This window comes from Garra rufa, chromosome 16 (genome assembly GCF_049309525.1).
Source record: "Garra rufa chromosome 16, GarRuf1.0, whole genome shotgun sequence".
Classification (NCBI taxonomy): domain Eukaryota; kingdom Metazoa; phylum Chordata; class Actinopteri; order Cypriniformes; family Cyprinidae; genus Garra; species Garra rufa.
In genome coordinates, this window is record NC_133376.1 from 15,212,762 (window position 1) to 15,356,940 (window position 144,179).

Below are 144,179 nucleotides of genomic sequence, written 5' to 3' on the forward strand. Positions count from 1 at the left end.
TAACTTCAAACACTGCTTCGATTACTTCGATTTTTTGTCTTATTTCCAGCCAAAATATCTAAATATTCTTAAATCAAGAAGGATTTTCTAGACGAGTACAAATTGCAAGAAACAAACTCGCATTTTGTGAGAAAAAAAGTCAGAATTTTAAGATACAAACTCGCATTAGTTGAAAAAAAAAATCATAATTGTGAGATAAACTCATTTGCAGAAAAAATGTCAGAACTGTGAGAAAAAAGGCAGAATTGCGAGATATAAAGTTGCAATTGTGGAAAAAAGTCACAATTGTGAGATAAACTCGAATTTGCAAGAAAAAAAGTCAGATTTGCGAGATACAAACTCACATTTTGTGAGAAAAAAGTCAGAATGTAAGATACAAATTTGCATTTTGTGAGACAAAAAATCTGAATTGCGAGATACAAACTCCCATTTGCATTTGCATTTGAGAAAAAAAGTCAGAATTGTGAGATATAAACTTGCAATTGTGGGAAAAAAAGTCAGAATTGTGAGAAAAAAAGTCAGAATTGTGGGAAAAAAGTCAGAATTGTGAGATACAAATTTGCATTTGCGAGAAAAAACTCAGAATTCTGAGAAAAAAAGTCCAAATGTCTAATCATTTAAATCTAAAATCTAAAAATTCTTAAATCAAGAAGGATTTTCTAGACGAGTAAAAATTATTGTCTTGTTTTCCGAGAAAAAAAAAAAAAGTTTTCTGTTTGAAAATTAGATTTGCTTACCCCATTGGCAGATTATTTAGCTTGTTCTAAGCAAAAACTAATTTTATTTTAATTTTGGCATGAAAAGTCAGAATTGCAAGAAAAAAGTCAAAATTGCTAGATGCAAACTTGCATTTTTTGAGAAAAAAAGTCAGAATTGTAAATTACAAATCTGCATTTTGTGAGAAAAAATTCTGAATTGCGAGATACAAACTCTCATGTGCAGGAAAAAAGTCAGAATTGCGAGAAAAAAAGACAGAATTGCGAGATATTAACTTGCAATTGTGGGAAAAAAGTCAGAATTGTGAGATAAACTCGCATTTGTGAGAAAAAAAAAATCACAAGTGCAAGATACACATTTGCATTTGTGAGAAAAAAGTCAGAATTTTGAGAAAAAAAGTCCAAATTTCTAACCAAAATATTTAAACATTCTTAAATCAAGAAGGATATTCTAGATGAGTAAAAATTATTGTCTTGTTTTTCTAAAAAACAAGTTTTCTGTTTGAAATTAGATATTTTTTCGTTTCCCATTGGGAGATTATTTTGCTTGTTTCAAGTAAAAACACACTTAATTTTGACTTTTTTTTTCTTTTCTGAAAACAAGAAAATTATTTTTACTTGTCTAGAAAATCCTTCTTGATTTAAGAATGTTTAGATATTTTGTCTGGAAACAATACCAAAAAAAATTAAGCAAGAAAAGCATTTTTCCAGTGTATTTATGTAAATAACTTCTAACACTGCAAAAACACTGCTTTTCTTACTTAGATTTGTTTGTCTTGTTTTCTAGACAAAATATCTAAAAATTCCTAAATCAATAAGGATTTTTAAGACAAGTAAAAATTATTTTCTTGTTTTCAGAAAAAAAAAAAGTCAAAATTAAGTGAGTTTTTGCTTAGAACAAGTATAATCTGCCAATGGGGTAAGACAAAAAAAAAATCTTATTTCAAACAGAAAACAAGATTTTATTTTACCCCATTGGCAGATTATTTAGCTTGTTTCAAGTAAAAACACACTTAATTTTGACTTGTTTTTTTTTCTGAAAACAAGAAAATCATTTTTACTTGTCTAGAAAATCCTTCTTGATTTAAGAATGTTTAGATATTTTGTCTGGAAACAAGACAAAAAAAATTAAGCAAGAAAAGCATTTTTCCAGTGTATTTATGTAAATAACTTCTAACACTGCAAAAACACTGCTTTTCTTACTTAGATTTGTTTGTCTTGTTTTCTAGCCAAAATATCTAAAAATTCCTAAATCAATAAGGATTTTTAAGACAAGTAAAAATTATTTTCTTGTTTTCAGAAAAAAAAAAAAAAAAACAAGTCAAAATTAAGTGAGTTTTTGCTTAGAACAAGTATAATCTGCCAATGGGGTAAGACAAAAAAAAAATCTTTTTTCAAACAGAAAACAAGATTTTATTTTACCCCATTGGCAGATTATTTAGCTTGTTTCAAGTAAAAACACACTTAATTTTGACTTGTTTTTTTTTTTTCTGAAAATTAGAAAATAATTTTTACTTGTCTAGAAAATCCTTCTTGATTTAAGAATTTTTTGATATTTTGTCTGGAAACAAGACAAAAAAAAAAAATTAAGCAAGAAAAGCCTTTTCCAGTGTATTTATGTAAATAACTTCTAATATGATTGGCTAACGTTATTGCATATACAACAAATGATTAACAGCTTTACCAATTAGAAGTTTTCTGTTGGGCCCAGTGTGTATAATCATAACCTTGATATCAAAACAGTAAGAAAAATCTGGTGATATGAACCTTTTACCATCCCTTAAACCTGTCTGGAATGGTCCAGATACATTAGCAGCCTGTCAATCTGACCTTTCATCTACAACCACGCTCAGCTACAAACCAAACCAAGGCATTTTACAGTGATATATTGGCAGCAGACTCAAATTTCATATGCTTGATGGTGAGTCATAGCTTACGACAGCAAATCAGGCATAAAATAGAAATAAAAAAAGAGGAAGAACGCTTGCTTCCATGAGGAGAGAGGGATCGGCTCCAGTATCCTGTTTCTCCTGGTCTCCAGGGTTTGAACACACTTCAAGTGGGACAGATTTACATGAAGCCTAATGAAATAGGGTGCTATTTTTAAATCGGTATTAAAACCACATATGGGACTGTGAACGTCTGCTTATGAACTGCTTATGTGAACTTACAATCTTTATATAAATCAATAAAGAAAATAATATATCTGATCAGGGTTTCTTATTAAATATATAAAATATTCTGTTATAATAAAATAATATGTTATTATTTTTCAAATTTACTTTTAATGAATAATAATTATAATAATATAATAATAATTTACTTTTATGACATTCAGACACTTTATATGTCATTCAGCAGGTCACCTCTGCGCAGCACAAAGCTGAAACTCTATGACATCCAGCACAAAGCTCTCTTACCCCCAGGACACGGCCAATTGATTGAGTCCTTGTCAGTGCGGACATTTAATATGTCAAGGTGAATAAGAACAGCTTCTTTTGTGTGTCTCATTTGTGTCCGAGCTCGGAGGAAATTGAGCGGTTCTTGACATAATAAGCTTCAGTGGCAATTAATCTTCTCGCAGTGTGTTATTAAACGTTTCCAACTTAAATCCATTTTTCAGCACTCAGTTTCACGGTAAGGCACTATGCAATTTGCGGAAGGTCAAATATGAAATGAGCTCTTTGTTCCCTTCCGGGAACTCGAGCCGCGTCTAGAAACGCTATGGGGAACGCCATTGGCGGGCCGCACTCTGAATCATGTCTACAACCAATGAAATGACGGGAGTGACGTCACAGGCGCGGTGACGTCATCGACCAGGAAGTATAAAGCACGTGCGTTTGAAGCCCGCGGCAGCTTTTGTCATTCAGCGAGAGCGCTCTGTGTCTGTCTGTCTGCCATTTTGCTGTTTATTGTGCCAGTTTGCACGCATTTCTTTTGAGTGAAATGGCTTCAAAACAACCTTTAAAAGAACAAAAGAAAAGTTTGGTGGCTGTTAGAAGACATAGACCGTGTGTTCCTCCCTGCCAACGCTTTATTGTTGGTGGGGATACACACAGTCTATGTGTGGTGTGTTTGGGACCGGAGCACGCACAGTCAGCCCTCGAAAAGGCTGACTGTCCGCAGTGTGAACGCCTGCCGCTGCGGGTGCTCCGTTCCCGGAAAGCCCTCTTCGAGGAGGGGGCTTTCTCCAGCGTGCCTCGCGGGTCTGGCCCCGCTGCCGCCGAGGCGGAGCGGTTGCGCCACTCGTGGGGCTCGCAGCTCGATCTGCTGGAGGGTTTGGAGACGGGTGACCCCCTATCTCCTCCCTCACTCAGCGGCGCGAGCGATCTCCTATTGGATGAGGAAGCCCGCACTGCGGCCTCTTCCCTCCAAGAAGAGATCCCAGAGCTCCACATATCTTCCTCCGAGGAGGTTGATATGGAAAGCCTGGAGGACACACCACAGCCACCCCGTTCGCCTCAGTACGAGGAGCTCGTGGAGGTGCTGACCCATGCGGTAGCCAAACTAAACATCTCATGGCCCGCAGAGCAACATCATGAGCCGCAGGGAAGCAAGTTAGATGATCGCTTCCTGCGGACACGGTCAGCACCTCCCAAACGGAGCCTTCCATTCTTCCCAGATCTGCACAAAGAGATCTCAAGATCCTGGGGGAAGCCGTACTCCTTCCGCCTCTATAACCCCACTGAGAGTTATGCTAACGTGGGGGGTACGGAGGAGTACGGTTACAGGGCGATGCCACGGGTAGAACAGACGCTCGCGGGCTATCTGGCACCCGGTTCGGCATCGTCCCTGAAGGCTCCGTCCTTGCCCACCAAGCCATTAAAATCCACATCAATCATGGTGGGCAAGGCATATACGGCAGCAGGTCAGGCTGGTTCATGTTTGCACACCATGGCCATCCTTCAGGCTTATCAGGCTGACCTGCTGAAGGAGTTTAACGACGGCGAGGAGGTTAACATCTCAGAGATGCGGCGCACAGCAGACCTCGCCCTCCGCGCCACCAAGGAGACCGCCCGTGCAGTGGGTCGGTCTATGGCAGCCCTGGTGGCCGCGGAGAGGCATCTCTGGTTGTCCCTGTCCGCACTAAAAGATAAGGACAGGGCAACACTCCTGGACGCCCCCATAGAGCCAAGCTCCGGCCTCTTCGGTGCCTCGGTGGACACAGTTGTCGCCAGGCACCAGGAGGCCAGGAAGCAGGCAGCGGCGTTCAGGACGTACCTCCCTCGCCGCGTTTACTCCTCTGAGGCTGCTGGACGGGCGCAGCCTCAGCCGTCAACGAGCTCCTCGCACAGAGAGGCACAGAAACAGAGTGTTGCCGCCCGCGCTCCTCCGGTTCGTCCTAGAGGACGGGGCCGGCAACGCTCTGGGCCGGGGGCCTCTAAGAGGAGGCCTGACCTGAGGGTCGTCCTCCAGTCAAAGAGGTCCTCGGCCAAACGGCCCTGACGGTCAAGCACCAGGGTCATTGAGGGCAGCCCCTCTCGAGGGGGTTTATTCGGCGCCACAGTCTGTGGTCACCGAGCCCCCTCGGGGCCCTCAGGAGATTTGTCAGCTAACTCTGCCAGTGTTAAAAAATCAGGGCGCGGCAATCTCCCGCGAACACCATTTTCTAGCTGTTCCACCCGGAAACGTAGTGGCCCTAGGAAGTTCGCAACCCCTACGGGGGTCTTCAAAGAAGCTAGTTCAGGAGTCTCCTGCCAGTACGCTGTTACAGGTCCCCGAACTAGCCCCTCAAACAAATCCAGAAGCCAGTCTCGAGAGGCTGGTTCCCTTAGTAGATTTTCTGGCAGCGTGGAAACTACTGCCGAACGTCTCCACATGGGTCCTGCGCACTGTAGAGAAAGGGTACTGCATTCAGTTTGGCGCCAAGCCGCCACCTTTCAGCGGGGTATTTCCAACTCTGGTGAGCCCCGAGCAGGGTCTGGTAATGGAACAAGAAGTAGTAACTCTCTTGAGGAAGGAGGCCATCGAGGTGGTCCCTCCTCAACACAGAGAATCCGGGTTCTACAGCCGGTACTTCATCGTTCCCAAGAAGGATGGAGGGCTCCGGCCCATATTAGATCTCAGGCAATTGAACCGCTCAGTAAAGAAACTGAAGTTCAGAATGCTCACTATCAAGCATGTAGTGTCACAAATCAGGTCCGAGGACTGGTTTGTCACGATAGATCTAAAAGACGCATACTTTCACGTCTCCATCCTTCCTCAACACAGGAAGTTCCTCAGGTTCGCTTTCAGGGGCAAAGCTTACCAGTACAGAGTACTTCCTTTCGGCCTAGCTCTCTCTCCCCGTACTTTCACGAAGTGTGTGGATGCTGCTCTGGCTCCTCTGCGACTCCAGGGCATCCGCATACTCAACTACATAGACGACTGGCTCATCCTAGCCAGCTCAGAGCAGTTAGCGGTTCAACATCGAGGTGTCGTTCTCGCTCATATGAAAGATCTAGGGTTGAGACTCAACGCCAAGAAAAGTGTACTTTCTCCACTACAGAGGACCACTTACTTAGGCGTGGTGTGGGATTCGACCACGATGCAGGCACGAATGTCACCTGCTCGGATCGAGTCGATCCTTACTGCAGTAAATGCGGTCAAGCTAGGCCAGTCACTCACTGTCAAACAGTTCCAAGTACTGTTAGGTCTTATGGCAGCCGCATCCAACGTGATACCTTTTGGACTGCTGCACATGAGACCACTACAGTGGTGGCTCAAAACCAGGGGGTTCTCCCCAAGGGGAAACCCGTTCCGCAAGATCAAGGTCACGCGGCGCTGCCTACGTGCCTTGGCCATGTGGAAGAAACCCTGGTTCCTCTCTCAGGGTCCAGTTCTGGGAGCCCCTTGTCGCCGTGTCACGCTAGCGACAGACGCATCCCTCACTGGATGGGGAGCGGTCATGAGTGGCCGCTCAGCCCAAGGCCTGTGGAGCCCTCACCATCTCTCATGGCACATAAATTGCCTCGAGATGCTAGCTGTGTTCCAGGCCCTGAAGTATTTCCTTCCAGACCTAAGAAACCGCCACGTACTGGTCCGTACAGACAGCACTGCGGTAGTTTATTATATAAACCATCAAGGAGGGATCCGCTCACGCCCCTTGTTCAAGCTGGCGTACCGGATCCTCCTGTGGTCTCAAGGAAAGCTTCTCTCCCTGAGAGCAGTCCACATTCCTGGACATCTGAATGTGGGAGCAGACGTCCTGTCGAGGCAGGGGCCGAGGCCCGGGGAATGGATGCTTCACCCAGTAGTAGTGAAACAGATTTGGAGAAAGTTTGGCCAGGCTCAGGTGGACCTCTTCGCGACTCGAGAGACATCGCAATGTCCCCTCTGGTTCTCTCTAGTTCCTCCAGCTCCTCTTGGACTGGACGCTATGGTACAGACGTGGCCGAGGCTTCGTCTGTACGCCTTTCCCCCGATCGCTCTGCTCCCGGGAGTTCTGGAAAGAGTACGCCGGTTCCGAGTACGGCTGTTGCTAGTAGCCCCGTACTGGCCGGCCCGAGTATGGTTCTCAGACCTAGTCTCCCTCCTCGACGGCTCTCCATGGGAGATTCCCGTCAGGAGGGACCTCCTGTCTCAGGCTGGGGGCGCAGTTTGCCACCCCCACCCAGAGAGGTGGAAGTTATGGGTGTGGCCCCTGAGGGGGCGCAACTCATAGAAGCTGGTCTCTCAACCGAGGTTGTTGAGACCCTTCTTCAATCCAGAGCTCCCTCTACGAGGAAACTTTATGGCCTTAAGTGGAACCTGTTTGTTAGATGGTGTTACGAACACAGCTGTGACCCAGTTAACTGCCCGATCGGTACAGTTCTGGAGTTCCTACAAACTCGCCTCTCCGCAGGGCTAGCTCACTCCACTCTGAAGGTGTACGTGGCGGCTATATCTGCCTTCCACGCCCCTCACGGTGGCCTCTCAGTGGGCAGAGACCCCTTGGTCATTCGTTTCCTCCGTGGTGCACTCAGGCTGAGGCCTCGAGTGAAACCCAGGGTTCCCACGTGGGACCTAGCTGTCGTGCTAGAAGCTCTATGCAAGCCTCCATTTGAGCCCATAGAGGAGATCACAGATCGCATGCTTACCATTAAGACAGCGCTCTTGTTAGCTCTCACCTCTCTAAAGAGAGTAGGGGACCTTCAGGCCCTTTCAGTGGCCCCTTCTCATTTAGACTTTGCCCCTGGGATGGCCAAAGCTTTTCTTTACCCCAGAGTCGGGTACGTACCGAAGGTCCCGTCCCTAGCACCACAGCCTATCACGCTACAAGCGTTCTATCCTCCTCCTTTCCTGGAGCCGGATCACAGGAAGTTCAATTGCATGTGCCCAGTCAGAGCATTAGATGCATACGTCCACAGAGCTGCCCTGTGGCGCAAATCAGAACAGCTGTTCGTCTGTTATGGCCCTCCAAAGAAGGGCCTCCCGGCTGCTAAGCCTACTATTAGTAGATGGATCATTGATGCTATATCTACTGCTTATGAGTCCTCTGGTCTCCCATCACCGATCGGAATCAAGGCTCACTCCACTCGAGGCCTCTCAGCCTCGAAAGCTCTGACGGCAGGTGTCCCCATCCAGGACATCTGCAATGCTGCGGGTTGGTCCTCGCCCCTGACCTTCGTCAGGTTTTATGAAATCGACCTCAGAGCCGCTCCAGGCTCCTTCGTCTTAGACTCAACTTAGAGAAAAGCCACTAAGATCAGCCATCTCCCTAGCCAGGAGGAGACTTCTCTAGGCGCATTCTTTTAGTTAAAAGAAGAGAAGTCGCTACTCGCCACATCCTCCTCGTGTGCCTGAGGGCCGAGGAGCGTTTTTCGGATCTTTGAAGCCTTTTGTCCGTGGAAGACTAGACAAAAGACAATTCTTTCGTGTCCTGCGATGGTTTCCAGGCCGAGCTCACTCAGTCCCTCTTGGGCTGGCGAACTCCAGACAAAGGACTATTACTCCCCGTGGGCCTGAGGGCCGGGGATCATTTCACCTCTTGTCCGTAGAAAGCTAGACAAAGGTTCTCCCTCTCAAGCCCTGGTAGGCTCACCAGGCCAAGTTCACTCAGTCCCTCTTGCTCTGACGTAATCCCAGGCAAAGGACTAAGACTCCTCGAGTGCCTGAGGGCCGAGGAGTACCTCTCTCTACGGCTTACGACCTGGCAAGGCTAAGACAAAGTATGGCTCGGTCCCTCTTGTTCTGGCCTCCCCAGACAACGGACTAAGTCTCCTCGCGTGCCCGAGGGCCGAGGAGTGCCCCTTGCATTGATTACGTAAGCCCAGTGGAAGGTCTGCTTTATCCTCGTGTGCCCGAGGGCCGAGGATCTTACAACCCTCTTGTCCGCGGAATGCTAGACAATGGTCCATTTCCCTCGCGTGCTGGCAAGATTACCAGACCGAGCGTAATTCGGTCCCTCTGATTCTGGCCTTTCCCAGACCAAGGACTAAGACTCCTCGTCTGCCTAAGGGCCGAGGAGTGCCTCTTGCACTGGATGGCTACCAGGTAGAGGCCCATACTGTCCTCCCCGTGTGCCTGAGGGCCGGGACTGCAGTGCCCTCTTGTCCGCACAAAGCTAGACAAAGGCTTATTCTCTCGCGTCCTGGAGCAGTACCAGGCCGAGCTCTTGAGTCCCTCTTGCTCTGGCAGAACCCCAGACAAAGGACTACCTCTCCTCGTGAGCCCGAGGGCCGAGGAGTACCTCTCGTTCTGGCTGGCGACCAGACAGAGGTGGACCACCTGGCTGAGGTCCGTCTCTCCCTCTGCACCTATTAATGTAAACAGGCAAAGGTCGAGAACTCCATCCTCGTGAGCCCGAGGGCCGAGGATCATATCACCCTCTTGTCCGTGGAACACTAGACAATGGTTTATCTTCCTCGCGTTCTGGAAGTCCACCAGACCGAGTGTACTTCGGTCCCTCTGGTTCTGGCCTTTCCCAGACCAAGGACTAAGACTCCTCGTCTGCCCGAGGGCCGAGGAGTGCCTCCTGCACCGGCTGGCTACCAAGCAGAGGCCCATACTGTCCTCCCCGTGTGCCTGAGGGCCGGGGACTGCAGTGCCCTCTTGTCCGCACAAGGCTAGACAAAGGCTTATTCCCTCGCGTCCTGGCAGAGTACCAGGCCGAGCTCTTGAGTCCCTCTTGCTCTGGCGGAACCCCAGACAAAGGACTACTTTCTCCTCGCGAGCCTGAGGGCCGAGGAGTACTCTTGAGGTCGAGTACACCGTCCTCGTGGGTCCGAGGACCGAGGACCACTTTCTTTCTGTCCACTTTGACAGTGGTTATTGCAGTCCCTCTTGTTCTGGCTATCTCCCAGACAAAGGACTAAGACTCTGCGTGTGCCTGAGGGCCGCGGAGTACCTCTCGCTCTGGCTGGCGACCAGACAGAGGAAGACTACCTTTCCTCGTGTGCCCGAGGGCCGAGGTCCACTGGGCCTTCTTGTCCGCGGTATGCTAGACAAGGGCTCCTTTTCTTTCCACCCTGGTCAAGCAGACACAGCGCAGGGTCCTGGAAATTATGGGGGCGTTGGTAGTCTCGTTCCCCATAGCGTTTCTAGACGCGGCTCGAGTTCCCGGAAGGGAACGTCTCGGGTTACGTATGTAACCTTAGTTCCCTGAGGGAACGAGACGCCGCGTCTCGGACCATAATTCCCGCCCCTGCGGCGCTCGCTTCATTCCTTAAGAGCTGCCGCGGGCTTCCCCGGAAGGGAACGTCTCGGGTTACGTATGTAACCTTAGTTCCTGAGGGAACGAGACGCCGCGTCTCGGACCATAATTCCCGCCCTGCGGCCCCTTAAGCTGCCGCGGGCTTCAAACGCACGTGCTTACTTCCTGGTCGATGACGTCTCCAGGGAACTAAGGTTACATACGTAACCCGAGACGTTTTCTGTTATTATTATTATCTAATACTATCCTATTACTTCAGCTCACAGTCACAATTGTCAAAAACGTGATGTCCTCTAAAAATAACCTGATCAGTTTGACGTCCGTGTGGTGTGAGTCACTTGTGTCGGTTTAACCTCCTGTCACTATTTTGTGTGCATATTTTGGAGGGTCATAAAATAACAAGCAGTAGTTTATTATTGTTAAGGTAGAATTTGCTTTCTTCGCATCTCTGCTGATTTAATATTGATGAACTTTATTTACTACACATTATTTATAATTTATGTTTCAATGGCAAATATATTCCATGTTAAAGATTAAAGAGCTTATGTTTTGTTTGGCTCAAAAACATCAGATTGATACTTTATGACTCTTAATCTTATGAGACCACATTATAAACTAAATTTCAATTTCATAACATGCTGCAAATGTTCTGCATGAAAAAATGGTGGGGTCTCTGAAAAATCTATAAAATCAATGTGCAATGTAAAATGATTTTATTTTACAAGAAAATGTCAAAACTCACATTTAATTCACTGTGTTACTTGCTGTTCCTTTGCAGCTGTCTGTGAAATTTACTAGCCGTTCTTGAAAGAAAATTCCTTCTACACCCGTTTCTTTTTAGTGCGGAAAGCTTAGCATTGAACATTTGGTCTTTGAAGAATTTGATGAGAGTTCATATTGAGATCTCTTGACTTTTGATTGCACATTTGGAGTCTTGGCAGATCTCACATTGTTGAGAAAACATTGCTGAGTTAAATTGGCTCCTTTTCTCATGCAGGGAAAAAAACTCTTTGCTGCTCAGGAGAAACAATTAAAGGGATAGTACAACCAAAAAAATATATTTTGACATTAATTACTCACCCTATTTTAGAGCATGTTACAAAACCATAAGATTCACTTTTGGAAGACTAAGATATTTTTGATGAAAACCACTGATCTCTCATTGACTATTTTTATAGATGTTCTTACTACCTTTCTGAGCCTTGAGCGTATCAGTTGTGTTTCTGTTTATGCAGGATCAGAAAGCTCTTGGATTTCATCAAAAAATATCTTATTTGTGCTCCAAAGATGAACGAAGGTCTTACGGATTTTGAGGGTGAGTAATTAATGACAGAATTTGCATTTCTGGTTGAACTAACTCTTTAAGATATTAAAGATCTCTCATTTGTAATTTTCTGTTATGGGATTTGATCTACCTAAAAATGAACATTCATATTTGACAGTCAAATGTGAATGTTTTATTACAAAAATGTAATGTGTGTTTATATGTGGTGCATTTGTGGTTGCAGGTACTGTGGGGGTAGTGGCCGTGGCATCACGGGGCATCAGGCAAGCTGCAGTGAGTGGTTGGAATGATCAGGATTTGAGCTGGAGAGACAGGTTGCATGACCAGGATCTGGCACAGGCTGGAAGTGTGGTCAGTCAGGTGGGATACTGTGGAGTTGGACTGGCACTCCAAATATATTTGAAGGTTGGAGACCAAAGACACAGTGAGGTGGAGTCTGCATATTTTTGCAGGATTTTTATAGCTAAGTGCACCACAAACCAATTTAAAGTCAACACGAAATCAAAAGCAACCATTCCTGGTTTTACTGTGAATGATTCCTCACAGCACATTATTTAAAAAGGCATAATAATCTTAGGGCCCATCCACACGGAGACGTGTTTTGTTGTATACATAAAACATTTGTATCATATGATTGTCCTAGAGTAGATAAATCTGGAAACAACACCCTTGCATTTTTGTGAGTATAGCCCATCCGTATATTTTGTGAAACAATGATGTCATAACCCTACATTTCGACCCTAGTCAGCAGTGTTGGGGGTAACACAGTAACGCAAGTTACGTAATTGTAACAATAGGACGTGAGACGGTCGGATCCATGTGCAAGCTTTATTAGCGTTAAGCATAGACGTGGTCAAAAACAGGCAGGGGTTCGAGCAATTGCAAACAGATATAACGAAGGCAATACAAAGAGTAATCCAGACAAACGGTCGATAACAGCAGCGAACGGGATCCAAAGGGGCTTCACAAAAGCGTAATCCAAGGGCAGGCAGGAGATCAGAAAACCAGAGAGAATCAGAACAAGAAGGACAAGACTAGGTAAACACTGGAATGCTTCATAAGGCTGCTAGGCAAACACAATACTCAGCAATGAATGACTGTAATGGCCTCGTATTTATACGGTTCATGATTTGTGGCGGGTAAAAGTGCAGTCTGAGATGGGAAGTGTAGTCCAGGGTGAAGTGTCAATGTAATGAGCGGATGACCTCTGGTGGTGAGCGGACGGAAGAACATGGGCAGGGTTCGTAACAGTAATAATATTACTTTTTCCAAGTAACTAGTAAAGTAACGCATTACTTTTTAATTTTTCAAATAAGTAACGCTGGTTACTTTTCCCCACATTTATTGATTAAAAGCTCTCCTGTCCCCATGTTAAGAGAAATTGTGAGTAAGATGTTATTTTAGTTTAATTCATCTCACTCACAAAAAAAAAAAAAACAGATACAGTATTGCTCAAAATGAATAAAAACAGTGAAATTCAATGCAGACCTGCAATAATTAAATATGTTAAATAATACAAATATCCTATATGTATTTAATCCCATTTTATTAAATAATGTCTTTGCTGCCGACCTTCAATGATCCAATTCATCCATACTAATAAGCAAAACTTACTCAAGGTAATCGAACATTTGTTTTCCTTTTTTTTTTTATTGCTGAAGAGTTTTCTTCTGCGGTCTACTTTTCTCAAAGCCTGAGGCTTTTGGTGTGAAAAGGTTTTTACATTTGCCAAAAATAGAACTTTTTATATTAAAAACAAACAAGCAAGCCCTGCACAGACTTACAGTCTGTACACAGACAGTAACGCAAAAGTAATGTAACATATTACTTTCCAATTAAAAGTAACTAAGTAATGTAATTAGATACTTTTTTAGAGAGTAACTCAATATTGTAATGCATTACTTTTAAAAGTAACTTTGGCCATCACTGCTAGTCAGACACTAATACGTCGCGTAACAGCAACAACAATAACAAACAACATGAATGCACAATGAATAACTGTATTTTCATCAACTAACATTAACACAGATTAATAAATAGTGTAATAGATGTATTGTTACATGTTCATCTTCTTGTTGTTGTGCTGGGTTTGTATACAGTGCGTAAGATTTATGCACATGTTCCAAGTCTTCTTTTCTGTTTTTTAGTGTATCTCTGTGGTAGAATTACAGCGCCACATATTGGTCTGGCATGTATACTACATAATTTTCAGTTGGTTTCAGTGGTTTCATCTGTACGCAGATATTTATTAAGACAACGCTGCAAACCATTGCTACCAACTAAAATATGAGACCATAATCCATAATATTATTTTCTTCAGTGAAAAAGTCAACTCATCTGAATCAGGAGAAGATCTGCACAGATCAACCACCGTTTACAAGCCAAAACTTGTAACAGTCTAAATCTGTTCTAAGCAAATATGTTGGTGGATTTTGATGTGAGAGGGCGACAGGGGATGGACTTTTTCACTGGAGGAAGCATTATTCTGAATTATAGACTAGTATTTTGGTCAGTATTTTTGGATCCATTGTTGAGCAAGAGATGTAATGCTACATTTCAGCAAGTTTTCAAACTATTCCTTGAATTAATCAACGAAAACTCACATTTAGGTATGTTTAGGGGCAGCCGTGGCCTAATGGTTAGAGAGTCGGACTTGTAACCTAAAGGTTGCGAGTTCGAATCTCAGGTACGGCAGGGATTGTAGGTGGGGGGAGTGAATTACCAGCGCTCTCTCCACCCACAATACCACGACTGAGGTGAGTCCCTTGAGCAAGGCACCGAACCCCCAACTGCTTCCCGGGCGCCGCAGCAATGGCTGCCCACTGCTCCGGGTGTGTGTTCACGGTGTGTGTGTGTTCACTACTGTGTGTGTGCACTTGGATGGGTTAAATGCAGAGCACAAATTCCAAGTATGGGTCACCATACTTGGCCTCAAGTCACCTCCTTTCCTTTCCTAGATGCATTTTACCTGATATAATGAATTTCAGAAGAATAAAATCCACATACGCTCATTGGAAATACAGTAACTCACAAAAGTAAGTACACCTCTCACATTTCAGCAACCATTTTAGTATATCTTCTCAAGGGACAATACTATAGAAATTAAACTTGGATATCTTTTAGAGTAGTCAGTGTGCAGCTTGTATAGCAGTATAGATTTACTGTCCTCTGAAAATAACTCAACATACCGCCATTATTGTCATAACAGCTGGCAATAAAAGTGAGTACACCCTAAGTTATAGCAGCAGTATGTTGTTTAACCATGCAAAGCCACGTGTCCTATTCATCATGTTTATGTTTTTGTCTGCTTGACAGGACCATACAAAGTTGTGTATCTTGTATTAGAGCAGTTAAAATTAGGTGCTTTAAGTACAATTCTCTCATATTGACCACTGGATGTTCAACATGGCACCTCATGGCAAAGAACTCTCTGAGGATTTGAGAATTAGAATTGTTGCTCTCCACAAAGATGGCTAAGGCTATTAGAGCTTCAGTAACACCCTGAAACTGAGTTACACTACAGTGGTCAGGGTCATACAGAGGTTTTCCAAGATGGGTTCCATTCGGAACAGGCCTTGTAAGGGTCGATCAACAAAGTTGAGTGCTCATTCTGTGCATCAGGTGCAGAACCTGGCTTTAAAAAACAGATATGAGTGCTTCCAGCATTGCTTTAAAGGAACACTCCACTTTTTTTGGAAATAGGCTCATTCTCCAACTCCCCCTGAGTTAATAAGTTGATTTTTACCGTTTTGAAATCCATTCAGCCGTTCTCCTATTCTGGCGATATCACTTTTAGCATAGCTTAGCATAGATCATTGAATCCTATTAGACCAATAGCATCGCATTCAAAAATGACCAACGACTTTCCATATTTGTTGTATTTAAAACTTGACTCTTCTGTAGTTATATTGTGTACTAAGACCGGTGGAAATGCAAAGCTGCGAGTTTCTAGGCTGATAAGATTAGGAACTACACTTCCATTCCGGCGTAATAGTCAAGGAAGTTTGCTGCCGTAATATAGCCGAAGCAGGCGGATTATTATCAGAAATGAGTTCCCAGCTAGTTTAGCATTTGCACATGTGCTGCGTGGTATTACTGCTCCTGCTTCGGCCTTATTACGGCAGCAAACTTCCTTGACTATTACGCCGGAATGGGAGTGTAGTTCCTAATCTTATCAGCCTAGAAAATTGAAGCTTTGCATTTCCACCGGTCTTAGTACACGATATAACTACAGAAGAGTCAAGTTTTAAATAGGACAAATATCGAAACTCGTTGGTCATTTTTGAACGTGATGCTATTGGTCTAATAGGATTCAATGATCTATGCTAAGCTATGCTAAAAGTGATATCGCCAGAACAGGAGAACGGCTGAATGGATTTCAAAACGGTAAAACTCAACTTATTAACTCGGGGGGAGTTGGAGAATGAACCTATTTCCAAAAAAAGTGGAGTGTTCCTTTAAAGGATGCAGAAGCAGAGGGTCAGCTTGTCAGTGCTCAGACCATACGCTGCACACTGCAACAAGTCAGTTTGCATAGGTGTCAACCCAGAAGGAAGCCTCTTCTGAAGCTGGCTCACAAGAAAGCCCGCAAACAGTTTGCTGAAGACAACCTGTCCAAGAGCATGAATTACTGGAACCATGTCCTGTGGTCTGATGAGACTATAAAATAAACTTGTTTGGCTCAGATGGTGTCCAGCATGTGTGGCGATGCCCTGGTGAGGAGTACCAAGAAAATTGTGTCTTGCCTACAGTCAAGCATGGTGCTGGTAGCATCATGGTCTGGGGCTGCATGAGTGCTGCTTGTACTGGGCAGCTGCAGTTCATTGAGGGAAACATGGATTGTACTGTACATTCTGAAGCAGAACATGATGCCTTCCCTTCAGAAACTAGGCCAACATGATAACGATCCCAAACACACCACCAAGATGACAACTGCCTTGCTGAGGAAGCTGAAGGTGAAGGTCAAGTATTTCTCCAGACCTAAACCCTATGTAGGGCATCCTCAGGCGTAAGGTGGAGAAGCACCAAGTGTCTACGAACATTGTGAAACTGCTTTAAAATAAGTTAAAATAGCATGGATGTATCAACAAATTTGTTAACACTATCGGGTAGGTTTAGGGTTAGGTTTGGTATTGAGGATATTTCCAACACGATAGAGCATTAACCCAGATATTTAAATTCTGAACAGCCACAACACGCACCTCAAGCAGCGTAATAAAAACGCAGCAAAACGTGCCTGTACCAATGATATAAAAACATGCCACGATCACGTATTGAACGTGTTTTAACGACACTCTCTGGACATTTCGCTTTGAAACTGTCACAAAACATGCAGTAAGGTATGTAATTACAGTGTTGCAAAAATTTATATAGTGTAAATATTCAGTTTCACTTGGAGAATGCAGTATGTCACATTATGGAATTAAAGAGTTCATTTATAATCACTTATAATAAAAATAAAAAAAAAAGGGAAAAGGAACTGGTGGAGGATATCCATTTTACACACCAGATTGTTGATATCCTGTATTTGGACCACTACTATATCCTCTTAGTCTCTAGACAGTAAGGCAGAAGGACATTTAGACAGCCAAGACCCGATGAGCAGACGATATGAGCATTAAGGAAGGTAAAATTAAATAGAAGTGTCTTATGCTCAGATTGTCAGCTAAAGGGCTTTGGATAGTAAGTCAAGCTTGGACAATGGCACACATTATGTTGTGGTTTTCTAACTGGAGATGCTTATAAGAAGCTTTGTGCAAGGACGAGATTACAGTGTAATTGTAATAATTTTGTCCACTATAACAATAGGACACGGTCAATGAGACAGGACAGATATATGCGGATAATGACGGCAGAATCAATGTGAACACACACACCAGGTTCATTTTCACTTTGACCTGGTGACGTACTGATTCTTTTATCAATACTGACTGTGTCTTCATCTAGTAGTGTTTAACTATAGCAGTTGTAACTAAATGATCCAGCTAATGAGTTATTGATCAAGCAATTGTTTAAAAAAATGCATGTCAAACTTGTTTTGTCTTTTGATGCGCTAAAAAGAATAACTGGAATGACCATGAGGTTTCTAGGAGAACAGACTTCCAAATTCCTGAAGAGTAAAAATCTCCAGACTCTCAGCTAATCCGCCAATAATTACTGTGTTTCTCTTGGGAGATCAATAAATATATCTGAGCTTTCTATCTATAAATGAAGAAACCCGCACAAGGATTTTCTCAAAGCTTTTTCTCAACCCTCTGCATATAGCGGAAAAAATGTGCAGAAGTAAAAACTGAATTAAAGTTATTGAGAAGAAACTCCAGGAATCCTTACAGGCCTGTTCTGTGTTAATAGGTCCATTAGAGCATCTGCTCTCAGAAAGATTTAACTGGTTTACAACAAGTTCTTTTTGCTTTCTTATTAACACTGTTGCTGAGGCAAGAATCAGTATTACAGTTATTTATTTTGGGGGGTTAGGGATTTTCTTAAGCATAACTCATCCTGCAATGTTTGTGCGGACATGAATGATGTATCAAATTATGTGGCTTGTTGGTGATGAAATGAGAAAAAACAAACAAACACAGATTTACATTGAAGGAGGAACCTTATAGCTATTATTTTTTATTACGGTTTTATTTTTCAGTTCAGTTTCAGTTTTTATTTATAGTTAGCAATTTTAGTGGTTTAACTTAAACATATTGTTTTTATTAATATTTTGGATCAGTTTTTATATTTTCTGTTTTAGTTTAAATTTTAGTTAAAAATGTTAGTAATTTTGTTGTTGTTGTTGTTTGTCATTTTTATTTTTTTACTTTTTATGTTTGTCATTGTTTGAATTTCTTTCTTTCTTTTCTCATTTTGTGTTATGTGCTATTTTTTACTATTTAAGTGTATTTTATTTTATTTTATTTTTCCAGCTTTATCTCTGGTTCTCGCCTGACAATAAGTGTTATTTTAGTATAATTGAGATACATTTATAGTTTTTTATTAATATTTTTCATTTTATTAATAAATTTTCTTTTTTTTTCTTTATATTCCTCTATTTTTTATGTATTTATTTTTTTATTTATTTTGTCATTTTGTTTTTGTGGCACTTTTTTGTGTTATGTGCTTTTTTTTTTTTTTTTTTACTATTTAAGTGTAATTATTTTTATTTCTGTTTCTGTTTATTTTATTTTATTTTATTTTATTTTGTTTTATATTTTATTTTATTTTTACTTTATCTCTGGTTCTCGTCTAGCAATCAGTGTTATTTTAGTATAACTGAGATACTTTTATAGTTTTTTTATTAATATTTTGAATCAGTTTTTATTTTTATATTTTCTGTTTTAATTGTAATTTTAGTTAAAAATGTTAGTAATTTTGTTGTAATAATTTTCATTTTTATTTTCTTTATTTTCTTTTATTTTTTATGTATTAATTTTTTTATTTATTTTGTTTTTGTGGCAATTTTGTGTTATGTGCTATTTTTTTTACTATTTAAGTGTAATTACTTTTATTTCTGTTTCAGTTTTTATTAAGTTTTATTTATTTTTTTTCAGTTAGTAATTTTTGTGGTTCAACTTAAACATATTTTAGTTAGTTGCCAAGAAACTTTTATTTTATTTTATGTTTTATATTTTATATTTAAATTTATTTTATGTTTTATAGTTTATTTTATTTTATTTTATTTTATTTTATTTTATTTTATTTTATTTTATTTTATTTTATTTTATTTTATTTTATTTTTCCAGCTTTATCTCTGGTTCTCATCTAGCAGTCAGTGCTATTTTAGTATAATTGAGATACTTTTATAGTTTTTTTATTAATGTTTTGAATCAGTTTTTATTTTTATATTTTCTGTTTTAATGTTAAAAATGTTAGTAATTTTTTGTGTGTTTTGTAATTTTTATGTTTTTCTTTTTTTTCTTTTTTTTGTATTTAATTTTTAAACTTTATTTATTTTTTGTCATTTTGTTTTTGTGGTATGTACTTTTTTATACTATTTACTATAAGTGTAATTATTTTTTATTTCAGTTTTATTTTCACTTTTGTTCAGTTATTATTTTAATGTTTTAACTATAACATATTTCGGTTAGTTGCCAAGTAACACATATTTTAGTTAGTTGTCAAGCAGCCTTTTATTTTATTATATATATATATATATATATTTTTTTTTTTTATATTCCAGCTTTATCTCAATTAACAAAAGTGTTTTAATTGATTTAGAAAATGATAACCCTGGTTCCCACATATTTTAGTATAACTGAGATACTTATAGTTGTATTATTATTATTATTATTATTATTATTATTATTATTATTATTATTATTTTGAATCAGTTTTTATTTTTATATTTTCTGGGTTTTTATTTATTTATTTTAATTTTAGTTTAAAAACTAGTAACATTTTGTTGTGTATATATGTCATTTTTATGTTTTTATTCAAATTTATTTTGATTTTAGTTAATTTAGTTCAAGTTAAACTAAATTAAAATGAGAAATATTACTTTGGCAACTAGATACAATTATTATTATTTAAAAAAATATATAATATTATTTAAAGTAAAAAAAAGTTTTTTTTTAATAGTGTTAAATTTAGTTTCCATTTAAGTTTTAGTTAACTATAATAAACCTACTAGCAATTAACTATATCATCTTAGCAACCACCTACTAACCCAGAATCTCTTAGCAACTCCATAGCGAGACATCCTAACAACCCTTAAGCACAGGTAAGCACTTCTCACATTTTATTTACAAAATATAGAAATCTACTGTGCATCTAATTTATTTATTTCCTTAGGGTAAAGAGCATCACATCTCTTAATCCGCTGAGGGTTGATCTAGGGTCAGTTTTGCCTTATCCAGAACAGAACTGCTCCTCAAAGCGACATCTGAGACTCTACATATGCATATGGACCCAGATCAGCAGGGGGAAGTGAGTATTCTCACCAGAGAACGTTCAATGCCAGTACGGCTTCACCACTCGCAGCCTCGGAGGGAGCCGCTAATGACAATTCACAGCCAACTGCCGTCTCTTGGGCTGCTGAATCCCTGCGTTTAGTAGCATCTAAAATTCATGACAGATTTGTTATAATCCCAGGCAGAGCTACGCAGCAGCGCTCTCTAAACACAACTGACAGCGCACTGTACAAGACTCTTTAAAGACCTCATCAACAGGCAGTGTGCTAAATACGGCACACAGAGATTTTTTTTCTCTCTCTCCCAACCTACATATAGCCATGTTTTTGTGAGTATGGACCCTTTTTTTTCCCACTTTGATCTCTGTGATTGTGGACCGGCCCTCCACCCATGTGATAAACAGCAGCGTGACTCCCTCCGCCAGCCCATGCATGTGTTTCTGGGAGCGACTCTGACCCCTTGGATGTTAAAATCGCTGGTGTGTGCGCAGATGTGGGGGCCGACTCGCTGCTGTGAGATGTACAGGGTCATACATGCATGTGTGGGTGGTGGTATATATCTGTCTCTCTCTGTTTCTGCCTACCGCACTGTACTTGCTATGCAGGAGAGAGAGAGAGAGAGAGATACAGTAAATGCATTTATGATAAATCTCCTTCTTTCTCCTTAAAAATACTCAGATCCATGAGCATATCAATAAATAATTTGTTATTTAAAGCATCAGTAGTAATTACTCTCTATTGACATGGAAATTACTTTTTTAGAACCTGTTTGAGAAAATGAGGAGACTTACGTAACGTGGTGAGCACGCTCAAATATCTGCCAATGCCACCTGGTGGACTCGACTCAGGGAGGGAAAATCTCGCGTTCCGATTGGACAGCGCCGTGTGTAGAAACATCTGGTGTTGTAGAAGGGTATTTGTGAGGACACGGGGACGACACGGCCAGATGCCTGAAGGCGCTGCTGGAGACTTGGACAGGAGGACAATCGCTCTAATAACTGCCGCAGCGAGCTGGCCCTCAACTCTGTGAATACACTGCGTACATTTCTATACAGAGTTAGCTACTCATATTTCTGATGACTGATTGAGGTACAGTATTGAAAAAAAAAATATGATGAAAACCTACTATTAGACATTGGAAAACACCCAGTTAAACCTAAAGCAAAGTTCAGCCAAAATGAAAATTTGTGGAAAATAGTTGATAAAAACAAGTAATCCACATGACTCCAGTTCATCAATTAATATCTTGTGAAGTGAAAAGCTGTGTGTCTGGAAGAAACGAATCCATCATTAGGGCGTTTTAACTTTTAAAGGGGTCATCGGATGTCCATTTTCCAAGTCGATATGATTCTTTAGGGTCTTAATGAGAAGTCTATAACATACTTTGGTTAAATTTTCTCAATGGTAGTGTAAAAAAAACTTTTTTTACCTTGTCAAAATCAGCTCTATTTAGAGCGAGCTATTCTGTTGCATGTTCCTTTAAATGCTAATGAACTCTGTTCACCCCGCCCCTCTCTGCCACGGGATGATGAGCCATAATGTTTATTTTAGCCATGTTTAGCTGTGAAACTTGCTAACTAGCACATTATTAAGAAAGACCATTTGCAAAGATGCATACAAAACCCTTATACTCACTTCTGCTGTGGGTGAAGCTGCATCAGGAATGATTCGCACGAACATAGACGCATATGTAGATCGGGATCGGCGCTTTCCTTTCAAAAACGAAAGTAATGTTAATCCTCTGCGTCCTCAGTGGCTAAAGTGGAGTAAATGACGACTGCTATGTTCATTATTATATCCAACAGAACACCTCAATCGCTCAATCTGAGACATTCTTGTCTTGAGTCGACACAATGGCGATCGGAGTAGGACTGTTTCAGCTCAGTGAGGGCGGGTCTAAGGTAAAGCGCTCATGTCAATTAACTATCGTGGGAGCGGCCTCTGTTGGTGTGACAAGAAGCTGAGAATGACCTGATTTTAAAAAGGGGATATTACTTTTAAAGATAAAAAAATACCACTGGGTGGATTTTTATCATTGTAGGGTGGTTGTGTACACAAACTGCCAACACACATTAATGTTCAAACAACATGTAAAAGTGAGTTTTGCATCCGATTCTCAGATTCTTGCAAAAATACTAGTCTGTAATCCATAGAAACGCTTCCTCTATAAAGTCTATCCCCGTTGTCCTTTTGCATCAAAATCCACTTGTTTTAGATCTGTGGTGGATGAAGTACCTGAAAGCGACACTTGAGTGAAAGTACAGATATCTTACCAGAAAATGACTTTGGTAGAAGTTGAAGTCACTGTTTAAATTTTATTTGAGTAAAAGTGTTAAAGTATGTGATACACTATATTGCCAAAAGTATTGGTACACCCCCTTCTAATGAACAGGTTTGACTAGTATCTTAATGTTTAAGCACATAATGATATTCTAGGGGATTGTGTGCTTCTAATTTTACAGCAACAGTTTTGACAGGACCCTCTTCAACTCTACCATGACAATGTCTTTGAGTATAAGTCAAGGTTCAAAAAGAAATGATTGATTCAGTCAGTGTGGAAGAACTTGACTGGTCTACAGAAAGCCAAATCCTATTCCCAGCTGAACTCCTCTGGTGTGACTTTAAATGCAGACCTTGAGCCAAAAACTCATCACCAAATACCAATGACTTGTACATACACTATATGGACAAAAGTATTGGGACACCCCCAAAAAATGCACTTTCTAAAACTGTGGCAACAAACATGGAAACAATTAATGTGTTTATAAATTGTATTTCCATCTCTGTTGCAACCATTTTGGAAGTGTCTAAAATGACTGTACCCATAGTTACAAGTCATTGGTGTTTGGCGATGAGTTTTTGGCTCAAAGTCTGATTTAAAGTCACTCTAGAGATGTTCAGCTGGGATTAGGATTTTGCTTTCTGCAGACCATTCAAGTTCCACACTGACTGAATCAATAATTTCTTCTTGAACTGTGCCTTACACACAGAGACATTGTCATGTTAGAATAAAAAAGGGAAAATTAGATAAAGTAATCTAATTAGATAAAGTAAGGTTCAAAATTACTTTTTGAAATTGAAATTAGTCAAAGGTTTAGAGGGGATTTTGGATTTATCTTTTTTTCACCTCATACATCAGAAAATACTGTCAACAGCAGGGGGAAAAAAGGAACAATGTTTTTCATGTCACCATGTTTTTAGAAATTAAAAAAAAAAAGAAAATTATATATGAACAAACCCCTCTGTTATAAACTGTGAAGTTTGTTTTTTTGTAAGGAGATTACTGGTTTAGTGCATGAGAAAAAAAAAAAAAAATTAAAGGGATAGTTCACCCAAAAATGAAAGTTGCCCCATGATTTACTCACCCTCAAGCCATCATAGGTGTATATGACTTTCTTCATTCAGACGAATACAATCTGAGTTATATTAAAAACTCTTCTAAGCTTTATAATGGCAGTGAATGGCTGCTGGGATTGTAAAGTCCAGTAAAGCGCATCTGTCCATCATAAAAAAAAGTCCTTCTGACAAATTGTACAATTTTATAAACCATAATCTGTAGCTTCCGCTAACTGTTGTAGGTAATCGCGGTAATGAATGCGGAAGTGATGAACATGGAAGCACAGTGTAGAGAGCAAAACACCAGTCATGCATTAAAATGTCGGAGGATTTCAATGCAAGCCAAGTGGAGACTGGTTTTGCTTTGCTGTAAATAAAAGGGTTTTTGCAAGACTTGTATATTCTTATAAAAAATATGCTAGTTTACACTATGTCTATGTCCTACGTCATCCGCTGGAATGCCAGTGTATTGTGAACATGCATACGACAGTTAAAGTTTTTTATTAACCTCCAGAAGGCCTTTATTAACCTCCCGGAGCTGTGTGCAGAACTTTTTGTGGGGGATGGATGCATTTTATTGTGCTTCAAAATCTCAACACCCATTCACCATTCACATTCTACTTGTTATATTTGTCTGAAATATAAGAATGTCATATACACCTAAAATGGCTTGAGGGTGAGTAAATCATGAGATAATGTTCATTTTGGGGTCTCTTTAAGGTGTTATTTAATTGAAATTGAAATTTATAGATACAAATAGTGCAATTATAAACACTTGCAAGTGTATTTTGGATGTATCCTTTGCACTAGTCTTAAAAGCAAAATAATCTATAATCTATATTAATCTCAAAATTGACCAGTGCATGAAAAATAATGTTTTTGCCTGTAATGTCTTTAGTGATTGCATTTAAAAATAAACTGAAATAGGCAAAATCATATAAATTTATATTGAAGGAGATCATAATTCACCATTCTAGTCTACCAGAATATAATTTGAGGTTATTTATTTTTCACTTGGATCACCTAGCAACTACCCAGAACACCCTGGCATCATATAGTCCATTTTTGCACATGCAAAATCTTGAAAAAAAAAAAAAAGTATTATAATTATCGTATTTTAAAAGCAATCCTAATTTAAAGCAATATTGTACCCCAAAAATTAATTGCACATGGATATTTCTGTTCACATTCTGTTCAGATTGCTCCATCTCTTCATAACCATCATGCCATCAGCTGACAGGAAGAGGTTTCCTAACACTTTTGAATCTCAGGGCCCGTTTCCATCATGAGATCTTCAGGCCAATCTGTCTTTCTGCAAATGGAAAAGAAAGTGCTTCATTTCTCTGACAAGATTCTGAAAACACAATGCACGTCAAGCGAGATTTCACTTAGCACCAATTAAAAAGGGAAAAAAAAGACAATGCGAGAGCCGTGTGTAGGAAGGAGGCATTTGAGGGTTGTCTGTTGTGCATTGCTAATGAGCTGTACTAAATTAAGCGCTCTATTACCATCAGATGAGAGGCAGACGTATGATGAGTGTGTACAGGTGATTAACAAAACTTTATTTAGACTTTTAAAGTCTATTTATTTTATTGCACACTGTATATTCCCTTTACACCACACTCCCATAAATGTGCCAGTAGCAGAGTCTTGCAAGCTAACAGTTCTCTGACAGTGTGACATTGGGTCATGAGAATGACAAACACTAAGGAAAAGAGCTAATGTAAATTTGTACATTTATCGGATGTCACTCAGACTAAGCTGAGATCCTCAAGTGATCTCACAGGTGAGCATAAATGAAAAAAAGCATCATCTGACAGACCACGAGCCTCTATGCTGCTTTAAACAGGATTAACTCTAGACGTTTCTTTAAAGGAATAGTACACCAGAATTAAAGTTCTGTCATTTACTCAGCCTCACATGTTCTAAAGGCCCATTCACACCAAGAATGATAATAACAATGAGCAATATGACCTTAAAAGTGTTTTTTCTCTCTTTTGTAGAACACAAAAGATCCATGAACTGCCATTGTCTGCAAAAGAGCCATATGGAGATTCCACAAAAATTCTACATTCACAGAAACAGTAACATCATGCAGGTCTTTAACAACATCAGGGTGAGTAAATACTAACAGAATGTTCATTTTTGACTGAACTATTTCTTTAAAAAGTATGCCTTGAGCGTGCTAGCATGGGAACACAGATCTATGAGACTTCAGCAGCAGCATATTGAGGATGTGGCTAATGGAGTTGAACAGAGCAAGTGGGTGGTTGATGGTTCTAAAATATTTTTTCATAAATGGCACTCATAACCGTACAGAATTATGACTGAAGGAGATTCTTGGTTCTTAATAAAACCTGGACTTATATAATATTATAGATAGTCTAAAGAAGTTTAGCTTTCGCTCAGGGTCAAAAGAGCATGTGGCCAGAGAATAGACTGTGTTTTCAAGGATCACTGTCCAGCTTAAACAGGATTTGACCAATAATAAACAGAAATGCATTCAATTTAAGTCATTTAAAGATACTTTAAGTGATTTTTTGGAATGCCACATATAAAATGTCCCAACTACATGACAGATATCACTGAAATAGGTGTCTTGAGAAATCACACCTGTCGCTGGCTCTGTAAACAGCTAAAAAAGCATCCGGGAGCAGCACATCCTTTTTTAGCCAATCAACGCTTACTGTCTGTTAATCATTTAGCACGTTGTTGACATCAGGTTGGCTGACACATTGTCATTTAGTTGTTTTTTTAGGGTCGGGTTTTGGATAGAGGCCGTGTGTTTTAAAAGGGACAGGATGATGTAAATCAGTCGTTAGGCCTGGCTGAAAATGGCTATATTATTTACTCTCACCAACATTATTATATTGTGACAGTGACAGTGCATACACTACTATTCAAAAGTTTGAAATCATTAGGACTTTTTTAATGATTCTGAAGCAAGTGCTCACTAAAGCTTCATTATTTAAAATAAAAATAAGTAACAGTAATATTATGAAATGTTATTTGAATTTAAAATAGCTGTTCTGCATTATTCCAGTCTTCAGTAACGCATGATCCTTTAGAAATCATTCTAATATGCTTATTTGATATTATCAATATTGAAAACACCAGTGTTGCTTCATATTTTGCAGAAACTGATACATTTTTTTCAGAATTATTTGTAAAATAGAAAGTTAAACATATAATTGAGTTGAGTCAAAAGTTTATACACCCCTTGCAGAATCTGCAAAATGTTAATTATTTTACCAAAATAAAAGGGATCATATAAAATGCATGATAATTTTTATTTAGTACTGACCTGAATTATATGTTTCATATAAAATATGTTTACATATAGTCCACAAGGGAAAATAATAGTTGAATTTATAATAATGACCCCGTTCAAAAGTTTACACACACTTGATTCTTAATACTGTGTTGTTACCTGAATGATCCAAAGCTGTTTTTGTTTTGTTTTGTTTAGTGATAGTTGTCCCTTGTTTGTCACGAACAGTTAAACTGCCTGCTGTTCTTCAGAAAAATCTTTTAGGTCCCACGAATTCTTTGGTTTTTCAGCATTTTTGTGTGTTTGAACCATTTCCAACAATGACTGTATAATTTCGAGATCCATCTTTTCACACTGAGCACAACTGAGGGACTCTTATGTAACTATAACAGAAGATTCAAACACTCAATGCTTCAAAAGGAAAAACGATGCATTAAGAGCTGGGGGTGAAAACTTTTGAAGAGAATGAAGATGTATACACTGCCTTGTAGAAGCTACAGAAGATACTTACATGTTTCCCAGAAGACAAAATTAGTTCAATTTACCCTGATCCTCAAATTCAAAAACTTTTCACCCCCTGGCACATAACACATCGAGAATCAAATGTAATCTTTTGATAAACGTAATTTTTATAAATTCAACTATGTCAACTATTTTCTCTTGTGTCAGTACTAGATAAAAATAGCATGCATTTTGTATGATCTCTCCTATTTTGGTAAAATAATTAACATTTTGCAGATTCTGCAAGGTGTATGTAAACTTTCGATTCCAATTTTATATATATATTACTGTTCCCAAACTTTTTTTATCTGCAAGTAAGCAATTCTGTTGTACATGTAGAATTAAGTTTATGCCATTGTACAGGACATAGGACATTCATAGGACATTTTATAGGATATTTTCATTATATTTAAATTACACATCATTTATATGTAAAACTTTCTGATACTGATTATTGTCAATTAAAAAAATGTGATAGCAAGTGAGCCCGATGCTTTAGGGCAAGTTGAGGCGCTGGACTGTTTCGAGAAGTCACATTTCTCTGGACCTGTCATTTAGATCCTTATCATTTAATTTGATAGGAGACATTCTAAAATATAATTAGGTGAATTAGTTGTACCTCACTCTCCTTTCTCCTCCTTGCCTGGAGGAAACAATGTAAGCTTAAACTAACTCTTCTTACCCCACTCACCCCTTTACAACGTCCAGACGTACCTTGAAATAATAGCAAAATTACAGCAATGCAAGGCCTCAGGTGGTTTATTGCTTCTATAAAAAAAGTCACAAAAGTCACAGATGTTCTTTAAATAGTTAAATTCATTAATAATTGGAATGAATAATTCTAACGCTGAGTAACGCAGTTCATTAGTTTAGCTGTAGGCTGTTTGGTGTCATTAGTGTCAGAGCTATAAGCAAAGATTCACCCTGGCAACTTGCATGTAAATATACTAAACGTTTGGTGATCAGTAAGGGCAGTACAGTAGATGTGCGCCTTGTGCGAGTTATAAAACCCTGAATGTGAGGGCGTATTGCTTCGCCACAGAGAGAACAACTTGCATTGACCTGTATTGCGCAAAGTAGGCTATCAGCACCGCTGGGGAACCTGGGTAACGATCTCCAGTCTGCGTCAGAGGGGCTTTCACTGCCGCCCCATCTCATCATCTGCCATAAAGACGGGGCAGGACTGAGGAGAGAGAGGGAACAAAACGAAGAGATCTCATGCTCCACATTTTTTTATACCTCAGACCATTGATTGTATCCATGGAAACGACAATGAAGCAGAGAAGATGTTGTTTTTCTAAAGTTGGCTTTTTTTGTAGTGACTAGAGGTCTTCGATGCATCTTAAGAAATCCCACGATTGAGAGCATTCCCTCGGAATTCACTTTTGCAACTTATTTACCCATAAAACGGCCAGAATTCAAACAATAACAAAGACAGGAGACACCGCACTGTGGTGATTAGCTAATTCCCCACATCTAAGTGATCGTTTAGAGGCGTGTTAAGGTTTCAAGAGCACCTTGAAGGGATGGAGGTTCCCCACGAACATTAGTTCCCGTGCTAAATGACCTATATACTCAGTAAAAACGGTGTCTGTCTCAGATGTCTCTACGCGGCTCCGCTTACGTGCGCAGCTAAAATTGAACTTCATACTGCGCCAGGGGGCCTTTCATATCTTTACATAGACACAAGGCGGTAAAATTAAACTGTGCAATTTAGGTTGCCACTGGAAAATCCTCAAACAGTGCAGGTCGGAATATTTTACCAGAGGGAACCTCATTTCTCTGATATTGAACTATGATGGATGTGTGTCATTTTAAGACACAGATTCACTTGAAAGCGATGTTGTTATTGGAGTCTGTAAGGCATTTAGCGCGGTATAATTGAAAGAAATGCTGACATATTGGGGTGAATCTCTTGAAAAATGGCCAGGTTGGAGCTGTGGCATGGATAGTAGTGCGTTAAACCCGAGATATAAGTTTGAGTTCATTCTAGGTCATGTCCCAGTGCAGTTCCCCCTAATTATATTATATATTGTTAAAATAATGTAAAAAAAAAAATCTCAATGGCGATTCTCATTAAATGCTTATTACAAAAATACAGTAATGTTCTATTGTAAAAAAAAAAAAATTAAAATAATAAAAAAAAAATCAATAATGTTCTATTGTAAAACAAACAAACAAACAAACAAACAAACAAACAAACAAACAAACAAACAAACAAACAAACAAACAAACAAACGCAACAATATTCAAATAAATTCCAGTGACCTGGCAACTTCTCCCGGTGCTCTTAATCGGGGCCTTTGCAAACGCAATATAGGCTATTTATAACTTCTCAAAACATTTCGACTTTATTCTTGAAATATTTTGACTTTATTCTCATAGTATTTTGACTTTATTCTCGTAATATTTTGACTTTATTCTCATAGTATTTTGACTTTATTCTCATAGTATTTTGACTTTATTCTCGTAATATTTTGACTTTATTCTCATAGTATTTTGACTTTATTCTCGTAATATTTTGACTTTATTCTCGTAATATTTTGACTTTATTCTCATAGTATTTTGACTATATTCTCGTAATATTTTGACTTTATTCTCGTAGTATTTTGACTTTATTCTCATAATACTTCGACTTTATTCTCGTAATATTTAAACTTTATTCTTATAATAATTTGACTTTATTCTCGTAATATTTTGACTTTATTCTCGTAATATTTCGACTTTATTCTCGTAGTATTTTGACTTTATTATTGTAGTATTTTGACTTTGTTCTCGTAATATTTCGACTTTGTTCTCGTAATATTTTGACTTTGTTCACATAATATTTAGATTTTATTCTTAAAATATTTCCACTTCATTCTCGAAATATTTAGATTTTATTTTTGCAATATTTCGATTTAATTCTCAAAATATTTTTACTTTATTCTTGTAATATTTCGACTTTATTCTTGTAATATTTTGACTTTATTCTCGTAATGTTTCAACTTTATTCTCATAGTATTTTGACTTTATTCTAGTAATTTCGACTTTATTCTCGTAATATTTCCACTTTATTCTCATAGTATTTCAACTTAATTCTCGTAATATTTCGACTCGTAATTTTGACTTTATTCTTGAATTATTACAACTTTAATCTCATAATCTTAGTTTTGTTTTACACTGCACTAAAACGCTGTCGTACAATTCTCATTAAATGTAAAAAAAAAACTCAATGGTGATTCTCATGAAATATTTCTTACTAAAATACAGTAATTTTCTGTTATAATTACTGTAAAAATTAAATATATTTTTATTTAGTTATTGAAATAATCTTGAGGTATAATTCCCGCTTTGGGTGCAAGAGGTCCTGAGTTTAAATCCCGGACGAGCCCCCAATTAATATTGCATTGCAACTGCAATACTCTTTAAAAAGGCTTAATTTTCTCAAGCAAACTGAAGTTTCTTGTTTATATCTTTTGATTTTGTGCTGAATATGACCTTGGCTGCATTTCTCAGTGGCTCCAATTGTTTCTATCATCCTCTTGTGATGCTTCTGAGAAAATGCTTGACGGATTTGTGAGATTTCCCTATTAGTGTATTCATTCTCAAATTTGTAACGGACTGGTTATCCATGTTTCAAACACTGGGTTCTGTATGTTTAAAACATTTGCTCGAATTTTAAATGTACTGCTTATGAAAAACTCATTTGATGTAGAGTTGAGGGACACTGGGATGGCGTAATACTCATTTGTTTGCCAAGACGGAGAGAATTAGTTTGTGTTTAATATCTTCAAAGTCTGACTATAGGAAAATATTATCTTTTTCATTTCAAACCAATCTAGGTGTTTTGGCTGTCTTCTTTATGCTCGGACCCAAGGCATAATCAAATATTTAAATCATAATAATATCATAAAAAGAACAGAATTGAATACTCTGACAGACTGAATCAGGTTTACCAGTTATTTACCAAGCGCTCAGGTTCACAAGAAAAAAAAGTCTCCAGATTTATCCTCTCCAGTATGCAGCTGTGTGACACAATCTCGTAATTCCGATTATTATGAATTTTGAAGTTTGAATCTGCTCCCCCTCCCTCACAGATTTCCTGAGGTTGTTCTTTTGAGGAGGGTGACAGTCTGACAGCTCAATTTGGCGGCGACGCCCCTGAGACCCCCCATTAAACCGTGCTGGAGGTGACATCATAATTCTCCCATGATCCCCGAACAGGCCGCAAAGAGCAGAGAGGACAAACCAGAGCCGATGAATCAGTCTGCTACTATCCCCAAATGCTCACAGGATGACCTCTATGTGCACAAAATATAGACGGAAGTCCATCTGCTGTCTTTATGTTGTCCTTACGTAACTTATTCATTATCAGTGCTTGTATAGTTCACCCCAAAATAAACATTACCCAATGATTTACTCACCCTCAGGCTATCCTAGGTGTGTATGAGTTTCTTCTTTCAGATGAATACAATTCTAGTTACATAAAAAAATCATTCCAATCTTTATAATGGCAGTGAATGGCTGTTAAGATTTTGAAGTCCAATAAAGTGCATTCATCCATCATAAAAAAGTGTTCCACACAGCTCCAGGGGTTTAATCAAGGCCTTCTGACATGAAGCGATGCATTAGTGTTGGAAAAATATCCATATTTAAAACTTTATAAACCGTAATATCTAGCTTTTGTATGCATGTTCACGAGAGAATGGTGTTCCAGCAGGTCACGTGGGACGTTGGCATAGCCTAAGCTCTGGTGAGAATATGTCCTAGAGAATATGAGAATATGTAAACTAGAGATTACGGTTCATAAAGTTTTAAATATGGATATTTTTCTTTTTCTATTTTTCTATTTTTCTTTCTTCAGGAGGCCTTTATTAACACTCTGGAGCCATGTGGAGTATTTTTATGATGGATTTATGCACTTTATTGGGCTTCAAAATCTCACCACCCATTCACTGCCATTATAAAGCTCGGAAGAACCAGGACATTTTGTAATATAACTCCGACTGTATTCGTCTGAAAGAAGAAAGTCATATACACCTAAAATGGCTTGAAGGTGAGTAAATCATGGGGTCATTTTCTTTATTGGGTGAACTATCCCTTTAAAGCAAACAACATATCCTTCATACTTTATATTTTGATGCCATTTTTTCTACTGGATGCTTTAACATTAGGTCAAGTCATTCATATACAGTCATGGACAAAATTATTGGCACCCTTGGTACATATGGGCAAAGAAGGCTGTAAAAATAAACCTGAATTCTTTCTCCTTTAGCTCTTTTAGTCAAAAATTCTGCAAAATTCAAACATTTCATTAAAGTTAAACAATTTAAAGTGAGGTGGAATATAACTTTATGAAAAAATGTTTTTCTCTAATACACCCTGGTCACAATTATTGGCACCCTTAGAAATTCTTATGAGTAAATTATCTCCTAAATATATTTCCATTGAAATTTCCAATTTCTTAGCACACCAAGGTGACTGGAAACATGATGTTGTCCAGTCATGACGTCTTGGTGCACAGATGAATAAATATTAGTAACACAAAGCCCCAACCAACCCAATCATTCATCACAATGGGTAAAACCAAAGAATATACTTCTGATGTACAGCAAAAGATTGTTGATCTTTACACAATACAAAGTGGATTTAAGAAAATACTTAAAACATTAAATATTCTCATTTCCAACATCAGGGAAATAATTAAGAAGTTTTAATGGACTGGAGATGTTAAAAATCTGCTTGATACATGATGTGTGTCAATATTGTCTTAATGTGCAGCAAAGAGAACAATTTAAGTGGCCAAATACTCTTCAAAGATCACAGATGGAAAATTGCAGAAATCAGTTGAATTTTAGTTTCAGAAAAAAATATTAAAAATTAAGGAAAACTGCACCTCCATCACAACAAATCATTTCAGACACTGTTCAAGAAACAATTCATCTGCTCTCATGCAAAAACAAACTGCACCATATTAATTTACCATACTGGAACTTCAGCCAGGACTGGCTTTTATTGCCGTATGAAATGAGAATTTTCTTTTTTGGAGCTAGAACACATTAAAGGTTTGGTGCACACAGGGATAAAAAAGTGCCCCATGTCCACATTTAGATATATCACCAGATGTTCTTTTTTGTGGACCTAATTTTACACCAAAGGTCCTAGACATCTTGTTCAGATACATGCCATCATGTTTTATATCAAATACCAACAGATAAAAAAGGTAAAACTGACTTGCTCAGTTAGAAATATTATAATGGGTCATGGTTAGATCTTCCATCACCACATTGATGCAAAACAAACATCAAAATCAACACAAAAACTGGTCACTGAACACAAAATCAAGATTCTGCCATAACCATCCCAATTCCCTGACCTGAATCCTATGGAAAATGAGTGGGATAAACTGAAGAAGAGTGAGCACCAAAAATTTGAAGTATCTGGAGAAATTCTGTATGGAGGAATAGTCTAAAATCACTTGCCATATATTCTCAAACCTCATCAGGCATGAAGGGGGAAAAAATCAGAGCTGTTTTTCATGCAAATGGAAGTTGAAGAAAGTTTTGAATACAAGGGTGCCAATAATTATGGCCAGGGTGTATTAGAGAAAACCATTTATTTTATAATATTATATTCCCCCCAATTAAAATTGTTTATCTTTAATGAAATGTTTGAATTTTGCGGATTTTTTTGACTAATGATCAACAGGAGAAACAACGCAGATTTATTTTTACAGCCTTCTTTGCCCATATTTACCAAGGGTGCCAACAATTTTGTCCATGACTGTATTTATATACTTCCTTTATATAATGATTTATTTTAAAAAAGTACACTGTAAAAAGTTTTCACCACTTTCAACTTAAAAACTGAAGTTTAGCAGCTGCCTTAAAGGTTGTATCAGCGATTTCTAGCCTAAAACATAAAGTGTCAATTTCAGCTGACCTTTCTTCACGATCCGCTCGCTGCCTGCCCCATAAATTGTCTGTGAAAAAAACGCGTCTCTCTGGTCAGCCTAGGGTCCGAGATATGCCAAAAAAACAATCGGCACTACCAACCTTTCCACACATAAACAAACAGTGTTCCAACCAATCAGCGTCAGGGGTTTGGTGTTGTGGACTTTTGCTCCGCCTCCCTCACATGTGTTGCGGAGCAAAAGTCCACAACACCAAACCCCTGACGCTGATTGGTTGGAACACTGTTTGTTTATGTGTGGAAAGGTTGGTAGTGCCGATTGTTTTTTTGGCAAATCTCGGACCCTAGGCTGACCAGAGAGACGCGGTTTTTTCACAGACAATTTATGGGGCAGGCAGCGAGCGGATCGTGAAGAAAGCTCAGCTGAATTTGACACTTTATGTTTCAGGCTAGAAATTGCTGATACAACCTTTAAGATTTTAAGTTAAATCAACTTAAGTCACAAGTTATATCAACTCATTATTTTCTATTGTAATAAGTTAAAATGACTTGTAGTTTTAAGCTTATTTAACTTAAAAACGTATGGCAGCTGCTGAACTTAGGCTTTTAAGTTGAATCTGGTGAAAACTTTTTACAGTGTACAAAAGTTGTCAATGGGGCAGAACAGGGGCGCCGCTCGCAATTTTGGGCCCTATGACAAAATATGAGGTTGGGCCCCCCCTACCACACTAAAGCAGATCTCTGGGGGCCCCTAAAGTGCGTGGGCCCTTAGAATTGTCCTAATTTACCCCCCCCCCCCCCCCCCCTTAGCGGCGCCCCTGGGGCAGAACCTATTCAAAAGAGATTAAAATATACCATTTAGGGGTAAATAAGGTGCAAAGGTATATTTTTTTTTTTCAAAGGAACAACCCTGGTGACAGCTTTGTACCTTTTTTCAATTCTGATTGTTTCAAAGCAGCTTCAAAATAATAAACAGGAAAATAACAGAATCAATGATTCTGCTGTAAAGCAGTTCTAACAAAACAATAATGTCATTATATAGCTCAAATCAGTTCAGTGTTGATTAAGTTCAGTTCAATAACTTTAAGTTCATAAATTATGAAACAAATTCAATTATAAGCTTCTCTACAGAAAACAACAATGTTGATTTTCATCTTAAGTCAATGTTGATTCAACTTCAGCGGAATTGCAGTTAACTTAATGTGGCCGTAGCTTTTGATATCTGATCACAAATGACTATTGCTGGTAAAAATAAAACATCATCCATCATTCAGTTCCACCACAAATCAGGCTTCTTGCTGCTAAAAATGAGCATTATGCAAGGGGAAGTGTTTGTATGTAAATTGCTGTAGTGCGTAATACATCATATCATGAACAAGATGAACTATTATCAATGCATTAATCAAACTCACTCAGGATGCTGAAGGTTTCTGACATTTTTCCATATATCATTTGTAATGATAGCGCTAAATGTGGAGCTGAAATGATCTATGGAACCGTGAAATCAGTCACTGTTATATTAAAGTCTCATCTGTGACATTTTGTGTGCTGACAGGAGACAGACCATGTGACTTCCTCTGACTTCACAGAGTGCAACGCACTGTAAGTAAAAACAGTTCAGCAATTGTTTTTTAATGATAACTTAAATGACCTACTGTGAGTTTTGAGCTTGTTAATCAATGATAATTGCTTTTGTTGAAGCCACCCGTTTGTATCATTTCAAATTATTTTAAAAATAATAGCTGCATTTGTGGTGAAAATGATGCTTGACAGAAAATTCCACCAATCAAAAAAAAAAAAAAAAAACTTGAAAGGAAGTCTTGACCATTAATAATATAAGCAAAATACTTTGTTTTCTTAAGCACAATAAAGTTTCTTGTTTCTTTCTTTTGATTTTGTGCTAAAATATAAGACCTGGGCTATATTTCGCACCGCCTTTAATGGTAATTAGCCAAAGCACCCTGATGAGATTTGCACAGGGCGTAAACACTACTCACATTGTCTTTAAAAAATGTTTAGAAAATATTTAGTATTTTGAAACTTCATTAGATAGATATTTTAGATAATGATGCTGATGCTTTTTTCTATACTAATTAATGAGCTTCTAAACTTTGCAAATGCTGGCTGATGATTAAGTAAACTTACAGTTGGTTTTAGTTCCCCTTTGTCATCAGTCAAGATAGCATGCATTATTAAGCCTCTCATGCCCACTTACCCAGACATTTAAAGTCTGCGTGCTGGGGTCTGGAGCCGAGTACACCTGATGGATTGGGACAGAAGTGTGGAGTGATGGAGAGGATGAGGGAGGCAGGGTTATATTTGGCCTGTCTAAACGAGAGGAGATGTGGATTGCCCTCTGCGCAGATTTGTCGTTCCGATGTGGGGTGGTGGCGTCTCTCCAGGTTTCCGTTATGTGCCACTGACTGCGGTAATGAGAGTCGTTTATATTGTCATTTGTTTACAAGGCTTGCAGTGACCATGTCTGCCACTGCCAGACAGGGAGCAGAAGGAGACGCTAATATGAGGATGCGGTTATGTTGAGTCTGTGGCTGTGTCGTTAAAAATGGATCAACAGAATAACGCTTAACAAGGACAGTAAGTTCAACAGAGTTATGATTTGTCAATTAGCAGATGCTTTTATCCAACGTGACTCACAGTGCATTTAACTATTACAGGAACAAACCTATCCATCTATCTATCTATCTATCTATCTGTCTGTCTGTCTGTCTGTCTGTCTGTCTGTCTATCTACAGTCAAGCCCGAAATTATTCATACCCCTGGCAAATTCTGACTTAAAGTTACTTTTATTCAACCAGCAATTTTTTTTTTTATTATTATTAGAAATGACACAGACGTCTCCCAGAAGATAATAAGACGAAGTACAAGAGGCATCATTGTGGAAAAAATTATTACTCATCTTTTATTTACATTTGGACAAAAAGTAGCATGTCTAATATTATTCATACCCTTCTCAATAATCAATAGAAAAGAATTAATTGGCTATAGCAATCAAACGCTTCCTATAATTGCTAACCAGCTTTTTGCATGTCTCCACTGGTATTTTTGCCCATTCATCTTTAGCGATGAGCTCCAACTCTTTCAGGTTGGAGGGTCCCCTTGCCATCACCCTGATCTTTAGCTCCCTCCACAGATTCTCAATTGGATTTAAGTCAGGACTCTGGCGGGGCCACTGCAAAACGTTAATGTTTTGTCTGCTAAGCATTTCTTCACCACTTTTGCTGTGTGTTTTGGGTCGTTGTCGTGCTGAAATGTCCACTGGTGCCCAAGGCCAAGTTTCTCTGCAGACTGCCTGATGTTGTTGTTGAGAATTTTGATGTATTGCTCCTTTTTCATGGTGCTGTTTACTGTGATTAGGTTCCCTGGTCCACCGACTAAAAATAAAACCCAAAACATTAGGTTCCCACCACCATGTTTGACAGAGGGGATGGTGTTTTTAGGGTTGAAGGCTTCTCCTTTTTTATGCCAAATAAAGGCTACATCATTGTGGCTAAACAATTATTATTATTATTTTTTTTCATCTGACCATAAAACAGAAGACCAGAGGTCTTCTTTGTCCAGATGAGCATTTGCAAAGGCCAAGCGGGCTTTTGTGTGACTTATCTTGAGAAGTGGTGTCCTCCGTGGTCTGTGTCCGTGGAACCCAGCGGTGTGCAGTGTCCGTTGGACTGTCTGCCTTGAGATGTTGCCACCAGCAGAGCCCAGATTCATCAGGATGGCGTTGGTGAGGATCCTTGGATTCTTTTTTTTACCTCTCTCACTATCCTCCTGGCCAGCACAGGTGTCACTTTTGGCTTCCGACCACATCCTCTGAGATTTTTCACAGTGCGGAACATCTTGTATTTTTTAATAATGCTTTGCATTGTAGCCACTGGAACTTCAAAACATTTAGATATGGTCTTATAGACCTTTCCTGACTTGTGAGCAGCCACAATGTCTTTGTCTTAGCCATGACTGTCCACAAACCAACAGCAGAGAGTTTTTCACCTGTTGAGTTGATTAAAACAGCTGTTCCCAATGAATCAGGCTAATTAGGATGCTTTAGAACAACTTGGACTATTTGGGATAGTATAGAACTTTGGATTTTCCCATAGACTGTGACAGTTTGCAAAGGGTATGAACAATTTTGGACTTTGTAAATAAAAGCTGAGAAATATTTTTTTCCACAATGATGCCTCTTGTACATCGTCTTGTTGTCTTTTGGGAGAAGCCTGTGTCATCTATCTATCCGTCTGTCTATTTAGCTATCTAGCTGTCTGTCTGTGTATAATTCTGTTCCAGTTGTCCATCGTCCATCTATATCTATGTATCTAGCTGTCTGTCTGTCTATCGTTCTGTCTGTCTAGCTAGCTAGCTATGTGGCTGTCTAGATGTCTGCCTTTCAGTCGTCCGTCTGTCCATCTATATCTATGTATCTATCTATGTATCTATCTATTTATCTGCCTGTCTATCTAGCTGTCTGTCTATCGTTCTATCTATCCATCTTTCTATGTAGCTGTCTTGTCTGTCTTTAATTTTGTTTGTGTGTGTGTGTCTGTCTGTCTAACATTCTCATCCAGCCGTCCGTGTATCTATCTATATCTATCTAGCTGTCTATCTAGCTGTTTATCTATTTAGCTGTCTGTCTGTCTATCATTCTGTTCCAGCCGTCCATTCGTCCGTCTATATCTATGTATGTATGTATTTATCTATCTGTCTATCTAGATAGCTATCTATATTGCTGTCTAGCTGTCTGTCTATTATTTATTTTAATACTAAAAAAGGCAATGAATAAACACATTCAAATTTGAGTGTTTTAGTGTTACTTACTTACAATTATTTGGACAGTTTTAAAAACTTATTAACTCACAAATCTAAGCAAGATGTTTTCTCTTAGCAACCTCTTTTTACTGTGTGAGGTATTATAAAACTAATGTTTGTCCTGTAGTTCTTTCTCTTTCGCAGTATGAAGTTTCATCATATTCTTCATATGCGTTCAATACAGCATCTCAAAATGTCTCAAATCAATCATCAGAAATATGTGTAACTCTGTAAGGAAATGTATGCTGTGTAGTCGAGCGCCAGCTCGCTGCGGCAGTTATCAGAGCGATTGTCCTCCTGTCCAAGTCTCCAGCAGCGCCTTCAGGCATCTGGCCGTGTCGTCCCCGTGTCCTCACAAATACCCTTCTACAACACCAGATGTTTCTACACACGTCGCCAACAGATAGACAGACTGGTAGATTGCAACTTTGCACAAATACATTTTCACTAATGACCATCCAGCCATTCATTTCAGCGACCCTGTTATTCAGACTGCGTACAGTAGCAGCACAGTATTTATCCTGCTTCATAAAGACCCAAAACACTTTTATCCCACAGCTACCTTTGAACTGAGGGTTTAGTTGCCATGGTAATGGCAAAATGATCTTCTATTATATATATATAAGCACTGTTCAGAAGCAATGTTTTCCACTAAGCATAGATATAAAAAAATAATAGTATGATCATCAAATGATCTGAAAGGAAAAACAAGCCATTGCACAAGAACTAACAGCCTGCAACCAAACCCGGACTCTAATAATTGGCTAAAAGTCAGTTTTTTTTCTGTAATCATCGGCTGTCTGCAGCGCTCTCCCTCTGACAGAACCGTTCAAGGATGAAGATTACAGTAGGAGAGCAGTTGCGAGATGTTTTGTAGGTTCAGTGGAAAAATCTAACTTGTATGTGTGGATATTTTCTATAATGTAAGCTGGCATGTGTGTGTTTGTGTGTGAAAGGAACCAGAGGAGGAGGATCAGTGCATGAAGAGTAGCACAGGAGGAGGAGACCAACCCAGATCTGCGGGATACTGTGATAAAAAGCCATGAAAAATGATCACAGGAGGACTGCTGAAATATATCGCATCTGCTTTACGCTCCCCTCGGCATATGCTGATCCATGAGGGAGTGAAAGAGAAAGGACACTTTAAACATATATGTGTCACAGAGTTTCTCTTTACACATCCACATCAGAACTTTCTGTCATCAGCGCCCCCTGGGATTGACATCAAACATAGATGTCAGCTGTTTGATTCTCTTTGCATGTCCAGAGGGTTATTGAAAAGGTACATATTTACATTTTCTGAAGGCAAAACATTTTTCTCTCACTTTAGGACAGCCAACAAGAGCAAAAATGCACAGAAAATGGAAATAGTACTGATTAGATTCTAAAGTTCAACTAACATAATTATCTTTCACTTTTGGAAGGGAGAATTTTCACAAAAGACTTTAGAAAACTTGGAATATGATACTTGCAGTACTTTAATTGTGTGACTGCACAGAAAAAAAAAACAGGATGTGTTACAGTATTTCTTCTTTTTTGTTCTACAGAATAAATAAAGTCATGGAACGAAAAGAGGGTGAGTAGACTAAATGATGACAGAATTGTCATTTTTGGATCGTTCTGCAAAGTCATAGATCTCAATATGAACAAATCAAATCATCTGAGGTACATGTTTTTAACTGTTTAATGAATAGGAAGTTCAAAAAAACAGCATTTACTTGAAACAAGAAAACTTTTGTGACATTATAAATGATTAGCACCCATTATACAAAGATATTTGCCAAATTGAGCAGACAGAAAGATGTATAGAGGGTTTGCACTTACGTTATGCTGTCTTGGGGCAGTCGTGGCCTAATGGTTAGAGAGTTGGACTTGTAACCCAAAGGTTGCGGGTTCGAGTCTCAGCTAAATCATATAGACAAAGAGTAAGCAAAGGGTGCAATATTTGGACAAACTAAAGTTAATAGGTGGTAAAGTATTAATTAAGATATTAGCCTAATATTTCACCTGCCTCACCATTTCTGACCAAAAATGATAAGAACAAACACAAATATTGTCAAGATTAGATTCTTGCCCTGGAAATCCTGGTTCAGTTTCAACCACAAACACCTATTGTTCCTCAGACAGTTTTTTGCACTCTTCTACTTGATTTTGGCAGTCTATAGTACTGGGAAAATGTTTTTCCCAGTCTGATCGATTAGTACAGCCCAAAACATGACAATAATTGACCATTTTCAGCAGCAATAATCAGCAAAGTATACTATATTTCATTTGGTTCAGTGGCATTTTTTACATTCAGTGCCGTCAATATGGCTGATTGATGGCGCAATGTAAAAACAAAAACTCTATTCATTCAGTTTGAGAGTATGTAACAATGTATGATCATTATTTCTATACTATATTAATGTTGCACCTGTATTTTGAATTTTGCACTTCATTGTGTTGTGTTTTAGGGTTAACGGAAAGGTTCGTAAAATTAATAGATAATGTCCTGGCAGAATTTTAGAACATGTGAGACAGGGTTATTATCATTAACTAAAACTAAAACCAAAACCGTCAGGGGGGAAAGAACATGTTTGTTACTTAAAATAAAATAAATGGTAACTGAAATAAAATTATAAAACAAAATAATGAACTTAATTAGATTTTAGTGAGTTGTCAAGGCAGCTTTTCTTGAAGTACTAAAATAATTAAAAGTAAAACTGAAATATAGACATAATAATAATAATTAAAAAAACCTAATAAAAATTAGGATTAGTTCACCCAAAAATTAAAATTTCCCAATGTTTCACTCACCCTCAAGGCATCCTAGGTGTATATGACTTTCAGTCAAATCCAATCAGAGTTATATTAAAAATTGTCTTTATAATCCAAGCTTTATAATGGCAAGGGACAGGTGTTTTTGTTCAACAGTCCAAAAGAAGTCCAATAAAGTGCATCCATCCGTAATAAAAAGTGCTCCACATTGCTCTGGGGGATGAATAAAGGCCTCCTGTAGGGAATAGATGCTTTTGTAAGAAAAATATCCATATTTATCACATAATAATCACTTCTCTAGCTTGCACCAACTGTCATACATGCAAGCCGTTCCAGGCGGACAATGTAGGATGTATGCATTGCGCATGCGCTGCTGAGACGTGACGAACATGGAAGCAGAGAGAGCAAAACAAAACACCCGTCATGAATTAGAAGTAAAAAAGAAGAATTTGTTAAGCAAAATGTTGGAGGATTTCGATATAAGCCAAGAGGAGACTGGTTTTCCTTTGCTAAAGTAAGAAAACTTTACTTCCTTTGCTCCTGTAAACAAACGTTGGTTTTCGCGAGATCAGACAGTTAGCGCAACTAGAGAAAAGTGATTATTATGTTTTAAATATCAATATTTTTCTCACAAGATTGCATCGATTTGCTACATGAGCTGTGTGGAGCACTTTTTATTATAGATGGATGCACTTTATTGGACTTGTTTTGGACTGTTGAACAGAAACACCTGCCCACTGCCATTATAAAGCTTGGAAGAACTCAATCTTTAATATAATTCTGATTGGATTCAACTGAAAGAAGAAAGTCACATACACCTAGGATGCCTTGAGGGTGAGTAAATCATGGGTCAATTGTCATTTTTAGGTGAACTAACCCTTGAAGCTAAAATGAAAACAGAAAAATAAAAACTAATTCAAAATATTTAAAAATATATCAGTTATACAACCATGAACTCGTGAAATATAAAAGAGCACCCTGAAGTTTCTCGTCTGGATTACCCTCTGTGCTCCAGTTGGATGTTGGCCCTGTCGGATCGTTGTGATGTCAGCGTTACTGATTACATCAGGATCTGTGTGCTTGAGGAACGATTTAAGTAACTATGGCAACAGACCGCTGAATATTACGAGCAAACTTAAACTTCACGTCACTCTGTTCTCTAAGGCTTTTGTGAGATTTACTGTAATCAGCAGTTCAGAAGCTTCTCTGCTGCTGCATCAGGATTAGACATCAGCTGGGCCTCGTGTCTCAGTGGGGTTATCCACATGTTCACACCACATCTGACCACATTCTCCATCTGTCATCTCCCTCAGGTCAAAGCACCCAAAACACTTCAGTTAGGAAACGCTGCAAGATCTTATTAGTGGTGTATAACTCCTTAAACACATAATGACCTTCGGTACATAACTCTTCCCACATTGTGCGATGAACCAGAGAGAGAGAGAGAGAGAGAGAGTGTGTGTGTGTGTGTGTGTGTGTGTGTGTGTATATATATATACACTGTATATATATATAATTTACAAATGGGCACGCCAGCTCCTACAGGAAAAATAAGGTATTTTTTTTAACATTCAAATTTGCCTGTGTGGCTAATAACACAATATTCTCTATACAGAACACATTTAATGTTGCTTTACACTGACTTTTTCTTGATGTCCAAAACTAAAACTAAAATAAAATAACAAAAACACACAAACTTACTAAAACTTTAACTAAAAATAAAATGAAAGTAGGTCATTTAAATATATGAATTCAAAAATGTAAATTCAGTGTAAATTGGTATTTCAGTGATACTAATATAGTACTGCTATGAACATGAAAACATAATGTTTTGAAAGTCTCTTTTGCTGACCAAGGCTCCATTTATTTGTCAAAAATACAGTAAAAAGAGTAAAATTGTGATTTTGCAGCATCATTACTCCTGCATTTATTTTTAAATTGAAATATTTTGTAATATTAGTATTTATTATTCTTCATAAAAAATGTTAAATCTTACTAACTTTTTAATGGTAGTGTATACTACCAAGATTTTTAATGTGTGCTGTTGTTTTTTTTTATTGTGTTTTTTTTTTTGAAGAAGTCTCTTCTGCTTACAAAACCTGCATTTATTTGTAATTTTTAAAATGTAATTCATTCCTGTGATCAAAGCTGAATTTTCAGGATCATTACTCTAGTCGTCAGTGTCACATGATCCTTCAGAAATCATTCTAATATTCAGATCTTCTTGGAGGGAAAGAAATTATAGAAATTAATATTATTTATGCTTTAAATTAGGCCAAAGTGATGATAAAGACATTTATAAAGTTACAAAATATTTCTATTTCAGATAAATGCTGTTCTTCTGAACTTTCTATTCATCAGAAAACCTGAAAAAAATTCTACTCAGCTGTTTCAACATAATCATAATAATAATAACATATAAAACATAAATAATATTATTTTTTATAATTTTTAATAATAACAGTATTATTTTTATAATATTTTAATACAGTGTTTTTTTGAGCAGCAAATCAGAATATTAGAATGATTTCTGAAGGATCATGTAACACTGAAGACTGCAATGATGCTGAAAATTCAGCTTTGAAATCACAGGAATAAATAGCATTATAAAATATATTAAAATAGAAAACAGTTTTAAATAGTAAAAATATTTCGAAGTTTACTGTTTTTTATTGTATTTTGGATCAAATAAAAGCAGGCTTGGTGAGCAGATAAGACTTAAAAAAAAAAAAAACTTTAAAAACTTTTGACTGGTGTTGTAGTATGTTTGGTTTATTTGCTTAAAACTTTAATAAGTTCATAATTAATTCGTGTTACTTTCTTTTAAAAACATTTTCATAGGAATGTAAGATTATACAGTTTACCACTCATTATTCAACAATATGTGAATGCCAGATTTACCAGTCATAATGAATTTAAGAGATGGCTCTCCGTACTGTAATCGTATTCTCGTCAAGCTCGAGCATCTGTGCCTGAGACTCATCCAGTGCAGAGGTCAAAGGGAATCAGAGGATGAATGTCAGCGTGCCTTTCGCCCACAGCAGGAAACACTTAAGTCTCTCTCCAGTTTCCAAAGAGACAGCAGTTCTTGTTTTATGCAGCGCTGGCACGATGCTGCGACCCTAATTAGTTTCTCCCCTAAAAATTCGTATGGCACCCTAAAAAAACGTTTTTTTAGCTTTATTTTTCTAATCTTAAATCTAATTTGAGCTAGTGTACAGAATCCAAAAGGATAAAAAAGCAACTGCCACGGCCGCAGGCTGGAAAACGCAGGAAGGTCTCATTAGTCTTTGCAGGTTAAATGACACGGGACGTTTCACCAATTGCAGAATGTATCACACATGCTCTAATGCCTGCAGACACATTTAGTTTGCGTCTGTGAAGAATTAGAGACATTTAGCAAATCCAGTTGAACAAAGAGTCTCATAACGCTTCTATATGCAGCCATATGGAGAGCATTAGCTCTATACGGCAGCAAGCAATAAGTCATTGTATGTGTTCGGAGGTTAACCTTCATGGTAAATGACCGCTCCGCAAACATCCGTAAAACTCTGACACTGTTTTTCCAGCACCTTTGCCAAGCATTTGGATCGCAACGGTCGTCCCACCTGTGTCACGAGTACAGCGGTCTTCTGTCTACAGGTATAATCTACTTTTCATTAAGAGCCCCACTGGCCCGCTGACAGGAGCAGGTGTATGTGTGGGTTTATCTGTACGTGTATTAGCGTATTCATACGTGAAGGTTTCGGACCGGCGGCCCGTAAAGGTGGGGTTTGCCGTACCTGGCGCGCAATCTGGGCGCGCGGCTTCACCTGCTGTTAAGAGCAATTTGCGCTCCCTGAAATCAAGCGTCGAAGTACGTTGGCTAATATGATTTTAATCCTCCTTGACCTTAAAAAAACAGCAGGGTCTCGGTTTTGATGAAGTAATACATGAGACCCCATTGTTTCTGAGTCAGAGGAAACGCAGATGATCCTCCATATGTAGGTTAGGCGGCTGCATATATATATAAAAAAAACACCTAACCCCAAAAAAATTCTAACAAAAGGTTTCTCAGCTGTTTTTTGTAGTATTAGGTGTCCTTAATAACATACTAAAAGTTTACCAAAGTTTGACCACTAGAAAGGTGTCATTTTCAAGATGGCGTCCAAGATGGGCAGAAAACCCTTAAAATATCCTAACTCCTTCATTATTTGACCTAGCCAAGTAATCTTGGTGTCTAACCCAATGTTTTCTGGGTCTATGAATCCATTGGACTCGTCTAAATTGCACAGACATGATTACATACTTATGGAATACATGATGTTCTGAGATTACTGTAAGGTTTTATCTTTGTTTGGGGTGAACCAGAGTTTTAAACGATTTAGCCTATGTCATGTAACTCCTACTCAGTACATGTTTTTGGACACATACAGCTGTTTTCTCAAGGCTGCGGTTCTCTCGGTTGGTTGTGCATCTTTTTCTTCCACACTTTTTCCTTCCACTTAACTTTCTGTTAACATGCTTGGATACAGCACTCTGTGAACAGCCAGCTTCTTTGGCAATGAATGTTTGTGGCTTACCCTCCTTGTGAAGGGTGTCAATGATTGTCTTCTGGACAACTTTCAGATCAACAGTCTTCCCCATGATTGTGTAGCTTAGTGAACCAAACTAAGAGACCATTTTGAAGACTCAGAATACCTTTGCAGGTGTTTTGAGTTGATTAGCTGATTTGCAAGTCAGCATATTCTAATTTGTTGAGATAGTAATTTGGTGTTTTTTTGTTAAATGTGAGCCAAATCATCACAATTAAAAGAACCAAAGACTTAAACTACTTCAGTCTGTGTGAAATGAATTTATTTAAAGGGGTCATCGGACGCAAAACTAACTTTTAGATTTTGTTTGAACATTAATGTGTGTTGGCATGCAGTTTGTGTACACAACCACCCTACAATGATAAAAATCCACCCAGTGGTATTTTTTTAATCTTTAAAAGTAATATCCCCTTTTTAAAATTGGGTCAATCTCAGCTTCTTGTCGTTGTGACGGAACATCAACAGAGGCCACTCCCACGATAGTAGACTGACATGAACGTCTTACCTTAGATCCGCCCTCACCGAGCTGAAACAGTCTGACTCCGACCGCCATTGTGTGAATCAGGTGCAGAGGAAGACTCTTATTGAGTGATTGAGGTGTTCTGTTGTTGGATGTAATAATGAACATAGCAGTAGTCATTTGCTCCCAACATCTGAGCTGCTTAAGAGGTAGAGGACAACGTTACTTTCGTTTTTAAAAGGAAAGCGCCGATCCCGATCTACATATGCGTCTCTGTTCGTGTGAATCTTAATAATGTGCTCGTTGGCAAGTTTTGCCGATAAACACGGCTAAATGCAGCTAAACGTGGCTAAACTAAACATTACAGATCCTAATCCCTCAGCAGAGAGGGGCGGGGCAAGCAGAGCTCATTTGCATTTAAAGGGCCCATGCGATAAAATGAGCTGATATTTTGCAGAGCTGATTTTGACAAGGTAAAAGGGTGTTTTTTTTACACTACTATTGAGAATTTTTAACCAAAGTATATTACAGACTTTTCATTAAGACCCTAAAGAATCATATGAACTTGTGGAAAATGGGCATCCGATGACTCCTTTAATACACAAGCTTCACAATTTGAGTTGAATTACTGAAATAAATTAACTTTTCCACAACATTTTAATTTAGATATTTATATTTTAATTTTATAATTTACCTGTATCTATCATGCAAATATGCTAATTAAAATATTACATGGCCAAAACATGTATCAGGCACCAGTATTCCTGGTCTAGGAGGAATACAAAGGAGTAATGGTCATTTTAAGGACCTGACGGCCGCCATTTTGAAAATGGGGCCTTTCTTGGAGTCAAACTTTGGTAAACTTTTAGTATGTTTTTAAGTACATCTGATACTACTGTAAACCACTGAGAAACCTTTTGTTAGAATTTTTTTGGGGTCAAACCATATTTGCAGCTGACTAGGTGTCTGATATCCAAAGAACCTGTCGATGTTGGACCCCTATAAAAAAACATAAACAAAAGAAGTAGCCATGGGAACTTCAAACATCTGCAAAAACACCAGAGTTTGGGGTAAAGCATGTCTAGGTCTACTATTAAATTCATTAATGTATTATTTTCATTTCCATGTATAATTATACATTTAAAAATATGATGTATTTTTAATAATGTATATATTTTAAAATATTTACTTCCTCAGGGATATTTAACTTTTTTAATGTCAAAGACGTTTACAAGGTAAATGGTATGACAGGATTTTTAGAAAAGAAGCTTTAAATGAGAAAAAAAAAAAACTAGAGAATATCAATAAGTATAATTTGCTGCCATAATTTGTGTGAATAATATGTAATTGTGTAATACCTGAAAAAGGAACTGTAAACTGATTATGAACATTTTAAAATGTAATATATTCTAATACAAGTACTTAATTATTGGACTCTGAATCTACCTAATCCATAATGTGCAATCAGTTACATAATGATTGTATGTAATCTGTTACTACCCATGTATTTTATTCAAATTTTTATTGTATTTTTATATATATTTTTGCTTTACTTTATTGTGTTATACTTTTTTATATTTATTTTGATTTATTTTATTTCATTTTTCATTTAGTTTTCCTTTTTTAAATTCCACTTAATTTAATTTAATTTAACTTTACTTTAAACTTTTACTTATTTTATTGTACTTTTATTTTTATTTAAATGTTTTAATTTAATTTTAATTTTTTTTTTTTTACTTTATTTTACTTTTTATTTAATTATTTTATTTATTTTTTAACTTTAATTTCATTTTACTTTTTAATTTGTTTTATTTTTATTTCATTTCATCTGACTTTATTTTACTTTATTTCATTTTTTATTTCATTTTTCATTTCATTTTGATTTCCTTTTTTATTTTATTTCACGTTTTTATTTCGTTTTATTTTTCATTTTATTGTACTTTATTTGACTTTTTTATTTTTTTCATTTTATTTATTTATTTCATTTCATTTCGTTTTATTTTATTAAATTTTATTTGGTTTTACTTTACTTTTTATTTATTTGTTTATTTTACATTTTATTTTATTTGACTTTTTTATTTCATTTTTATTTTTATTTTTTTTCCGTTATATTTTAATTTTTATTTTGTTACATTTTTTATTTATATTATTTTACATAATTTTATTTTATTTTTTTCATATTATTTTTTTCATTTTATTTTATTGTTTTCTTTTCTTTTCTTTCTTTCTTTCTTTCTTTCTTTCTTTCTTTCTTTCTTTCTTTCTTTATTTATTTATTTATTTATTTATTTTATTTTATTTTATTTTATTTTATTTTATTTTATTTTATTTTATTTTATTTGCCAGTGCTATGGAAGTCAATGGGACCCGAAATCAATTGGTTAGCAAAATATTGAGTTCCAAACAAGTAAGTCATACAGATTTGGAACGACACGAGGGGAAGAAAATTATAGAAATTTCATTTTTGGGTGGACATTACATTTAAGTGACATTTCGAGACAGATGTGCATAGAATATAGCATATAGCATCATTACAGCATATACAATTGATATTTATAGTTATTATAGTTAGGCTTATAATAGTTATATACTTATTATAGTTCTTCATTATTATTAGCACCTGCAGTATCCTAACTATACTTTATCAGGGAAAACTCTGGTCACCATGGTAATTTTAAGTATGTGATCTCTGTCGGCCCCCAGTGTTTCAGAAACATCATTACAGCACTTGAGCCTCGCGACTTGCCGTAGTTTAAACATTAATCACATGTATGAGTTGTCAGGAAGGAGAAACAAAAGAGGCTTTTAGGCCGGAGCTGAGAATGCAAGCCATGGGCGATGAATAATGCCACTGTGCGAGCGAAGTGTCCGCAGGTGACTCACCTGCGCGAGCCTGCTCCGTGCCCGCACTTTAACGAGTCATGCAGAATCAAGTCCTTTCGTCCAGAAAAGTGCGTGAAGAAGCAGGATACAGATCCGGAATGGAAGAGTAGCTGATACATACACCTGATCCGTGTATGCCATGGGGAACTGTTGGGCTCAATGTTTTGGGCTCTTTAGAAGGGAAGCAAACAGAATACAAAGAGGAGGAGGGTGAGTCATTCATGGGGATTGTTATTTAATATGCATTTAGTAAAACATAGTAACGTTATCTGTGATTTTTGGCAGCATGATTCACCGGCTGTCAGGTGCATTGCATTGGAAAACAACCGAACAGCCGGTATAGGGTTGAAATAGCTGGATCTTTTTAAAAGAGCCGACTCAAAAACTATTAATACGACTTCACAGTTGTATAAGTAGAATTCAACTGATAGCAGTTCCATTAGGGATGTCCACTGTTCTTTTAAAACGATTCATTCTAGTGATTCACTTGAGTCGATTCGCGTTGCGAATCAGTTTTAAATCACTCGACTCTTTGGAAGAACAGTGACTCATATTGTGATCAAGTAGGCAATTACACATATTTAGTTATTAGAAAATGTAACGAATATATTAATAAAACGTAAATACAGGAACTTTTTTTATTTCACACTTTTGAGTGATGATTCGAATCCGTTTTTGAAACAAACTGTCCGAACGAACCGATTCGCTTTAATGATTCAGACTTATCAATGCTGCTCTAGTTTCCGCATTAGTTGATGTCAGATCTCAGGACCCCGCCCAGAGTCCTTTTGGGAATCCGCCCTGGGACGTCAGTCTTGTGTCATCATGTGTACTGTAATTTCAAATATTAGATCATATTTTATACCCAGTCATTTTTAATAGACGTTATCTATTAATATTGTTTTGAGAAGTCTTCATTTGATGCTACAAGTAATGATGATATTGGACAATACTGTGACTTAAATCATATTTTGAAATATTTTACTACACTCTGCCAGGAGGAAGTCAGTTTTATCTTATATATAACATGCCTGGCTTAATGACTATTATTTTTTAACATTAGGTCAAAGTACTTCAGAAGCACCACAGCTGGGGAACACTATACCATTGAGGTGCAGCCATGATCATTTATTTAAAACTAAAGATAATTCATTCAAAAACGAATCTATATGCAGTTTGAGTGACTTTTATGCATTCTGTTACAGTTTGAGAACCTTGTGGAGAGCGATGAGGTGAGGACAAACTTACAGAACCACACTCACAATTTTATAATATTCCTCTTTTGCTTACACGTCAACACTTTTGTTTTGTTTTCCAGGGTGAGAGCTCACAAAGCTGCCCCAGGTATGATATTAACTTTGACTGGTTTATTAACTTAGTTCATATGTGACCCAGGACCACAAAACCAGTCTTAAGTAGCATGGGTATATTTGTAAAATAGCCCAAAATACATTGTATGGGTCAATATGACCGTTAATCACTAGGATATTAAGTAAAGATCATGTTCCATGAAGATATTTTGTAAATTTCCTGCCGTAAAAATATTAAAACTTAATTTTTGATTAGTAATATGCAATGCTAAGAACTTCATTTGGACAACTTTAAAGGTAATTTTCTCAATATTTAGATTTTTTTCCCCCCCACACATTTAGATTCCAGATTTTCAAGTAGTTGTATATCAGCCAAATGTTGTTTTAAAAATATAGCCTTTTGACTGGTTTTGTGGTCCAGGGTCACATATCTGGTTTGTGGCTGCTGTAAACTTTGTTTTTAGCATTGGAACATTTTCTACTCATGATTAAATACTAATTTTGCAGCATAATGGAACTTTTTAAAATTGTTTTATCGTGTCTTGATTAGAGGATGGTGACTTTAATTTTGTTGTATCAATATGAACATTTTAAACGGTTTAAACTGTATCAAAATGTCCCTTGTTTGTCCTGAACAGTTAAACTGCCTACTGTTCTTCAGAAAAGTCCTTCAGGTTCCACAAATTCTTTGGTTTTTCAGCATTTTTGTGCATTTGAACCCTTTCCAACAGTGACTGTATGATTTTGATCTTTTCACATTGAGAACAACTAAGTGATGCAACTATTACAGAAGGTTCAAACGCTCACTGATGCGCTATAAGAAAAAAACAATGCATTATACTTTTTGAATTTGAAGATCAGGGTAAATTGAACTTATTTTGTCTTCTGGGGGACATGTACATATTTTCTGTAGCTTCTGAAAGGCAGTACTATATGAAAAAATATTATATTTAGGCAAAATAAGAAAAAAGTACACCTCCATTCTGTTCAAAAGTTTTCACCCCGGCTCTTAATGCATCGTGTTTCCTTCTGACGCATCAGTGAGCATTTAAACCTTCTGTAATAGTTGCATACGAGTCCCTCAGTTGTCCTCAGTGTGAAAAGATGGATCTCAAAACCATACAGTCATTGCTGGAAAGGGTTCAAATTCACAAAAATACTGAAAAACCAAAGAATCTGTGGGACCTGAAGGATTTTTCTGATGAACAGTGGGCAGTTTAACTGTTCAGGAGAAACAAAGGAACTCATAAACGGCTAAAAAAACACAGCTGTGGATCATTCAGGTAACAACACAGTATTAAGAATCAAGTGTATGTAAACTTTTGAACAGGCTTATTTATTTATTTTTTGCTATTATTTTCTCTTGCGGACAATATGTAAACGTCTATGTTCAGATCAGTGGTAAATAAAAAAAAATAACATGCATTTTGTATGATCCCTTTTATTTTGGTAAAATAATGAACATTTTGTAGATTCTACAAGGTGTATGTAAACTTTTGACTTGAACTCTAAATGTAACTTAAAGGTATAGTCCATCTAAACATGAAATTTCTATCATCATTTACCCTTGCTCATGTCGTTCCAAACCTGTATGACTTTCTTCTGTGGAAGATAGTAGATAGTCAAGACTAGCCATTTTATAACCAAGTTAGAACTGTAATTGCTTTTATATCAGTGTAACATAGCATTCGATTCTGTTTGGGCGATGGAGACTCTGAACTCAACTCTCTCTCTCCTGTCATTGGTCCAGACCGATCAGCGAAGAGGAAATCGGCCACTTAAAGGAGCATTGCTACGCTGCCATCTCAGACAAACAAGCACTGATCGACCAAAAGCTGAGTGCAGAGGTACAGCAGGTCATCATATGCGAAATAGATCAATTTCATGTGACTTTTAAATAGTCAAGTTCAAAACATATTGCCACAAAACAATGTTTACCTTTAAGTTAGAGCTTATGTTGAGTTTATGCTTTCATTTGTTGTTTTCCATTGCTTTAGTTTTTCACCCCTGCTTTTGTTTCCGAGTTTAGTTAACCTTCCCTTTCTGTTGTGATTTCTGCCCAGTTAGTGGCAGAAGAGGAGAAGTTAAGGCTAGAAGAGGAGGCTGTTTTTGCAGCCCAGCGCGAGGCAGCGCGGCTCGCTAAGGAACAAAAGCTAAAGGAGGTGAGGCGTTCGCACTGAGCACGCCCAGCCCTTCTCTTAACCCCGCCCATTAACCTTCAGCCACACCCCTTTCATTTATGACACGCCTTCAGCTCTGTCATTTATATCTAACAAATTCTGATTCTAACAGGAATAGCTGCTTGGCTTTGTAAGTTATGAATTGTATATAGCTTTTTTTTGTTAAAATTACTCATCTTTTTTTTGTACTGTATATAGATTGTGATGCAGTGAATAGTTTGCATTGTATTGAAGGCTTTTGACATTGGTCCATCGTCAAATATTGATCAACCTTAGCACTTAATGCTGATAAATGTAAAATCAATCTGCTTCCAAGAAAACCTTCTCCACTTAAAACTAACTCCTATATCCTCCTGTTTTATAAACATTTTCTTCTTAATTTGCCCTCATGTTCTCTGTTCATTTTTATTTCCTGTTATCTTGCTTTCTACCATGATTTGTGTGTTTGACCATCTGCTAATATTACATTTGGTGTCTGTTTCCCAGTAGGGCACTACACTTTGGCACAAACAGTTAGAAATAATTTTAGCAATGCAAGTTTTTTTTTTTTAAATTAAAGCGATACTGTAGCACTTGGAGAAATATTAGTGGAAGTGAATCAGTCGTCATTTTTGAAATGTTGTGTTTTCAGAGGAAGCCGCCGCAGCCTCAGAGGACCAAACCCAGATCAGACCCAGAAAGCAATGACCCTCGGCACAAAACGTAAGCTCATTCTGCTCTAAAAATGAATGGAAATGATATTCGCTGACCCCAAAAAGTTTTTGAAGGCTTAAGTCACACTTAAAAATGCGTTAGTATTATTGCATTAGATGCAAAATATTAAATAAGGTGTCGTCGTGCAAACAAATTAAGCTTGACTTTTGTGTAAAACTAACATCCTTTTCTTTTGAGCAGTATAGATAAATGAATATATTAACATTTTTATTATTTTGTCTATAATACAGTAGTCAACATTTGAAGTGGATCAAAAAAGTTCATTAAAGTTGTCCTAAAACCAAAACAATACCTGTTCTTGTCTTAGGACAACTTTGATGAACTTTTCTGATCCACTTCAAATGTTGACTACTGTATATTTATTATTGTACCTTTGTGCATATTATCTACTTGCAGTTTTGCTGACGAAAATTGTGATTTCCTTTAGAAAGCTAAAAATAAATCCAGTTTCGATGTGCTTTATAGGACTGCACAATTTTGACAAAATTGTGATTTTATGTAAATATGGTTATGTAATAATAGTTATTATTTGTATTATTACTACTACTGTTGAAAATTACTAAATAAAAAAAAAACTAAATAAAATAAAGTTTTATTGTAAGAGTTTTTAATTTTTAAAAATTTAATAAATAAATTAAATGATAATATAACTTTACATTTATTTTTTTAAGAAATCACAGCCTTTATTATTTTAATAATCACACTAAGCCATATCGTGACTTCAGTTTTGCTTCGATACATCATGCAGCCCTAGACTAGTATACTGAATACACTATTATATGGATTTTGTATTGCATAATTCAAAACTTACACTACCAGTCAAAAGTTTTTGAACAGTAAGATTTTTTATATTTTTAAGTAAATGTATATTAATATTTTCAAGTAAATATATAGTATCTTCTGCTCACCAAGCCTGCAAAAACTGAAAAAAATTGAAATATTTTTACTATTTAAAATAAAACTGAAAAAAATAAATAAAATTGTTTTCTTTTTTAATATATTCCAAAATTTATTTCTGTCATTTATTTATCATTACTCCAGTCACATGATCCTTCAGAAATCATTCTGATATTCTGATTTGCTGCTCAAAAAAGCAATGATCTAGCAATTTCTATAATATCTTCGCAAAAAAATAAAAAATAAAAATTTAATAAATGTGTATGTATAAAGCTTTTTATTTCAGATAATTGCTAATCTTTGGATCTTTCTATTTATCAAAGAATAAAAAAATTTACTCAATTGTTTCAAATTATGATGATGATAATAACATTTTTTTTTTAAATTAAATAAAAAATAAAAAACAAAAAAACAGCAAATCAGCATATTAGAATGATTTCTGAAGGATCATGTGAAAATTCCACTTTGAAATCACAGAAATGAATTGCATTTTAAAATATTCAAATAGAAAACGGTTATTTTAAATGGTAAAAATATTTCAAAATTTTACTGTTTTTGCTGTACTTTGGATCAAATAAATGCAGGCTTGGTGAGCAGAAGATACTTCTTTAAAAAACATTAAAAATCTTACTGTTCAAAAACTTTTGACTTGTGCATTCTTACTAGTTTCATTAAAGCAGTGTTTCTCAAACTGGGGTTCGCAAGAAATCTACAGGGGGGTTGTGAGTTTATGAAAAGCTAATAAATGTAGATACAAAATAAAAATAAAAATGAAAATAACAATCAAAACACACAGATAAAATATTTAGTTGTTTACCTTCATGTCATGTTACCAACATCCGAGAACTGTGAACATGCGAGTATGTGGTTAAATTATTGAAATATTAACTTTAAGAAAACATGTAATGCTGAAGGGGTTCAGCAAAAAAAAAGTGTTAAAGTGTGGTAGTGTTTTTTTTTCTTTGGGTGTTTTTTAATTGTCAGGAACTGACAAAATCACAATGACGTTGCACCAGAATGAACAGCCACTTCCACAGTTTTACTATAATAAGATGTTCATAAGACTGTCATGCTGTCTACAGTCTCTCTAAACGCATCTACGGTGATAACAGCAGTATTTTGCAGATGGCTGATGTAACTCTGTGTGTGTGTTTCTGCAGCAAAGCGTCGGATGGAGAGTTCGAGGTGTACCTGCAGAGTGTGAAGGCTCAATCTGAAGCGTTTCGCAGTAACAGTGAGTTCCTATTAACACATTTTAATTACAGTATTACAGAATACTGTTAGAATACATGAAACGGCATTTCTAAATGCAAAAATATATATTTTTTAAAAGGACTCAGCTCTGAGACCAATGTGGTGACCCCGAACACAGAGAACAGCTGGGACTTCACCAGTAAGACTGACGCCACCTCACTAGACCTGGAGTGGGAGGATGAGGAGGGTGAGTGACTTTAGTGAACCTTCTTGCACTCAGTAATTATTTATTATACAAAGTATGCCTGAGTCAAGTCACAACATGCCAGTTAGAGTTGAGCTTTAAATGCCATGCCATGTCAGTAACACTTTGCATGGTAACACTTTATAATTAGGTGCATTAGTTAACATTAGTTAACTACTTTAGTTAATTCGAACTAAGAATGAACAATATTTCTACAGCATTTATTATTCTTAGTTAATGTTAATTTCAGCATTTACTAATGCATTGTTAAAGCAGTGTTTGTTAACATTAATGCTCTGTGAACAAACATGAACATACAACTGTATTTTAACTAACATGAAACCAAGATTAATAAATGTATTGTTCATTGTTTGTTCTTGTCAATTACTACATTAACTGGTGTTAACTAATGACACCTTATTGTAAAGGGTTACTCTTTGCATTATGGTTTTATTTGTAGGATATTAAGTAAAGATCATGTTCCATGAAGATATTTTGTAAATTTCCTACCGTAAATATAACAAACCAATTTTTTTGATTAGTAATATGCATTGCTAAGGACTTAATTTGAACAACTTTAAAGGCAACACAAACAATAGATCAATGGAAAGCTTATTTATTCAGCTTTCAGATAATGTATACATCTCTATTTCAAAAAAATTAAACCTCATGACTGATTTTGTGGTCCAAGGTCACATATATGTTTAAAGACAAATAATACAAATGACAAACAACTAAATGAATACAACTTTATAACTAAAATTAAAGTGAAAATCAAATCTGTCATAGTATATCAGTGATGCTAAAAACACAGGTTCATGCCAATTTTAACATTTTTATATTTTACGTCACATTAACAAGCATGGGTGAATTTTGTAAAAATATATTGCTCATTGTTAGTTCGTTATCTACTGTATTAAATATTTCAAATGAGACATTATTATTCTCAGACATTTTTTGTAAAGCGAGACTTTGTATAGTTTTTGTAAAGCAGACTTATTTTATTATAAAACAGTAATATTCTGAAATATTACAATTTTATATAAATATTACAACTGTTTTCTATCATAGCATATTTTAAAGTTTAATTTATTCCTGTGATTCAAAGCTGATTTTTTTAGCATCATTACTGCAGTGTCATGTGACCCTTCAGAAATCATTCTAATATCATAATTAAATTATGAATAAATTATTTTATTGTATTTATTTTAACATAATTCTTACACTGACATTTAAAAGTTTGAGATCAGTAAGATTTTTAATGTGTTTTTTTTTTTTAAGAAGTTCCTTATGCTCATCAAGGCTGCGTTTATTTGATCAAAAATATAGAAAAACAATGTAATTTTGTAAAAAAAAATAGTTGCATTTTAAAATAACATTTTTATTTTTCATTTGAATGAGAAGGTGTGTCCAAACTTTTGGTCTATACTGTATATTTTTCTGTTTATTAAAGTTTTTCTCTACATTTGTGCAGTTTTCAGTGGGTTAGTGATATTTTTTAAATATATATAAATTAATAAATTAATATTTTTAAGTGGGTTTTTATACAAAAACTGCTTTTTTATGTAAAATTCACTTTATAAAAGACCCATATTTCTAACTTTAATTCATGGGGATAACATGGAAAATTTCACATGGTTTAGTGTAAGATTTTTGCCCATCTTTTGGAAAATCCAGTTTTAAAAGTAAAAAAATACAACTACAAATAACTTTTACCAGTAGGTGGCTGCAGAGCTCCACTATTTGCTATTTGACCACCTGAAAGATATTTTTTCACAAGTTTTTTCAGTTGAATTCATATCTACAGTACAGACCAAAAGTTTGGACACACCTGAATGAGAAGGTGTGTCCAAACTTTTGGTCTGTACTGTACTTCAAAATATAGTTTATTCCTGTGATTCAAAGCTGAATTCTTAGCATCATTACTCCAGTGTCACGTGACCCTTCAGAAATTATTCTAATATCATAATTAAATTATAAATAAATTTATTTTAACGCAATTCTTACACTAAAAATTTTGGTTTTTTTTCAGTAAGATATTTAATGTTTTTTTTTTTTGTTTTGTTTTTTTTTCTTCAAAATATAATGTATTCCTGTGAAGCAAAGCTCAATTTTTAGCATCATAATACCAGTCTTCAGTGTCACATGATCCTTCAGAAATCATTCTAATATGTAGATTCATTATCAATGTTGAAAACAGTTGTGCTGCTTAATATTTTTTGGGAACCTGTGATACTTTTTTCTGGATTCTTCAATAAACAAATTGTTAAAAAGAACAGTGTTTATTTAAAATGGACATCTTTTTTTATAACAATATACACCGATCAGGCATAACATTGACGGGTGAAGTGAATATCACTTCATTACAGCACTTGTTAGAATGATTTCTGAAGGATCATGTGACACTGAAGACCAGAGTAATGGCTGATGAAAAATCAGTGCTATGTCACAGAAATAAATTATATTTTAAAGTATATTAAAATAGGGAATTAACATTAAAAATTGCAATAATGTTTTACATTATTACTGTTTTTTTCTGTATTTTTGATAATCCTTGACAAGCATTACTCCATTAAAAATCTTACTGATCCAAAACTTTGAACGACTGTAATTTATTGAATTAATTTGTGGCATTATACAGGAATGAACCGGATGGGTCCTGCATGGGAGCGTTCCAAAACGGAGGAGGACATTTTACGGGCGGCGCTTCGTCCCGGCGGGAAACAGCTGGACAGCGGCCCCACCTCCACCTCTGAGGACTCCAACGCTCTGGAGTGGGAGAACGACTTTGTCAGCGCACATCCCGAGGACAGCGGTGAGCATGGCGACGAGGACTTTGAGGGATTTGTTAATCCAGTACTGGACACGCCCACTGAAGAGACGGGGCAAATGGCCAGCTCTGACCAACAGGAGAGATAGTCTACAGCAAGAGACAGAGAGACTACAGCAACTCAGATCCAGTGATACATGAATGCAGATGGTCCATTTAACCGTGTATAAAACTAAATTCTCAGTGCAAGGTAAAATACAAGGAACAGAAATTGTCATATGATTTCTACTTCGTGGGTGAATATCATGAAAATCCAGTCATGATCTGTCCCAAAAAATTACATATATATAAATTATATACACTACCAGTCAAGTTTTTAAACAGTAAGATTTTTTTTTTATGTTTCTCTTCTGCTCACCTAGCCTGTACTTATTTGATCCAAATTACAGCAAAAACAGTAAAATTGTGAAATAATTTGACGACTAGCAATAGCTGTTTTCTATTTGAATATATTGTAAAATGTAATTTATTCCTGTGATTTCAAAGCTGAATTATTTGCATCATTACTCCAGTCACATGATCCTTCAGAAATTATTCTAATATTCTGATTTGCTGCTTATAAAAACATTTTTTTATTGTAATTGTTGAATATAATTTTTTCAGGTTTCTTTGATGAATAAAAAGTTCAGAAGAACAGCATTTATCTGAAATAGAAATCTTTTGTAACATTAAAAATGATAAGCTTTTTATTTCAGATAAACGCTGATCTTTGGATCTTTCTATTCTTCAAAGAATCCTGAAAAAATGTACTCAACTGTTTTAAATACTGATAATAGTAATAAATGTTTCTTGAACAGCAAATCAGCATATTAGAATGATTTCTGGAGGATCATGTGACACTGAAGACTGGCGTAATGATGCTGAAAATTTAGCTTTGATCACAGAAATGAATTACTTTTTAAATATATTCAAATAGAAGAGTTATTTTAAATAGTAAAACATTTCAAAATGTTACTGTTGTAAATGTTTTGCTGTTCTTTGGATCAAAAAAAGCAGAAGAAACAAAAGCTTACTGTTCAAAAACTTTTGACTAATTCGAACTAATTTCGATCTTTTCTAATTCAAATTTAGATTTTTTTTGTCATACTGTAATTTCTACTGTATTGCAATAAAGTATAGTACAATAATTTCATACTTTTAAATTGGCATAAATGTAAGCATATTTCTCATTTTAAAGGTGTAGTTCGCCTCAAGATTTGGTCATTTACTCACTCATGTTGTAGCAAATCTGTTTGAGATATTTTGAGGATATTTTGAAGTATGTTGGTAACCAGTCAAGTGTTTGGCTACCATTGTGCTTTAAAATATCATCTTTTATGTTCAATTCTTACAAGTTTAGAATGACATAAAGATGAGTAAATTATGACAATTTTAAATTTATTAAACTTTTCCTTTAAATATGACATATTATTTTTGCATTATAGTTATGAGAGTGGGAAATGTCACACAAAAGAAACAAAAATCCTAATGGACCTAACAAAAGGCTTCATTTTCCTTATGCAAAATCTAATTTCCTTCGGTATGAAATATGACCTGGTCATGTTCTTTTAAGAGATTTCATGAGATTCACTCCATTAGGTCACAGATTCATTAAGATTTGCATTCCACAGGTTAATTTGCTCCTGTTTTGACTTAATAGATGCATCTGTAATTTATTTATATTCATTTCCTTTTGGTAACAGGGTTGAGTTTTTAAATTAACTCTGGAAGTGTCTTGCGTTAATACTTTCTGTGATAATGTTTTAGTTCAGCCTTATTTCAGAAGTTTTCATTGGAGAACTAAATCAAGTGCAATTTTAGAAGATGAGGGAACTTTCTCGAAAGCCACTGATGTTTTCCAGAACCGTCGTAAGATTTTTTTATTTATGGTTATTGTGATAAGTCATATCAGACAGGGACCATCTTTTATTTAACGTGAGAGATTGTCAAGGAATGAGATGCTTGACAGTTTTAAGGGAAAGAGTATTCCTCTAAAATGTATTGCCTCAAGGAAAAAATGCATTGGAACACATTTAAGTGCTTTTAAATTGGTCACTGTTTATTTGTCTGTATGGGTCTGTGGGTCAAAGGGTTTGTGGTGAACACTTCTTGGAAACGGCTAGTAAAAACAGTTTGTAATTCACACTCGCAACTGCATTTTTGGACAAAATGGATCTTAAAGAGGGAAAATACTTTGTGGGGGAACATATCTTCATATGCTACCTCTGGTTTTGATAATCCGGATGTTATGAATGAATTCATGTCTGAGTATGTCTAGAAATGATCTGTGAATTGACTTGCATATCCTACTAATTTTTTAGGAACATGTCCAGGTTGTATTCCAAAAAGAATATAGAAAATGAAGCATGTTTTGGAATTTCGAGTGGATTTTATTAGATTTTTTTTTTCTCCATAATTTATTTTTATTTATTTTAATTCTTTTTCTTGTGTGTGTATGTATATATGCATGCACAGTGCCTTTTTGGGACATTATTTTTATGAAAATCAAGCACATTTTGATAGCCAGTTCTTATTACTTTATTACCAAAACAACTAATTTTATTTCCTATAATGTAAAAAATAATAATGTCACTTATAATAATGTCACACAAATCACAATAGTTCTAAAAATATGTGTTTATTTTCTTTATGGTTTATTATTATTATTACTCCATTTGATTTCAGATTTTTACCATTTTTGTTATTTTTTCCAGTTTGATTTGGGGTTAAATATGACCTTGACATGTTTTTGTGAAGTTCACACAACAAGCTTATTTGCTGGTATTAGCGTATGTAAATTTGTTTTGTTAGAATGAAACGGTGAATTTGCGTCAGTCTCTGGATGCTCATAAAATTGACTCTTGCCTGCCATAATGAACAACCTCTTCTATTGACCCCCATATTTCCCTCAGATTGAAGTCTGAATTTGACGTAATGCTTTTAAATGAATGCTGATCTGTATATAATGGATTGTAAAGCTTTTAAAGGCCTTTAAGAGTGAAGACCAAGGTCTGTAATCTAGTGGTGTTGTCTAGAATGTCACTGCACAAGAGTTTCTGTACAACACAATCATGTCACGTTATTTTCTTATTCCACCAGCACACCTCAAACGAGACATTTCATGTCATTTGAATGTAGAGTATGCAATGCAGTGTTTGTTTTTTCTTCTCTGTCTTTTGAGTTTGACCACGTAACTCGTCCTGTTTGATGAGTTTGGGTTATGCAAAGATACAGTACATGAATGTTTGTTCACTGGTTGAAATTAAAACAGGCCCATGTGATTGTAAACATCATTGTGTGCAATGATGACATTCGTTTTTGGTGGCGTATCTAAATTACTTAAGGGTTAGGAGCTTTAACAGATTCCCAAATGGAAATTTGAGTATTTGACACTATTACCTGGCCTTTTTTGTATTATAGCAAGTGTGTATGTTGGGTGAAAGAAATATTGAAGGATGTTTTCAATTTGAGGAAAATAAAAAGGATTAAACCAATGCTGAACATTCCAAGAAAGGGCCTGGTGGAACTTTTCCAAAGTGCTTCCCAACTCTTCAACAGAGCTGTGTGGAACAATTTTATTTTCTGAGTGTTTGTGAAGAACCTGTCATATTTTAGGAAAAAAAAAAAACTGAATGTAACAACAGTTTTCATAATTCCAGTCTACTTTACATAAGACCTTGGGTTAGATCAGACTGCTAATAAACAGATAACGTCATTACATCCTGTCTGTAGGTGTTTTTATGAAGGAAAATTAATTTGATGTACAGTGCCTGGCAAAAGTATTCATACCCCTTCATTTTTTTCATGGTGTGTTTTGTTGCTGCCCTTGTTTAACTTTTCAGTCTTCATTCCATACACCAGGGATCACCAAATCTGGACCTCGAGATCCATTTTCCTGCAGAGTTTAGCTCTTACCCTAATCAAACACACCTGAGCATGCTAATCAAGGTCTTCAGGATCATTAGAGAATAACAGGTAGGTGAGTGTGATCAGGGTTGGAGCTAAACTCTGCAGCGCATTGGACCTCCAGGGTAAGATTTGGGGAAGCCTGCCATACACCATAATGACAAAGCAAAAACAGAATTGTCAAAAAAAAAAAAAAAAAATTGAAATAAATACATTGCATAAGTATTCATATCCTTATCTCAGTACTTAGCTAAAGCACCTTTACAGCCTCAAGTTGTTTTAGGTATGATGCAGCAAGATTTGCACGTCAACATTTGGCAATTTTCTAACATTCTTCTCATCTCTTCACCTCTCAAGCTCTGTCAGGTTGGATGGGGTCTGGGAGACGTTTTCAGGTTTCTCCAGAAATGTTTGATTGGGTTCAAGCCCAGGCTGTGGCTGGGCCACTCAAGGACATTCACAGAGTTGTCTATAAGCCACTCTTGCTGTGTGCTTAGGGTTATTGTCCTGTTGGAAGGTATCCTTCTGCCCAGGCTCTAAATGCTCTGGACTGGGTTTTCATTAACATCTTAATATTTTGGTGCATTGAGCTTTTCTTCTACTCTGGCGAGTCCTTCAGTCCCTGCCACTGAAAACTTTTGGGATGGTACTCTGTAGGTGATGAACAGTGCCTGGTTTCCTTCAAACATGATGTTTGGAATTGAGGTTCATCAGACAAGAGAATCTTGTTTCTTACAATCTGAGGGTCCTTTAGGTGTTTTTATTTATTTATTTATTTTTTGTTTGTTTTTTGCAAATTCCAAGTGTGTTTCATGTGTCTTCACTGAGGAGAGGATTGAGTCTAGCCACACCACCATAAAGCCCAGATCGATGGAGTGTTGCAGTGATGTTTTCCCTTCTGTAAGGTTCTCCCATCTGCATATATGATCATGGAGCTCAACTAGAGTGACCATCAGGTTCTTGGTAACCACTCTAGCCAAGGTCCTTCTCCATCAATTGTTTAGTTTGGCCAGGAGGCCAGCTCTAGGAAGAGTTGTGGTTGTTTCAAACTTCTTCTATTAAGGGTAACAGAAAATACATGCTTCTGTAAACCCTTCAGTGCAGCAGAATTTTTTCTAAACTCTTCCCCAGATGTGTGGCTTGATGCAATCCTGTCTCTGAGCTCTACAGGCAGTTTTTTTTTTTTTTTTTACCTCAGGGCTTGTTTTTTTTGTTCTGATATGCATTTCCAGCTGTTATACCTTTTATTAAGACATATGTGCCTTTCCAAATCATGCCCATTCAATTGAATTTGCCGCAGGTTCCCTTCACTCTAAGTGTAGTCACATCTACAAGCAATATGAATGCTCCTGAGTGAAATTTCAACTGTCTCAGATAAGGGTATGAATACTTATGCAATGGAATCTTTTTAGTTTGTTATTTTTAATAAATTTGCAAAGATGTTAAATACCTGTTGCTTTGCTGTTATAGTGCATGGTGTGTAGCGTAGATTGATGTGGAAGTAATTTGAAACAGTTTAACATAAGGCAGCAACATAAGTAAAAAGATAAAAAAAATAATACTTTTGCAAGGCACTGCAATATGCTGGTCTGTTTAATTGGGGTACATACAGTGTATTTCTTTTCCCCTCTCAATATTCTTTAGTATTTTTTCTTCTGCGGTTAAAATTTTTAATTTAATTTCCTTTTAATCCAGCGCCTCTTTGTTTCTATCTTCACTGTGGTTATATTTGGCTTACTTTATTAGTTTAGACTTCATACAGGCTTTCTAGTGGGTGTGTTGACATGACACTTTTGACAAACTGGTTTCTTTCAGCTATTTTTGGAGTTTTCTGCATATTTTATCCATATCATTTCTTGGCCCTGTTTACCAAATTTCTCATGCCAGGTATTGTATTATATTTTTTATTTATTTATATTGCATTAGACATCCACCTTTTCTTCCCATAAGAGTGGGCGCGGCCATTTGTACATTTTATGATTTGGCTTTGGGTCTCATCCACGCCAGCTATTTTTAGCTGTACAAAACAGCTTGTTTTGTTGCTTGATATTGCAAATTGGTGTGTCTTACCATATTATTTGAATGTATTAGCATAATTATGAGGACACTGGTATGTAGTTTTACCATTTACTGCATGTTGTTATTCTTCTTGTTATTTCCCTGTAGAGGGTTTGCAAATTCGTCACGATTCCAACAGCATGGATTGCACGGTTAATGTATTATTGAATACTTGTTCTGCTAATTTATGCTGTTTAAACCACGGGAAAAAACACATGGAAGCTTCCAAATCATATAGAGAAGGACTTAGTAAGCAGAAAAGGGCACACTACCCTGGTGAAAAAAAACAAGCCTGGTTTTAGCTGGTCATAGTTGGTCAGCAGGCTGGTTTTAGAGGGGTTTTGGCCACTTTCCCAGCCAGTCTTAGCTGGTCAGGCTGGGAAACCACTAGCTAAAACCAGCCTGGGAGACCAGCTAAAACCAGTTACTTTCTTAAACCAGCTAAGACCAGCCAACCAGCCTAGGCTGGTTTAAGCTGTTTTTTTCAGCAGGGTATTTTGACAAACTAAAGTTAATAGGTTGTAAAGACATGTACGAGCAGTATTAATTAAGATATTAGCCTAATATTTCACCTACCTGACCTGAAATGATAAGAACAAACACGAATGTTGAAATCGTACTCGGTTATGTCCGTAACCTCGGTTCCCTGAGATACGGAACGAGTACTGCATCTGAAAGACGCTTTGGGGAAAACTCCTTTTTCTCCGAGACTGAAGCATTTCAATAACACAGTGTTATTGCACGGCCATTGGTTCGTGCAGTGAGTAAAAAACGAACCTATGGCGAAAGCTCGCACCAAATTCCGCCAGAATAGGCGGAGTATCTGGCTATATAAGCGCACGTTTCGTCATAGGATCTCAGGTTACTTCGACTGAAGCGACGACTGAGTTGTGCGGCTACATAGCACGGCCAGCAACGCAGTACTCGTTCTCTATCTCAGGCAACCGAGGTTATGGACGTAACCGAGTACGTTCCCTCTCGATACTTCACTCGTACTGCGTCTGAAAGACGCTTTGGGGAACCAGTACAATCCCGCCGTAGCTATGGTAGAGGAACGACTCATAATGGCCCTAGCACCTAGGGGCTAGTAAGGGCCATCCTATTAATCGGGAAACCCAATAACGACCGTTCCAGGGAGATAATACAGTTTGGAGCTCGCAAGAGGGCCAAGACATATATCATATAACTAGATACTGGTTAAATGGTTATCCATTTATGCAGAAAAAATCCGAGCCTGTAAGGTCGGAACCTCCAGATTATAAAGTCTAGATAAGATCTTGTCTCAGTGGAATAGGCCAGGGGGCTGACGATAGCAGCCGAGGCAGGCCTGGGAACCAGTGCTGGTTCTGCCAGAATGGGGCCACCAACAGGACTTTGAGTTTTTGTTCCCTGACTCTCCTGATGACCTGAGGTATCAGGGCGATCGGGGGAAACGCGTATAGAAGGAGGCTGGGCCAATTGTGGGCCAGCGCATCCTGATCCTTTGAAAAATAGATTGGGCAATGAAAACTGTCTTCTGAGGCGAAAAGGTCGACTTTCGCCTTGCCAAAGACAGCCCATGTTCCCTGAACCGTTTCGGGATGGAGCATCCACTCGTCTGAGGAGACGTTGCTCCGAGATAGCATGTCTGCTCCCTGATTCAGTCTGCCTGGTATATGCGTTGCTTTCAATGAGCGCAGGTTCAGCTGAGCCCATTTCAAGACTGGTAGAAGGGTATGAAGGCCTAAACACACTGTTAGCATTTCTAGACAGTTGATGTGAAGGCGGCTTTCCGCTTTCGACCAGCGGCCGAAAGCCGGATTGCCGTCGCACAGTGATCCCCAACCCGTGTTGGAACCATCTGTCGACACCATCTTCCTTCTGTAGACCGTGTCTAGGGGAACGCCCTGTTCCATCCACTGAGGGTCCTTCCAAGGGGTCAGGGCTGAGACGCAGGCCTGATTCACCTTGACACGAAGGCGCCCCTGACGCCAGGCGTAAGATGGAACTTTCGGTTTCAGCCAATACTGAAGGGGGCACATGCGCAGCAGGCCCAACTGAAGTACTGGGGATGCAGAAGCCATGAGGCCCAACATATTCTGAAAAGCTTTGAGAGGGTGAAGGGCTCCGACTTTGAAGGAGGCCACGAGCTTTTGAATAGCCAAGGTTCGTTGCAGCACAAGGACTGCCTTCATTTGAACAGAGTCGCGCCCAGGAACTAAATGTGTTGGCTGGGGGACAGATTGCTCTTGGCAAAGTTGACTCTGAGTCCTAGGCACTCTAAGTGGCTGAGGAGAAAGGATTTGTGGTGTATTAGCTCGTCTCTCGATTTGGCCAGAATGAGCCAATCGTCGAGGTAGTTCAGGACGCGGATTCCCATCTGTCTCAGAGGGGAAAGCGCTGCGTCCATGCACTTTGTAAACGTGCGGGGAGCTAGGGACAGTCCAAAGGGCAGGACCGTGTATTGATACACCACTCCCTCGAAGGCGAATCTCAAGAATCACCTGTGATGGGGGGCGATCTGGATATGAAAGTACGCATCTTTCAGATCCAGCGAACAAAACCAGTCCCCTGGACGAATTTGTGAGAGGATCTGTTTCAGTGTGATCATTCTGAATGGCCGTCTGCTGAGGGCACGATTGCAACAGCATGTCTGCGTCCTTGCTGAGGACTGAGGTGGAGACCACTTCGTTGAAGCACGGGGGTATTCGAGCGAATTGAAGTGTGTAACCTCGTTCTATTATTTCCAGAACCCACTTTGACACTCCGGGGATGGCCTGCCAGGCCTCGGCCCGTGTGGCGAGGGGTTGCATTGATTCGAGCAGCTGACCGCTCGTGGGATCGCTGCTTAACAATAGTGGAAGAGGAAATTTGCTCTCTATTTGAGAATGTTTGTTTTTTATTTTCTTTGCTATAACAGCGGTAGGCTGTGGGGGGCGCTAATACAACGGGCCCACGATTCGCAGCCTTCGGCACTCTGAACAGAACGGGGTGAATGAAGGCTTAACAGAGGCAACTTGGGGGCTGGTCCGGCTCCGACGAGACATGGCCCCTCCCTCTTCCTGCCCTTGAGATCAGGAAGACACTGGGGGCGCCTGGTCCAGCACTACCTTGGGCCGGGGTCCTTGGCGCTTCAGAAACGGGTAGCGTCTAGCCGAGCGGGATCGATGACGCGGCTCAGGCTTGGGAGCTGGTTGAGCAGCTGGGGGTGTGGCCGTCGGTTGCGCTGCGAAGCTCTCTGAAGGTGGGGTCATTCAGACCTGCCTCATCCAATCCGTGGAGGAGTTTGGCCTGGTAAACCTGGAGGACAGCCATAGAGTGAAGCGCTGAAGCCGCCTGTCCAGCCGACGAGTATGCTCGTCCAGCAAGGGCCGAAGCGGTCCTGCAGGGCTTGGATGGCCGTGCAGTAACACTGCGTTATTGAAATGCTTCAGTCTCGGAGTAAAAGGAGTTTTCCCCAAAGCGTCTTTCAGACGCAGTACGAGTGAAGTATCGAGAGGGAACCTGGTTTAGTTTGGCCAACGACAAACATCTTTTGTTCCTCAGTTTTTTTGTACTCTTCTTCTGGATTTGTTATAACTTTTATCAGTCTAGTACTCCAAATGTTTTTCCCGGTCTGAATGATTAGTACAGTCCAAAACATGACAATAATTTACCATTTTTAGCTGCAATAATCCGAGTTTCGTTCGGTTCAGTGGCATTGTTTACATTAATTGCCGCCAATATGACCGATTAGTGACGACTCGTGGCTAATGAACTGGAAGTTTCACCCATACTTCCGTGTTAAAGAAAACGATGGATAAATATGATATCACAACAAAAAAGTAAAACAGAGATGATGCTAAATAAACATTTGCTTCACATTTTTCAAAATCCTGAGAAACTCTATTTTCTTTCATGCCTGTTCATTTTAAACCACGTTCTGGCAATATGTTAGATAGAAATCAATCAGAGCTCAATCATAATATGATAAATAGTAGATTTCATACTCACTCAGGCGCTCACTTACTGTAATGGCACATATTAACCTGCAGGTGGCGGTGTAGTTTCACCAATCAAATCAATGAATCAAACACACCCGCCGAACACCAAGAGCTGGGCATCCCTATAGAGGTACATGGAATACAACCAATGAATATAATCATAGCTAATGAATAATCAAATTATTTATTATATCATATATATTTAAGTAATATTTTTGTTCTGCATTTGCTTTAGTTACAGTATCTAACTAAATGAATTATAATGTAAATGAATTATAGGCTAGGTTTTCCCACAGGCTATTGAGGAATCTTGGTTGGAGGTCACAGAGTTTGCTTTTTTCTTACAAGCACAGTGATACAGGGATTCTTTTGTCTCTCTCACAAACGAAAGCATTAGCCCAGGGGAAAGAGCCTTGAGGTAAAAATAAATTGCTCATTTTCTCTCCTGTCTGCAGCTCCAACAACACATGCTCAGAAGGGAAACCAAAATGAAGATATACGACACACACACACACACACACACACACACACACACACACACACACACACACACACACACACACACACACACACACACACACACACACACACACGTTGGGTTTACATGTTTTATGGGGACATTCCATAGGCGTAATGGTTTTTATACTGTACAAACCGTACTTTCTATCGCCCTACACCTACCCTACACCTAAACCTAGCCCTCACAGGAGGTTGTGCACACTTTTATTTCCTCAAAAAAACTCATTGTGCATGATTTATAAGCCTGTTTCCTCATGGGAACCTGAGAAATGTCCCCACAAGGTCAAAATCTACTGGTATTCCTATCCTTGTAGGGACATTTGGTCCCCACAATGTGATGAATACCAGGTACACACACACACACACACACACAGAAAGAGAGAGAGAGTCTGCCATTAATGCTCTTATTTGATCAATAGCATCATTGTGTTCTAATGAAATGAAACCAACATCAGTTTCAGTAACAGATATTTTATGACCTGTTATTTCTTCCATATGAAAGTGTACAGCCTCAGATCAGTGCCTGAGGAAGAAATGTACCGGTAGAGATAAAAATGTGCTACGCTTTTCTAATTTCCTGCTGTTGAATATGACTAATAATTTAATAGTGATGTGAAGAAACTAAGGAACTTGAATGAAGGCATTCCGTTGGTTGGTGACTTTTTGACATCTATTGTTAAAGACTACAAATTGTAAATGGCATAGTTTACTAAAAAATGAAAATCCTGCCATTTAGACAATATTTTCTCACCATTTTGTCATTCCAAATACATGGCATTTTCTTCAGTCATTACAAATGATTATATTGCAGATGAAATTTGGGAAAGATTTTCAGCAAACAGCATGTTTTGCTGGTGTCTTAAATTCTCTTTCTTTTCTTCTCTTTAATTCTCTAGTGTTACAATTCTATCGTGTTACAATATGCAATGTTTATCTTTTTTTGTAAATTGGTAAATTGAAAATAAACATTCTCTTTTCCAACATCCTCCTCTGAGATCGTTATTCAGTTATATTGAGGGGAAAATAACAAGCACTGACTGGCCTCTCACTAAAAGAAGCAGGCTGAAATACAAAAGTGCACTTTGGAGACAAAGAAATCAATAAAGATGTTTTGATGGGTTTATATAAAGCTGATCTGCTTGGTGTGGCATAAAAAGGGTTCATGTAAGATCTAAACAGACACAAGAAAACATAAAATGCGTGATGCTGAATTTTATTTATTTATTTTTTAATTTAAATAATATTGATTTATTTATTTATGATGCTGAATCTGGTGGTGTTTAACAGACAGTTTGTTAGATGTTCAAACCCTACTGTGGCGGTAGGTAGGGATAAAAGTCAAATACTGGCAAAAGAACTGAAACAGAGATTGTCTTATAGAGGATTTGCACTTACGTTTGCACAGTTGCACAGTTTGGTCAGTTACCTGGATGCGCTGCAATATTGTAGATACTCGGATGTAAACAATAGCATTGATTGCACAGTAAATGTGCTACTGAATATGTTGTTCTGCTAATTTATGCTGTCTAAACCACAGAAAAAACATGTGGAAGCTAAATCATATAAGGACTTAGTAAGCAGGAAAGGGCATGACATTTTGACAAACTAAAGTGAATAGGTGGTAAAGATACATACGAGAAGTATTAATTAAGATATTAGCCTAATAGTTCACCTACCTGATTCAAAATGATAAGAACAAACATAAATGTTGTCAAGATTCTTGCCCTGGAAATCCTGGTTTCGTTTGGCCAACCACAAACGCCTTTTGTTCCTCATACAGTTTTTTTGCACTCTTCTCCTTGGCAGTATATAGTACTCCAAGGCCCAGTTTCACAGACACGGCTTACACTAAACCAGGATTAGGCCATTGTTCAATTAGGACATTTAAGTCATTTTTATAAACATGTTCAGAAAAAAATGTTACTGGTGTACATCTGGAGACAAAACAAAGGCACTGATACATTTTAAGATCAATCAGTGCAAGTTTCTTTCAGTTGAAATGGCTAAGACTTACATTTTAGTCTAGGACTAGGCTTAAGCCTTGTCTGTGAAACCAGGGGCAAATGTTTTTTCCTGGTCCGACCGATTTACACAGCCCAAAACATTAGAATAATTGAATATTTTAAGCGGCAATAATCAGCAAAATATGTGAGTTTCATTGGGTTCAGTGGCATTGTTTATGTTCAGTGCCACCAATATGGCCGCATTGTAAAAACATTGGAGATGCAAGGGTCTAATACTTACCATTGGAAAAAGCATAACAGCTAACTTGGATCACATAAGGCACCTCAGCTAATCATAAAATGGACACTGGTCTCCTTCCCTGCGTACCGCGAAAGCATTAGCATTAGCCGTTACACTTTTTTGGCTAAAGGTTGAAGCCTTGCCTTTAGCTTTGACTGAATTTTGAGCAAGTTCTCTCAACCAACCTTTATCGCAAGTGTCACACATCTAAGCCACATCTAAGGAACAACCTGAGAACTTCAATTTTCACCTCATAACCACCAGCCCATTTCTTCTCAACTGTGAGCTGGATTCAATTTACCTTTTAACTAAAAAAAGTTTTGGTGTTTGGTATATGACAACACTTTCTTACTGTCTAGGTCGATTTACCATGCGATATATAAGCCATAATGCTAGCAAAACAGTGTGCTGGCCTATAGCATTATCAGCCAGCTAACAACAGCAGTTATGGATTTTAAGATTAAGATCATATCTGTTTAATAGATAGCTTGGGAACACATATGAGATTTAGTCCAGTGATAATGAAGAGATATTATATTATATATTTATTTTGGATTGTGTGTTTTTCCCTTTTTGTGCACAAAAACTAAGAGTGAAACACTGTAGAGACATAATCCAACCTTCTGCATTGACTTAATATAGCGAGAAGCTGCCTCCTTATCATTTCTGACTTATAGCAAAAGACAGAACAATGTCTAAAAGCTGCTGTGAAACAACGAAACAAGCTAAATAACCCAGAACTACGTTTTTATAAGCTGGCAACCCCCCAAAAATAAGCATTTAAGGACACAAAAGTAGAGCGCAACCTGTCTTATTACTCTGTGAACTACGCCCACTGGAGGGAAACGTAATCGGTGACAGGAAACATTCATTATTTTTAACTATGTCAAAGGATTATTTCACCACCCTATGTGAACTTGAGAGGAGGATATATATTGAGAAACAAAATTGTATTGGTCTATGTCAGTGCACCTTTTTCTTATTTTCTTTTTGTTGGAGAAATGGTCCAACTGAATGGCCCAAAGTGAAATGACCTGACAACTATTTGATCGAATCACCAGTTAACAGCATCGTTTAATCTACCTAACAAAGATCAAAACACTTAGCTTAGATAGCTTCAACCCTTATGTAATAAGGGTTATGTAATAACAGTTATGGGAATAATGGCATTATAAACAAACGTTATTTCAGTAACGAGTAACATCAAACTAATTACTGTTTTCCCCATTACAACACCGTTACCGCTACTGACAATAAAATGTGGCGTTACTATAATTTATTATAATATTATTATAACTTTATTTTTCAGTTCATCTGAATGGATGCACAGTGTACCTGTATTTGTCAAACTGCTTTGTCTCACACACACACGCAAAGAAAGATACAGAGCGAGAGAGTCTTATATACCATGCAGAATTGATGCGCTACATGTAAGCAATATTCTTTGTTGTATTTTCCTGCCAAAATAACGGAGTTCCTTTGGAATACTGAAGTCTTGATATTGAACATTATCATTTCAATATCAAGACTTCAGTCTCAAAAACTCCCATTTTAATTACTGAAGCTGTTTGCACTGTGAAATGAATCTCTTACTTACAGTGAGGAAAAAATGTATTTGAACTGTGAGAGACAGAATAACAACACAAAAATCCATAAAAACACATGTCAAAAAAGTTAATTTGCACTTTAATGAGTGAAATAAGAATTTGACCTCTTCGCAAAACATGACTTAGCAAAACCCTTATTGGCAATCACAGAGGTCAGATGTTTCTTGTAGTTTGCATATATCTCAGGAGGGATTTTGTCCCACTCCTCTTTGCAGATCCTCTCCAAGTCATTAAGGTTTTGAGGCTTTCGAGGTTTCGAGGCAAAGGGCTTGATTTTGGTCTCATCTGACCACAACACTTTCACCCAATTCTCCTCTGAATCATTCAGATGTTCACTGGCAAACTCCAGACGGGCCTGTACATGTGCTTTCTTGAGCAGGGGGACCTTGTGGGCACTGCAAGATTCACAGCGTAGTGTGTTACCAATTGTTTTCTTGGTGACTATGGCCCAAGCAGCCTTGAGATCATTGACAAGATCCTCCTGTGTAGTTCTGGGCTGGTTCCTCCCCGTTCTCATGATCATTAAAACTGCACAAGGTGAGATCATGCATGGAGCCCCAGACCGACGGAGACTGACAGTTAATTTGTGTTTCTTCCATTTGCGAATAATCACACAAACTGTTGTCACCTTCTCACCAAGCTGCTTGGCGATGGTCTTGTAGCCTATTTTCAGCATTGTGTAAGTCTACAATCTTGTCCCAGACATCCTTGGACAGCTCTTTGGTCTTGGCCATGGTGGACAGTTTGGAATCTGATTGATTGATTTCTTCTCTGGACAGGTGTCTTTTACAGGTAACAAACTGTGATTAGGAGCACTCTCTTAAAGACACTGCTCCTAATCTCAGATTGTTACCTGTATAAAAGACACCTGGGATCCAGAAATCTTGTTTATTCACAGGCGATCAAATACTTATTTCACTCATTAAAATGCAAATCAATTTATAACTCTTTTGAAATGTGTTATTCTGTCTCTTACTGTTAAAATAAACCTACCATTAAAATTATAGACTGATGATTTCTTTTTCAGTGGGCTTGTGTCCCTGTTTGAATGCCAGCCAGTAAACACAGATTTGAATTTAGCAGCTGGTGATGTGACGCACTGAATGATCTAATCACACTGGTGTGATCCAATCAAATATAACAAATATTAATCGGCTACTTTCTGGCATTTGGAAGCTGCATTTAAAAACCGTTTGGCTCAAAAATCTGAGGGTGTAAATAACGATAGAGTCTATTTACACTGAGTGCAAATATAGCAATAGATGCTATTTACACTAAGTGAAAATATCATTTTTTTCTTGTGATACACCTACCCCAACCCTACCCATTACTTCATTTTCAACTCTTTAATTATTCCCTTCATTTTAATTGCAAATAAATGCCTTTCTGATGTGATGTGAAATTTGAAAAGGGAGAAAAAAGTAAAAGGCAGATTCAAACCCGGGTTGATCACATTAAAAGGCCTATGACATGAGCTTTAGCATCTACGCTACTGAGCCCGTTGTTCCTATAATTATTTTCAATAGTGTTGACTAGCCGTTGAAATCACACGTTGGGGCAGAGTTAGTGTAAATAGCCTCTGCCAACAAGTATGGCCTATTTGTTTATTAGTGTAAATAGACACTCTGTATCTGTAAATATTGTTTGTATATCAAATGAAGTGGACAAAGGCCAAAATTAGTAGAAGTAGGTTTCGATGGGTTTTGGGTTTTCATAGGTTTTGACTCAATAACCTTTTATACACACACGCAAAGTGATTGACACAGGAACTTTCTCAAATTTGTCAAATTTTTAAAAACTGTTCATGTCGACATTTAAAACTAAATATTCACTTTCTGACTCTGTGTATCCAAACTAAAGTAAATGTAAATGCTGAGACACAAGTACACAAATTGCACAAGGTGTGTAAGCACAGTGACAGTGCCATAACAGCTGATTATACGGTGGCCGAGAGAGGTCAACGCGCTGCAAACAAGAAAACACATGCAAACAGAAAAAAACGACAACAAATTAAGAAAACATCTTCATCAGTTTGACAACACAGGCGCTGCAAATCCTCGCAACGCAAACACAAATACGGAAATGCGCTGCAAATTCTCACAACACAACCAAACTCAGAAACGCGCTGCGAACACACGAAGGCGCTGCAAACTAACAAACGCGCTGCATATAGCACGATCTACAACGGAAATGTTTCAGGGGGACCCTTAAAAAGTGACGAACTCATCTGGGACCTGATTATTTATTCAGTGGCTGTTGGTCAGAGCAGAGGTGTTATCGGTGAACTATCACCTTTTAGTGATAGTATAGTATCACTTAAAGGTGATAGTGATATAAATATTCAGGTAATATAGTGATATATATAATCAGGTCCCAGATGAGTTCGTCACTTTTTGAGGTCCCCCTGAAACATTTCCGTTGTGGACCCCTATTTATAATACATTATAAGGGTATTTCTAAGGCATTATAATAAATGCATAATGCATCATAAAAAAAACTTATAATATGTTATATCATCTCATGAATAATCATAAAAAAAATAATACATTATAATACTTCAGTATTTCAGGTTATAACTTTTAAGATTATGATTTATAACACATAATGGACACCATATTAAATCTACTTAATTTATAATGGACTATATCATATTAATTTTTTTTTTTTTTTTTTTTTACATTATATTATATTTTATTTTTGATGGTCCCCTTAGTCTACTTATTATAAGCTTAAACTTTCCAACTACATGTCAACTAACACTCCTTAGAGTATTAGCAGACTTAGGTTAAGGTTAGCTTAGGTAGAAGGTTCACGTACTTGCAAAGTTACTTATAATATAACATAATAGTTTGTCTTTTGGGGAAACATCAAAATTTAGTGTTAGCCTATATTTAGCACACTACTAATAATAATTACTGCTAGCTGATATGGAGTTGCAGAGTTACTTATCAAAAGCTGTCTAAAGTACCCTGGAAATCCAGAGGTCTCGCGAGAGCACAATTTGAATTGTCTCTGCAAGACACTCTGGCCTCGAGCAATGATGCATGTTACTGCAATACGTAAGCAATTCTGGGAAACCAATCAAATCAGTGTATCTGATGTAGGCGGGCCAGAGGCGAGCTAAGCTGATGACGACAGCGCTGCGACGTATGGAATCATTCAGTAAACATTGAAAGGGATCTATTCTACAGATGAAAATCTGTTGTTTGAAATGGCTTTGGCCGCTACAAAAGAGGAACAGAAAGCCGCGCTCGAATCGTTCCTTTGCAAGAAGGACGTTTTTGCTGTTTTGCGGACTGGATACGGCAAGAGTTTAATCTATCAGTTAGCTCCGCTGGTAGTTAAGGGTATGGGGCGACCATGAAGGGGAACAGATCCGAAGCGGGCAATGCCAGATAGCATTCGGCAGTCTCGAGTCCTGGCTGTTAAAAAAGAAGTGGTGATAAATGTTATCGAACAAGGTCTACCGGGACAACCTGATCGGGATTGTGGTGGATGAGGTCCATCTCATTTACAAATGGTAAGAGTCACTTGGTAAACTTACTGTAACGAAAAACGGAACTATTCAATAGTAATACAGTAGCCTAACTTGAACAGGACGATATGTCTCGCTGCTGAATGAAACGCTAGCGTCTATCCACATATTAGTTGATAGTTAATGAATAGTTTGATCGGACCTAATTGTTTTAATGAGATTGATTCGGCTGTCGTAATTAATAGTTATTAATCTTGTCACATTGTTTATGTTATAACATTGAAATCCACTCTTATATGTTCACCGTCGCTCTGGATACGTCACACCATGTATTGTTGTGATTGGTCTGGAGTTATCCAATTGCGTGCAGTGAGAATTTCAATTTCCTTTTCATTGCTTGAGGCCAGACCCATAATCTTAATAGATTAGGGTCTGGATTTTTCCAGGCTATGTCTAAAGGGTACTATCAAAAAAATCAAAGTGATAATACAAATGTGTCATTACACATTCATCTGATCTGCAGGATCCTAGGGTTCTTTGGGAAATATTATTATAATATTATAATACTTATAAGCGGTCTTTTTATGCTTTAAGTAAAGTGACACGAGTAACATGGCAAGATATGAGACTTATAATACGTTATAACTATGAGGAGGTAATCATACTCATAAAAGCTATAACCACAAATAAGTAAAAATTATAATGCATTAAAACTGTTCTTATGAATACTCATGGGATTATATAACATATTATAAGATTTTTATAATGCATTATGCATTCATTTTAATGCCTTAAGAATACCCTTATAATGTATTATAATTACGGGCTTCATAGAAAGTGTTACCATAACTTCTAATGCCAACTGCCTTGAGTGATGCCAACTTACTGAGTAATTTATAAACGCATATAGAAAAGAGAGAAAGGGTTTTATTTTCACTGAATCATTAACAACTGAAACAGTGGACTTAAAATAAATTATTCATTAAATTATGCTTATATTTGTTGATTAATTACTAAATGAAACACCACTAATTATTACACAGTATAGACTATTATTGACTTTAAATTTACAAGTAGTAATTAATAGAGACACTAATTTGGGCAAACAGCACTAATTACTTGCTTAAGACTTGACGCTTAAAGTTGAGGACTTGCAACTCGATTTGGACTTGACTCAGGACTTGTCTGTCGCGACTCGAGACTTACTTGTGACTTGCAAAACAATGACTTGGTCCCACCTCTAGGCATAGCTGATGGGCACGCACTGCAAGCAATAACCTCCCTGTGCTGAGTTGTATTATGTGTCAATGATAGCCAGAGATATAGGCTATTGTGAAAAGCATCAAAAATTGTGTTTGGCTGTGCAAGTTTATGATAGGGATAGCTCCACCCTGGCGCCGCCACTGCTTCCCACAGATAATCACAAAGACCAGGGTATCAGAAATGCCCCTGAAAACCCAAAAGTGCAATAATAAATTATTAAAATGCCACAGAAACCTTAGGTATGGTATTTATTTATCTCCAACAAACAAATATTTGTGTATGTAGTCTGCTTGAGGCTCCTATATTTGCCCTTTACTTTTCCTCTTCCTCTAGGGCAGGGTTGGCAAACTCTGTTCCTGGAGAGCCGCAGTCCATTAGAGTAATAAAAACTCTAAAAAAAACTTCTAATGAACTTCTGATTAAAAACTCACCTGCCTGTAGCTTCCTAGTAACCCTTCAGACCTTAATTAGCTTGATCAGCTAGTGTGTCTGATTAGGGTTGAAGCAAAACTCTGCAGGGCTGTGGCTGTCCAGGACTGATGTTCGCCACCCCTGCTCAAGGGTGACCAGACGTCCTTGTTTTCCAGGGACAGTCCCGGTTTTGGTGTTGTGTCCCCGATTGAAGCTGTCCCCGGAATTTTTACTGGTTTACAGTTCAAAACAACCCGCAAATACACTGTAAAAACTAGACCAATTTAGCCAGCAGGCGATCGTTTGATTGTGATTATTTTCAACATCAACGCTGCGAGCTGCTACTATGATAAGCTTAGACGAGAGCAGAGCGCTATTATCATCAGTTATCAAAAGGGGTGCCATTGTTTCAATGTAGTCACATTCTAATACACATGTTAACGTAATACTGTTTGTGCGCACTGTATAACACGGCATGATAAGGTTGCGGGATTGTTTTGCACAAAATAAGCCTTTTAAACATTCATTAAACCTCAGCTGTCACAACTTGCTAAGAAAATCTTGTTATTTTAACAGTGTAAATAGCATCTTATCATTATTTTAACAGTGTAAATAGCATCTGGGAGTGGTTATTTGCATTAAGTATTAATAACGATAGAGGCTATTTACACAGGCACATATTTTACCTGACGCTCACCAAGCGTTATATTAAACAACAGATTTTGTCAGTTTCAGACTCCCCCACAGACTATTTGTTTCTGAAATCTTACCGTAGAATTACAGTAGTCTTGAGAGCAGGATCTGAAAGCAGAGTGAAGAAATGAACAGAATAGAAGGACAAATACAGGAGCGAGGGTACTGGGGCAGTAAAGCAGAGTTTCTTCTGGCTGTGGCAGGGAATGTGGTTGGTCTGGGTAACGTGTGGAGGTTTCCTTACCTCTGCTACAAGAATGGAGGAGGTATGATATAGCCTGAATATATATTTCATTATAGCTGCACTATTATGGAGCTTATAATATGACAAAACTATTTGATTTTGAATTGTGAATTTTTGAATTATTGACAAGTGTCAGTTAACAAAATAGTATAATTATTTGGCATTTAACATAATTCTGAATTGAATTTTTTGAATTTGAATATTGAACATTTGAAATTTAACAAATTTTTTATGATGTTTTTTTTAAATACATGTATTTTCAAACAGCTGATTTTTTTGTGTTGATTTGATGTTCTGAATTTCTTCTTCATCTTGAAAACTTAAAGCTCTATTTTAAAAATGGAATATGCAGCAGAGTTCAGAACAAAATGCTTTTTTTTGCAAACTGAGGCTGAAACTGAAGAGTTTATATTCAGCCCTAATTAAACACACCTGATCCAGCTAATTACGTCCTTACAGCTTATTTGAAAACTATATGGTATTTTTGTTGGAGCAAGTTTGGAACTAAGTTTGACACTTGTGCTTTAGATAATGTATTATTGCCCTGGTGTGTTCTCAGGGGCGTTCCTGATACCCTACCTGGTGTTTGTGATTACCTGTGGGGTGCCTCTGTTCCTGCTAGAAACCTCTATGGGACAGTACACACATGAAGGGGTCATTACATGTTGGCGTTGCCTTTGTCCACTGGCTGAAGGCGAGAGTCATAAAAAATAACTTATTAATGTTTTATTTTGAAATAATTAAAAAAAAGATTAAAAATACTTGATTTTTTTTTTGATTAATTGCAAATTTTTGCATTCAAAATTATATTTGCCTTAATGCCTACATTTTTAAATATAGACTAGTTATTTGGCTCTAGCAAATCTGCATTTGTCCTAGATCTAATTGATTCCAGTTTTGATTCTCTTTTAGTCAGTATATCTGTTTCCTTTTGTCAGGTGTGGGCTATGCAGGACTGCTGATGTTGCTGTACAGTTGTACGTATTACATCATTATTCTGGCCTGGGCGCTTTTCTACCTCTTCTTCTCTTTTAGTTCCCAACTTCCATGGGCCAGCTGTGACAACATCTGGAACACAGGTGGTAATCTGCAAAATTAATAAACATTACATGAAAAAAAGTATATGCTCATAATTATAGCTAAAATTGCTATTAAACAAAACAAACAAAACAAACAAACAAACAAAAAAACTCTCTGTCTTAGATGACTGTCTAAATCTTGCTGAAAGAAATATGACCCTCAACTGGACAAGACTGATTCATTCTACACCTGCAGCTACTGAGTTCTGGGAGTAAATAAACACAAATAGATTTATTTGAACATTAGCAATACAAAGTCTAAAACTTTCAATTTGTATTAAAAAAATCACCTTATACAGACGCAGAGTGCTGTCTCTTTCTGGAGGTATTGAGGAGGTCGGTAAGATCAACTGGGAGATTCTTCTGTGTCTCATTACAATGTGGATCATATGTTATTTCTCCATCTGGAAAGGAATCAAATCTACAGGCAAGGTAAGCAAGAATATACAAGTAAAAATATTTACCAAAATAAGAGGAATCATACAAGCATCCGGCGTAAAACATGCCAAATTGGGGGTGCAGATCACTCCGCTGCAGCGACCCATGATTGAAGGGAGCAGGCCAAGAGAGAAAGAAGAAGAAGAAGAGGAATCGTACAAAATTAATGTGCTTGTTTATTTAGCACTGACCTGAATACAATATTTCACAAAAAAATGTTTACATATAGTCCACCAGAAACAATAATAGTTGAATTTATAAAAATGACCCAGTTCAAAAATTTACATCCCCATTTTTCTTATTCTTCTCCCCGCAGCTTGCGTTTCTAAGCTGTGCTTTGGCAGCGAGCTAAACAATGTCCCCAGTAAAGGTCATAGGCAGTTTGTGTTTTATACTCTCTTAACTGTAGACCAACTTGTGAAACTGTAACATAAAGTAACAAAATAATGTAAAGATATTTTATCTAACAGAAGCATTGTTACTTAACGCAGCATTTTACTCCACTTGAACACGTCACGGGGTGAGTAGATTAGCGTAACACCACCCATATGTATATTGAAAGAAACAAGGCGTAATTTTTACCCAGAAGGGGTTCAGAAAAAAAAATGGCAGCTGGCAGCAGGAAGTACCTGCCATTGACAGCCGGAAGCCAGTTACTGGCATTCGGAGGGTAGGAGGGACCTGCCACTTGGTGACAGCCAATCAGCATCGACCAACTTAGCAGCAACCAATCATATGCAACTACGACAGACACGAATGGTAGTGAAATTAATGATCGGAGTAATGAATAATTGTTGCCTTGTATGTTTGATTTTAACTTTTATGTTAGCGAACGACAGTGTAACTGTCTACTATAGTTAATCGTTAATCTTAGTATGTTAGTGGGCTACCATTAACTTAAAAAAATTCGTTTACTATTAAAAATTAACATGATCAAATAATCTGACATCATACAAAGCCTGTTGCGAATTTAAAGGCTTTATTAAACAACCGCAACAATGTTGTTTCTTGAAATACTACAAATGTAAAACTGAACCTTCATAACACAGCTTAAATTATTACAAAATAAAGGTAATAAGCCTGTGTACTTTTGTAATTCTGTCTTTAATCAGTTTACTGAATTTTTGAATATATATATTTATTCCATGGAATGTCTGGATACTGGATTCTGATTGGCTGGCAGGTGTGCAGTAAAACCGTTTAATGCACAGGTAGTTCCAAGTCAGTTAAATCACCGTTCTATATTAATGTGCTGCTTTAATTGATGCACGCAAACACACACACACACACAGAGAGAGAGAGAGAGAGAGAGAGAGAGAGAGAGAGGTCGGACTCGGAGATTGCACTGTGCTGCGCACATACATAAACTTCTTGTCAGCACTTCCCCGCGATTCTTATTGTTAAAATATCCTAGATACTAGATCGCTACATTATATTCCTCAGCAACGATATATATATTCCTTCTCGCTCACTCTCGGTTGATCGATAATTTACTGAAACAAATGCTATAATTAATTCAAATAAATGTGATCTTACCGCACTATTTCATCTCTGTGTGATTTGAAGCAGGCAGAATGCTAGAGCTGCGTGTCATAACTGACGAAAATAACAGTCTTTTTTACCTATTTGGTCAAATATTGTGCTGCAAAGAGCAGTACTAGTTTTAACTTGTCTATAACTTGGCAAATAACCATGGAATAAGCGGGATAATCAACGGCTTGCCGTGCATTAAAGGATTTAAAATGCACTTCGTGGAGGCAACCAGGTTATTAGCCTCCACGTCGTGCATTTAAAATCCTTTAATGCACAGCAAACCGTTGATTATCCCTTACATATTGGTCTCTCTATAAAAATTTTTACACACACATATTATATATATATATATGGGCAATATCACACGAGTAGACTTGAGATATGGCTGTATATCGGCACGGTTGTGATTCGCCATAGGCACAAGGCCGCAGGCCACAGATTATTTATGGGGTTCAGGTCAGGTGAGTTGGCAGGCCAATTGAGCACAATAATACCATGGTCAGTAAACCATTTACCAGTGGTTTTGGCACTGTGAGCAGGTGCCAGGTCGTGCTGAAAAATGAAATCTTCATCTCCATAAAGCTTTTCAGAAGATGGAAGCATGAAGTGCTCCAAAATCTCCTGATAGCTAGCTGCATTGACCCTGCCCTTGATAAAACACAGTGGTCCAAAGTACTTTTTTCGGATGAAAGCAAATTTTGCATGTCATTTGGAAATCAAGGTGCCAGAGTCTGGAGGAAGACTGGGGAGAGGGAAATGCCAAAATGCCTGAAGTCCAGTGTCAAGTACCCACAGTCAGTGATGGTCTGGGGTGCCATGTCAGCTGCTGGTGTTGGTCCACTGTGTTTTATCAAGGGCAGGGTCAATGCAGCTAGCTATCAGGAGATTTTGGAGCACTTCATGCTTCCATCTGCTGAAAAGCTTTATGGAGATGAAGATTTCATTTTTCAGCACGACCTGGCATCTGCTCACAGTGCCAAAACCACTGGTAAATGGTTTACTGACCATGGTATTACTGTGCTCAATTGGCCTGCCACCTCTCCTGACCTGAACCCCATAGAGATTCTGTGGGATATTGTGAAGAGAAAGTTGAGAGACGCAAGACCCAACACTCTGGATGAGCTTAAGGCCGCTATCGACCTTAAGGCCGCTCTCCTCAACCACTGGTGGTGGTTGAGGAGAGATCCCCCATATGATTGTAAAGCGCTTTGGGTGTACGGAAATACACATGAAAGCGCTATACAAATGCATCATTCATTCATTCATTCATTCATCGAAGCATCCTGGGCCTTCATAACACCTCAGCAGTGCCACAGGCTGATTGCCTCCATGCCACGCCGCATTGAAGCAGTCATTTCTGCAAAAGGATTCCCGACCAAGTATTGAGTGCATAACTGAACATAATTATTTGAAGGTTGACTTTTTTTGTATTAAAAACACTTTTCTTTTATTGGTCGGATGAAATATGCTAATTTTTTGAGATAGGAATTTTGGGTTTTCGTGAGCTGTATGCCAAAATCATCAATATTAAAACAATAAAAGGCTAGAACTACTTTCAAATGTGTGTAATGAATCTAAAATATATGAAAGTCTAATGTTTATCAGTACACTACAGAAAATAATGAACTTTATCACAATATGCTAATTTTTTTAAAAGGACCTGTAAGCAAGGCTTAAGAACAGCCTCTGCAAAGGAACTACCTCAGTGGAGTTTCTGGAGAGTAGAGGCTTCAGCAGGAAGACTCTCAGTATGAGAGGAAGCCTAACAACACTCAATCCTACGAACAGTGCTACCTGGAGTAGAGTTGGGAAAACCAAGGTTAAGACCAACTCGAGGCTGGGAACGAAGGGACTGCGTAACCCATACTATACAGGTTTTTAGAAAAGAACCCAGCTCTTGGAGGGAACTTTACCACTTATGTGGATTTCAGGAAGTGCTCAAAGACTTGCTTGTGCACTCACCACTGATGTGGGTTTTAGGAAGTGCTCAAGACTTGCTTGCGCACTTACCACTATTGTGGATTTGAGGAGGTGCCCAGAGCACAGCGTGGGACTCACCATTTTGCTATATTTTAGCGGTAGCAAAATCTCTGAACTGGAAGCAGAGCTTCTGGAAAGTGGAGGCTTCAGCAGAAAGAATCTCAAAATGAGAGGAACCTAACGACGCTCAATCCAAAGGAAAGCTCTTAGGAGTGGAGGTCTCAGCATGATGACCCTCTAAATGAGGGGAGAACTGGCTACACTCAACGCTTGAAAGTAACAAAACTCACAGAAGAGTTTACATGCTGAAATCAGAGCTCTGTAGAGTGGAAGCTTCAAGAATGAATCTCTAAAGAGAGAAAGCCTGACAACACTCAGTCCTGGTGAGTGAGATTAACACTCCACCAAGAATAGTAAGCGAGGCTCAAAGGGGCCTACCAGCTGTTATAACTGTGAGAATGGGCCTAGTAAGTGAGCTCTTTAAGAATGAAGGTCTCAGTACAATGACTCTCAAAATGAGAGGAGACCTGATTACACCATGCTACCTCAACTGGAGTTGGAAAACCAGGGTTTTAGAACCAACTCAAGGATGGGAACGAAGGGACCGTACATGTTTTTAGAAAAGAACCGTACAGGTTTCTAGAAAAGAACCAGACACTTGGAGGGATCTTTACCACTTATGTGGGTTTTAGGAAGTGCTCAAAGACTCGCTTGTGCACTTACCACTCATGTGGGTTTTAAGAAGTGCTCAAAGACTTGCTTGTGCACTTACCACTACTGTGGGTTTAAGGAGGTGCCCAGAGCTGAGCGTGGGACATCACCATGTTATGATGGTAGCAGTTTTGCTCACAAGAGGCCTATAGTTTCTGGAGAGCAGAGGCTTCAGCAGAACAACTCTTTAAATGAGAGGAAGCCCAGCGACGCTCGATCCTAGGGGGAAGCTCTCAGGAGTGGAGGTCTCCGCATGATAACCTTCTAATGAGGGGAGACCTGACTACACTCAATGCTAGGAAGTACAAAACTCACAGAAGAGTCAACATAATATAAGCAGAACTCTGTAGAGTGGAGGCTTCATGAATGAATCTCTAAAGAGAGAAAAGCCTAACAACACCCAACTTTGGCAGAGGGGCTCTAGCACAAAACCAAGAATAGTTAGCGAGGCTCAAGGGAGCCTTCCAGCTATTAAAACTGTGAGAATGGGTCTAGTAAGTGAGCTCTCAGAGTGAAGGTCTCAACACAACGACTCTTGAATGAGAGGAGACCTGAATGCACAATGCTACCGAGAATGGAGTTGGGAAAAACCAAGGTTATGACCAACTCAATGATGGGAACGAAGGAACTGCGTAACCCATACCGAATAGGTTTTCAGAGAAGAACCCAACACTTGGAGAGAACTCACCACCATGTGGATTTTTAGGAAGTGCTCAGAGACTCGCTTGTGCACTTACCACTAAATGTGGATTTGAGGGGTGCCAAAAGCTCAGCATGGGCCAACACCAAATTAATATCTCATGACGGTAGCAGTGCTTACAGTAGACCTACGTACTATAAGCGGAGCTTATGAAGAGTGGAGGCTTCAGCAGAAAGACTCTCTGAACGAGAGGAAGCCTGATGACACTCAGTTCTAGAGGGAGAACTCTCACGAGTGGAGGTCTCTGCATAACGACTCTCTACGCGAGAGGAGACCTAGCTACACCCAACGCTACAGCAAGTAATGAAGCTCAGAATAAGCCTTCATACTAAGCGGAGTTCTGAAGAGCGGAGGCTTCAGCAGAAAGACTCTCTGAAACGAGAGAAAGCCTGACGATGCTCAATCCAGGTGGAGAGCTCTCATGAGTGGAGGTCTCTGCATAACGACTCTCTAAGCGAGAGGAGACCTAGCTACACTGAACACTAAAGGCAGTTAGTGAAGCTCAAAACAGCCTACATGAACTACCTGAGTGGAGCTCTGCAGTGCGAAGGCTGCAGCTAGACGATTCTCAAAACAAGAAATAAGTCTAACAGCACACAGTCTAGGCTGTAAGAAAGACTGTGGGAGCAAAAGGTCTCAGCATAATGACTCTCTAGGCAACAGGAGACCTATTCAGCAGCACTTAAAAGTGGAGGCTTCAGCAGAAAGACTCTCTAAACCGAGAGGAGGCCTAACAACACTCCGTTCCAACTCACTCTGAAAGGGGAAACTCCTAAGAGTGGAGGTCTCACTTGTATGTGTACAAATACTCAAAGGGAAGGGACCTGACTACACTCAACACCTAGAGGCAGTTAATTATGCACGGCACAAATAAACCGCCTCAGTGGAGTTTCGGAGAGCGGAGGCTTCAGCAGAGTGATTCTCAACTCGAAGAGGCCTGACATTGCTCTATCGTGACAGGAAAATCTAGGAGTGGAGGTCTTCAACAGCACAACTCACTAAAATGAAGGGAGACCTAACTACACTCAGCCCCAGGGTAGTTAGTGAGACTCAAATAAAGCCATACTAAGGTTACCATCTGGACAGAGCTTTAGCGTATACACAGAGCTCTTTAGCAGACTCTGATGAGTGGAGGTCTAACACAGGGTTCTCTAACCAAGGGAAGACCTGACTACACTAATTTTTACGTCTAAAGTAATTAGCGAGGCTCAAAGGAGCCTACAAGCTACTAAAAACTGCCCAAGATGGAACTGTGAGAAATGGGCCTAAAAGTGAGCCTTTAGTAAGGTGAAGATCTCAGCAGACCAACTCTCAGTGAGAGGAGGCCTGATTACATAATGCTAGAAGTAGCAATACTCACAAGGGGCCTAAATTTTCCTTACTAAAGCAAAGCCCTGGGGAGTGAGGACTTTAATGCAATGACTCTAAAGAGAGGAATTTCCAACACTCAAACCCCGGGTTATTTAAAAGATGAGTGGAGGTCTCAACCCAGATTCCCGGTTCTTACACTCAGATTAGAGCGGAATCTCTGAAACGATTCTTGAAACGGAAAAAAAGGGGGACCTGCTACACCCCATAAGTGTATAAACATAAGTATACATACGCATAAATGATGTCTAGGCCGAGCTCTAAATAGCGGAGGCTTCAAAGGATAACTCAGAGGAAGCCTGACAACGCTTAACCCCCCTTTTTTACTGGAGTATTAAGAGTGGAGGTCTCAGACACTAACTCACAGACGAGACCAAACTACACTCAGTGCTAGGGACAATAAAGGCTCAGTACAGAGCCCAGCTAAAGTCTAACCTAGGCGGAGCTGGTAGACAAACAATACATACATATACAGTACAGACCAAAAGTTTGGACACACCTTCTCATTCAAAGAGTTTTCTTTATTTTCATGACTATGAAAATTGTAGATTCGCACTGAAGGCATCAAAACTATGAATTAACACATGTGGAATTATATATAATTCTATAAAATATTTAATTCTATATATACTATATATATACACTATATATACTTCTGCACAACACAACTGATGGTCCCAACCCCATTTATAAGGCAAGAAATCCCACTTATTAAACTTGACAGGGCACACCTGTGAAGTGAAAACCATTTCAAGTGACTACCTCTTGAAGCTCATCAAGAGAATGCCAAGAGTGTGCAAAGCAGTAATCAAAGCAAAAGGTGGCTACTTTGAAGAACCTCGAATATGACATATTTTCAGTTGTTTCACACTTTTTTGTTATGTATATAATTCCACGTGTTAATTCATAGTTTTGATGCCTTCAGTGTGAATCTACAATTCAATTTTTCATAGTCATGAAAATAAAGAAAACTTTGGTTCAAAGGTATGTCCAAGGTGTGTCCAAACTTTTGGTCTGTACTGTACACATATAAGTTTTATTTTTCTTCAGTTCATGTACCGGTCCATCAGACTGAGTTTATCAATCTCATCATTGGCCCTGCCCCAGAGTCTTGCGAGGGGGAAGGAGGCAGGCAGCTGAATAATCGTGAGGGAACACAGGAGAGGAGACCCTAGGTACCCGCTCCAGGCCTGCTGCTACGCCTGCGCTGGATCATTTCCCTTAGATCCCCTCTCCTACGTCGCGCATCACGTCTCCTCTGAGACCGACTTGTAGCGCTTACTCTATGAAATACCCGGACCAGCGTTTCAGAAGAAAATAGATTCGCTGCTGAGAAAGATGCCACAACAACAGTGATCAGATCTGACTCGGAAGATTTTGATTTAACAAGCGAATTGTATTTGCACAGACCACACTTGGTAAGTTGTTCAACATTTAGAACAGTGACAATGAAAAACAATATGTTTACAAATTTTCAGGCACTTAATTTTCTTTTTGTCTTTGTTTTAGGTTTTAAAAACCTATCTTTGGTTTCTTTTTCCCAGCAAGGTAAGTTATTAACTCACTATTTGTTCCTTTAAATGAACCAACAAAAAACAAACAGCATAAAATCAAAAAATAAATAAAATTACAATTTCAGTTGTAACTCAACAATTTGACAATTTGAATTTTCAATAAAACAAAGTTTCCCTATTTCAACCTTAAATTGTCCAGTCTCTCAGAAAACCAGATTTTGAATTGTCCATAGAGTTTATCCGTCACGAGGAAAGAATGTCTTCATCCAAGAAGAAAGAAAAAACAGAAGAAAAGTCATTCGATTTCCTACCCTTCGCAGAGTTCACTAAGTGGTCTTTTTTCACAGACTATCCAAGAACGGAATCCAGGGGGCTCGCCAGTCCAAACCCTCCTAAGCACCAACAGAAGGTCGGGACAGATCCAAGATACAGACTTCGACAGAGGATCGACTCATGGAAGAACAAAACCACATCAAAAAACCTGACCTTGAACAAACAAGGTCATAAAACAATAATGAATATCTTCATTGTAACAACAGTCAATAACATTGTATCAAAATAAACTCATGAAAATAAACTAATCGTTGTACATATACACATTTTAAACACAACTTGAATATATGTAAATGAATCCTTCAAATAAAGAATATTTTCTTTATATGTAACATGTCTGTGACTGTTTTTCTACTTTCCAAATACAGCTTTACACAGTTTCACATACATAAATCATACTCACAGATTTAATTCCTCCTATTTCCCTTCTTAAACAATAATAACAATTTGATTTGTAACTAGTAATAAGTCAGTTGACTTACCAAGGAGATCGTTAAATACAGAAATTTCCAGAAGGCACCTCGTCTCCTTTAAATCCGTTTCTTTCTCCTTTTTAATCAAAAATACATCCTGTAAACACTTAAGCATTTCTCTGATGCTTATAAAGTACATAAATATCAGCATATCTTTTGATATTCATGAAATAGAATGTGTTTCACTCGATTACATTACTAATTTGCTTTTATGAGTATTACAAAATAAAGTTTGTCACTTTACTTACAATATCCTTTATCAAAGTTCCTCTAGGAGATCGTTTCTCTTTCTCAATTTCTCATGAAGCAAAATGAAAATATTCTCTTCAGGAATCAAATGCAAAAATAAAGCAAAAACCGTTCTCCACATAAATCGATGCAATTGTTAAGCGAGCTGCTGCTAACTCTGCGTGCATTCCATGTGCGAAACCCGGATATCAATTTCTCTGCCGTGCCGCATTCAGCGCTCTCATTGGTCCTTCTTAAATCAAAGACGGCTGACTATTGGCCACATATACAACCAATTAATAGTATGTGTTTACATAAAATTAAGATTTTCTTTTAGAAATAAACTTATTTTAAATATGTTTTAATACTTTATGTATTATTAGATTTCCACTTAAAATTTATAAATTAGTTTTCTTCCTCTGTTACTCTCTGGTAACCTTGGTTACACTTCCCCCTCCTAAATCACAGCACGTCCCTGTGCGTGGGAGTCACACAGGTGAATCTACACTGGGTCCAGTATTGTTATATGCAATATGATCATGTTCATCTACTGATTCTGATAGTGCAGAGCTCAAGCCTTGCAACAAAGACTGAATGACTGAAATCAATGGATTTCCCAACCGTGCATACTGCAGCTTGTCTGGTGGTCTACTCTGTCTTTTTGAGCGTCTTGGTTCCATATCCCCTGCCTCATCTGCCACCGTTGGAATGTCTGGAAGATGTCTGACAGAGGGTGATGGAGGATGGGTGTTCTCTACATGTGCATCAGGTCCAACTTCATTCACCACTTCAAAGGACTCATCTGGTACCTCGCTTGAGTCATTACATTCTTGCTCTGAGATTACTTGTACTAATTCATCTTCTCTATTCTTTTCAGGCTCAACTCCAGAGGCATCCGGTTCTCCATGACACATCTCAGGTGAGTTTCTCTCTACCCCAATACTGGTTAAGTTTCTTTCAGCAGGTGCAGATTCCCTTAACCGATCCAGGACAACAGATGGCGGACTCTCGGACACAACTTCAGGTAAGTTCCTTGTAACCAATGAACTCTCTGAATGGTGAGTAGGTCTCCCTTCCAGAATAACTTTAGTAGTGAACTCTAATGACTCTCCAGGTACATCAAAGTGAACAGATTCACTGTCTGATTCAGACTGAGAATGCACAGTCTCTTCTTCAGCAGCATTTTCAATTCTGGACTGAGCTCGGGTTCTTGGCCTACGATGTTCTTTCTGCTGGGCAGAATCTGAAAACTCAGTGTTGGGTAAAAACCCACAGGGCAAAAGCAAATCACGATGCAAAGTACGCATCGGACCTTCCTTTCCTTCCGGGCAAACCGTGTAGACTGGGATACCACTGTTTTTCTTTAACACAACATAGACGTTAGGTTCCCATCTGTCCGCTATTTTGTGTTTTCCTCTTAGCCGGACATTCCTTACTAGGACTCGATCACCTACATCCAGAACAGAGGCAACTACATTCCTATCAAACCTCCTCTTATTTCTTCCAGCCACCTTCAAAGCGTTGCGACTGGCAAGGCGGTAGCTCTCCTCTAGCCGGTCCTTGAGAGATTTTACATACTGCGAGTGAGAATGAGAGGAGTCACTGACTGGAAGTCCAAACGCGAGATCCACGGGTAACCGAGGTTGTCGGCCAAACATCATTTCGTAAGGCGAGTACCCCGTCGCATCATTTTTTGTGCAATTGTAAGCATGCACAAGCGGTTTAACAAATTCCTTCCAGTGGGCTTTCTTGTCATTCTCCAGGGTTCCCAGCATTTGCAGCAAGGTCCTGTTAAACCTCTCTACTGGGTTCCCTCTCGGATGATAGGGCGTCGTTCTCACCTTACGGATACCCGCGACTTTGCACAGTTCTTGAATGGTCCGTGATTCGAAATCTGGGCCCTGATCACTATGCAATTTTTCTGGGAAGCCGTAGTGTAGTAAGAAATGGTCCCAGAGACATCTGGCCACTGTTCGAGCCTTCTGGTCCTTGGTAGGTACTGCAATAGCATATCTTGTAAAATGATCTGTAATGACCAATATATCCTTCGTATTGCTATTGTCTGGCTCTACTGTTAAGTAGTCCATACAGACCAGCTCCAGAGGTCTGCTGGTCTTTATGTTCACTAATGGAGCTGCTTTCTGTGGTGGAGATTTTCTCCGAATGCAACGTTCACAGGTTTTTACTTTTCTCTCCACAGCATCAGCCATTTTAGGCCAATAGAACCTGGAACGGAGGAGGTCAAGAGTTCGCTCCAGACCTAAATGACCCATGTCGTCATGTAAACTGGTAAGTACCATCTCTCGAAGATCCTCGGGTAACACAAGTTGGCTCAACTCTCTACCTTGATCAATTCTTTTCCGATATAACACTCCATTCTTCACTTCAAGTTTATTCCACTGTCTCATCCACATAGACATTGTAGGTGACAGGTTCTTCCTACCAAGAGGTTTTTCACCAGACTCTAGGTACTCCAGGACTTCCTTCAACTCGGGATCTGCTCGTTGCCGGTTTACTAAATCTTCCTCAGAGAGGTAAGGGACCACAGGTAGGCCATGTTCAAATTCTTCTCGGAATTCTTGAGGTAATGCATCCGCATTCATCGTCAAGGATTCTGCTAATGTCATCCAAACAGGACAATGTCCATCCTGTGACTGGCTAACCTGATGTTTCTCACACACAGCCTTTACTGCTTCTGGCAGGATCACAGGCGAATGTTTGTCAACTTCAGCTAGATGGTTCAGAGTGAATTGCTTTATTCTCTCCTGTTCTTTTTGGGACTCTAGATCATTCATCAGCTGACCGTTTGGGCGCCTGGACAACCCATCAGCATCCTGGTTTTGGGCTCCTGCTCTATATTGGATCTTGAAATTGTACGTTGATAACCCAGACAGCCATCTATAACTGGTTGAGTCCAATTTGGCAGAAGTTAGGATATAAGTTAAGGGATTACTGTCAGTTACAACAGTAAATTCAGTCCCGTACAAATAGTCGCTGAACTTCGTGGTAATAGCCCACTTGAGGGCCAAAAACTCAAGCTTATGAGCCGGGTATCGGGCTTCACTCTTATTTAATCCACGACTAGCATAAGCAAGAACCCTCAACTGCCCGTCCTGTTCCTGATACAATGCGGCGCCTAAGCCGACAGTGCTGGCGTCCGTATGTAATATATAGGGCAATCTAGAGTCAGCGTATCCCAAAACCGGAGCAGTTGTTAATTTCTCCACAATTGTTTCAAACGCCTCCTGACAAGAAACATCCCATCTGTCTCCCAGCTTCCCTTTTGGATCGTAGTATTGTCGGTTTGTGTCCTTACTCTTTCTTCCCTTCCGAAGTGGGGGATATCCTGCCGTGAGGTTGTTGAGAGGCTTAACTATTTTCGAGAAGTCCTGAACAAACCTCCTGTAATATCCGGCAAATCCCAAGAATGATTTCAGCTCTTTAAGAGTCTGTGGCCTTGGCCAGGTTTTAATGGCCTCAATTTTGTCTGGGTCCGTTTCCACGCCATACTCAGAAACAATATGCCCCAAATATCGCACTGATGTCTGAAAAAATTTACATTTTTCAGGCGAAAGTTTCAAGCCATATTCTTTTAGACATGTGAGGACCTGCACTAGTCGGTGTTCGTGCTCTTCAAGGGTTTCTGAAAAAACTATAAGGTCGTCTATGAAAACTAGCACCTTTTTTCGGTTCAGATCGCCCATACAGCGCTCCATGAGCCTTTGAAAGGAACTGGGAGCATTTGTAATCCCTTGTGGCATTCTATTAAACTCCCAGAATCCTTGGGGGCATACAAAAGCTGTCTTGTGTTTATCTGTTTCCTCCATCTCGATCTGGTAGTATCCCGACTTCAGATCTAAGACGGAGAACCATTTCGAACCAGTTAAAACAGAAAACACCTCCTCCAGATTGGGAAGCGCATAGGCGTCCTTTATAGTTTGTGAATTAAGTTTCCTGAAGTCGATGCACAGGCGCACTGAATTGTTCTTCTTCCTCACTACCACTATAGGGGACGCAAATGGGGACTCAGATTCACGAATAATTCCAGCAGCCAACAGATCTTGTAAGTGTTTGCGAACAGCATCGACGTCCTGTGGGTGAATAGGCCTTGGGCGATGTTTAAAGGGAGTTTCATCACTAAGTCTGATGCGATGCTTTACTTTATCCGTGTGCCCATAGTCCATGTCATGTAAAGCAAATACCTCAGGCATTGTGTTCAACACAGCTGATATTCGGCTCTTCCACTCTGCTGGTAATGGGGAATTTCCAAAATCAAACTTTATCTGCAAGCTGTCAGAGTTTGTTTGAGTCTGAGAAACATCATGTCCTGGCTTTGTCTCAATTGCACACTGAATAGCATGCATTTCAGCAATCACAGCTTTTGGTGGGACAGCTATGTCATGCTGCGTGTCATTCCTCACCAATACAGGTAAACTAAAGGAGCGCTTAGCAGGCAAAGTGTAAAGACCACTGGCTACCAATAATCCGCCTGGCATAGACGACATTACTGGCTGTTCTAAAGTTGTGAAGTTTTCTGTAGGACAACTACTTAAATGAACAACTCCATCAAGAACAGCTACACTTCCTGCTGAGACAACTTTAGAAGCAGTTCCTGCCAACATTACACATCCCAGGACTTCAGTGTTCATCTGTTTGTGTCTCACATCCAGAATTTTTAGGACCGCTCGATACCCATTAAAAGCTGGACTGAGGTTCTCTGGGTTTTCTTGAGCATGGTTAGCATAAAGAGCATCGAGGGAGTTGGTTCCCACAAGAACTTGGGGAACGTGTATCAAATCAGGGACCACTAGGGCTAAAGTGTGAACTTCCGCTTTTACTCCTAAGAATTCCTTGGGGAATGTCAGAGTGAGTTCTACATAGCCCAAGTAGGGAACTGACTGCCCATTTGCTCCTTCTACTTCCAGTAAAGACTCCAACGACTTCAGAGGGTGACTTGAGAGATGATCTTGATAAAAGGAAAGTGGAATGGTGGTTACCTGGGAACCTGTATCTAGCAAACAATTCACAGGAGTTCCTTCAACAAACAGCTGGGCAGTACATTTCAGGCCAACCAATCCTCTTGGTAATTTTTCCTGCTTCACTGTATCACAACATTTGTTAAACACTCTTTCAGGCTTGTTAGGGCATGTGGGTCTTGCTTCAGTTTCTGTAAGCCCTGCTACAGAGACTGTTTGTAGTTTAACCGTGGGGACGCACCTCGGTTTTTCAGGTCCCACTGAGCTTGTTTCTCTCTCAGCTGATATCGTTTGGTTTCTACTTTGGAAGGATTTGGTTCATTTTCACAATTCACAGAAATATGACCGTCCTCTCCACATCGAAAGCAGTAGCCTGGACGAGGTCGAGCTAAAGTCAATCCACCACTTCCGACTGATTTACTTTCTTCATGTCTAGCTTGCTTGGGCTGTGACATTGCAGAAGGACTCCTGAACTCAGATGTTCTCCCTGACGGATGTTTCTGTGATTCTGAGACAGTTAATTGGGCTTTTAACTCTGCAACAAGTCTTGTAAGTTCAACAATTTCCTCAACCTCTGAGTTTCTGTTTGGAACCTGCTGAGAAACTGCAGCTTCCACAGCTTGAATCTGAGCTCGCAGTTCAGTCAGTTCTTTTTTTAGTGAAGTCACCTCCATAGCTTTGGAACAAGTGGGCTGGCACTTCTGGTGAGTCAGTGGTTGCATAGAGGCAAGTTGGGCATGAATTTCTGAGATTTGCTTTCTCATGGAATCTGTTTCAGTGACTGCTCCAACGATTGCATCAGGTGAGTGAGCGGACAACTGATGAGTGGCAGCTCGTGGCTTGGAAGAAGCTAGACCTTGTTTAGCCACCCCAAAATAACTTCTCATCCGATCCTCTTTTGAAGCTTGTCTGTCTTCTTCTGTTCTGACAGACACTACTAGTTCCGCAAATGATGGTGGGTTAATCTTTCTTCTTTCTAGCTGAAGATTGGCAATTAAGCCATTATCCCAGCACCCACGGCAGAACTGCTTTAACAAACAGCGATCACGCTCACTCTCTGCAATACCACCCCTCCTTACTGCTGCACTCAACATCACTTGTAATCGATGCAGGTAGCTGGAAGGCTTTTCTCCCTGATTCTGCAGCATCGTCATGAACTTCGCCAGCAACTCTTCTCCATCCTCCACTGATCCATACACTGATTCTAGCAACTCTAAATACACAGAGGGTGATGACTGTGGGCTAACATGTTTGATTACGTCAGCAGCAGGTGGAAGTAAGCTGTCTAGGATTCTTCTTGTACGAGACAAGTCCGAAACAGATGGATCATCCAGAAGGAATCTCACATTTGCTCTCCATGTTTCAAAGTCTGGCTCATTTGGTGGACGTGGAATTTTCCCTGAGAAAGATCTTAGACGCAAAGTGGTATGCTGGGCTGTCACATCACTTGTTCTCACGACATGCTCAACCACAACTCTCTGCACACCTGGAGGATCTATCATATCCATGGTCAGAACTGGACGTGACACCCCCGTAGCTGTAGGATGGTTAATTCCACTACTATCAGATACAGAATTAATCTCATTCTCCTTGGACAGGTTTTGGGGTTTCTTCAGGTTATCACCCAGCGATGGAGAAACGTCAGGTGAAAGAACTGCATCTCTACTTTCTCCCATTCTATGTGACGTGGCAGGTGACCCACGGTCATGTACCGAACTGGCAGTGCTGAGTCCCCGAGTTTGGGAGTCTGCTGCAAGAAATCCTTGTCTCTCGCTCAAGCTAGGCAGCTGTTCAGTGGTAGGGCTAACTGACCTCATCTTTACTAACTCCTCTTGAAGCACTTCTTGAAAAGATTTGCCAGTAGCTTTAGCAATGGCTTCCAGCTCTGCCAAATAACTCTTAGTAGCATCATCTTTAGCTACAGGTGAGTATACACTACTCAGGGCACGCACAGTGAATATGACATCAGCATCTGAAGTGCTAACAATACTTAAGGGCAACAGAGGCTTCAGATTTTCCATTGCAGAACTATGCGCAAACTCTATTATAGCCTGCCTATGAAATTCAGATGTTGGATCATCTATAAGTAGAGTACGACTAATACTGCCATACCGCACAAGCCATGCTTCTAGGTTTTGGTCAGATTCACTCAATGTTATGCCACCAACTATGACAGCATTGGAAACATTCACGTTTTCGTTTTTAACTATATCCATAATGTTAACACTTGGATAACTTGTTTCACAATAAGAGTTGTCTTTGATTTGTCGTATCAAGAAATCACTGTTGTTGTCAGGCAAACAATCTCCTGGACTGGCTCGCCAACTTTTTGTAGCGCTTACTCTATGAAATACCCGGACCAGCGTTTCAGAAGAAAATAGATTCGCTGCTGAGAAAGATGCCACAACAACAGTGATCAGATCTGACTCGGAAGATTTTGATTTAACAAGCGAATTGTATTTGCACAGACCACACTTGGTAAGTTGTTCAACATTTAGAACAGTGACAATGAAAAACAATATGTTTACAAATTTTCAGGCACTTAATTTTCTTTTTGTCTTTGTTTTAGGTTTTAAAAACCTATCTTTGGTTTCTTTTTCCCAGCAAGGTAAGTTATTAACTCACTATTTGTTCCTTTAAATGAACCAACAAAAAACAAACAGCATAAAATCAAAAAATAAATAAAATTACAATTTCAGTTGTAACTCAACAATTTGACAATTTGAATTTTCAATAAAACAAAGTTTCCCTATTTCAACCTTAAATTGTCCAGTCTCTCAGAAAACCAGATTTTGAATTGTCCATAGAGTTTATCCGTCACGAGGAAAGAATGTCTTCATCCAAGAAGAAAGAAAAAACAGAAGAAAAGTCATTCGATTTCCTACCCTTCGCAGAGTTCACTAAGTGGTCTTTTTTCACAGACTATCCAAGAACGGAATCCAGGGGGCTCGCCAGTCCAAACCCTCCTAAGCACCAACAGAAGGTCGGGACAGATCCAAGATACAGACTTCGACAGAGGATCGACTCATGGAAGAACAAAACCACATCAAAAAACCTGACCTTGAACAAACAAGGTCATAAAACAATAATGAATATCTTCATTGTAACAACAGTCAATAACATTGTATCAAAATAAACTCATGAAAATAAACTAATCGTTGTACATATACACATTTTAAACACAACTTGAATATATGTAAATGAATCCTTCAAATAAAGAATATTTTCTTTATATGTAACATGTCTGTGACTGTTTTTCTACTTTCCAAATACAGCTTTACACAGTTTCACATACATAAATCATACTCACAGATTTAATTCCTCCTATTTCCCTTCTTAAACAATAATAACAATTTGATTTGTAACTAGTAATAAGTCAGTTGACTTACCAAGGAGATCGTTAAATACAGAAATTTCCAGAAGGCACCTCGTCTCCTTTAAATCCGTTTCTTTCTCCTTTTTAATCAAAAATACATCCTGTAAACACTTAAGCATTTCTCTGATGCTTATAAAGTACATAAATATCAGCATATCTTTTGATATTCATGAAATAGAATGTGTTTCACTCGATTACATTACTAATTTGCTTTTATGAGTATTACAAAATAAAGTTTGTCACTTTACTTACAATATCCTTTATCAAAGTTCCTCTAGGAGATCGTTTCTCTTTCTCAATTTCTCATGAAGCAAAATGAAAATATTCTCTTCAGGAATCAAATGCAAAAATAAAGCAAAAACCGTTCTCCACATAAATCGATGCAATTGTTAAGCGAGCTGCTGCTAACTCTGCGTGCATTCCATGTGCGAAACCCGGATATCAATTTCTCTGCCGTGCCGCATTCAGCGCTCTCATTGGTCCTTCTTAAATCAAAGACGGCTGACTATTGGCCACATATACAACCAATTAATAGTATGTGTTTACATAAAATTAAGATTTTCTTTTAGAAATAAACTTATTTTAAATATGTTTTAATACTTTATGTATTATTAGATTTCCACTTAAAATTTATAAATTAGTTTTCTTCCTCTGTTACTCTCTGGTAACCTTGGTTACAGACTCCTCCCAGGGGGAGGGCCTCGAGTGGCCACACTAGCCGCCTGACCCTGCCTCTGGCCCGTAGACCGAGATGGGCTGGGCTTTCCCCTGCGTTCGGGTGGAGGCGTAGACCGGCGAGGTATAAACGACCTGATGGCTGCTGAGCGCGCCTTCGCCTCCCTGAATTTTCCGACCACCGCCTTGACGCATGTGCCGAACAATTCGGAAGGCGAAACTGGTGCATCGAGGAGAAAGCGCTTTCTCTTTCTCCCCGATGTCAGCCAGGTTCACCCACAGATGTCTCTCTGTGGCCACCAAAGCCGCCATGGACATGCCCACTGCGGTCACTGTCTGCTTGGTGGCCCTCAGAGACAAATCAGTGGTGCGGCGCAACTCAGCCACATTCTCCGGGGAAAGCCCCAGACCCCGGTCTAGATCTTTTAGTAGATCAGCCTGGTATGCCTGCAACACTGCCACCGTGTGCAGAGCAGCACCAGCCTGACCCACTGCCGTGTATGCCCTGCCATTCAGCCGAGATGTTTCTCTCAGAGGCTTGGATGGCAGGCCCCCATTGAGAGATAGCTCACAAACGTTTCCTCAGTGGGGCATCGACGCATATCCGTGCCCATGCACTCCCTCGACATCAGCATAATTTGTATGTTGATGTCTGTGAATGCAGGCCATTGGGATATGGTTTATCCCATGCCTTCTCGATCTCATTATGCAGATCGGGTAGGAATGGGAGGCTCACGGGAGTTGGTCTGTTATGACCAGGAAGAAACTGCTCATCTAATCTGCCCTGAGCAGCCTCTTCCCGTGCACGCTTCCACTGCAAGTCCAAGCGGACAGCCGCGCGGTCCATAACAGACATCAACTCAACATACGCGGGGCAGGCAGGCTGTACAGACTCAGCAGATTCATCTTCGTCCATATCAGCCACTTCCTGCTCGCCCTGGCTTGAAGCCAAAAGAGCACTCGCTGCTAGATCGGAGGATGCGAGAGATAACACATCCTCCGCCAGCAGCTCGTCCTCGTCTCTGGCTGGCGAGCGTGAGAGTTTAACACCTCTCTCAAACTCGTTAGCCAGCTCCACCTGTGATCACCATGATCTCAATCGCTGGGCAGCCTCGGGTGCCGTGGGACCAGAGCCGCGTGGGGCAGATGAATGTCCCAATTCCCTCGAGAAAAGGGACAAACAAGAGTGGAGTTTCTTAAGGGAGAAGAACAGAGCGCGCGTGCTCTTCACCCAAACAAATCACACAAAGGTCAAGATTTCTCTGACACGGATCCGCACACTTCCTAAACAGTTTCTCTCTAGGCATCGTTGTACTCACTCGCTTAGAACAAAGACTCTCTGAAGACAAAAAAAATGGATGATGTATTCAAAGGCGCCCATTTTATACTGGCAGTCGCCTTGTTAGTGATGTCATACGCTTCTGCCGGCAAATGTCAAGTTCATTGTCGTTGTTCTATTGCTTGCTTCAGAACCGGTCACGCTGAAGGCAGTTCCCATAGTGTCCACCAGGACGCAGCATTGAGTTCCCTTTCAAAAGGGAACTGTATTTACCTTGGCATAGTTGAATAATAACAGTTCAGTACATGGACATGACATACCATAAGTCTCAAACACCACCAATTCCTCCCTCTTATATAATTCTGATGTTTGCAAAAGACCACAGAAAAATAGGTCAAACACATCACATTACAACAAATACACAACATAATACTCTTTTTAGCGACATCATATGACCCCGTTAAAAAAATGTAAAACATAAACATGTTGTTATTATTAAGCAAATTCAATCTATTGTCAAGATTTTAACCTTTGAATGGTATTTTTTAACATGGCATATGTAAACAGTTCTCAGTATATACAACCAAGCAAAATACCTAATCATATCGATGTATCGAATCATAACTGTATGAATAATTATTGGAATGTTTGCGTTCTCAAGGGCAAAACATGTAGGAAGGACATGGATGCACATTTATACTCTGCACCATGTGCTCTGGCAATCCCAAAATGGCTGATGTATTGTTAATTGTTAGAGTTCTAAGAGTGGCCACTAAGTGTCGGTATTTAACGACTAAACGTAAGGCCAGAATACTTATTTTGCCTAAATATCTTTTTTTTTTTCATTTAGTACTGCCCTTCAGAGACTACAGAAGATAGTTATATGTTTCCCAGATGACATAAGTTACATTTACCCTGATCTTCAAATTTAATCAGTTTTCACCCCCCACTCTTAATGCTTAGTCTTGTGGAGTATGTATGTATCTTTTATGTAAAAAAAATTCTTATTCAGGTGAGTACTAAATAAACAATAACATGCATTTTATATGATCCCTCTTTATTTTGTTCAAATAATATTTTTTATTGATTCTGAAAGGGGTGGTGCAAACTTTTGACCTCAACTGTATTTCATATAATATTGTCTATAATAACCTGTTTGTATCTGTATATACATTGGGCATAGACCATTTCTTTTCATATCTCATAAACTGTGGCCACTTATATTTTTGTTGATTGAAGATTTTTGTTGTCTTTTAAATATGAATTCATGTTTTATTCTGTTATCAGTGTCAGTATTATTATATTGTTGTATTGTGCTTGTAGGTTGTGTATTTCACAGCCACATTTCCTTATGTAATGCTGCTTGTGTTGCTGATTCGTGGGTTGACACTACCTGGAGCCCTGCAGGGGGTTGTGTTTTACCTGTACCCTGAACCGGCTTGTCTCTCTGACCCACAGGTAACCCCACCATATGCCTTTTATTATCCTTTTTTCTTGTATGAGTATTCCATGTATGACAACATATTAAACCTTTAAAATGTGATACCCTTAATATATACACATTGGGGTTCTGTGTGTTCGTTTAGGTTTGGATGGAGGCAGGAGCTCAGATCTTTTTCTCATACAGTGTGTGTTGTGGCACTCTTATTTCACTAGGCAGTTATAATCAATACAACAACAACTGCTACAGGTTAGCACTGGTACTATAAAATTAAGTTAAAAAAATGAATGAGTGCACAAATGCATTGCTAAACCTGTTGTGTTTATGTGTTTTTATAATCTATGTCTATCAGGGATTGTTTGTGGCTCTGCCTTCTAAATAGTGGCACCAGTTTAGTGGCTGGTTTTGCTGTGTTTTCAGTCCTGGGGTTCATGGCTACTGCACAGGGTGTCCCCATTGAGGAGGTGGCAGAATCAGGTATTGCATCACTTGTAAAACGTCTCAGGTGACGTATGTAAGCATGTTTCCCTGAGAAGGGGAACACGACACTGCGTCCTCTAGAGGCTGCTAGGTGAACCGCCACAGCGTGACTCATCTCTGAAGAATACATACTCTCTCAAAGGGGACCTTTCCACAGAAAGTGGAGTAAACCATACCCCGCACACGAGGCCTGAGGAGTGAGAATCAACCTTAGATGCAATAAGGACAGATTCCTAACCCGGCTTGTCAAACGGTGGTGCTCTGTATGAACCGTTTCCGCAGAAAGGGGAGCATCTACACTTAAAATAAACCCTTAAGTCCGCAAAGAAGCCACTTCCCCTGCCCTCGGGCTAAAAAGGGGTCACTTCGAAGTGTTTAGCTGACACCAGCCCTAAGTGAACTTATGCTCCTGTCTCAGCAGGGCATAACACGCCGTCCCAGCGGATTCTAGCAAAATCAGCAGAAACAGGAAGCTTGAGAGCTTACTCCTCAGAGTCAACACTCAGGAAGTTTCTAGAAAAGAACCCCATGGTAAGACCGCTCCGCAGAGGGTGATACATAGTCCACTTTAGGGAGGGCAGGACAACAAAAAAAGGGGGGTGGGGGGGGTCTCAGTGTAGGCCTGCAATAAACAGTGTTAAACATGCCAGGGGCAATCCCGAAAGAAAAAGACTTAAGAAGCTTAGATGAGGACATTAGTCCTATACGTTTAACAAGCTGTAAGAGGGGAACCTGGATCTTTGGTTTCCATATGGACCTATACCGTTGGAGATGATGAGCACCATCATACCGTAGTCAGTAGACCAGAAGGGGGGGGGGATACTCACTGAAGACTTGTTATTTCCTTTCCCTGAAAGGCATAAACACAATACACAGGCCCAAGAAAAACAGCAATAATAGTTTCTTAAAGATAAAAACGGATCGCACTCACCCATATGAGACCTGCACATGACTCAATCCCAGGAAATAAGCCCGAAAGCGCATAATTGCAGACCATCAGTAATGGTGGTTCCTATGAAACATAGAAACCAACCAAAAACATCATAGGTCTGGGGATCGTGCAGGAAGCTCCCACCTAACCTCAGTCAGGTGTTGATGGTAATAGCAGGGGAATTAACAAGGAAACGAGAGACAAGTCTGTGGGAAGAGAGTAGATGTTTAGGTTTTACTCTGATCCATACGAGAAGGTTGTCTTGCCTGTGTTGTTTGGGCTCGAACCTGGACCTTCGAGGAATGAAGGATCTAAAAGTAGCTGAGCGTGTCTTTGCCTCCCTGAACTTCTCTAACACTGTCTCAAGTTTGGAAGGCGAAAACGGCATTTGGCGAGAAGAAAGCCCCTTTCTTTCTTTCTGACGTCAGCCAGGTTCACCCACAGATGTCATGAACCATGGGGAACAGATGGATGTTCCTCCTTTCTCGAAAGGAGAGACAGACAAGAGCGGAGCTTTTTTTTAACTGAAAAATGCTCACTGTTTACACAGGATGCCCCATCGAGGACATCGCATGCATGCTCCTCACCCAAACAAAAGACGCAAAGATTGTGTGTGTAATCTGGTGTCAAATAACAAGGACTCGGATCCACGCACCTCTTAAACGTCTTGCTAGTCCTCACCATAATGATAGGAAGAAATAATTCTTACTAGTATGCATGCTTAGACAAAGAGAAGCTGAAGATGATGAAGAGGATGTTGTGTTCTACCGGCGCCCTTTTATACTGCGGTCACCCTGGTAGTGACGCACCGGCAGCGACGGTCGTGCCGCAGTGACGTCATAAGCTGTCGCCGGACATTTCATTGTAGTTTTTGTATGTATTCTTCAGACACAAGTCAAACTGCGGCGGTTCCCCTAGCAGCCTCAAGAGGACGCAGTTCGAGTTCCCTCAGAAGGAAACATATGAGGTATTATAAGGCAAGTGACGTTGAAATTAAAATAACAACTAAAAAGTTTCATTGCAAATAATCCAATTTTGCTCTTTCTCTGAAAGGTCCAGGACTAGCGTTCATAGCTTATCCACAGGCAGTAGCTATGATGCCTCTTCCTCAGCTGTGGGCTGTTTGTTTCTTCATCATGATTATTTTGTTGGGCCTAGATACACAGGTGATCTAAGTACTAAAATATTATCTTAACTGAATCTTAACTGAATTTTAACTGAAACTATATATCTTACAAGCAAAAATCTAAATCTGTGAGGTACAGGTTATATTTCTTGCAGCCTTTTGCTACAGTGCCTTGCAAAAGTATTCATACCCCTTCTTTTTTTAACAGTTTGATATGTTGCAGCCTCATGGTAAACTCTGTTAAATTATTTTCTTCCCACATCAATCTACTCTCCGTACACCATAATGATAAAGCACAAAACAGGGTTGTAACAACTTTGGTCACTATAGTTGAGCTCAATGATCATACAGTACTGTATATGCAGATGGAAGAAATTTACACAAGGACAAACATCACTGCAACACTCGACTAATCCGGTCTTTAGAGCAATGTGGCAAAATTAATCCTCTCCTCAGTGAAAAGACATGAATACACACTTGGAATTTGCAAAAAAAAATAAAATCTATAGGACATCTGAAGGATCCTTAGACTGTGAGAAACAAGATTCTCTGGTCTGATGAACCTCAATTCCAAGCATCAAGTTTGAAGGAAACCAGGCTCTGCTTATCACCTGCAGAGTACCATCCCAAAAGTAAAGTGTGCTGGTAGCAGCTTCACGCTGTGGGGTTGTTTTTCTAAGGTAGGGACTGAAGGACTCGTCAGAGTAGAAATAAAGCTCAGTTCACCAAAATATTGAGATGGCTTTAATGAAAACCCAGTCAAGAGAATTCAGAACCTCAGACTAAGCAGAATTTTCACCTTCCAACAGGACAATGACCGTAAATACACAGCAAGAGTGGCTTATAGACAATTCTGTAAATGTCTTTGAGTGGCCCAGCCACAGCCTGGGCTTGTACGCAATCAAATATTTCTGGAGAAACTTGAAAATGTCTGCCAGCCTCCATCCAAGCTGACAGAGCTTGAGAGTACCAAAAGCTGGGGTCCGTTCTTCGTACCTCGCTTACTACATCCAAGATCTAATGACACATCCAAGATCAAATCATCGCGCTAACTATGAGCTCGCTATTCCGGTTCTCCGAACGCACCTGTTGTTGATGATTAGTATAGCTGGATGAAGTTATTTGAGATCACTGGGTGGCTTAAAAGGGGCTACGTATCGATAGTAGAAACATTGATCGGCAACGCTTTGATTGGTCGGCGAACATGACGAAGGAGCACGCTCAGTATTTTTCTGCAGCAGAGCAAGAACTCTTGATTTAGGGATTTCAGGAGTTTCAGAGTTTAATAAAAACGCAAGGGAAAACTGCAAAAGCTGGAAAAGCAAGGAGAGAGGGCTGGCAAAAAGTAGTGAACAAATTAAATGCGTTAATGCTGCCCATGTTACATGTTTTTTCCTTGATATGTTATTTTTTTATTTTTTTATACACTACCGTTCAAAAGTTTGGGGTCAGTAAGACTTGTAATAGTCTTTAAAGAAGTCTCTTATGCTCATCAAGGCTGCATTTATTTGATTAAAAATACAGAAAAAACAGTAATATTGCAAAATGTTTTTACAATATAAAATGTTTTTATATATATATATATATATATTTTAACATACTTTAAAATAGAATTTATTCCTGTGATGAAAAGCTGAATTTTTATCAGCTGTTTTAACTCCAGTCTTAAGTGTCACATGATCCTTCAGAAATCATTCTAATATGCTGATTTATTATTAGAATGATCAATGTTGGATTATCATAATATCAACAGTTGTGCTGCCAAATATTTTTTGGAACCTGTGATTTCCCCGCAAATATATATATATATATATATATATATATATATATATATATACACACTTTCTTGCAAGATACTTTTCTTTTCCCACGTGAGTCCGCGTCAGTCGTGCTCTTTAACCAATCAGATGTGACCTCGCCATTTCAACCAATCATAACCTGCCAGGAGCGCAGCCTAAATCCTGTTTACATGAAATAAACCTGCTCCAGAGCAGGTTTAAGCTTGCGCACCTGTTGCTATGACAGCAAGTCCCGGATGAGCTTCGAAGAACCGAGCGATCCAAGATCACGCAAAATCGTCAACAATCAAATCCAGCTAACTTAGTTAGCGAGGTACGAAGAACGGACCCCAGATGTGCAAAACTTGTTGCATAATACACAAAAAGACTTAAGGGTTAAGAGTTAAGGGTATGAATACTTATGCAGTGTTCTTATTTCAGTGTTTTATTTTGAATAAATTTACAAAGTTGTCACAAATATGTTTTTTGTTTTGTCGTTATGGTGTATGTATGTAGTGTAAATTGATGTGGGGAAAAAGTAATTTAAAGCAGTTTAACTTAAGGCGGCAACAAAATGTGTTGCCTTGAGAGGCTTGTCAAGCAAAATCGATTCAAGAATTTGGGTGAACTTCACTATTTCAGTCTGTGTGCATTGAATTTATTTAATACACAAGTTTCACAATTTGAATTGAATTACTGAAATAATTGAACTTTTCCACAACATTCTAATTTATTGAGATGTACATGCAGTTCATGGTTTGAATACAGGGTTGGCCAGTCCTGCTCCTGGAGGGTCAATGCCCTGTAGACATCCTTGCCTAGAAGTTTATAATGAAGGCCTTGATTAGCTGGTTCATGTGTGTTTATTAGGGTTGGTGCTAAACTCTGCAGGACAGTGGCCCTCATAGGGACAGATTTGGACACCCCTTTTTCTAATGCATTTGTGCTGCTTCCTTCAAAGTTTGTTGGAATGGAGTGTATAATTACATCAGTGATGGACATGTTCCCCACGGTACTGCGCAGAGCTGGTCGCAGAGAAATGTTTATCCTGCTCTTATGTCTTGTTTGCTTCCTCGGACAACTCATCATGGTTACAGAGGTCAGAGGAGTGTGCGTGTGTGTGTGTGTGTGTGTGTGTGTGAGAGAGAGAGAGAGAGAGAGAGAGAGAGAGAGAGAGAGAAATGGTTGTTAACAATGAAATTCCAAAGTGCTTAAAGGATTAGTTCACCTTTAGAACAACAATTTACAGATAATTTACTCACCCCCTTGTCATCCAAGATGTGTATGTCTTTTTTTTCTTCAGTCGTCAAGAAATTATGTTTTTTGAGATAAACATTTCTGGAAATTTCTCCATATAATGGACTTAAATGGTGCTCCAAAATTTGAACCTCCAAAGTGCAGTTTAAATGCGGCTTCAAAGGGTTGTAAACAATCCCAGCTGATGAAGAAGGGTCTTGTCTTCCGAAACGATCTGTCAGTTTCTTAGAAAAATATTTTTTATATACCTTTTAAGCACTGAAACTCGTCTAGCACTAGGGCTGCGATGCGCATTTGCGATGCTACGTACTACGTAATCACGCCGAAAGTTCACGAGTGATGTATCCGGATCTACAGACCCAGTGTTTACAAAGCGAACTTGCAAAGACAAACGCTTACCATCAAGGTACAGCGTAAAGTACGACAATGTCGGATGATTTTCAAGCTGGAGGAGAACATGAGATGGAGTTTTTCGCCATTCACCACCTTTTTGAGCCGGGATACACAGACGATGAACTCAGTCAGAGAGAGAATACTGGGGTGGCGGCGACAGCGACACAAGCCGCATTCAAAAGAGACGTAGTGGTGGGTCGCGAACGCGCATCACAGCCCTAGTGCTTGACGAGTTTCAGTGCTTAAAAGGTATATAAAAAAATATTTTTCTAAGAAAATGACCGATCGTTTCGGTAGACAAGAACCTTCTTCCTCATCTGTGATCGTTTAGAGCCCTTTGAAGCCGCATTTAAACTGCATTTTGGAGGTTAAATTTTCGGAGCACCATTTAAGTCCATTATATGAAGAAATTTCCAGAAATGTTTATCTCAAAAAACATAACTTCTTGATGACTGAAGAAAAAAAGTCATAAACATCTTGGATGACAAGGGGGTGAGTAAATTATCTGTAAATTGTTGTTTTGAAAGTGAACTAATCCTTTAACTGCTTAACTATAATTAAAGCACATTGCAAATCTTGAAAATATTACAGTACTACAGGTATGTGCCAAAAAATTAGAATATTGAGGGAAAGTCCATTTATTTCAATAATTTGTTTCAAAAAGTTAAACTTGTATGTTATATTAGTTCACTACACACACAAAGTGAAATATTTCAAGCCTTTATTTGTTTAAATTTTAATGATTATGGATTCAAGATTAAAAAACAAAACAAAAAAACAAATCCAGTATTTCACAAAATTAGAATATCATGACAAAGTTCAACATTGTAGGCTCCCTGTGGCCCAATCTAGTCAGCTAATTAATGCAAAACACCTGAAAAGGTTTCCTCAGCCTTTAAATTTTCTTAGTCTGGCTCAGAAGGCTTCAGAATCATGGGGAAGACTGCTGACTTGACGGCTGTGCAGAAGACCGTCTTTGACACCCTCCATAAGGAGGAAAAGTCCCAAAAGGCAATTGCAAAAGAAGCTGGATGCCCATAGAGCGCAGTATCGAAGTATATTAACAGGGTGTTAAGAGGAAGGGAAAATGTGTAGGGAAAAGGTGCGCAAGTGACAGGGATGACCGTAGCCTTGAGAGGATTGTCAAGCAAGGGCAGTTCAGAAATCTGGGGGAGCTTCATAAGGAGTGGACTGAGGCTGGTGTCAGTGCATCAAAAACCACCACATATAGATGTCTGCATGACATGGGCTACAGCTGGAGAATTCCATGCGTCAAGCAAAGTCCCTTTAAGGCAAGTCATGTCACTCGGTGGCCATCTTTGAAACGCCTCTCGGCCATGCAGGTGCAGCTCCTATCTCTTTGAATGGGGAAACATTAAATTCTCCAAAACTGTTCACCATGCTTTACGATTAAATTTCATATTTGAAATCACCAATGAAATCTGACAAGAATTGCCCTGATAAATATGGTTCCTTGTGCTCCAATAGCATTAAAAATGCCTATTTTTTTGGGCTAGATCAGCCTGTGCGCATGCGCAGTACTGAGTGCACGTCTTAGAGCGCCAATTGTTTCTATAGCAACCGGGACTTCTAACGACAGCTGCAGTGACGCGCTGACTTTAATAATCAACGATTGGCTCTTTCATTAAGAAGGCGGGGCTTCGCAGCCATAATGCGCGTTGCATTTTTCCCCCATTTAAAATTATACGAGTGACAAGTCTTAGGTATTCTATAGTCTTTGGAGTCAAGCCACCCCTGAACCAAAAACAATGTCAGAAGCGTCTGTGCTGGGCTAAGGAGAAAAAGTACTGGTCTGTTGCCCGGTGGTTCTAAGTCCTGTTTACAGATGAAAGCAAATTTTGGTCCCAGAGTTTGGAGAAAGACCGGAGAGGCACAAAAGTCAAGCTGCTTAAAGTCCAGTGTAAAGCTTTCACAGTCAGTGATGGTTTGGGGAGCCATGTCATCTGCTGTTGTGGGTCAATTGTCTTTTACCAAGTCAACAGTCAACATGATGTCTAGCAGGAAATTTTAGAGCACTTCATGCTTCCTGCTGTCGACAAGCTTTTTGGAGAGGATGACTTTATTTTCCAGCAGGATTTGGCAACTGCCCACAAAGCCAAAACTACTAGTACCTGGTTTAATAGCAATAGAATAACTGTACTTGATTGGCCGGCAAACTCGCCTGACTTAAACCCCATTGGAAATCTATGGGGTATTGTCAAAAGGACGACGAGGGAACAGAGACCCCGAAATGTAGACGAGCTGAAGGCCAATATCAAAGCAACTTGGGCTACCATAACACCTCAACTGTGTAAAAGGCTGATCGCCTTTGTCATGCCACACCACCTTGATGCTGTAATTCGTGCAAAAGGAGGCCCAACAAAGTACTAATGACATAATACAGTACATTAACACACTTTTCAGAAGGATAACATGTGTTTAAGATCCTTTTTTTATTGGTCACATGAAATATTCTAATTTTGTGAAATACTGGATTTGGGCTTTTTTGTCTTAAATCCATAATAATCAAAATTAAAAAGAAATTTCACTTTGTGTGTAGTGAACTAATATAACATGCCCGTTTTACTATTTGAAACAAATTATTGAAATAAATGGACTTTCCCTCGGTATTCTAATTTTTTGGCACATACCTTTATATCTAGTTGTAATGTTGTATTTTGACCTGCAGGGGGGGATGTATGTATTCCAGTTGTTTGACAGCTACGCCTGTAATGGAGCCTGTATTCTTTTGATGTCTTTGTTAGAATCTCTGGCCATGGGTTGGATCTTTGGTGAGTTGTACCTTAACAGAGATTCTGTTTGTTATGAAAAGAGAAGTTAAATACAAAATATGAACGACTGCAGTGTTTGTTCAATTCTCCTACCACAGGGGCTGAGAGAATGTGTGACGTCATTGAGGACATGACAAAATCACGGCCCAATTATATATTCATACTGTGCTGGAAATACCTGACTCCTCTTGTATCCCTGGTAAGTATCTACACTGGGATTCACAGATGCTTATACTTAGTCAAAATTCAGCAAACAACCTACCATTTTTTTTCAACTGATTTTAAACAGTTCTATAAACAAAAGTGCTCTCAGAAAATGAAAAGCAGGTTTTCATCCTTAATTTAGTTAACAGTGAACTGTTTAGTTTCACTCATTAAAATGTACTGTACACTATTCTGGCAAGAAGCAAAAGCAAATGCTTACATAAAACTGGTGTCAAATAAATGACGTCTATTGATTACATTATACCTATTATCAGTATACTAATATAAGAAAAAAAAATCCTGCATGTTTGGAGCCATCTAATCATGAAACCTTAAAAAAAAATCCATAAACAATTAATCAAGCAAGCAAGCCTCTTATTAATATCTATATGAACATTTTAATAATTTCATAGAAATTAGTACAATAGTAATGTTAATTTGTAATACATAGTAATTTTCCATTCTTTTTTCACAACATATTTATTTTCTCTTCTGTCCATTCTCAGGTGTCTTTTGTCTGTTTTCTGGTGAAGCACAAGCCCCTCACTCTAAACCGTTGGTACGTGTACCCAGACTGGGCATATGCACTAGGCTGGTTACTGAGCCTGTCTTCTGTTCTGCTGGTGCCTGGATGGGCACTAGGCCGATTGTGTGCTGGGAAAGGAAGCCTGAAACAGGTGAAGATATATTCATCCATCAGATTTATGCATCTTTTGTCCAAAGCCATTTGCATTGCAGTCGAGATATACATTTAATCAGTTCATGCATTTCCCTTGGAAATGAAGAAGCAATTCCAAGAGGGACTTACTTGAAGTTTTACCAAAGCAAGCTAAAAACACTAACCAAAAGTAAATCTACCTTCAATTCTAATGTTGTTTCTCTTTGTCTTTGTTTCTTGACAGCGTTGGCGCAGCTTGTGTAGTCCTGACAAAAACCTTCCTCTCAACTGTAAGAAACAAGCTAAAATCCAGGAAAAAACGTTCCCCACAGAGGTGGAAGACTTAGTTAGAAGCAACACAAACTAAACCAATACATATTTGGAAACTAAAAAAATATATGAAATTATTTGGTTTGTTTTCTTTTTATTTACAGTATATTACTCAAAAAATTTAAAGAATTATGATCTTTGTTCCCAATATTATTACAGTATCTTTTAAACATCCTGATTCATAGAAATATGGGTAAAAGTGCTTTCAGTTTTGCTGTTCCATCCGATTAGAACCAATTACAAGATCATTGCTGCCTGCACTAATAGAAATGAATCTTTTCCAATAAGTTTCAATTGATTTTTACTGTATGATAATTGGTGGACATTGATAAATTAAACTTTTTAAATCACAATTTTCTATCTGTGTATCAAAGAACATAGTTTTAGATCTCGTAGGACTTGCGCATTCAGGTCTTGTATTCTTGCCTCAGCTCTTTTTACAGATTAATCACTTCTGATAATGAATTTATGTTCCTCCTCTGAAGAAAGTGCTGCTGGAGGTAAATGGGTCTGTAATGCTAGAGTAAAGGAGGGATGTTTGGGCCTTTGGGGTTTTTGCTGATGTCTGTGAGCTTGTAATAAATCCATTATAATGTTTGCAATCAGACATTCTTAGCTTCATTCTCATTCTCTCAGTTTCATTCTATCTTGCTGGATGAAATATTGATGGCTCTGAAAATCCACCCACGTGGATGAGAGTGCAATAGAGAAGCTGTGATGGCCGAGAGGTTAAGGCGTTGGACTCGAAATCCAATGGGGTTTCCCCGCGCAGGTTCGAATCCTGCTCACAGCGACACTGGATTCGCTCCAGATTCATATTGATGAATGTGCGTGTGCAGCAAGTAGGCAGAGCTCCACTGCGGAATGCGACGCATTCAGGGAGCGTTTTCATAGCAAATGTGGTTAAAGTGAACGGATCACAAATGCTTTAGACCTCATTTACATCTACAGTTGAAGTCAAAAGTTTACATACACCTTGCAGAATCTGCTAAATGTTAATTATTTTACCAAAACAAGAGGGATCATACAAAATGCTTGTTATTTTTATTTGGCAGTGACTTGAATAAGATATTTCACATAAAAGACATTTACATATAGTCCACAAGAGAAAATGATAGCTGGATTTATAATAATGACCCTGTTCAAACGTTTACATACACTTGATTCTTAATACTGTGTTGTTGCCTGAATGATCAACAGCTGATTTTTTTGTTTGTTTGTTTGTTTGTTTGTTTGTTTGTTTGTTTGTTTAGTGTTAGTTTGGTAATGAGTCCCTTTGTCCTGAACAGTAAAACTGCCCACTGTTCTTCAGAAAAATCCTTTAGGTCCCACAAATTCTTTGGTTTTCCAGTACCGTTCCAACAATGATTGATGATTTTGAGATTCATCTTTTCACACTGAGGACTCATATGCAACTATTGCAGAAGGTTCAAATGCTTACTGATGCTTCAGATGGAAAAGTGCCGGGGTGTAAACTTTTGTATGGAATGAGGATGTGTACATTTTTATTTTTATTTTCTTCAGACGATACAGAAGATACTTACATGTTTCCCAGAAGACAAAATAAGTTAATTTCACCCTGATCAACAAATTCAAAAAGTTTTCACTCCCCAGCTCTCAGTGCATTGTTTTTCCTTCTTTCTTTTCTGTGAAAAGATGGATCTCAAAATCCTACAGTCATTGTTGGTTCAAATAAACAAAAATGCTAAAAAAAAAAAAGCATTTGTGGGACCTGAAGTTTTACTGTTCAGGACAAACAAGGGACTCATTAACAACTATCACAAAAAAAAAAAAAAAAAAAAAAAAAAAATCTCAGGTGGCAACAGTATTAAGAATCAAGCGTATGTAAACTTTTGAATGGCCATTTTTATAAATTCAACTATTATTCAAGTCAGTACTAAATAAAAAACAACATGCATTTTGATGGATCCTTCATTTTGCAGATTCTGCAAGGTGAATGTAAACTTTCGACTTCAACTATATACTTATCACTGACCACATGTGATTGGATCACAAAAAAATAAATAAATACAGTGGGGCAAATAATTTTATAATAATGACAAATAACAATGTATTTGATATACTGCCCATTTTTTCAAGTTTTCCCACTCACAAAGAATGGAATCTGTCATTTTTATCGTAGGTATACCTCAACTGTGAGAGACAGAATCTAAAAAAAATCCAGAAAATCACAGTGTGATTTTTAAATAATTAATTTCCATTTTATTGCATGAAATAAGTATCTGATCACCTACCAACCAGTAAGAATTCTGGCTCTCACAGACCTGTTAATTTGTCTTAAAGAAGCACTCCTATCCTCCACTCATTACCTGTATTAATTGCACCGGTTTGAACTTGTTACCTGTATAAAAGGCACCTGTCCACACACTCAGTCAATCAGACTCCAACCTTTCCACTATGGGAAAGACCAAAGAGCTGTCTATGGACACTAGGGACAAAATTGTAGACCTGCACAAGGCTGGGATGGGCTACAGGACAATAGGCAAACAGCTTGGTGAGAAGGCAACAACTGTTGGTGCAATTATTAGAAAATGGAAGAAATGCAAGATGACCGTCAATCTCCCTCAGACTGGAGCTCCATGCAAGATCTCGTCTTGTGGAGTATCAATGATCCTGAGAAAGGTGAGGGATCAGCCTAGAACTACACGAGAGGGACCACAGTCTCAATGGTTACCATTAGTAACACACTACACCATCGTGGATTAAAATCCTGCAGCACGAGCAAGGTCCCCCTGCTCAAGCCAGGACATGTCCAGGCCTGTCTTAAGTTTGCCAAAGACCATCTGGATGATCCAGAGGAGACATGGGAGAAGGTGATGTGTTCAGATGAGACCAAAATAGAACTTTTTGGTATAAACTCCACTCGCTGTGTTTGGAGGAAGAAGGAGGATGAGTACAATCCCAAGAACACCACCCCAACCATGAAACATGGGGGTGGAAACATCGTGCTTTAGGGGTGCTTTTCTGCAAAGGGGACAGGACGACTGCACCGTATTGAGGGGAGGATGGATGGGGCCGTGTATGGTGAGATTTTGAGCAACAACCTCTTTCCCTCAGTAAGAGCATTGAGGATGGGTCGTGGCTGGGTCTTCCAGCATGACAATGACCCCAAACACACAGCCAGGGCAACTAAGGAGTGGCTCCATAAGAAGCATTTCAAGGTCCTAAAGTAGCCTAGCCAGTCTCCACACCTGAACCCATTGCAAAATCTATGGAGGGAGCTGAAACTCTGTGTTGCCCAGCAACAGCCGCAAAACCTGAAAGATCTGGAGAAGAACTGTATGGAGGACGGGGCCAAAATCCCTGCTGCAGTGTGTGCAAACCTGGTTAAGAACCTCTGTAAACAAAGGTTTCTGTACCAAATATTAAGTTATATTTTTCTATTGTATCAAATACTTATTTCATGCAATAAAATGGAATTTAATTATTTAAAAATCATACATTGTGATTTTCTGGATTTTTTTTATTCTGTCTCTCACAGTTGAGGTGTACCTATAATGAAAATTACAGATCTCTCCATTCTTTGCAAGTGGGAAAACTTGCAAAATCGGCAGTGTATCAAATACTTATTTGCCCCTCTGTAAATAAATAAAAATATTAAATAAAAAATAAAAATACATTTATATGCATTTAGCAGACACTATTGTTTCCACAATATTTTACATTTAAAGAAGCTTCTTTTTTTCAAGCACTAATGATGGAGGAAAGAACACCTGTCTGAGAAAACAAAATAAAGTATCCTCACATAGTACATACTGAACGCATGTAATTGCTTTACCAAATGCCAGCTGCCCGCACTGGTTTAGCTTCGACTCAGAGATCAGATCTAGCAGGAACGGCACTGGGAGTGTGTGTTGAGCGCACAGCATTATTCAAGACTGAAGAGAGTTCAAAGATGAGGGCCATGACATGGAAGCTAAATATAGAACAGACTGCTGAAAGTCAAGAGCCTTATTTTCCCTCCCAGAGAGACAGAGAAGAGGAGAGAGACAGCTCTCTCTCTCTCAGAGTCTAAAGGTGAGAAAACAAGAGGAACATTCATCCTGCACTAGAGTCACCATGCACATTAACAAGTATTTATATTTATGAAGTTCAAGGCAAATGCCATCAGCAGGTTAGAGAACTTCCTGGTCTCAAAATCACAGTCCAGGTGTTGTTCAAGATTTCAGGGCAGGCTTTATATCTGGGAGACTAATACTGCAGAAAAACATCCACCATTTTCTTCCCGTAAAAAAATGGGCACGGCCATTTGCAAATTTTATGGGTCTGGCTTCCTGTCTCATCCGTGTCCAGCTATTTTTATCAGTACAAAACAGATGGTTTTGCTGCTTGATATTGCAAATTGGTGTCTTTTACCGAGTTATTTTAAAGTATTACCTTAATTACGAAAACACTGGTTTGTAGTACAAACAGTTTTACCATTTACTGCACGTTGTTATTCTTATTATTATTTCCCTATAGCGAATAATGAACCGAAACCTCACCCATAGGCTTACTTCTGCATTGAAAATAAGGTGGATAATCAGAAGTAAGAGCAGTATGATTGTATATGTCACATACAGTCAAGCCCGAAATTATTCATACCCCTGGCAAATTCTGACTTAAAGTTACTTTTGTTCAACCAGCAAGTTTTTTTTTTATTTGGAAATGACACAGGCTTCTCCCAAAAGATAATAAGACGATGTACAAGAGGCATCATTGTGGAAAAAAAAAATTCTCAGCTTTTATTTACATTTGAACAAAAAGTGCCATGTCCCAAATTCAGTGTTGGGCAAATACCTTTAAAAAAGTAATTAGTTACAGTTACTAGTTACTTCTCACAAATAGTAACTGAGTTAGTAACTGAGTTACATCATTATAAAAGTAACTAATTACCAGGCAAAGTAACTATTGCGTTACTTAAAAATATATAATTTAATATAACTGTAAAATAAATATAAAACAGTGTACACTAGTCTACACTATATTAATGTTGTTGTGGGAAAACGTGAGAGACAACTATCAAATTCAACATATTATTAGAAATATTATCATTACTATAGTGGAACTATAAAGCACAATAGATGATTTAGAACTTTAAATATCGTTATCACCTGCGTTCTTAGCCACTAATTTTGTGGTGGCACGTGACGAGGTTCTTCTATAGATTAGTATTACTTGTCACCGACACAGAGAGACTCTTTTTAACTGGGCATAAATTGCACGTTACTAAAATAATTTTGCCTTTCACCTCAGCGAGGGAAAATAGTGCTTATACTTCCAGTTTGCAAAAACTACCTTTGAACTTGTTGGACTTACCATCGTTGTGATGTTGTGGAATATGTGTGTGTGCGACTGACCGTGCGCGCGCTTGTGTGTGAACACTCGCACTACTCTGCCTCTGATTGGCAAACAATGGAAATTTACTCAATCTAAGCCAATCATCGCGTTCTCATTTACACCACGTTAACAAACACACCAATCATCATCACTGGTTATATGTACCGCCCCGGCCCCAAACACACACACACCCCAGAGAAAGAGAGGCCGTGGCTGAGAGAGATGCTGCTAGCAGGAAAACCGCTTCAGTGTTCTCAGTTATAGTAACGCGAATTTTGTCAGTAACGGTAACGGCGTTGTAACGGGGGAAACAGTAATTCGTTTGATTACCCGTTACTGAAAAAAGTATCGCCGTTAGTAACGCCGTTTATTTATAGCGCCGTTATTTCCATCACTGCCCAAATTATTCATACCCTTTGCAAACTGTCACAGTCTATGGAAAAATCCAAAGTTCTATACCATTCCAAATTGTCCAAGCTGTTCTAAAGCATTCTAATTACCTCGATTCATTGGAAACAGCTGTTTTAATCAACTCAACAGGTGAAAAACAGAAGCTCTCTGCTGTTGGTTTGTGGACAGTCATGGCTAAGACAAAGACATTGTGGCTGCTCACAAGTCAGGAAAGGGCTATAAGACCATATCTAAATGTTTTGAAGTTCCAGTGGCTACAGTGCAAAGTATTATTAAAAAAATACCAAACGTTCCGCACTGTGAAAAATCTCAGAGGACGTGGTCAGAAGCCAAAAGTGACACCTGTGCTGGCCAGGAGGATAGTGAGAGAGGTAAAAAAGAATCCAAGGATCACCACCAAGGCCATCCTGATGAATCTGGGCTCTGCTGGTGGCAACATCTCAAGGAAGACAGTCCAACGGACACTGCACACCGCTGGGTTCCACGGACGCAGACCAAGGAGGACACCACTTCTCCAGATAAGGCACACAAAAGCCTGCTTGGCCTTTGCAAATGCTCATCTGGACAAAGAAGAAGACTTCTGGTCTACTGTTTTATGGTCAGATGAAACAAAAATGTAATTGTTTGGCCACAATGATGTAGCCTTCATTTGGCGTAAAAAAGTAGAAGCTTTTAACCCTAAGAACACCATCCCCACTGTCAAACATGGTGATGGGAACTTAATGTTTTGGGGGTGTTTTTCAGCCGGTGGACCAGGGAACCTAATCATAGTAAATGGCAGCATGAAAAAGAGCAATACATCAAAATTCTCAACAACAACATCAGGTAGTCTGCAGAGAAACTTGGCCTGTGTCATTTCCGGTCAAAAAAGAAAATAAACTTGCTGGTCGAATAAAAGTAACTTTAAGTCAGGTTTTGCCAGGGGTATGAATAATTTCGGGCTTGACTGTATATTGTGCACCAGAGATAGTTAATTTTCTTATCCAGTGAGAAGTGATCACTGCTTTATTGGCTAAATGCTCTAGTCTCCTCCCCCTCCTGAACCAATCAGAACACTTGAGTACTCATAGATCACAGCTGCTCTTAGAGGAGGTTATAAAGCTCCAATGATGGATCAGTGTTTAGGAGACTGATAAAATTTGGTCTCCTCTCTCTTTATCTATTTATTTTTATTCTCTGCAGTATGGTAATTTAATGTTTCCTTCTTTGATTGCCCTGCTCTCTGGGGTTTGTTTTAAGTGGTTAAAGATTGGGCCTCATTTTGGGCTCTCTCACTGCACCTTTGAGGAAACCGCTTTCATTTGAGGTTGTTACTGGTTTCTTTTGACGTTTATCTCCACATTATTTTACGTCTGTTTAAATGACCGGAGTGCAGATTGTTTAAAGATATGCTCGAAAAACAGTGACTTCAGCACTATAAAAAAGGCATTTCAAACTTCTGCTCTTTCATATGAAAAAACAGAAAGAAACATTTTGATCAATATAAGCCAAGAGGAGACTACAGGAGCTTACACTATGCCTTCGTCCTACATCATCTGCTGGAACGCCACTCTCTTATAAATGCATGAATAACAGTTAACAGAAACTACAAATTATGGTTTATAAAGTTTTAAATATGGATATTTTTCTCACACAAATGCATTGATTTACTTCAGAAGGCCTTTATAAGCCTCCCAGAGCCATGAGCTCATTGGACTTCAAAAAATCAACAGCCATTCACTGGCATTATAAAGCTTGGAAGAGCCAGGACACTTTTTAATATAACTCTGATTGTATTTGTCTGAAAGAAGAAAGTCATATGCACCTAGGATGGCTTTAGGATGAGTAAATCATGATGTAATTTTCTTATGTGGGTGAACTATCCCTTTAATAGCTGATTTATTAATGGTTCTCGAGCTCAGATCATCCTCTCTTGGTGTGTTTACCCCCTCAATGAAATTTCATCTCATCCTCCGTTGAAAACCCATGTTTACTCAGTTATTGAAATATTTATGCAATCCGACTCTTTCTTGTGATTGCCATCAATTCATGCCACATTTGTTAGGAAAACTGTGGAAAATGTATAATAACTCAACTGCAATAAATCATTTCCAATGCCTTTTCCAATAAAGGGAGAATGGATGCATCCAGAATATGCGAAATGAGCCCACACTGACTGTTCCAGAGTTGAGATTCATTCTTGAAAACATGCTTGCCTTAGCAGCAAAATGTATACTGTTTGTTTAGTGGAATTCAAAATAATAGAAAATCTTGAGACATGAAATGCCAAAAGTGATTGAAATAAACAGAGACTGCTGAAGGGGTTTCTTGTTTGTTTACTAAAAAGCCTTTAGCTAAACATTTTACTTAAAGTTTTACTGTTTGTTTTAATTATGTTGATCAAGTATTCAAAAAAATTGATTTTCATGCTTACCAGGCAAAGTTGCCCAACTTCAGTCTTTCTGTATTCTTTTGTTTCTATATATTCATGTAGTTTGTCTCTTTGTTATGCCTTCATTCTTTCACTTCCAGTTGTTTAGCTAGCATGCATTGTGAATCGTCCTTGGGTTCTTGAAAAGTGCTATTGAAATGAATAAAAGAGATATTTGTGATGGTGGAAACTCATAAAATGGATTTGATTACATTGTATTGAACAGACATGAAGACACAGTCAGACGCCATATAACAGCAGCTTCAATGTTCAAGGTAGATCTCTCTCTATTGTCCCTCATATCAGAGACAGACTGTGCAGGACTATGAATCACACATTCACAGTCATGATGGACTCGATCATGACCACCCAGCTGAAAATGAGACGTAATCTATTCATCAGTGACAGACGGAGAGGAGGAAAAATACAAGAGAGAGAACCAAGATTAAAGGAGAAACACATGGCTTCCAGGCAATGCTGAAGTTTTTAAAGTGGCTCCTTGACAGAACATTTCGTGTTAGTGGCTGATGATCATGTTTTATTTTGTTCTGTGGTTTTGTTCAGAGTTTTCGAAAATGATGGCATGTCACACATCCTGTCCATGTTGACATCTAGTTTGGTAAGTTCAAGTGAAAGTCTGTCTAGGGAAATTGACGGCCTCTGACGTCAATGACAAAAGATACGAGAATCATGTTTTCCTCCCTTTTAAAAGCCTTGATAAGCCTGTTTGTTTTCCTATCTTGGCTGTGCATGATTAAAATGGGTTGCAAAGGCTGTTTTGTGCTAATTTTTCAAAACTCAATTCCTGCTAAGACTCATCTGTTACCAAAAAAAGAGAGGGATCCATCAAAATGCATGTTATTTTTTATTTAGTACTGACCTGAATAATAGTTGAATTTATAAAAATGACCCTGTTCAAAAGTTTACATACACTTGATTTTAATACTGTGTTGTTACCTGAATGATCCACAGCTGTGTTTTTATTGTTAGCTGTGTTCTTTAGTGATAGTTGTTCATGAGTTCCTTGTTTGTCCTGAACAATTAAACTGCCCTCTTTTCTTCAGAAAAATCCTTCAGGTTCCACAAATTCTTTGTTTTTTTTTTCAGCATTTTGTGTATTTGAACCCTTTCCAACATTGACTGTATGATTTTAAGATCCATCTTTTCACACTGAGGACAACTAAGAGACTTTATATGCAACTATTACAGAAGGTTCAAATGCTCACTGATGCCCCAGTAAAAAACAAAAAACAAAAAACAGATGCATTAAGAGCCGGGGTGAAAACTTTTGAACAGAATGAAAATGTAAATGTTTCATATTTTGCCTAATGATCATATTTATTCATTTACTACTTGCTTTCAGAAGCTACAGAAGATACTTACATGTTTCCCAAAAGACAATATAAGTTTAATTTACCCTGATCTTCAAATTCAAAAAGTTTTCAACCCCGACTCTTAATGCATGACATTTTACTCTTTTAAAAAGTAGATACACTTGCTTATTTTCCTATCTTAGCTATGCATGCGAAGGCCATTTCATGCTGACTTTTCAAACTGATTTCATGCTAAAAATCAGACTTTTTATTTATTTGATAGTCTTTGACAGCTTGACAAAAATTATAACTATTGTTTTGCCTCTTTTAAAAGCTGTGCACGATTAATATTAGTTGCAAAGGCCATTTCATGCTCACTTTTTAAACTGATTTCATGCAAAAACTCATCACAAAAAAAGGGTTGGTGAGGGTGCTGTACCAACCCTCAACATCTGGAGGCGCTGCAGTGTCAGCTTTACACAGGTTTTCTTTTTCTAACCATCTAATTTAGCAGCTGGGCCGTGTGATCACTTTTTTAGCCCAGCCTTGTTTGGGAACTAAAACAGTCGAGACATTTCCATCAGGATTCATTTAAGCTGATGCGCACAGAGCTATTGCCCATAAAGCACAAACCGCAGCCCTCCTGAAGCCATCAAAACACTGTGCAATTCGCTTTGTGTTTACTGTAAAATAACAATGTTCAGTTGCACTAGTGCTGCAGAGAAACAACACACTAAGAATAGAAGCGTCAACAAAGCAATGAGCATTACATAATAAAAGGATGAGTCAATGCGTTGGCCTCTAGATGGGTGGTCGGCCACACAGGCCCACAGCGGGAGGATCTTCTTACGGCGTCTCTCAGGAGAGTCTCCTGCGCTATTCAGCTCCTTATCAGAGCATCAGATGTTTACAGTCTTATATTTCATGCAGCCATTTGCCTTGCCTTTTATTTCATTGCAAAGATACAGATTATAGCATAGCTAGAGAGACTGGGAAATGAGAAAACAGGAAGAAACAGTCTGGGATAATGCAACACAAGACACAAGCACAACAATAATATAGATAAAAGATATAGTAGATCATACAGGGAGAAAAGAAAGAGGCTAATTTAGAAAATCGTTCAATGCTAGGCTATCAGTAAAATCAGCATGGCTGAATATTCTTGTAGCTTAATAAAATTATGATTGAACCACTGATGTCACATGGACTGTTTATTACCTTTCTGGGCCTTGAATGTGGTAGTTGTGTTGCTGTCTATGCAGGGTCAGAAAACTCTTGGATTTCATCAAGAATATCTTAATTTGTGTTCTAAAGATGAACGAAGGTCTTACAGGTTTGGAATGACATGAGGGTAAGTAATTAATAATAGAATTGTCTTTTTTAAGTTAACTATCCCTTGCAAAGCTAATGGTAGAGTCGCCATTTTGTGCACATGTTCAGAGCATCAAACAATGGAACATCTGTATAGTTAAAAGTCAGGAATATTAAACAAGAATATCCCACATCTGACAAAATGCAGTATTGTATTAGTATGACACTGAACAAAAACGATTTTAGTTCCTGGTTAATAATGAAGCCACATGCCCTTGTCAAAGGAGTGTTTTTTTTTAAGAAGTCACCTGTGCGTCTGTAACCATCCTCCTGTCTCTGAGAGACACGGTTTTATTAAAGAATGGATTTTCTTTGACGTGACGACCTGATGTGCCTCTTCATTTATGGCTAAAAGTTAAGTGTTCAGTCTCTTCTAGAGCTCATTCTGTGCTTTGTGTCAGTTTGAGGGCGACACACATGCAGGCATTCTGAACAGAAATGATTTAGTTTAGAAAACATTTATCTTGATGCGTTCACATAAACAGAAAACGTACCTGTGGGAACTTTTTCGTAAGATGCAAAATACATACCACTGTGTCATTTTGTGACACATTCGATGTGAATTGTTCACCTTTTTTATTTGTTTTTTTGCCCTGGAGCAGATGAACATACATATGGTATGTTTTATGTGATGTTAGTTTTATATGTGTCACCACAGTTCTTACTTGAAATGTCCATTGAGTGGTGCTATAACTCTAATGCTCTGTGGTGATGTTTTAAAATAATGTACCATCTGCACTACACCTAAACCTAACCGATAGTATGAACAAAAGCAAATGTGACTTAAAATGCAATCGCAAACGTGAGTCATGTTTTTCACGGGATTCGTACTCAAGGATTTCACATTCCAAAGTCCAATTCTGTGCCAACTGAGCTACCGAGCAAACTTGTTACATCTGGAAAGTGAAACATGGAGCTGTAATCATAACTGTGTATGAAAATGATTACAAGTGCTCGTTGTTTTACTACATCTAGTGGACTTTTCTGTTTTTGTATTTAGCATCTTGTGAAAAAATATCCCACATGTAAGTTTTCGTCATGAGATCAGGTAGGACTTTTCAGTCATAAAAATCATTCATAACCAAAATAGACTTCACAAATACCCGCCTCCCTTCGTTACTGTTGCTACAGTATCTCACAAAAGTAAGTATACCGCTCACACTTCAGCAACCATTTTAGTAAATCTTCTCACTGGATAATACTATAAAAGATTAAACTTGGATATATTTTAGAGTAGGCAATGTGTAGCTTGTATACCAGTATAGATTTACTGTCCTCTGAAAATAACTCAACATACAGCCATTATTGTCAAAATAGCTGGCAACAAAAGTGAGTACACCCTAAGTGATAACAGCAGTATGCTATTTAACCATGCAAAGCCACATGTCCTACTCACAATGTTTATGCTTTTGTCTGCTTGACAGGCCATACAAAGTTGTCTATCTTGTATTCGAGCTATTAAAATTAGGTGCTTTAAGTACAATTCTTTCATACTGACCACTGGATGTTCAACATGGCATCTCATGGCAAAGAACTCTCTGAGGATTTGAGAATTAGAATAGTTGCTCTCCACAAAGATGGCCAAGGCTATTAGAAGTTCAGTAACACCCTGAAACTGAGTTACACTACAGTGGTCAGGGTCATACAGAGGTTTTCCAAGATGGGTTCCATTCGGAACAGGATTGATCAACAAAGTTGAGCACTCATTCTGCGCGTCAGGTGCAGAACCTGGCTTCAAAAAAAAAAAAAACAGATGCATGAGTGCTGCCTGCATTGCTTTAAAGGTTTCAGAAGTAGAAGGTCAGCTTGACCATACGCCACACACTGCAACAAGTTGGTTTGCATAGGCGTCTTCCCAGAAGGAAGCCTCATCTGAAGCTGGCTCAAGAAATCCCGCAAACAGTTTGCTGAAGACAACCTGTCTAAGAGCATGAATTACTAGAACCATATCCTGTGGTCTGATGAGACTATAAGATAAACTTGTTTGGCTCAGATGGTGTCCAGTATGTGTGGCGATGCATTATGGTCTGGGGCTGCATTGGTGCTGCTGGTACTGGGGAGCTGCAGTTCATTCACTCATTCAGTCACTATTATAGTATTTTCCTTTGAGAAGATATATATTAAAATGGTTGCTGAAATGTGAGGGGTGTACTCACTTATACTGTATGTTTCCACCAACGGTGCCACCATTTTATTTTTACAAGCGACAATGGTGTACCAGATCTAATGCCATGGCAAAAGTTACATAAACGTGTGCATTTGACAGTTAAAGTGCAATAAGACACGAAAGAGAATTTAGTTTAATACTCACATGCCGTGAGGCAGCCACTTTCTGTGTGTTCGCTTCGGATGTGTGTGCTCAGAAAACAGTATATAAGAAGTTTAAACTAATATGGCTTTAAAACACATGATTTCAGTTGGATAGATATGATAATTAAACCAAACAGATGTTTTTATCAGAGTATCTGAGGAATGAGCTTTAAGGCACAGTCATATTCTGGAAAAGAGGGCGGGGAGCAGCAGCTCATTTGCATTTAAAGAGCCATGCACGAAAACAGTGTTTCTGCTTCCACTCAAAATAGGCATTCTCAAAATGATATAATAAATAATCTGTTGGGTATTTTGAGCTGAAACTTTACAGACACATTCTGGGGAAACCTCGTTAAAAGGGGCATAATGGGTCTCCTTTAACTGTACTTACACAATTCTGATGGGAACAAAACCTGAAGTGAATTGAGCTGGATAATGACACTATTGTGTTCTGCAGAGCTGCTTTTGTTGTTTCATAACTGATAACTTTTGCAGCATTTGACTTATAATAATTGTAATTATACTTAATAAATGTCAAGATGTTCAAAATACTTTGAGAGAAAATTTGAATAGCCAATTTCTGAAATCACAAAAAGAAAAATTGCTCCTTCTAGGCTCATTTTATATTGAAACTAGTAAAAATTTGCTTGTGAAACTGACTCTTTAAATGCTAATGAATGAGCGAAAGACAAATACTGAAGGACAGATGGTGGATGGGTGTGTGTGTGTGTGTGTGTGTGTGTGTGTGTGTGTGTGTGTGTGATGGGAAGAGAAGAGAAGAGCAGAATTCCTGAGATCTGGTCTGTCACAGGAAAGGTTATACAGGCAGTGGTTTATTTCCCCACAGAGCTGCTGTGACTGCGATGGTCAGCAGACTCACACCCTGCCTGATATAAAACTAAATCTGTCTGTCACCTCACATAACCCCTGTCTTTTTCTCAAAAGTCACTTGAGACACTCTTTTGCAGGCTGTTTCTTACATTTTAGGACACATTCCACTGCTGCCATCAAGACTGGAAATGCTTTTGATGACTTTAAAATGCCACTCCTCTCAGAATCCGTATTGAGGTCTTGTTTGCTCTTAAATTACATCAGTGACCTGCATCGCTCTCACAAAACACATGCTTTATTTTATTTCTCAATGGCACAGATATCTGATAACGATGCACAAATTTTAATCCAATAATGATCATTGTCTTTACAAAAACTCTGTCCTCTTTACTTTTCCTCACACATGCGCACACACACATGAATCCTGATAGCCATCTCTGCCCTCACTAATGCTACTTTATCCTTTAAAAGCAACAGGCGAAGGGCAGAGGCACAAACATCCCCTCCAGAGTGATGAATTAATAACCGGGGTTAACCTCTCGCCTGGAGACAATGAGAAATATAGCACAGGGTTTAGACATCTCCTGATAACACACCACTCTGATTGCAGCCGCCGCTGACAGACAGATGAGCTCCATCTCTGGACAATAACACTGTGTCAAACAGAACTGTGTTCAACTACACCAAAGCTTGTGTGTCTGTGTGTAGGTAATAAAGAACATAAAGAACATGTTTTTTTTATTTATTTAATAAATTGTGTATAATTAATTCATTTATATATTTAAATAAATGAATGAATAATTAAATGAATTAATTAATTACACTATGTACTTATTTATAAAAAAAGTATATAATTAATTTATGAATTTATATAAATATAAATAATAAATATTAATGTATTATTTAAAATAAATAATTTATTTAATATACAAATTAATGTAATAAATTGCCATTAGCTTATATGATAAATATATTTGATTTATATATTTAATATAACAAATTATGTAATTATTTATAACAAAGTATATAATTATTTTATAAATTCACATTTACATTTATCTACATTAATTTATATACTTAATATATATATATTATATATTTCTATGTTTATAATAAATAATTTCTTTAATATACTTATTGATTAATACATATATATAATTTATATAAAGTATATTTTATTTAAATATATAATATATTATTATTATATATTTTTTATTTATTTTATATAATAAATGAATAATTGAATAAGCTAATTTATTTGTATTGTATATTAAGATCTATAATTTATTAATGTATATATTATATATAATTTCATTTCTTATAATAAATAGCTTCTTTCACATATTAATTCAATAAATTGATAACAGTATTTAATATAATATTATTAATTATAATTATAATTAATTATTTTATATAATAAATGAATAATTTAACATCCAATTAATTAGTTTTTATTTAATAAAATTATGTAATTATTTATATAATAAATAATGTGTTTAATATATTTTTTATTATTGTAATAAATAATTTCTTTAATATACTTAGTAATTAATACATTCATTTAACACATTATAATTGACTGATTAATTTTATAACAAAGTATGCATTTTATAGGAAATATATATATATATATATATATATATATATATATATATATATATATATAATTTAATAAATTATTTCATTAATACATATGAGGTATATTTTATTTATATATTTAAAGTTTAATATGCTAAATCATTAATAAATGAATAATTTATTACACTAAATATATTAAGTTTTTTTACTTTTTACTTTTAATGTAATAAATTATGTAATTATTTATAATAAAGTATATAATTAACGTATATATTTAATATATAATATAACAAATTAGTTTATTTCATACAATAAATGAATAATTTAACATACTAATTACATTTATTCATTTATTACTTTTATTTAATGTCATAAATTATGTAATTATTTATAAAATATATAACACTTTACAATAAGGTTCATTAGTTAAACATTAGTTAATGTATTAACTAACATGAACTAACCATGAACAATACATTTGTTACTGTATTTACTAACCTTTATTAACATCAGCTAACGGAAATACAGTTGTTCATTGTTTGTTCATGTTAGTTCACACTGCATTAAATAATGTTAACAAAATTTTAATAATGTATTAGTAAATGTTGAAATTAACATTAACAAAGATTAATAAATGCTGTATGAGTGCAGTTCATTATTAGTTCATGTTAACTAATGTGGTTAACTAATGTTAACTAATGAACCTTATTGTAAAGTGTTACCAATTCATTTATTATTTTTATATATTTAAAATATTTTTATTTTATATAAATCATTTCTTCACTACACTTTTGTACAACAGAAAATATGTAATTAATTTACATAATAAAGTATACAGTTACTTTATGTATGTATGTATGTATGCATGCATGTAGTTATTTATTTATTTATATTGAAAAATAAAATGTAAAAACAATATTGGAGCCATTTTAGGGGATCACAGATAGATACTCTTTTTTAAGATATCTTAAAATATCCCTTTCTTTCTACTAACCTTTTTTTATGGAAATTAAGCAATAGTTCATTCATAATTATTCTCAAACACAATATCTTGGTAATTAAGCTTCCGTAAATAGCAGATGGTGTGTCATATTTCAAACTTTCAAGAAATGTCAAAGCAAGATTGAACAAGATTGTCAGAGTAGATCAGACACACTAGCCAGAAGTCATTGTTCATTCCGTGTTTCTGATGAAAAAATGAAATATTAATGGACAAACACAGAAATAAATGAGAGGATGTTTTCAGAGGACATCTGTACTGTCAAACGTCACTACTATTGCTTATACTTATAAATTTATACTTGAACCTGCATAGTAACTCCTTGGCAACCCCACACAACTCTGTAGCTCCAAGACAGTTTTCAGGGCACCACCGCTCACACTTTCTTCAGAAAATGTAAAAATCTGGCACATCTGAGCACACCCTCCTGTCATCTCCTCAGGCCACACAAAAGCACACTTCCTACGTGCAGAATAACCTGTGTTTTGACAGGCAGGATTTTCTTCTCACCTCTAAAGAGGAGCGTCTCATGCTCGCTGTTCTTTAGTCTTCACACAACAGTCTGTTGTTTTCAGGCCATGTGGCAGAATGCAGCTGAAAGGAAAATGCCTGCGGGGGAGAGACGAGAGGAGCGGAGAATACAGTGAGTTTAGACAACCAAAGAAAGAGGAAAAACTCATGCTGTCTCTGCATGTCATATTAATGCATATCAGAGCCGCACAACTCTCCAAAGCTATTTTAAAACATCCTTGGAAAAAAGTTTCAGAAAGCAGCATGTCACAGTGCAACGTTTGAGTGAAGTTTTCATGCAGTGATATTATCGGTTTACCTCATGCTTCAAAAACATGATGTTCTTTAATCTCGATACTGATACACATAAGAATGACTTGACAATTTTGTGATTTTGAGCTCCAGGTTCTTTCTTTCTTTCTTTCTTTCTTTCTTTCTTTCTTTCTTTCTTTCTTTCTTTCTTTCTTTCACCATTTATTTTCTGTAAAATTGTATTTATTAATATTTATTTATCTTTACAAATAATCATTTTTATTCTCATTATTTTTGTTTTGTTTTAATTTATGCATGTATGTATGTATTTATTTATGTATTTATTTATGCTTGTATTTATTGAAAAATTATTTATTCTGTTATTTTTTTATTTACTTGCATTTATTTATTTATTTAAAATTATATTTATGTATGCATTTATTTATTTTAAAAATAGATTTATTCTCATTAACATTATTAATTTATTGTTATAAAATGTATTTATCCTCTTTACTTTTTTTTATTAATTTATTATTGTATTTATTTGCTTTAAAATAATTTTATTGATTTAAAATATTGGATGTGTATTTATTTATTGTCTTTTAAAATTATTTTCTCTTTAAATTGTATTTATTTGTTCTCTTTAAATGTATTTATTTATTTATTTTTAAATAGATTTATTTATTCTCATACAGTTTATTCTCTCAAAATGTATTTATGCTCTTTACAAATTATTTGCTTTAAAATAATTTTAGTGATTTATTTATTCAATTATTCTTTTTCAATTCAATTTAATTCAATTATCATTATTATTATGAATGTATATTTATTTATTATCTTTTAAAAATGTTTTTATTATTTATTTTTTATTAATTTATTCTCAGGTTTTATTTATTTGTTCTCTTTACATTTTTATTATTAATTAATTAATTTATTTTTAAAATAGATTTATTTATTCTCATTAAAAATTATTAATTTATTCTCTTAAAATGTATTTATGCTCTTTATTTATTCAATTATCCTTGTCAAAAATATTTGTTTAACTTATTCTCTTTAAAACTAATCAATGTATATTCTTTCATTTATTCTCTTTTAAAATGTATTTATACATTTATTCTCACTAAAATTATTATTTATTGTCATAAAATTTATTCTGTTTACATTTTTTTGTATTCATTAATTTATATATTTATTTATTCTTGTATTTGTTTACTTTGAAATCAGTGTATTGATTTATTTATTAATTTATTCATGTTGGAAATATTTATTTATTTGTTTATCATCTATTTTTTAAATACTTATTTATTATGACTAAAAATATTAATTTATTATCTTAATGTATTTATGCTCTTTACCATTTTTTGTATTCATTTATTTACCTTGTAATTATTTACTTTAAAATCTATTTATGTATTTATTTATTTATTCTTGTTTAAAATATTTATTAACTTATTTATTATCTTTAAAAAATATGAATGTATATTTATTTGTTCTGTTAAAAAAAAAAAAAAAAAATATATATATATATATATATATATATATATATATATATATATATTTTTTTTTTTTTTTTTTTTTTTTTTTTATTAATTCATTTTCATATTAGTATGACATTTACTTGACTCTTGTTTAGTCCATTTGTACCACTGTTATTTTACTTCTAAACTGCTTTAGCATTACAAAAGCACAGTTTTTGTAATAAAAAGGAACAAAAAAAGCACAAAAATTGTAGACTGGGAAAGAATCGATGCTCAGCTTCAGTGGTGAAGTGCTAATGTACAGGTAAGACAAGAGCTTTTTTAATATTATTCGATAAACCACAGGAAAAACCCAGATTCTGCAGTTCCATCATCACATCTTTTCTTTATGGCCTTTAGATGTGTTTTTCTTCATAAACGGTAATATGAAGAGGATTGCATAAAGATCACTGCACCAAACCATCATCCACTCCCTTTCTGCTTATTCTGCTGTTCATTTAGCTGCGAGACAGCCCAGGATCACATCAGTGCTGCATCTGCTGGCTCAATCTGCTGACTTCTGCTTCTCTACACAGCTTTTTAAGAGGAAAAATATATCTGTCTTTATCCTTTCAGCAGGAAAATGCAACCTGTGCATGTGGTAAAATGTAGAAGGGTTTATTTTTTTGCTGTTGTTGAGTACAGAACCTTAAGACATCAATGCAACAAGTGTAGAAAAATTGAGCGACTACTACTGAAACACTTTCTACGAACCCAGTGCACTCGTGAATGAAGGTCTTTTCTATAACAAGTGGAATTTCCAAGGCTGAGAAACATGACATTTTACAGCTCATCTAAAATTTATGGTCTAAAAAAAAATATAGCTCAGAAATACCCTGTTTGGACAAACCCCTTATAAGAAGCAAGTATTTTCTCTAGAAAATGAAGTATTTTATTATTAAACTCCAAGGCTGAGATCAGAGTGTTCATACTGTTCATAGTCGGTTGGTAGAGAACACGAGATTCCCCTGGAGGCGCCGTCTCACTGGAGAAACAAAACCCTACAACTCGCTCAAAGAAACCACTCTCATCAGCACAGACCTATTAGAACACAAATCCCATCCTTGCTTTTTTGTCTTCATCTGCTTGTAAAATCCAGCTCAGAATTCTTCAGGAAAACCGCTGTGGGAATGGAGAATCTTTGACGCTGCTGTTTTGCTTTCCTGAGGAAAAAAAAAGATAAAAGGAATGAAACAAAGAGTTGTTCACTACAGCACATGATCTGAAATCTATGCTTACTAGAGTGTCCAGAGCAGATCCCCATTTACCAAGCGTACTGTTGCATGAATAACATATATAGTTACCAGTAGCAGATCTATACAGGTGGAGCTGGGGTGGTAGAGGGTTTCAGAAGAACTCTCAAAGCGCATTGCAAACTGCTCTAGTGAATGCTAAACAGCCATTTACAGTTAAGGTCGAAAGTTTGCATACACCTTGCAGAACTGACCTGAATAAGACATTTCACATAAAAGACGTTTACATAGTTAACAAGAGAAAATTATCTAAAAGAGATCCCGTTCAAAAGTTTACATACACTTGATTCTTAATACTGTGTTGTTACCTGAAGGATTCACAGCTGTGTTTTTTTGTTTAGTGATAGTTGTTCATGAGTCCCTTTTTGTCCTGAACAGTCAAACTCCCCACTGTTCTTCATAAAAATCTTTTAGGACCCACAAATTCTTTGTCTTTTCAAATGTCTTTCAGCATTTTTGTGTAATTGAATCCTTTCCCTCAATGATTGTATGATTATGAGATTCATTTTTTCACACTGAGGACAACTGTAGGACTCATTTGCAGTGTTGGGGTTAGTTACTCAAAAAAGTAATATATTACATATTACATATTACTCTCAAAAATAGTAATGCCTTACTTTACTTTATTACTCCCTGGAGAAAGTAACTAGTTATATTACTAGTTATATTACTAGTTACATTTTTTTTTCTTACACAAAAAAATGTTATTCTGAACAAAAAAGCATGACCTATACTGCGTGCATCCAGTGCATACGCGATCTCATAAAGCTCTTATAACAATGGATATTGTGCACAATTAATCTTTCATAAAGGTCTACGTGTGTTGTGATTCGTAAGCACGCAATATTCAGCACTGTTCAAAACTTTTGAGCAGTGAGTGAATTCTATCTTAAACACCATTGATTGGCGATGCGTTCCAAAAATCAGCAGATGGCTACATTGCTCATGTTGCAAAACAAGTTTAAATCGAAACTGCCTATTCTTGCTCTTTCTAATCATATATGTTGTTCTTGCTGTTTTTGTGCAATAGATGAATAACATTATTATTATTTTTTTAGATATTTTATGTTTAGATATTTCTATATTGCGGGAGTCCCGCGAATCATTTTATTTTCCCGCATCCCGCACACACACACACACACACACACACACACACACACACGAGTCTCTACCCGCCCGCACCAGCACACACACTTGTCCATCAAGTTCTGTCCCGCGCCGCACTCTGTTGCGTTGGGTCCCGCGGGTTTGCAGGTCTCTATTTGCAAGTGCCGCTCTGCTGCTGGCTGCCGGGTGTCGACCAATCGGTGATGGTAATTTAATGATACCTCGTGCCAAACCCAGACCAATCACTGTTCAATTCACGCCCCCCTCCCCTTCCCTTCTGTTCTCTGTGTTGTCGTGTGCCTTGAGTGTGATGAAGGTGCTACTGGCAAATGTAACGCAAGTAACTAGCTCGGGAAAACTGTAATAATATTACAATTTTCAGACGAGTAATGCCTTACACTACTAGTTACTGAAAAAAGTAATATTATTACAGTAACGCGTTACAAAGTAACGCGTTACACCCAACACTGCTCATTTGCAACTATTAAAGAAGGTTCAAATGCTCACTGATGCTTCAGACAGGAAAGTGATGCATTAAGAGCCGGGGTGAAAACTTTTGAACAAAATTAAGATTTTTTTTTTTTTTTGCCTAAAAATAATATATATATTTTTTTCATTTAGTACTTCCCTTGCTACAGAAGATACTTACTTGTTTCCCAGAAGACAAAAGAATTTTCAAATTCGAAAAAGTTTTCACCCCCCGGCTCTTAATGCTCCGTTTCCTTCTGAAGCATCAGTGAACATTTAAAACTTTCTGTAATAGTTGCATATGAGTCCTTCAGTTGTCCTCAGTGTGAAAAGATGGATCTCAAAATCATACAGTCATTGTTGGAAAGGGTTCAAATACACAGAAATGCTGAAAAATCTAAGAATTTGTGGATTTTTCTGAGGAACAGCAGGCAGTTTAACTTCAGGACAAACAAGGGACTCATTAACAACTATCACAAAAAAAAAAAAAAAAAAAACAACTGTGGATCATTCAGGTAACAACAAGAATCAAGTGTATGTAAACTTTTGAACAAGGTAATTTTTATAAATTCAACTGTTATTTTCTCATGTGGACTATATGTAAACATCTTTTATGTGAAATATCTTATTCAGGTCAGTACTAAATAAAAAAATAGCACACATTTTGTATGATCCCTCTTATTTTGGTCAAGTAATTAACATTTTGCAGATTCTGCAAGGTGTATGTAAACTTTTGACCTCAGCTGTAAGAGGAGATCTGTTAGTATCTAACGGGTCCCACTTAAATATGTACATACATTTCAGAATGTGGTGCATCTTTGGGAATACTAACTTTGAATCTAAAATAAACTGCTTTCAGAACATGGCTTTCAAAAACTAAATTAGTCTCTTAGCTAAACTTGCCCCCAATGAGGGGTAAATTGAGCCTAGGGAGAGGGTAAGTTGAGCCACATGGAGTTAAACTGTGCCACTGATTATGTTGAAGTAAACGTGAACATTTTCAGCTCATGCTATAGCTAAAAGAAGATAAATTCAATAAAAAATCACTTCTTAAAATCTATGTGTGAGCCTTGTGATGGACTGGAATTCAAAACAAAGAATTAAATGAAATGTTTGGTCTAAAATTAATTAAATATAACATAGAAATACAGTAAAATAATACTTTATAATCATAAGAAGGGGTTATCCACTGGCTCAACTTACCACAGCGATTTTGGCTCAAATTTCAGATTTGTCTGTTAGTGTTCAGTCCCTGATCATTAAAAAAATCACTTTGAACAGCAAAAAAAAAAAAAAAAAAAAAAAAAAGTGATCCTGGACCACAAAACCAGTCATAAGGGAAATTGAGATTTATATCAAGCTGAATAAATAAGCTTTCCATTGATGTATGGTTTGTTATGATAGGACAATATTTGGCAGAGTGCAAACAAATCTAAATATTGAGAAAATTGCCTTTAAGTTGTCCAAATGAAGTTCTTAGCATTGCATCTTACTAATCAAAAATATATTTTTGATATATTTACAGTAGGAAATTTACTAATACCATACAATGTATGTTTAGCTATTGCTGCAAATATACCTGTGCTACTTAAGACTGGTTTTGTGGTCCAGGGTCAAAAATAAGATTAGCAATTATCCCATGAGCCTCTCTCCATCACAGGGTGAGTAAAATGAATAACTCTTCATATATTTGTAGTCATATCACCAATTTTGTTTAAGGATGCCTAAAGAAGGGGTGGCTCAAATCACCCCGCTTTCCCATATTCAATGTTCTGATATATCCGGCTTTCTGTTATGTTATCAGTTAAATGCGTAGATGACAGACTCGTAGAGGGGTTTCAAGTGTTGTTTAGAAGTCAGAACACGATTACAATGAGCACTTTTGAGGGTGGAGAGAGAGAAAAAAAGAAAAACTAATTGCTAGATTTGGTTTTATAAAATCTGCAAATGGCCAGTCTTGTGTCTTAAAAGTGTGCCCACAAATTCCCAAAGCACCATCTGCTTTTGTTATATTCAGCACTTATTAGTCAAAACACGGATTCAGTGATTTCTAGTGTTGTCTATAAAAGACAGCACTGTGGGAATTAAGTGTGGCTTATTCTACAAAGTGAAAGCTCATGCAACATTTGACTAAAAAGATGCATATTTTGACAAATGATAAATGAACAAATACAGGTCCTTTTCAAAAAATTAGCATATTGTGATAAAGTTCATTATTTTCTGTAATGTACTGATAAACATTAGACTTTCATATATTTTAGATTCATTACACACAACTGAAGTAGTTCAAGCCTTTTATTGTTTTAATATTGATGATTGTGGCATACAGCTCATGAAAACCCAAAATTCCTATCTCAAAAAATTAGCATATTTCATCCGGCCAATAAAAGAAAAGTGTTTTTAATACAAAAAAAGTCAACCTTCAAATAATGTTCAGTTATGCACTCAATACTTGGTCGGGAATCCTTTTGCAGAAATGACTGCTTCAATGCGGTGTGGCATGGAGGCAATCAGCCTGTGGCACTGCTGAGGTGTTATGGAGGCCCAGGATGCTTCGATAGCGGCCTTAAGCTCATCCAGAGTGTTGGGTCTTGCGTCTCTCAACTTTCTCTTCACAATATCCCACAGATTCTCTATGGGGTTCAGGTCAGGAGAGTTGGTAGGCCAATTGAGCACAGTAATACCATGGTCAGTAAACCATTTACCAGTGGTTTTGGCACTGTGAGCAGGTGCCAGGTCGTGCTGAAAAATGAAATCTTCATCTCCATAAAGCTTTTCAGCAGATGGAAGCATGAAGTGCTCCAAAATCTCCTGATAGCTAGCTGCATTGACCCTGCCCTTGATAAAACACAGTGGACCAACACCAGCAGCTGACATGGCACCCCAGACCATCACTGACTGTGGGTACTTGACACTGGACTTCAGGCATTTTGGCATTTCCCTCTCCCCAGTCTTCCTCCAGACTCTGGCACCTTGATTTCCGAATGACATGCAAAATTTGCTTTCATCCGAAAAAAGTACTTTGGACCACTGAGCAACAGTCCAGTGCTACTTCTCTGTAGCCCAGGTCAGGCGCTTCTGCTGCTGTTTCTGGTTCAAAAGTGGCTTGACCTGGCGCCTGTACACGGTGGCTCTGGATGTTTCTACTCCAGACTCAGTCCACTGCTTCCGCAGGTCCCCCAAGGTCTGGAATCGGTCCTTCTCCACAATCTTCCTCAGGGTCCGGTCACCTCTTCTCGTTGTGCAGCGTTTTCTGCCGCACTTTTTCCTTCCCACAGACTTCCCACTGAGGTGCCTTGATACAGCACTCTGGGAACAGCCTATTCGTTCAGAAATTTCTTTCTGTGTCTTACCCTCTTGCTTGAGGGTGTCAATGATGGCCTTCTGGACAGCAGTCAGGTCGGCAGTCTTACCCATGATTGTGGTTTTGAGTAATGAACCAGGCTGGGAGTTTTTAAAAGCCTCAGGAATCTTTTGCAGGTGTTTAGAGTTAATTAGTTGATTCAGATGATTAGGTTAATAGCTCGTTTAGAGAACCTTTTCATGATATGCTAATTTTTTGAGATAGGAATTTTGGGTTTTCATGAGCTGTATGCCAAAATCATCAATATTAAAACAATAAAAGGCTTGAACTACTTCAGTTGTGTGTAATGAATCTAAAATATATGAAAGTCTAATGTTTATCAGTACATTACAGAAAATAATGAACTTTATCACAATATGCTAATTTTTTGAAAAGGACCTGTATATTCTCTTATTTAAAAAAAAAAATGTTTTAGTTATTTCTTTAAAAACATGTGACACCCATATGTTGCATATGTTAAATTTTTGCACCTATATTAAGCCTGCCATATCAAGAGAGTACAACACAGCCTGAGGTAGTTCCACAAGACACCATCATCTACGCTCCCCAGAGGATCTCCATACATTTAAACAACCTTCCTTCTCTTTTTGCCCTCGGCCACAGATAATAATTGGAGTAGTTTTACTTCAGTTGTCCTGGAGGCTCGGATACTCACTTTTAAAAAGTTTGGTAACACCATGGTAAAGATAGTGAGCATCTTAACAGAGCTTTAAGCTGACTATCATTGCTCTAATTTGGTCTTTTCAATGAGCTGGAAAAAATAATTTGCACAAATATTACAGTCACTTAGTACTGACCACATGGGTACATCTGATATATCTAAAGACATATTTAATGAACTTGTAACCATGCGTGATGATTTATTTCGACTTGTTCATGGGCGTTTGTGCAGCATGTTCATGAGCAGAGTTTTCATTTGCGCTAAATAACAGTATAAATCTCTGGGAGAAAAGATACTCATTAGGTGATTCTGGTAATGGGCCATGTTCCCGTGTCTCTTTTCTAGTGATGGAGGAACTGGAGGGAACCGGTACATAATTGGCTGTGTCGCTTCGTTAGCCATTTTTTAATTAGCATAAACAAGTCTTATTCATCAAATGTTCAGGCTCATTAGTGACCCATCTCTGCTAATTGTTCAATGGCAGAGTGGAAGAACCGTGTGTGTGTTAGAGAGAGAAATAGAAACGGCTCCTATGGGACGACGGTGCTGTTTCCCTATATGATTACACTCAAAAAAAATGATTCTTTAAACTAACTCAATTCAATTATGGACAGTGGTTCCAAACAACCAAATTGTTTTTTTATTAACATATAAAGATTTTTTTTTTTTTTTAATCTATTCAAAACTATTCTGTTAAGACAACACAATTGAATTAGGAAAATCAATGTGAAATAGTAATGTCCAACCAAATCAATGTTCTTTAACTTAAAACCATTAAGTTTAGTCAGCTTGTTTTGGTTTACTAAAAACTGGCCAAATAGGCCAAACAGCTCGCAATGCATGATGGGAATCATGGATGAGTTCTGATTGGCTACAACATGTTTTTTTTGGTGGTCACCGTTGTTGTGATTCTCACACTGATTCTTCATGTCTGTGTGTCTAAATTCAAATAAACTTTTTATTTTCCCTTCATCTGTCTTATAAAGCCAAAACTGACAGATCTTTTGTTCACAGTTCTATTGAAATCTGTAAGGAAAACCTAAGTCAAGTACTCAAGTCACTATATGATGATAGCTATTTTAAATACAGTCAATGCTACTTGATGACTTTTGTTCTTGGCTTGTCTGGCTGTTATAACTCAGTAAAAAGCAGCCAAACAAAATCTAACATTAAAGATTTAAGGGTCAAGAGCCCAACTAATGCAAACATTGACCACTATAATGGTTGCTTAAAAGATTTTTTTTTCTCTTTTGGTGATTCTGCTTATTAACATCAGGTGTCTGTAATAATGATCAATCATGACTTAATTAATTACCTAATTATCTCAGTAACTACAACACTGCTTCAGTGTTTATATGTGTCCACACTCAGAGTGTTAAATTAACACTGGGGATTTTGCTGTGTACACAAAATGTAGTCATTAACACTAACAGAAACTAAAGACTTGGTGTTAACACAAAGAAACTTTAGATGTTCTTACCTTGCTACTTCTAGTGCTGCCACCATGATCTTTTTCTGTGTCTTCATCAAATACTTTAGAAATTGTCACATCCCGTTTTTGAATGGCGAAATGAAACCCTTTACGTTACTTTAACAATTCATAATTAAGTAAAGTGTATAATTAAACAGTTTAAGTTATTTAAGCACAATACAATAGTGTTTTGGCGGACAACAATATATATATATATATACATATATATATATATATATATATATATATAGTGTGACGGGCGTCCCGAGGAGCAATCAGCGTCGCCCTGGCAACACACAAGGACCAGCTGGATCCACTCACCACGGACCAATCGGTCACGGCACAGCCAGCTTTATAAGCAGTCTGCCACAACCAGAGAGTGAGATACATCTCCACATGCACTGTGAGACTTACCTGACCGCTGTATCCTTTCTCCTGCAGAGTCGCCGTGACCGCTTGGTCCCCCACTTCCGGGTTGCACGTTTGGGGTTAAAGCACGTCCTTGCACCAACCCCCTGCACCGGCCACCGTCACCAGGAGACACCAGCACTCAGAAGAAGCCACCCTGCACCTCAAGGAAGACGTCCTCACCACTTCACTCACCGTATTGTTCATTTTACCCGCACTTCTGTCAATAAACGCACCCTCCGGGGCTCACTCAACTCTTGTGTTGTTGTTGCTGTTCTCCGCCCGGCCACAAGGTGGTGGAGAATGCGGGCAAGATCGTTCCTAGCGCCGGCTGAGAACACCAACAAACAAGACGTTGTTTACACCGCCATTTTGTTGCCCCTCTCACCTCCGGCTGTTTTTTTTCCTTCTTTTTAGGCTCGCTCCTCCCCGCAACGATGGAGGAACTCGTGAAACAGCTTACGGAGGTTAGCGTCCGCCAGCAGCAGTGCTTCGAACTGCTTACTGAGCAACACAGCCACATTCAAGGGTATTTGGCCGAACTACGCTTACCGGCCGCCCAGAACATCCCTCTACCGGATCCTCGAGTCACCGCTGCCCGTTTGCTACCCAAGCTGACCGCAAATGATGATATTGAGGCCTACCTTAAGATGTTCGAATCACTCGCTCGCACCGAAGGGTGGGCGAGAGGTACGTGGGCTGCGACACTGGCACCGCTGCTTTCCGGTGAGGCGCAACGGGCATATTTTTCCTTACCAGCGTCTTCCCAAAATAATTATAATGAGTTAAAAAAAGAAATATTAGGCCGTCTCGGCCTCTCTGCAACCGTTGCCGCCCAGCGCTTCCATGAATGGGAGTTTAAAACACGGTTGCCAGTCCGCGCCCAGGCCGCCGATCTGATGCGGTTAGCCGAGCATTGGCTACTGGAAGATTCACCCTCCCCAGCTCAAGTGACCGAACGGGTAGTGGTAGACAGGCTGCTGAGAGCTTTACCCCGCTCGATGAGGCAGGCCGCGGGTATGCGGGGGCCGAAGACCATCGCTGAGGTGATCGACGCCGTGGAGCTGGCGGACGCAACCTACCACCGGGACGTCGGGGAGCGAGCGCAGCCATTCCCCCGGAGGGTGCCCCAGGAGCGACGCCCGCCGGAAGGCACCCCACGACCGGTACACAGGCCGACCAGCCCCCGCGACGAGCCAATGCCCACAGAGCCGTCGACCCCCACCAAGGCTTGGATGACAGGCTGTGTGGTTCACCAGAAAACACCCCCTGAAGCGCCTACGGCCACTGTCAGGATCCGAGGACGTCACTTCCGCGCCCTGTTGGACTCCGGTAGCGCAGTTTCCCTGGTGCGGCCCGCCACCCTTGGGCCCCGGCCAGCCTCCAAGGCGCTGATGCCAATCACCTGCGTCCACGGAGACACGCGTCAGGTACAAACTAACCTTCTTACCTTTCACAAGGATGGCCAGGCCTGGACCTTGGAAGTCGGAGTGCTGAAGGACCTACCTGTCCCCCTACTACTGGGCAGAGACTGGCCGGGGCTCGACGCCGCCTTGGCCTCCACCACACAGCCTGCCCGCTGCCGCCGCAAACCGCAGCCACCGCCGTCGCGGAGGTCCGGATGCCGCTCCAGCCTACTCACGACGGACAGTGGGAGAGAGGGTGAGTCTGCCGGCCAACACTCTAATCTATTTCACGATGTGTTTCAACAGGTTACTGGAGGAGGAGACTTTGGGAAAGCCCAAAAAGAGGACGACAGGCTCAAGCACTGCTGGCGGCAAGTCCGGGTGCTCGAGGACCAAGAAATTCTGCCGGCCCCTCACCCCCTCCCACATTTCATCGTTCGGAATGGCCTGTTGTACTGCGTCGCGGAGCGACGGGGGGAGGTTAAACGACTTTTGGTAGTGCCGAAGCAAAAGACGGAGATGGTCCTGGAGCTCGCCCACGCTCACCCTATGGCCGGCCACCTGGGGGCCCAGAACACTACCCAACGAATCCGAGACAGATTCCACTGGCCAGGGCTGGAAGCCCAAGTAAAGAGCTTTTGCCAAGCTTGCCCTGAATGCCAACGCACGTCTCCTCGGAAGCCTCCCCCCAGTCCTCTGATCCCTTTGCCCATCATCGGGGTGCCTTTCGAGCGGATCGGGATGGACATCGTAGGGCCGTTGCCGAGGTCTGGCCGGGGACACGAACACATTCTTGTCATCGTTGACTACGCCACCCGGTACCCAGAGGCAGTCCCCCTTCGCCAAGCCACCGCCAAAGCCATCGCCCGTGAGCTGTTCCTGCTCTACAGCCGGGTGGGTGTTCCGTCGGAGATTCTGACCGACCAGGGAACCCCGTTTATGTCCCGGCTAATGGCTGACCTGTGCCAGCTGCTGAAGGTAAAGCAAATCAGAACATCTGTCTACCACCCTCAGACCGACGGGCTCGTCGAGAGATTCAATCAGACCCTCAAACAGATGCTCCGGAAGGTGGCGGCCGAAGACAAGAAGGACTGGGATCTGCTCCTACCATACGTTCTCTTCGGCATACGAGAGGTTCCCCAAGCCTCCACCGGCTTCACGCCCTTTGAACTCCTGTTCGGCCGCCAGCCTCGCGGTCTCCTCGACGTAGCCCGAGAGGCCTGGGAGCAGCAGCCGGCCGTCTACCGCACTGTGGTGGAGCACGTGCAGGATATGAGAAGCAAGATCGACAGAGTCATGCCATTAGTCCGGGAGCACCTGGTGAAGTCCCAACAAGCCCAGCAACGCCATTATAATCGGCCGGCCCAACCGCGGGAGTTCCAGCCTGGAGACAGGGTGATGGTCTTGGTCCCGAACGCCGCCTGCAAATTCCTCGCCCAGTGGCAGGGGCCGTTTACCGTGGAGGAGAGGGTAGGCCCTGTTAACTATCGGGTGAGACAGCCCGGCCGAAGACGGCCCCTGCAGCTGTACCACATCAACTTACTTAAGAAGTGGATTGGAGATAGGGACCAAGCCGTCGCCCTCGCCGTCACAGAACCCGCGGTTGTAGACATCAACCCCCATCTGTCGGCCACCCAGAAGACGGAGCTGCGGCACCTGGTCGGTCAGTTCCTGGACGTATTCTCCGACAACCCCGGCCAGACTAACGTCCTCTCCCACGACATCCGCACTCCTCCTGGCGTCATCGTCCGGCAACGGCCCTATCGAGTCCCCGAGGCCCGCCGGCAGGCTATAGAGGAGGAAGTCCAGAAGATGCTCAAGCTGGGGATCATTGAGCCCTCTCGGAGCCCCTGGTCCAGCCCGATAGTCCTGGTCCCAAAGCCGGACGGCACCCTCAGGTTCTGCAACGACTATCGACGCCTCAACGAAGTCTCGGAGTTCGACAGTTACCCCATGCCCCGGGTGGATGAACTCCTGGAGCGCCTGGGAAGGGCCCGGTACATCACCACCCTGGACCTGACCAAGGGGTATTGGCAGGTCCCCCTCTCCGCGGATGCCAGGCCCAAAACCGCCTTCTCCACTCCGTCGGGGCACTGGCAGTACCGGACCCTTCCCATCGGCCTACATGGCGCTCCAGCGACGTTTCAGCGCCTCATGGATGTGATCCTCCGGCCCCACCAGAGCTACGCTGCGGCCTACCTGGACGACGTGGTCATCCACTCGGAGGCGTGGGAAGACCACCTGGATCGGCTCCGGAGGGTGCTGTCCGAGCTCCGTCGGGCTGGACTAACAGCCAACCCCCGCAAATGCCACCTTGCCTTAGAAGAAGCCAGGTACCTGGGTTACCGAGTCGGGAGAGGCCTTGTGAAACCCCAAGAGGACAAAGTAAAGGCGATCCTGGAGGCACCAACGCCACGCAACAAGACCCAGGTACGGGCCTTCCTGGGGTTGGCTGGCTACTACCGCTGTTTCATCCCCAGCTTCTCCTCTATAGCCGCCCCTCTGACAGACCTGACCAGGAAGGGGCAGCCTGAGCTGGTGCGATGGACCCCGGAAGCGGAGCGCGCCTTCCAACAGATCAAACAGGCCTTAACTACGGAGCCAGTCCTGCGCGCTCCGGACTTCAACTGCCCCTTCCTGCTCCAAACGGATGCTTCAGACACGGGATTGGGGGCCGTGCTCTCCCAAGTCCAGGAGGGAGAGGAGCATCCGATAGTCTACATCAGCCGGAAGCTGACCCGGGCCGAGAGAAACTACGCTGCCGTGGAGAAAGAAGCGCTCGCCATCAAGTGGGCGGTCCTGGAGCTCAGGTATTATCTGCTAGGCCGCAAATTTACTCTTTTCACAGACCATGCCCCGCTGCAGTGGATGGCCCGGGCCAAGGATACAAACGCCCGGGTCACAAGGTGGTTCCTGTCGCTCCAGGACTTCCACTTCGATGTGCGCCACCGGGCCGGTTCCAGCAACAACAACGCCGACGGGCTCTCTCGGTCCTGGGCAGCGTACACAGGTCTGTCAGGGGTCACTCCCCACCCACCCCCTGTCTCCCCTCTATCTTTTTACCTCCAGGACCAGGACGTCGCTTGGGGGGGGGGGAGTGTGACGGGCGTCCCGAGGAGCAATCAGCGTCGCCCTGGCAACACACGAGGACCAGCTGGATCCACTCACCACGGACCAATCGGTCACGGCACAGCCAGCTTTATAAGCAGTCTGCCACAACCAGAGAGTGAGATACATCTCCACATGCACTGTGAGACTTACCTGACCGCTGTATCCTTTCTCCTGCAGAGTCGCCGTGACCGCTTGGTCCCCCACTTCCGGGTTGCACGTTTGGGGTTAAAGCACGTCCTTGCACCAACCCCCTGCACCGGCCACCGTCACCAGGAGACACCAGCACTCAGAAGAAGCCAC

General features: G+C 38.5%; 2 protein-coding genes, 1 long non-coding RNA gene and 1 other non-coding gene across 5 annotated transcripts; all 4 read left to right on the forward strand.

Moving 5' to 3' along the window:
- The first annotated feature begins 49,913 nt into the window (after window positions 1–49,913).
- ap1ar (adaptor related protein complex 1 associated regulatory protein) lies at window positions 49,914–63,070 on the forward strand. Of its 2 annotated transcripts, XM_073820880.1 has the most exons (10): window positions 49,914–50,214; window positions 51,068–51,116; window positions 51,210–51,236; window positions 51,323–51,348; window positions 53,065–53,161; window positions 53,378–53,476; window positions 54,126–54,196; window positions 56,266–56,339; window positions 56,439–56,546; window positions 59,185–63,070. In XM_073820880.1, exons 1-10 carry the CDS (start codon window positions 50,144–50,146, stop codon window positions 59,460–59,462), a joined length of 900 nt encoding a protein of 299 aa, XP_073676981.1. In that variant the 5' UTR covers window positions 49,914–50,143; the 3' UTR covers window positions 59,463–63,070. The 2 variants fall into 2 exon arrangements, with proteins under 2 accessions (XP_073676981.1, XP_073676982.1); XM_073820881.1 differs by lacking the exon at window positions 53,378–53,476.
- Window positions 63,071–79,617: 16,547 nt separating this feature from the next.
- On the forward strand, window positions 79,618–111,824 carry LOC141289049 (sodium- and chloride-dependent GABA transporter 2-like). Its single transcript, XM_073821238.1, has 14 exons — window positions 79,618–79,756; window positions 80,294–80,428; window positions 80,673–80,813; window positions 80,938–81,025; window positions 81,113–81,245; window positions 101,721–101,855; window positions 101,984–102,087; window positions 102,191–102,315; window positions 104,303–104,415; window positions 107,115–107,252; window positions 110,493–110,595; window positions 110,694–110,794; window positions 111,306–111,476; window positions 111,702–111,824. The coding sequence occupies exons 1-14, from the start codon at window positions 79,618–79,620 to the stop codon at window positions 111,822–111,824; spliced, it is 1,749 nt and encodes a 582-aa protein (XP_073677339.1).
- Window positions 97,536–98,306, forward strand: LOC141288713 (uncharacterized). The gene is made up of 2 exons (XR_012339726.1): window positions 97,536–97,675; window positions 97,989–98,306. It is a non-coding gene; the product is annotated as an uncharacterized lncRNA (long non-coding RNA).
- Window positions 111,825–112,498: 674 nt separating the features above from the next.
- On the forward strand, window positions 112,499–112,580 carry trnas-cga (transfer RNA serine (anticodon CGA)). The gene has a single exon. It is a non-coding gene; the product is annotated as a tRNA-Ser (tRNA).
- The last annotated feature ends 31,599 nt before the right edge of the window (window positions 112,581–144,179 follow it).

Excerpts from the sequence above, each read along its gene's own strand:
- ap1ar (XM_073820880.1), top strand. The coding sequence starts at position 50,144 with ATGGGGAACTGTTGGGCTCAATGTTTTGGGCTCTTTAGAAGGGAAGCA. Across the intron at positions 51,237-51,322 it reads ACCTTGTGGAGAGCGATGAG|GGTGAGAGCTCACAAAGCTG; the intron begins GTGAGGACAAAC and ends TTTGTTTTCCAG. Across the intron at positions 53,162-53,377 it reads ACCAAAAGCTGAGTGCAGAG|TTAGTGGCAGAAGAGGAGAA; the intron begins GTACAGCAGGTC and ends ATTTCTGCCCAG.
- LOC141289049 (XM_073821238.1), top strand. The coding sequence starts at position 79,618 with ATGAACAGAATAGAAGGACAAATACAGGAGCGAGGGTACTGGGGCAGT. Across the intron at positions 102,316-104,302 it reads TGAGGAGGTGGCAGAATCAG|GTCCAGGACTAGCGTTCATA; the intron begins GTATTGCATCAC and ends TTTCTCTGAAAG. Across the intron at positions 111,477-111,701 it reads GGAAAGGAAGCCTGAAACAG|CGTTGGCGCAGCTTGTGTAG; the intron begins GTGAAGATATAT and ends GTTTCTTGACAG.